Below are 144,179 nucleotides of genomic sequence, written 5' to 3'. Positions count from 1 at the left end.
TCCACATTTGTGCAGCTTTTGGAGGCTTTGTGATTTATATAAATAAATTAAAAAAAAAAAATTAAATAGGTTTTTATACAAAAACAGCCTTTAATGTAAGGTTCACTTTATAAATGACCCACGTTTGTAACTTTCATTCATGGTGATAATATGGATAATTTGTCATGGTGTTATGGATTGAACAGAGCAGGAGACGTACGGATCCATGTGCATGGCTTCATTAAAGAAGCATGGTCAGAAAACAAGCAAGGGTCAGATAACGACACATTTCAGGAAAGGCAAAGAATAATCCTAGGGCTGGCGTGGGTCTTCAATCGGCAAACAGTATCCAGTATCCAGAGGGCTTGACGAGAGAGGTAATCCGATAACATAAGCAATAGTCTAGGCCAGGGGTTCCCAAACTTTCCAGCCCATGACCCCGATGCCAGTGACTCACGACCCTCACTATCCTCGGAGGTGGTTAAAGTATACAAAGGTTGTGCGCAATGGCGCACACGCACTAACACCTTTTTCACACATACTCTGTTTGTAGTGCATATGCGGTGCATATTTTTTCCGTATTTTAGAGCGTTCACACGGCACACGGATCGGATGCAGTCCAGCAGTTTTTACCGCAGTCAACCGGATCTGGGCCGTATCCAGTTGAGACCGGTGCCCTAACACGACCACAACGCAGCCCTGAAGTATCAGCAGAGATCGAGTCAACTAGATCATCCATTGTGAAGGCCTCATCGACACGACAGCCAGTAGCACAGTTCCTCAACAAACCATCCATACTGGTGTGATGAATACGATCCTCGACTGGATGGAACTGAAATAAATACTTTGAATGTTGCGGTCCTATCAGACTTATGATAGCAGCCTGAATCATAAAACAAAGCACTGCTCGCCAGAGGAGAACTGGCCCCCCGACTAAGCCTGGTTTCTCCCAAGGTTTTTTTCTCCATTTAACACCTATTTGCCACTTGTTTGCCACCTGATGTCACCTGTTGGAGTTTGGGTTCCTTGCCGCTGTCGCCTTTGGCTTGCTTAGTTGGGGACACTTGACATTTGACTTGGCCCTTGATATTCAATATTCAATTTGGTATTCTTGACATTTATTCAACAGTGCTTTGATCTGCCATCATTGACACTATTCTTTAAGAGATGCTGTGCAGCCAAATTATATATCAGTTATCACTGTAAAGCTGCTTTGACACAATCTGCATTGTAAAAAGCACTATATAAATAACTTGACTTGTTTCATTTTGACAAAAATAATATCCAAAGCTTAAAGCCTAAATAATTACCTATGTGCACATGTCTGAATGTTTAACATGGTGCTGTAAATTGACCTGCTGCAACTGATGCTGTTGCTAATATATTGTTAATCTGTCGTAATCACCTCAGGAGTCACTGTCGAGGGGAAGGAAAATCAAAAGGTTGATGGCATTTTTTTTTTTTTTTGCATGGTTTTTGTTTTTAATTTAACTCATATTTTTTAATATTTTGTTACAATTATTCATAAAACATGCTATTTCTAATCATTAAATATATATTTTTTTGATTTCTGGAAATCATCTCACGACCCCTTGCTTGATGTCTCACGACCCTCACTTTGGAAACCACTGCTCTAGGCAAGAAGCAAACGACAAGGTAAGAGAATCAAAGGCAAACAGGAGAACAGTCAACGAGGCAATACAACAAACAACATTCCCTAGTCTGCCTTCTCTTAAAAAAAATACATTTTTATCAAGCTAAATCTACATATAGTTCCCAACTAAAGTATTGTCTAGTGTAAAACATGCTGAAGATTGGCAAACAGACTGTCTGATTAGCTATTTTCCCACAAAAGCTGTTTAATCAGCATAGTGAAGCCTCTCATTGACATCCATTCAAAAAACAGTCTCTGGTCTCCTTCCCTGCGTACCGCCGTAATTAGCATTACGTTTTTTTTGGCTAGCAGGCTTGCCTTCCAGTGGCTTTGATACAGCTGTGTGTCATCAGCGCCATGTATCATGGGAACTGTAGTCCGGGGTGAAGTACAAAAGTTAGTATAGTGCATGAGTCCATGTGGTAAGCTGGTGACCTCTGCTGGTGAGTGAACTGAAGTTTATAGACCGGATTCGTGACACATGGTCTGCATCTCAATGTGCATACTATCCATCCTAAATAGTATGTGACACTAGTAATATTCAATACTATTTAGGGCAGATAGGGTGGATAGTATGCACATTGGGATGCAGGGATGGTTTAGTGTAAGATTTTTGCCCATCTTTTGGAATAAAAAATGATCACTTTATCCAGTAGATGGCTGCAGAGCTCCACTATTTGCTATTTGACTAACTGAAAGACAGAAGTTTTTCCAGTTGGATTCATATCTAAATATTATGAAATCACAATTACAACAATAAAACTTACTTTTTGTCAAAGTTTAACTATTTTTGTACTGAACAAAAAATCTGTTTTTCAATAATGTTACATTATGTTACAAAGAGAAAAGTTGGAATCTTTAGAATTTATCATTTTTTCAATCATCTGTCATATATTTCTACAAATTTAATCTACACGTCAGTTGCTAACTGTAACAGAACAAAAATTAACAGAAATGAACAATATTACATATTAAATACAAATACATGACATGAACATCAAAATGCAATGAACTGAACAGCAATAACAAATGAACAAATAAATCACATTGATTCTGTGTGTGTGTGTGTGTAACCCCGCTATCCAGGTCCTACTCGCCCCGCAGGCCTCAATCCAGGGTCTCCGGCGTGCGAGTCGGACACTCTATCAAGGAGGCTAAAGGCTGTAACATCTAGTGTTAGTCACTAGAGCATCTTGAGATCAGAGGAGTGAGGTTTACTCGCAGCTGCCTCCGTTAGCGCATGATGATCATTTTGCATTGTGGATGTTTTTTGCATTGGTGGAAATGTGCCACTTCATTTCTGTCTGTGTGTTCTGTGTTGTTTCTGATTTTGAGGATGAACTTTGTCCATTTTCTTGAAGGCCCTGAGTGTGAATTTTTTTACACTGACATAAGAACAGCTCCCTTTCGATATTTCACTCGTACTGCGAATGGGGAAAAGTCTCCCTTTTTCCCCGCTACTGAAGCCTTTTCAATAACGCAGTGTAACTGCACCGTCATTGGTTCACTCATAGACAAGTTGTTGAACCAATGGCGGCGCGGCTCAGCTGCGCGGCCTATGAGAAGAGAGCGCGCGAACATTCCTGCCAAAAGGGGAGGGGTAATGTGCTATATAAGCGAGCGTTTCGCCATAGGCCATCAGTCCTTTCTCCTTCAGCGACGACTGAAACTTCTCTTTGCTGATCCTCGCAGAAGCCTGCTCGCCGAGAAAGAAGCTCTGCCGCCGTCGAAGAGGCCCCGCAGCGGACCCAGCTGACTCGCCGGCTCCTCGCAGCGCCCGCGCCCTCGCCGACTGCCTCCGCCTCCCGCGAACCGGCCGCTTCCCAGCGTGTCTCCTGCCGCCATCCGGCGCGCCCTGAGAGCGTCTTCCCGCGGTCACCTTACCGCGCCTCAGAGCAACTTTCCAGCGGTTTTCACCGCTACGAGCCCGGCCCTCGCCGTTAAAGAGCCTCCCAATCGCCGTTTTCACGGCGCTACCGGCATTTTTCAATGCCTCACCACTGTGCTACGTGCAGAGCCCCGCTGCACGAAGATGACAGACACGGGGAGTGCGTTGGATGTCTGGGCGTTGCCCACGCGGATGACGTGCTTGCCGGCGGCTCATGCCCACACTGTGAACGCATGAGTTTACCGTCTCTGCGCTCGCCGGCCGTAGAGGAACTGGACCTTGACTGGACGAGTGGTTTCTTCCAGGCCGCCGCCAGGACCCTCGCCAGCGCTCCGCCCCGTTCTTCCCCGAAGTCCACGAGGAGCTGACAAAGTCGTGGCGCGCCCCTTACTCTGCCCCCCTATACATGATCCACCGCTCGGCCCTCACCGCCGTTGACGGCGCGGAGGAAAAAGGGTACGAACACCTGCCGCCCCTGGACGAAGCAGTGGCCGCTCATCTCTGCCCTCCCGCGGCCGTGGGATGGAAAGCCAAGAGAGCCCTCCCGTCCAAACCCTGCAGGACCACCCTAGCAGGAAGAGCCTACGCCTCAGCGGGCCAGGCCGCCTCAGCACTTCACTCTATGGCCTTCTTTCAGGTTTTTCAAGCCAAACTCCTCCGTTCTCTGGACGAGTCCGGTATTGATGCGCCTGCCTTTAAGGACCTCCGCAGCGCTACTGACTTAGCCCTGCGGGCCACGAAGGCCACGGCCCAGGCCATTGGCAGGTCAATGGCCAGCCTTTTTGTGCTTGAGCGCCAACTATGGCTGAATCTGACGGAAATCAAGGAGCAGGACAAGACGGCCTTCTTGGATGCCCCCGTGTCCCCGTCAGGACTCTTTGGACCCGCGGTGGAGGGTTTCACAGAGCGCTTTACTGCAGCGCAGAAGTCCTCTCAGGCGATGAGACACTTTTTGCCGAAACGCTCTAGCTCCGTGTCTGCCTCTAGCTGCCCCAGGCCTGCGCCGGCTCAGCAGACCAAGCCCGCCCCTTCTGCTTCCCAAGCAGCACCGCCCAAGGAGCAACGCCAGCGCTCGCGCCCTTCTAAGCGCTCCTCCTTCCCCAGGCGCCAGGGACCCCGGCCCAGGATTGTGCTGGACCCTGTGACCCCTAAGTCATCCTAGTCTGAGAAGGAAGAGGATTGGGGCAGGTCCCGCCGCGGCCGGACCCCCCAAAAACGCTCCCGTGCAAACTCCCCTCCGCCTCGTTTATATCTGGGCGCGGGAGAAACACAACTTGCTGTAATAGGGCCCACATGTGCTGCGCCCTCACCAACCGCCGTTTTCACGGCGACCCATTTTTTAAATATTTCACAAAAGAGCACATTTCCTCTTCCACCCAATGCGGTGCTCGACCCCCTTCTAAGCGGGCCGTCATCCGATATTATTCTCCCTCTCGCCACCCGGGCCGAGGCTTGGAAAGCCATCCCCGGCGTGTCAGATTGGATTCTGAAGGTCATAAGCCAGGGCTACTCGCTCCAATTTGCCAGAAGACCTCCACGGTTTGGCGGGGTCATTCAGACTTCGGTACAAGCGGACGACGCACATGTCCTCCGAACCGAGGTTTTAACCCTGTTGAGAAAGGGGGCTATAGAAATAGTTCCCTTCCCAGAGAGCGAGTTGGGCTTTTACAGCCGCTACTTCTTGGTGCCGAAGAAAGACGGCGGTCTCAGACCCATTCTGGACCTCAGGTTACTGAACCTTTCCCTCATGAAGCGAAAGTTCAAAGTCCTGACGCTGAAGCAGATCCTCGCGCAGATTTGCCACGAGGACTGGTTCTGTTCACTGGATCTGAAGGATGCTTAATTTCACATCCAGATAGCCCCCCATCACAGGCGATTCTTGAGATTCGCGTTCGAGGGTGTGGCTTACCAATACATGGTCCTCCCCTTCGGGCTCTCCCTGGCTCCTTGCACTTTTACGAAGTGCATGAACGCACTTCGTAAAAGTGCCTCTACGCCCAGAAGTGGTCGTCTTTGTTAGCTGGTGTTCCACACGCAACATCGACCCGGAAGGATGTGATGTTTCTTCCATCCTGACCTTCCTCCAGGAGCGTTTAGAGTTGGGACGAGCCCCCTCTACGCTTAAGGTCTATGTAGCAGCCATTGCAGCGTTTCACTTGCCCATTGCTGGACAATCAGTAGGGCGGAACGATTTGGTCATTAAGTTCCTGAGGGGCTCTAGGCGATTGCATCCTCCTCGTCCCCTCACTGTTCCCCCCTGGGACCTCTCCGTGATCCTCAGAGCTCTTAAAGGTCCTCCTTTTGAGCCACTGCATCTAGCGGGCCTCAGACCCTTAACGCTCAAAACTGCCTTACTACTTGCTCTGGCATCAGTAAAGCGAGTTGGCGATCTGCAGGCACTCTCGGTGAGCCCTGCATGCCTTGAGTTCGGTCCAAACGACTCCATGGTCGTTTTGAAACCAAAAATTGGCTACGTTCCCAAAGTGCTCTCAACGCCGTTCAGAGCACAAGTGATTTCACTCTCTGCGCTTCCCCGTTCATCAGACAAGCCAGAGCTGGAAACTTTATGCCCCGTTAGGGCTTTACGCGTCTACATTGAGCGATCACAGCCTTTCCGGCAGTCTGATCAGCTATTTGTTTGTTTCGGTGGTCGCACCAAAGGGTCCCCGGTCTCGAAACAACGTCTATCACGATGGATCGTTGACGCTATAGCTCTTTCATACTCCTTTGTGGGCGCTACTTGCCCCATCGGAGTTAGGGCCCATTCCACTAGAGGCATGGCTTCGTCGTGGGCCTGGTCCAGTGGAGTCTCAATTAAAGACATTTGTGAAGCGGCCGGCTGGTCTTCGCCGTCCACCTTTGTCAGATTCTACCAGTTGGACGTTCCGACCTTACATGCTCGGGTCCTTTCAGTGTGAATTCGCGGCCCTCTAGGTGTTCCGCTTTTTGCACAAACCCAGGAGTTCTCTCCTTTGTAGTGTAACAGGGTAACGGCGGCTTCGGCCTTCACTTGTCCTTGGTCCCCCCTTATGGCGTCCGGTCAAGTTCTGTCGTTCCCCAGCCGTGGCACGGCGCGGTTGAATTCGTTCCCCCATACGCAGTACGAGTGAAATATCGAAAGGGAACGTACTCGGTTACTAACGTAACCTCGGTTCCCTGAGATATGGAACGAGTACTGCATTACTTGCCGTGCCACGAGGCTGCGGCTTAGGTCGTCGCTTCGGTCTATATGGCCTGATGGCCTATGGCGAAACGCTCGCTTATATAGCACATTACCCCGCCCCTTTTGGCGGGAATGTTCGCGCGCTCTCTTCTCATAGGCCGCGCAGCTGAGCCGCGCCGCCATTGGTTCAACAACTTGTCTATGAGTGAACCAATGACGGTGCAGTTACACTGCGTTATTGAAAAGGCTTCAGTAGCGGGGAAAAAGGGAGACTTTTCCCCATACGCAGTACTCGTTCCATATCTCAGGGAACCGAGGTTACGTTAGTAACCGAGTATGATATCATTCCAAATGTATTGATTTATTCATTCATTTATTTGTTTTGTAGATCTAGAAAGTGTTGACAACCGTACAAAAGTCTCATGTCTTTTGGAAAAAGAGAACTTTTTTTTTTTTTTAAAGACACAACATGTAGAATTTTTGGATTAAAATATCCAAAAACCACTAGAACAGTGTTATATATTTTGTTGTTTTGTATACATTATCCCAAATTTTTCCAAGAATGTTTAAATCCAGAGAAATAAGCAATTTTAACCAGGACATAGACGTGTACGACTGTCCGTGCGTCAGTGACGTCATACCCATGCTACCCTCGATTGCCGATTTTATTTTGTAGACCCTGAAGACCCTAAATGGGCTGACAAAACTGTTTTTATGACCAACAAGAGTGTAATATTCAATCTTGTTGAATCTTAATCATATTCATAAATCTCTAAACAAGCGCTCCACAAATTGTTTTCTGAAGAGAATTTACAGGCTGAATCACAGAGATGTTCCATTTGAGAAATTCTAAAATTCATTCACAAGGCCCACGTTCACACTAAAAAATTCTGGGTTAAAAACAACTCAATTTGGATTATTTGCCAACCCAGCTCTGGTTAATACTGGACAGAATACATGCTGGGTTTTATACAATAATCCATTTGCTTTTTTCCCCCAGTCAATTTAATATTGGTTTTTTATTTTAAAATAATAAAAAATCACTCAAAAGTCTCTCTATACATAGGACAGGAACAGTTCAATATTTTTATTTAATGGCAAGTCAGTCTTTTACAATCATCAAATACTCTAAAACATTTAGTAACTGTTTTAGGATGTGACAGGAGCAGAAACAGCAGCCAGTGGGAATCTGTGGAAAGAAAATTGGTATCAGTAGCCTAGGCTGTTGCAGTTCATAAAATGGCAATCTTATATACTCCTGAGACTCCGAAAAAAAAGTTTTTTTGAATTTAGTATTTTGTTCACGTCATTACATTGTTTAGAGCAGTGGTTCCCAAACTTGTCCTGAAGGACCCTCAGCACTGCACATTTTGGATGTCTCTCTCATCTATGACACCTGATTCAACTCATCAGCTCAATAGTAGAGACTGTAAGACCTGAAGTAGGAGTGTCAGATAAGGGTGACATACAAAATGTGCAGCGCTGGGGGTCAGGACAGGACAGGTTTTTAGCAGCTTGTTTTAATGTTCAGAGTTGATCTGTTTATCAGAATATGTTGCTTGTCATAGTTGGTGAGATTCACTGATTCCTGATGTCTGTGTGTCTAAATGAATGAGTCTGAACAACATTTGTGAAATCCTTTGGATTATACTGAAAAAGCTGATCTTCTGCTGTAGAATCACAGTGCTGCTGTAATCAATAATGTAAATCTAACTCAGAGATTGGGCTCTAAATGAGTTCAGTGATTCAGATCAAACGTCTAGGTTACTAGTGTAACCCCCGTTCCCAGAAGGAGGGAACGGAGACGTTACATCGATACTGACGTAATGGGGTCTCGCTAGGGAGCCCAATCACCTCCAAGGATACAAAACAAGCCAATGGGAATTGGCCTGTGAGATTTACATGCCGGGCCCCTCCCCCGGCATCCGGGTATAAATAGGGCCGGCATACTCACCTTCATTCATATTTTTGCTGAGGATCCGAGATAGATATCTGGCCGCTCAGCAGTGACTCAAAGCTATGGCAGGGGAACGTAATGTCTCCGTTCCCTCCTTCTGGGAACGGGGGTTACACTAGTAACCTAGACGTTCCCATTCAGTCAGTCACGTTCGACGTTACGTCGATACTGACATAATGGGGTCCCGTGGAAAGCGCCATAGCAACTGAACCATGTTACGAGTGTTAAGGAGGCAGATACTGGCAGGCTGAGGCGTGCCAATGTAAGTGCGGCCCATACTATGGAATGTCTTCCATACCGGTGGGATGGAGAGGACAGGGCGTTACCGTGGAGAAGTCGAAGCTGCTGTTCCCTACCCACGGGGAAGAGTGCTTCGGAACTCAATCCCACGTTTTTCAGCAACGACAAAAACGCCAGGAAAGCGTTCCCCGAGGAGGGGAAAGCTACGGAGACCACACCCTGCCCGAAGGGAGGTAATGTGTGGAAAACACATATGGACTGGTCTGAGAACAGTAACGCATATGGAAGATCTCTGATGTAGGTCCTACCTTCCGGGAGGAACAACTAGCAATCAGAGATAGGGCAAAACGAAGCCGCCCAGGGAAAGACACGGGTTTACCATCAGGGAAACCTTACCGTGGACAAACACATATGGGATTACCCGAGGGGAATCACAGCATATGGGCATCTAGCCCAGTACAAGGGCAGACCAACTGGGCATACACACGAGTACTGGACCTAGCGCCGGACGCCTCCGCCGCGTCTGGCTGCCGCAGGATGCAGGAGGAACTCCACAGGGTTCGCCGTTACGGGGAACTGAACTGAGGAGCAGGGAAAAGTGCTCGCATTCCCTCTCCCGAGGGAAATGGCACAGCAAGGCCCCCTCTACGACTTTAGTAAAGATGCGAGGAGACAGGGACAGCCCGAAGGTTAGGACCTTGTACTGATATGCCCGCCCCTCGAACGCAAAGCGTAGGAAGGGTCTGTGTCGAGGAAGGATCGAGACATGAAAGTACGCGTCCTTCAGGTCTATTGCTGCAAACCAATCCTGGGCGTGAACGCACGTGAGAATGCGTTTCACCGTGAGCATCTTGAACGGGAGCTTGTGAAGGGCCCGATTCAAGACACGCAGATCCAGGATTGGTCGTAACCCCCCGCCTTTCTTGGGTACTATGAAGTAAGGGCTGTAAAACCCAGACTTCATCTCGGCTTGAGGGACAGGCTCTATTGCGTCCTTCGCCAAAAGAACCGCAATCTCCGCCTGCAGGACAGAGGCGTTGGGACCTGTCACCGAGGTGAACAGAACGCCACTGAACCTGGGGGGACGCCTGGCGAACTGAATCGCGTAGCCGAGTCTGATTGTCCGAATGAGCCAACGGGACGGGTTGGGAAGGCGTAGCCAGGCCCCCAAACTCCGTACGAGTGGAACCATCCGGACAACAGAAGTACCCATGGGGGGGCAGCATGGAGCACTGTGGCCCAACTCGGGAGGCAGTGAGTCCCGAAGTCGAGGCTGTGAGTGGAGTCCACTCACATGGCTCCGAGTGGGCAGGGTGGCGTGGGAAGGCGGTGCGTTCCCGGGGCGCCAAGACCCTGCCCGTGGCGAAGGAAGGAGTGGCTGAGAGAGAGGGAGCGAAGGATCGCTCACCCCCAGCGCAGACCTTCTTATGTGACCCAGAGGTTTCGGAAATTACTCTTTCATTGATAAGGTGGGTACCGCTGGCCGCGGAACAGAAAGAAAAAACAACACAGGATTTTCCCCCGGGCCCTGTCCCGGGGGAAGGAGCGGTGCGGTCACCGTCTCCCGAGCAGCTTCCAACACCTCCGGGTCTCCCGTCTCAGGGCCGCTTCCTGGCCTTCTTCTTTTTAGAAGGCGGCTTGGCGGACTGGGCGGGGGGCGTCGCCTTCCTGCGGGTGGCTCAAGGAGGATGGGAGGGTTCCGATCTCACAGGAGCCGGAGCCGCAGGAGGACGCCCTCGGCGAGGAGCAGACGAAGGCACAGCCCGTGGTGGATTGGTGGCATCATCGCGCCTGGGCAGGATGTGCTTGATGGCCTCCGTCTGCTTCTGCACTGCCGAGAACTGCTGAGCGAAGTCCTCGACAGTGTCGCCGAAGAGGCCGGCCTGGGAGATGGGGGCGTCAAGAAAGCGAGCTTTGTCGACATCCCTCATCTCAGCCAGGTCCAACCAAAGATGCCGTTCCTGGACCACCAGGGTGGACATCGTTTGACCCAGGGCGCGCGCCATGACCTTCGTCGCCCAGAGGGCGAGGTCGGTCGCCATGCGTAGCTCTTGCAGCAACCCTGGCTCAGCACTACCCTCGTGCAGCTCTTTCAGAGCTTTCGCCTGATGGACCTGCAAGATGGCCATGGCGTGCAGGGCAGAAGCCGCCTGTCCGGCGGCAGAGTAAGCCTCGGCCGCGAGAGCGGCCGTGGTCTTACCCGCCTTGGACGGGAGACGCGGACGGTTCCGCCAGGTGGCCGCGGACTGCGGGCACAAGTGCACCGCAATCGCACGTTCCACCTGCGGGATGTCCACGTACCCCCTGGCGGCTCCCCCATCGAGGGTAGTGAGAGTGGAGGAGGCAGAGGACCGTAGTCTGGCAGTGTGAGGTGCCAACCAGGTCTTCTGGAGCTCCTCATGCACCTCCGGGAAGAACGGCACTGGGGCGGGACGCGGCTGAGCACCGCGCCCCGACCCCAGAAACCAGTCATCCAACCGCGAGCGCTCGGGACACGGTGGAGGGTTCCACTCGAGACCGATGCCCGCGGCGGCCTGGGCAAGCATGGCTGTTAGTTCAGAGTCCGCCTCCGACTGAGCAGCCACCCCAGAGGGCGGAAGCTCGGAGTCGTCGTCGCTCCCCGAAACGTTCAGCCCACTTCCCGATGCAGCGATCGACATCCGATCCTCCTCCAGAGCGCCGAAAGTGACGTGGGGCACCCCCGAGGAGGGCCCCGCGACAGCAGGCGGCAGCTCGACGGCACATGGTGTTGTGGAGGAGTGGCTCCCACTGTGATCCTCAGATCTCCCAGAGCACTAACCGGACCGGCGGCCGCTACAGCCGCCGGCGCTGGGGTAGTGACAGAGGGGACTCTCACTTCTGTGTTAAAGAAGGAGAGTCTCGATCTTAACACCAACATGGACATGCCCTCGCAATGAGGGCATGTACCATCCACGAGCGCTGACTCAGCGTGCGGTCTACCCAGACACGTGAGACAGTGGTCGTGGCCATCAGAGGAGGTCAGGAAACGACCGCATCCAGAAACACACGGACGAAAAGACATCTTGAAAAAGACGCTGATCGCCCGTGCTTGCTCTTTCAGAAAACCTCACCAGCCGAAGCACCCAGGGATGGGCGTAGCACCGTCCTGTGGGCAGCGCGCCGTCACCCCCACCGCTGAGCGTGCCTTTTCCCACCAGCTGGAGAGACTCGAGCAGGCCACCGAGATGAGTGAAGATAGCAATTAAAATTGCTGTTGGCAGGAAGACCTGTAGCAATTATAATTGCTGTTGCTCTCTTTTAGAGAAATTCACTCTTTCCTTTTGAAGTGAAGGACGATCGATCTGATCGGCTCCGAAGCAAAAGTATGAATGAAGGTGAGTATGCCGGCCCTATTTATACCCGGATGCCGGGGGAGGGGCCCGGCATGTAAATCTCACAGGCCAATTCCCATTGGCTTGTTTTGTATCCTTGGAGGTGATTGGGCTCCCTAGCGAGACCCCATTACGTCAGTATCGACGTAACGTCGAACGTGACTGACTGAATGGGAACAATGATTATGACAAAACATCACCAACACCACCTGATCATCTTTTAACTTTGCTTGTTTGGTTGTTATAACCCAGTTACAGCAGCCAAATAAAATCTAATATTAAAAAGTCAAGGGTCAAGAGCTCAACTAAAGCAAACCCTGATCTCAATGATAGTGACTTAAAGATTGTCATTTTCTCATTTGCTTGTTAACATCAGGTATCTTCAATAATGGTCAATCATCACTCAATCACTAAATTATCTCATTAACTGTAACACATGATTCAGTGTTCATTTAACACTCTTAGGGGACGTTTACACAACAACGATGTAGTAAAAATGTAAACGTTTTTTATTTGTGCAGATGACACTTTGCAAAGAAAGGCTATGCACCTGTGACTATATGCATTCTTTAGGACCACTTGCCTTGCCCATGCCTATCCACCTTATTTCTTGTCATTATTTCCATATAGCGACTAATAAATCCGAAGTCTCGCAGATTCACAGAAAACACCTTAGGTCTGCATTGAAAAATAAGGTGGATTGACTAAACGCGTAATACGCATGTGCATGCCATCACCAATTTCACAGATTCACGTTTTTGTAGTTTACATGGAGATAACAATATTTTTTTCAAAAACTTCCAATTTGAAACCTCAAAAGTTTGCGTTTACAGGCCACAAAAACATCGTCATTGTGTAAACTGTAACGAGGCGGGACACGACGTGAGATCCATGTGCAAGCTTTTATTAAACACTGTTCGTAGTCAAACAGGTAATGGTGGAACAACAGCAGACAAATATGGCAGAGAGCAGACAGAATCGTAGTCGAGGAACAGGCAATGGGTCAGGGCGGGCAGATAACAATCGTAAATCCAAAACAGAGCAAATAGTCCAAAGGGCAGGCAGCAGAGAATCATACACAGGGAACAGACAGAAACAGTAACGGGCAGACAGACAAGATAAATAACGCTCAGAATTGCCACAAGAGTAAACAAGACCTCGCAATGAGTGTGAGGAAGTGAGTGGCTTAAATAGTCCAGGTAATGTGCTGCAGCTGGGTGTGGTGATTACTAATTGGTGGAGTGGGTGCAGGTGATAGCCAGGGAGGATTATGGGAAATGAAGTCCGGGAATGACTGGGAACGTGACATAAATGAACCATAAAAAGTTTCCGTTTTAGTTGAAAACGGTGTTGCGTACAGAGGTACAAGGTATCAAAAAGGTTTCAGGAATAGCTCTCAGAAGGAAGTGTTGCTGGAGCTGGAAATAGCTACTGAAACCAGCACTGCTTAACTGCATGATTACAGCATGAGCCACAAATAAGATCATGACACATATGCACACAAAACAAATGATATTTTCATATTTCAAAGTAATATCTCTGTATGATTTGAGACCTTTTTGATAAGTTCAGTATTGTGTGAAGCAGGTTTTCTATAGAGCAGAAGTCAAATGGTTTCATGTGAGCAGGAATGGAAAAACACCTTAAACCACACGCTATTGACAGACACACTTTTCACAGCAGACACACTCACAAACTGACATCAAACACAAACATCCAGCAGTAGATACATTCTCTGTCCAACTGACCAAACCACATGAGATTTACACACATGGTCCCTTTTAGAGTCAAACATGAAAATGCTCCCTGTGGGCCATACGATTTAGATAATTTGTTAAATGTCCTTGTATTATAAGGCAAGTTGTTTTGAAGTTTTAGGATACCATTTGATAAAATCATCTTAAATTATTATGCTTTAGATCTCTCACAGGTCACACAGTTGGGTCTTGTACCCTAAAGATTGAAGTCTGTTCATCTTCTCATTGCGAGAGGTGCATAAACCACATGATCCTCCTCTCCAGCTTTCTGTAAAAAACACAACACAAGATATAATACTACTACTACTAATAATAATAAATGTTAGGTTCATCCTAAATGAGAAGTTGTGATATATAGTTTTTGTCTAATAACATTTATCAGCACTTATCAGTATAAAGCATCTTGAGGAAATGACATCAAACATCTTCTATATTTCGCTAAAATGTGAAGAGTAGTTATCCAGAACTTTAATTTAAGTTAACCACTTTTTTTTTTACAAAATATTTATCTTCAGCACGTGTTCATGAAACAACGTCTGTTCTTGAGTCAGCACACGTGTCCTGATGCTCTCGTGAACTTGCATTGGAGATTAATATTTTGTAAATAAAGTGGTAAATTATGTTGTTGTTTTTGCACAAACAAAGCACTCATATCACTTCAAAAAACTGCTTCATAAATTTGATTAAACCACCTGAGTCGCATGGATTATTTTAAAGGGATCTTTGATTATGATTTAATTTTTTAACTTTATTTAGTGTGTAATGTTGCTGTTAGAGCATAAACAACATCTGGAAAGTTACGACGCTCAAAGTTCAATGCTTATGGAGATATTTTCTTTTACAGAAATCACTTTTTAATGGCTACAACAAACTCTGGTAGGGACTACAATGAGCTTCTTCCTGGTTGGTGGCATCACAAACCCCAAAATTTACATAAACCCTGCCCCTGGGAACACGCAACAAAGGGGGTGAGGCCGCTGGGCTGCTTTAGAGAAGAAGAAGAGTTAAGACCACATTGCAAGAATGGCCCGGTCCTGCAGATTTGCCTTATACAACATTAGGTAGATCAAGCCCTTCCTATCAGAGAATGCTAAAAAAAACACCTTGTCCAAGCTCTTGTTCTATCCAGACTGGACTATTGTAATGCTCTCTTGACTGGCCTTCCAGCATGCACAGTCAAGCCTCTGCAACTGATCCAGGATTCTGCAGCAAGAGTGATCTTTAATACGCCAAAGAGAGCATGTCATACCTCTCCTCATGAACTTGCAATGGCTGCCAATTGCCCCTCGCATCAAATTCAAGGCACGGATATTTGACTACAGAACAACCACTGGTTCTGCAGCATATACATAAACATACTTTAGACTCATGTGCCCTCCAGAAGCTTGTGTTCTGCAAGTGAACCGTCCCTTGTGGTGCCATCATCCCAAAGAGGCACAAAATCAGTTTCACTTTTACCTTGACTATTTTAAGCGGGTGGAATGACCTGCCAAACTCAACACGAGCTGCTTCAATAAACGGCTGAAGATGCATCTTTTTCATCAACACTAGACCCATTAATATCAACACTTACTAACTAGGTTTTCTATATATGTAAAAATATTGCTTAATTACGTGATAAAAATGAAATCTCTGATGTGATCCAAATAACACAATATGCAATTAGAGTTTCTTGCATTGAATGATGATCTTATGGCTTTTATATATATATATATATATATATATATATATAATATGGTGCTTGTGTGATTGATCAGACAAAAACACAAGCACACATTTTGAACACTTTTTAACATTTTTAGCATTTACTAAAAATGACAGAGACACACAACAGGAAGAAATTATCTTACCGATTTCTGTATGTTTCTTTTGTAGAACGATGGTTCAGCGTAAGTGATCTCTTCCTCACCAGTCCGAACTGTTTCAGCAATAATAGATGTATTAAGGTGAGACAGGTGAATAGGGTAAAAAAATTAACTAATAGATATCACCATACTACCCCAGATGATTGATTACATTAAAAATTGCAAACATTGTTTCTATTACAAGTTTTCTAAATATGCAAATTAGCTAATTAAATCTAATTAAATATGCGCTAATTTGCATACATTTCTAGAACAAAAATCTGAATATTGGATGACGTCAAGTTCAAAATTCTTGTTTAATTTTTTGGACATATTCAAAGGCTTTTACAGAGGAAATTTTGGATATCTCTTTTTATCACTCCATAAATCAGAAAATACTATCAACAGCCAGAAAAAAAAATATTTTCGCCATTTTTTTAGGAATAAAATGTTGTATAAAATCAGGCAAATTATATATCAACAAATCCATCTGTAAAAACCTTCAGAATATAGATAGGAATAAAACTGTAAGGTTTGGTGTATGTAAGTTCTGCTGAAGTGGAGATTTCTGACTCGGAGCAGGACAAAAAACTTGTTTTGAGAAAACGGCCTTTAAAGATATTTACTGTAATTGAAATCTATAGATGCAAATAGATAAAGTGCTATAAAATATACACTTAAAAGTGTATTTTCTTTCCACCAGTTTGAAAAAAACACTTTATAAAAAGCCAAAAAGTGCAAAATCTCAAAATTGACAGGTGCCCGAAAAAACTGTTTTTGCCTGTAGTGTCTCCCCTTAAAACTACAAAACTCAATAAAAACTAGATCTGATTCTTCACAACATGTAATATTATTATGGCTGCCGGTAAATGCATAAATGCACACATTTCATTAAATGTTTAACACTGCCATTTAGAAATAATGGCATTAACAAATTTAATTTGTCATTAGGCCTATAACCTTTTCACACAAAAAGTTACAAATACAGTATTTGTTCATCATAAAATTTAGAGAGACATTCTTTACACAATTTATAAATCAAACCCGAATTGTGAAATTGAAGCTCAACAAAAGTAATCAATAATAGATTTTTTGACTTCAGCACCAGCAGCATCCAGCTTTTTGTTTTTGAATCACATTTATATTTTTGGCATCTCCAGTGTTTTGATGCAGTTTGAGAAATGTAGAATTTTTTTTTGTGCAAGATGAGTAAAAAGAGCACTGCTCGATTTCATTATATATAAATATGTTTATAATAGGCCTATATAAACAATTCAATCATTATGTTATGATTGAAATGTACAAACACATTTTTATTTACGTTTCTTTTCATATAAATGATCTAGAAGGTGTTTCTACAAAATCATGAGAATAATTATTGATTAAATTATAATTAGGGGTTTCAACTGACTATAAATATTTAATGTATATTTTCAATTAGTTATTTATTATAATACATGTCTAAAAGCAGTAGGTTACACTTGCCTTCTCTGTCAATTTTTCTACATTTCCTGCAGATGCAGAAGATCCCGACGGCAGCAACAATCAACAGAGATCCAGCAGAGAGCAACACTGTCAGAGAGACTGAGACTGGAGGAGCTGAAGAAGAGGGAAAGAGAGAGTCATTAGTGTGAGTGAATTTCTACATAAACGCTTTTATCAGCTCTGTCGTACCTGAACATGAGGTGTGACAGAGGTGAGTGATGTCCAGATGTTGAGTCTGGTTGCTGATGGGATTGTTCAGCACACAGCTGTAGGTGTTTTTATCCTGATATTCCACCTCCAGAGGTAGAGAGAGACTGATGCTGAGATCAGACACACTGATGCTGGACAATAAACTGTTTCCTTTGTACCAGGAGAGAGTCACATGACTCACATTCACAGCTGAACACACCAATGAACAATTTGATGATGAAGATGAAGAACATTGTGAAGAGTTACTGCTGATGACAGGAACGGGCAGATGAGCTGAAAAACATGAGGTAAATAAGCAGATATATGGATAAATCTAAACAATGTTACTTTTGCTTCATTGTGTTGATGATAAGCAGTGATTGTCTGTAATTCCAAACTATAACATAATTAATTAATTACATAACATCAACATTTCAATATATAAATAGCTAATTGAACAAGAAGGACATGATGAATGACATATCTCTCACCATAGACAGAAACATTGAATCTTTTTGATGTCAGATCCACTTCACTTATGTAAACTCCAGCATGTTCAGTTCTGGTGTTTGTGATGGTCAGAGATGCAGTTTGATCGTCCAGCTTCAGTCTGTCTCTGAATCTCCCATCAGTACCATTAAATGTAGAGAAGAGTCCAAACTTTCTAATTATTTCAGCTATAACATGCTCTTCAGATTCATATTTCCACAGTATAATGTCACTTTTCTGTACTTCAGCAGCATCAATGTGTAAAGTGACAGAATCTCCCTCCATCACTGACACTGACTGTGTTTTATTTGTTTCAGCAGCAAACACACCTGAAGAACAGATTTTACATTAATCTTGTTAGTTTAGAAAGCCTGAAGTCAGTTTGTATCCTTTAACAGCAGCAGAGCCCCGAAACAAAATGAAGTCACAATTATGTGAGTGAATCAATAATTTGATTTTGTTTTAATGTTTTAAAATTATTTGCTGTAGAGCAAAATAAAATATATTCAACATGTTTTATTACTGAATTTCCATGAAGTTTGTAGTTGTCTATGATTACTGCAGAATAATTTAAAATGATTTAAATGATTTTTTAAAAATTGCTAAGAATGATTTGTATTTGCAATCGTTGAAAATAAGATTTCTAAAACAACAAGAGAGATTTGATCAAAATAATCTAATTTGAACCGCAGCAGGAGTTTATTATTACTCTGAAATGTGAATAAATGACCCAAATATGTTTATAACTCACCGGTCAGACGGCAGCAGCACAAACAGATCAAAACAAACACGCGAGACATTTTCTGATCTAATAAGACTGTCAATAAAAGCACAACTGATCTAAATGAACACAAGAGTAGTGATGAGGCATGTGAATCCTCCCCCGACAGAGTCTGACCCTCCTAATGAACACACACACACGTTATATATGGTTACACATGTGTGTATAAAAATGTTCTTAACTTCTGAACTCAAGTAACTGTTCTTAAATGTGGATTTTGTTGTTGTTGTTGTTGTTATTGTTAAATACCGGTAATCTTTTATCATTTGACATTTTTAAAACATATTTGCCTGACTGTGTTAAATATTTAAAAATAGTTGAATATTGTCTGAATATTGGATGAATTACATTTCTGGAGAGTAACTTTAGTGATTTTAAATGGCTGTATATATTTATTCAGTTCTCAATTTTAGTATATGGAAAATGTACAAAGTTAAAATTGTGTCTGGTCTCACACTTCCGGTTTACTAAAATTCATCTCTGAGTCAAACTGAAAGCAGCTGCGGTCGGTTTTCTTCAGAAATGTGGTTTGATCTGTTGGACAAACATTTAGTGCAGAGTGTTTTCCTGTATGAACAGCTCTTTTATCTGTGAAAAAAGCAAACAAACAAAAAACATGAGAAACTGAGAGAGGGAGAAAAGCAATAAATACACAATTATCATATTTAACATGAAGTTATTTTATTTTTATTTATTTATTTTTTTAGAAATTGATGCTTTTATCTCATTAGTGAAATCACAAAAACATTTTTACATTCTTGTACTGGCTTCCACTGAGGCGCTTTATTACAGGTGAAATTTTGTCAACAGTTTCCTTTATATGTATACAGTTGGCTGTACAAAGCGCAAGATGAATGGAGTTGTAAACAATTATTATAAGACACACACAGGAGAACAAAGAAACACACCAGTGGCAGGTAAATGAGAACAAATAAGGAAACAGGAACTAGAATTAAACCAAAACAGAACACACGTGACAGTGTAATGACCTGATCAATATCAGTCTTTTTGTTATTTTGTTTATTTCTGAAATATATGGGTTATTGTATTTTGTTTGATAAAGTGTTTAATGCATATGCAAGAAGATTTATCATTTAATTATTTTTGTGCTGTTCAGATGTGCCTGGTAATTTAACAGTTATGTTTTGTGTTCTCTTTAAAAATGTTTAAGGATGGTTCATTACATAAGAGAAGCTCATTAATCAGTCTGTTAATGTTAGAGATTTAGGGATTTAATGAAGTATCTTGTTGAACTATGTGAAATCCCGCGAGAGGCGAGAACGAAAACGGGAAAAAAAAAGAAAAAAAGAACGACGAGAACGCACGAGAGTGAGCACGAGGGCTAGTCTGCTATTAATGTGGGTTTAACGCTTTAAGTTGGACTATAATTGTTTTGTCAGAAACCGCGCTTTCTGCGTGGGAGTTTGTGACTGAGGGAAAGTGAAATGCCACCGGAGTTGTGTGGTTTTGGACTGTGATGCGAGCTTATGCCTGTTAGCCTCTCTGACTAAATTAGCTCGTGGTTTTGCAGTAACATTTTTTTCAGACGGTCGCGGGAGTGACCGCATACACATCGTTTGCATGCTGGACGAGGGAAGACAATATCGGGACGAGATTCGCTGGCTGACGCAGATGTTTTCTTCATTGGGGACCGGTTGGCTGTCGATGCTGGACGGACGACGCTGATTAACCCTTGCTGTGCCGCTTGCAAACGGAGTTCGCCTGAGGAGAGAGAGAGAGTTACAATCGCGGTAGGATCCGTGTTTTTTTTCTTCACTCTACACCAGGAGGTATTGTTGCTTTCTTCATTTTATGAGCTCCAACATTAAGCGCGCCAACAAACTAACTTAATGCAGGCCTGCTAAAAGAACTGAAAAATAAGAGTGCACTCAGGTTATCACAGACTTATGACTTTGGGGTTTTTTTCTAATTTGGATTTTATTTTCATATTTGCTTTTTGCTGTTCAACTGTTATGTGAGTTTTGTATAATACAAAAGGAGGAAATTGAGCTATGGCGATCTTGTTGTTTATTCTTTCACCAGCCATTGTATTTGTGTAGCTCAGTGTTTTCTGTGGTAATATTCTATATTTTAAAACCAATAATATTCTTTCAGGTACCCATTGATGAGCAAAGATATAGTGAAAATTATAGTATTCTTAGACAGGGTTATTATACAATGGAATGTCTCTTTCACCATTTTACCAAGCATTAGGGTTAAGAGGGTTCCATACTTTATACGTTGCTGTATAACGTACATGCCTCATCACGAGCATATGGTGAAAAGGGTTACATTTTTGGGGGCTCGTCCGGGATACTAATAGATTTGTAATATCCCTCAGTTCTCACTTATCTAGTCTAAGCACACAAAATGGATGTTGATGAAATTGAAGCTTGGTGTAAAAGGAAGCAAATAGCTCGTGAGAATGCAGTAGTGTTAAGTGGTTTTGATGCCAATGTCACAGATGATATTCTGCTTCAAGCTTTGAGTCTTGTTAAAGCTTTTGGAATTGCTAAAATAGTGGATCGCTGTCTAGATGTAGCTTCCAAAACCCAGTTTGTGCTGATTCAGACATCCACTGATCTTACTAAGCAGACTATACCTGATTGTGTTGGGCTCCCTGGAAAAGCTGGTCCTTGGCCTGTTCATGTGCTCCCTGTTCTCGCGGAAGGTGAAGGTTTTGAAGCCAAGCTGTTGTCCTTTTTGAAGCATGAAGGAAAGACTATTACTGATGTTAAAGACTTGCTTAACCCTTCTCCTCTTGACATGAACACTGCTCTGATAAATGCCATAAGTTCCCTGGTGGACAAATGCAATACTGCACCTGCTGATACTCAAAGCTACAGGAAGCTCCGCATGTTTTCTGGAGTGAGGCCCACCCCCAGTGGGGAAGAAGAGTATGACGCTTGGGCAGAGCAAACTATGCATTTATTGGAGGAATGGCAATGCAGTGACAATGTGAAAAAACAGAGGGTAGTGGAAAGTCTTAAAGGTCCAGCTGCTGACATAGTGAGGTTTCTACGAGCACAGAACCCTTCTGCTACTTCATATGACTACATGCAAGCTCTCGAGACAGCATTTGGAACAACTGAAAGTCCATCTGATCTTCTTATTAGATTCCGACACACACTTCAATGTGAAGGTGAGAAGCTGTCCGCCTATTTGATGAGGCTAGATAAACTGTTACACTGTGTGTTCAGGAAAGGAGGGGTGCAGCTGTTGGAAATGAATCGACTTCGCATTGAGCAGATTGTGAGAGGTGCCTTGCCACAAGACATGATTGCCCTTCGCATTCGCATGACACATAAGCTGCGTGAACCACCTACCTTCAGTGACTTATTGAAAGAGGTCCGAGAGGAAGAGGACATGCTTCAGAGCAGGAATGATGTCAAAAGCCCAGTGGCGTCACTGACTGTTACTCCTGTCCCCAGGACCACTCCTGAAACTAAAGTTGATCCTGAAGTGGAAAAACTCAGAAGAGACATTACTGTCATGAAAGCAGAAATGATTAGCCTTAAAGCTGCTACAGTAACATCCCCGCCAAATACCCAAGGTCCACAATTTGAAATCCCTGCCAAGGTTAGACACAGGAGGAGTGAAACCCTGCAAAGAGCTGGCACTGAGGAAGATAGACCAGGGATATTTTGCTATAGATGTGGGGAGGATGGACATTTCAAAAGGGAATGTGATGGTGAAGAAAATCTCAAGAGGGTTAACAAGCGCCTCATCAAACTGACAAAGAAGTTGGGAAACTACCGCGGGAACCAGTGAAGGAACGGCCTGGCTTCCCTGTGGTGAAAACACGTTCCACCAAGTGCATTAAACCAGACGAGAAAGTGGAGGAGACTATACCTGAGGGCTTAGTGGGGCCAAGTTCTGCTGTACCAGTACAGATTGAAGGCATCTATGCTAAAGCCATACTCGATACTGGTTCTCAAGTGACTTTGCTGTACAGATCCTTCTACAACAGATACTTGACACACCTGCCATTGACACCTATCAGTGCCTTGCAGATTTGGGGCCTCAGTCCTGCTGATTACCCATATGATGGCTATTTGTCACTTAAGCTGGAGTTTTTGGAAGCTGACGTTGGAGTGACTGAGATTATTGATGCCCTTGTGTTGGTGTGTCCTGACCCAGTTGTTAGAGGTGAAGCGTTCATACTCGTTGGCACAAACACACCGACAGTGAGACGACTACTAAAGAGCTGTAAAGAGAGAATAGGAGAGAATTTCGTCAGTAGCATGCACATTCATCCTGCTTTCAAAAGGGCTTTTGAACAGCTGTTAGAATGCCTACCTGATGATGATGACAACCACAAGAGAGGAACTGTGTGGTTCACACAAAGTAAACCTATTACTGTGCGCCCTGGAGGGGTAGCTCGAGTGACAGGTGTGCCAAAGTTTCAATGGATTCCACGTGCTCAAGCCATTCTGGTGGACTCACCTGAAGAACCCGGCGACGATGCAAGGTTTTTAGGAGAGCTTTTGGTCAGACCAGAGTTGCAGGTACCCACTGTTGTAATGGCAAAGAAAATCACTGTGCTGGTCAGGAATGTATCGAAAAAAGAAGTTACATTGACCAGAGGAATGCCTATTGCTCACCTGTTTCCTGTAGATGTGGTGTCCTCGTCTTCTGTAAGCCAAAAGCCTAACACTGAGTCAGCAGGAAAATTGACCCCATCTTCCTTTAATTTCGGAGATTCACCAGTCCCTGAGGAGTGGAAGGAGAGATTGGTGGGCAAAATGATGGAACGACATGAGGTTTTCTCTACCCACGAGTTTGATGTTGGTTGCTGTAAAAGTGCACATCACGCTATCAAAACCACAGAGGACAAACCTTTTCGAGAGAGATCTCGCCGACTGGCGCCTGCTGATCTAGAGGCATTGAGGCAACATCTGTCACAGCTTAAAGATGCTGGGATCATCACGGAATCAAGAAGTCCGTATGCCTCACCTATAGTGGTGGTGAGGAAAAAGACAGGTAAAATAAGGATGTGTGTGGACTTCAGGACCCTAAATCGACGCACTGTTCCAGATCAATACACAGTACCGAGGATCGAAGATGCACTGGTCTGTCTCAACGGAAGCAAGTGGTTTAGTGTGTTAGACCTGAGGAGTGGGTATTATCAGGTGCCAATGAGTGACTCCGATAAAGAGAAGACAGCCTTCATCTGCCCAGCGGGTTTCTACCAATTTGAAAGGATGCCACAAGGAGTGTCAGGGGCTCCAGCAACCTTTCAACGGATCATGGAACAAACTGTTGGAGATATGAACTTGCTTGAAGTCTTGGTATATCTGGATGATCTCATCGTGTTTGGAGCAACACTCCAAGAGCATGAGGACAGGTTGTTAAAGGTGCTGGACCGCTTGAAGGATGAGGGTCTTAAGTTGTCGCTGGATAAGTGCCAGTTTTGTCAACCATCAGTGACTTACGTGGGGCATATTATATCTCAAGACGGAGTGTCTACCGATCCAGAAAAAACTGAAGCAGTAACCACATGGCCCCGACCAAACACTGTGACTGCTTTGCGATCATTTCTTGGCTTCTGTGGATACTATAGGCGCTTTGTGAAAGATTACTCCAAAGTTGCCTATCCGTTGAACCAACTGTTGTCCGGTTACCCACCAGTTGCCAAGAAATCCAAGGGAAAAAAGGATAACCTCTACCTGAACCCATCAGAGCCTTTTGGTAGTAGGTGGGATGACAAGTGTGAGGCAGCCTTTGTAGAGTTGAAGCAGAGACTTACTCAAGCCCCGGTGTTAGCTTTTGCAAACCCTCAGCTTCCCTATGTGTTACATGTGGACGCCAGCCAAGAAGGGCTAGGTGGCGTGTTATACCAGGATCAAGGTGAAGGGTTAAGACCCGTTGCTTTCGTCAGTAGAAGCCTAACCCCATCTGAGCGACATTACCCTGCTCATAAATTAGAGTTTCTGGCTTTGAAGTGGGCGGTAGTGGACAAACTGCATGATTACCTGTATGGGACGAAGTTTGAGGTGAGAACAGACAACAACCCGTTGACCTATGTGCTGACGTCGGCCAAGCTGGATGCCACAGGTCACCGTTGGCTTGCGGCATTGTCCACGTTTGACTTCAGTCTCAAGTACAGGTCAGGAGTTCAAAACATTGATGCAGACGCACTGTCTCGTCGGCCACATCCTACGCTCACTCAAGTATCGGAACGGAAAGACATATCTGCAGCCAGTGTGAGAGCCATGTGTCAGATGGCTGAGGTGAATAAATGTAGAAATCCATGTCCTAGTAGAGCAATTGACCAATTGGGACCCTCTTCACATGCTATCCCGCAGGCCTACTGTAATATGTCTACCTTGAGTGTAAAGGAGATGCCTATTCTGAGTTCAACTGAGCTGTCAAATGCTCAGCAAGAATGTCCTGGCATTGGCGAGATATGGTCAGCTCTCAACAAAGGAGACTTGACACGAGTTGACAAGACAAAGCATCCAACCTGCTCTCTGTTGTTGAGAGAATGGGATCGTTTAAAGATACGGAAAGGAGTCATGTATCGAGTCACAAGTCCTCCTGGAAAACCCCCTCGCTCTCAGCTAGTTTTGCCAGAAAAGTATAGGAAGATGGTAACAACATCTCTGCATGATGACTGTGGTCATTTAGGCCTTGACAAAACCTACGGCCTAATTAAAGATAGATTCTACTGGCCACGGATGAAGTCAGATGTGGAAGACTACTGCAAGTCCTGTATCCGTTGTATAAAGAGAAAGACGCTACCCAAGAAAGCTGCTCCGCTGTCTCATTTGCAAAGCAATGGACCACTGGACCTTGTCTGTATGGACTTTTTGTCCATTGAACCTGATTCAAGCAATACAGAAAATGTACTGGTTATTACTGATCATTACACCCGCTATGCCCAAGCTTTTCCGACGAGAGACCAGAAAGCCTCCACGGTGGCGAAGGTGTTGATAGAGAAGTACTTTGTCCATTATGGATTGCCAAAGAGGATGCACAGTGATCAAGGGAGAGATTTTGAGAGTCGGCTTGTACATGAGGTACTTAGCACACTTGGAATTGAAAAATCAAGAACTACGCCCTACCATCCTCAAGGAGACCCCCAGCCTGAGAGGTTTAATAGGACTTTGTTAAACATGCTCGGGACTCTGGAGCCAAGCAGTAAGAGGAAATGGAGTCAGCACATTGGACACCTTGTCCATGCCTACAACTGCACTTCAAATGAGGCTACTGGGTTTTCGCCCTATTACCTTATGTTCGGGCGTGAGGCAAGGCTCCCAGTGGATCTGTGTTTTGGGACATCCAGCGATGACACACAGCAGGAAACTTACCTAAAGTACGTAACGGAGATGAGAAAGGAGTTAAAAGCTGCCTATGAACTTGCTGAGTCCATTGCTGCCAAGCAGAACGAAGGAAATAAACGGAGGTATGACCAGAAGATTCGGTGTTCACTGCTGTTGCCTGGAGACAGAGTCTTGATAAGGAACCTAGGGTTGCAGGGGAAGCATAAATTAGCAGACCGCTGGGCTTCAAATCCTTATGTGGTGGACAGTCAGATGTCAGACTTACCAGTGTTTCGGTTGAAACCAGAAGATGGGAATGGACCTATCAAAATTCTCCACCGGAATCATATCCTGCCTCTTGGACAAAATGCATGCTTGGATCCAACACCTGCGGTTGACCCTGTACCTGGTGTGAGAGTCTTTCGAAAGAAACGAAAGAGACTTCATAAACTTCGAAACTGTGTGTCAGAGAGAAGCAAGGTTTCATCTGAGACATCAGAGAACAAAGACAAAGAAGAAAAACCAGATAATTGTCATGGGAAAGAGTACACAGATTCTGAGGATGAAGGAAGTGAGATGTGCTATGACTTATCTGCCCAAGCTAACAGGACTGGAGTAGAAGGAAAGTCAGAACCATTTAGCTTGGACCTGGATATGGCGTGGGATGAGGTGACTGAACGTCAAGAGGTGACACAGCCAGAAGCAATCCAAGAGGTTACAGAGGAAACAGTAACAGACAAAGGAGGGTCTCAACCAGAGTCTGCTGAGATGATAAGTCGAGAAACAGGGACACATGAAACAGGTGAAATGAGGGAAAAGTCTCCAAGAAATGAAGTTGTTAATGAGGAAACTCAAATGTTACCAGATGGTACAAAGCCTGAGACTCTGACTAGCAGAACTCAGAGAGTCAGAAGAGCTCCATCCATATTAACATATGACACACTAGGAAATCCAAGTGTCATAAAAGCTCCTATTACTACATATGTCTCTTGCCTTTATAAGTGGATAAGTGCCCAGTGATCTTTTAGGTGTAAGTCACTTAAGATTACACTCACTAATAGGTTGTGTCTACATTGCTGAAGCACTAAGTCATGAGGGCATGTCTTATATTGGTGGGGGGAGAGTGTAATGACCTGATCAATATCAGTCTTTTTGTTATTTTGTTTATTTCTGAAATATATGGGTTATTGTATTTTGTTTGATAAAGTGTTTAATGCATATGCAAGAAGATTTATCATTTAATTATTTTTGTGCTGTTCAGATGTGCCTGGTAATTTAACAGTTACGTTTTGTGTTCTCTTTAAAAATGTTTAAGGATGGTTCATTACATAAGAGAAGCTCATTAATCAGTCTGTTAATGTTAGAGATTTAGGGATTTAATGAAGTATCTTGTTGAACTATGTGAAATCCTGCGAGAGGCGAGAACGAAAACGGGAAAAAAAAAAAGGAAAAAAAAAAGAACGACGAGAACGCACGAGAGTGAGCACGAGGGCTAGTCTGCTATTAATGTGGGTTTAACGCTTTAAGTTGGACTATAATTGTTTTGTCAGAAACCGCGCTTTCTGCGTGGGAGTTTGTGACTGAGGGAAAGTGAAATGCCACCGGAGTTGTGTGGTTTTGGACTGTGATGCGAGCTTATGCCTGTTAGCCTCTCTGACTAAATTAGCTCGTGGTTTTGCAGTAACATTTTTTCAGACGGTCGCGGGAGTGACCGCATACACATCGTTTGCATGCTGGACGAGGGAAGACAATATCGGGACGAGATTCGCTGGCTGACGCAGATGTTTTCTTCATTGGGGACCGGTTGGCTGTCGATGCTGGACGGACGACGCTGATTAACCCTTGCTGTGCCGCTTGCAAACGGAGTTCGCCTGAGGAGAGAGAGAGAGTTACAATCGCGGTAGGATCCGTGTTTTTTTTCTTCACTCTACACCAGGAGGTATTGTTGCTTTCTTCATTTTATGAGCTCCAACATTAAGCGCGCCAACAAACTAACTTAATGCAGGCCTGCTAAAAGAACTGAAAAATAAGAGTGCACTCAGGTTATCACAGACTTATGACTTCGGGGTTTTTTTCTAATTTGGATTTTATTTTCATATTTGCTTTTTGCTGTTCAACTGTTATGTGAGTTTTGTATAATACAAAAGGAGGAAATTGAGCTATGGCGATCTTGTTGTTTATTCTTTCACCAGCCATTGTATTTGTGTAGCTCAGTGTTTTCTGTGGTAATATTCTATATTTTAAAACCAATAATATTCTTTCAGGTACCCATTGATGAGCAAAGATATAGTGAAAATTATAGTATTCTTAGACAGGGTTATTATACCATGGAATGTCTCTTTCACCATTTTACCAAGCATTAGGGTTAAGAGGGTTCCATACTTTATACGTTGCTGTATAACGTACATGCCTCATCACGAGCATATGGTGAAAAGGGTTACAACAGTATTCAAATATTTTACACATTTTTAAGAATTGTTTTGTAAAATAATTGAATACTGTATCTGAATGATGAGAGATGATGGCAAACTTTAGCTGCGGTAAATAACAGACTGTGTGAAATTTACATCCACTGTGAAAAAAGGAAAGGCTCTTAATCTTTTATTTCATTGACTTGTTGTTATAACCTTAGGACTGTCATGTTGGTGTTGCACAAACACACAAAGATAAAGGAAGAATTGTTGAAGAACAGTCTTTTAATGATAATCCAAAATGCCACAGTAAGAGAATATTGTTACGGATGCTGTAGTAGCAAGCACGATGCAGACGAAGATGACGATAAGAACAATACTTTAATTAAACATAGGAGATTCCAACGGGATATAGACAGCATTAACACATGTAGACATCAACGAGAACGGACAAGGAGTGAAGGAGAACACAGGGTATATATACAGGTGACTAACAAAGGGAGCTAAACAAGGTGACGGGATAATTAACAAGACACAGGTGGATCAAATGAACTAATAAACAGAACGGGAAACTAGGTCACAGGAACACAACGTAACATTTCGCCCCCTCCCTGATAGGTGCGTCCTCGCGCCATAAGAGTCCAACAGAGGAGGGAGGGGGTTCTGGAGGAGGGCGGAGAAAAAAACAAAAGAACAAAAGAAAAGAGTCCATGGAAAATAATGACAGTCCAAGGGGGAGTGGAGGGTGGGAGGAGCCAGGGGGAAGCCAGGAGCAGGAGGAGCCAGATGTTACCCCAGAAGCCAGCCAGGACGAGGCCCCAGGGTAGAGTCGCAGGTGGGAGGAGCCATGGTGGAGTCAGCTTGGGGGCGGACGACACCCTGGGGACGACCAACGGAGATTCAGCTGGAGACCCAGATGGAACTGAAGAGCCGACGAGCCCACGCGCAGCCGATGGTCCTGGAGACCGAGGAGGAGCCATGGTGACGAGCGTCCGAGGAGGAGGCGGACGTCCAGAGGGCAGAGGCTGAGCCGGTGGGACCGAGGATGTAGGCGGAGCTGGAGGGAAGGAGGAGCCAGAGGGAAGGAGGAGCCAGACGGAGCCATAGGTGCAGGCAGGTGGACGACTGACCAAGGTGGAGCCGGAAAGACGAGGGAGCCCGGAGAAGTCGTATGGCCGATGGTGTCCGGTGGAGCCGAGGGAGGGAGGAGCCAGGGTGACACCGACGTGTCGACGGGCCGAGGTGGAGCAGGGGGCGTGGAGGCTGGAAGTGGAGGCAGGGGATCTGCTTGAATGGATGGAGTGGAGGGCCTGAAGATGCTTGACATCCCCACCTGGCATGTGGGAGATGTCAAGCGGCTGAAGGGCAGAAATGATGGTGGGGCTGAGGAACTGGCTGTGAGACTGGATGACGGAGGAGGCGGGAGAGGGAGGCTGGGTGGGCAGATAGGGAACTCAGGAGACGGAGAACTGGAGAACACTGGAGATTGGTCCTCTGGAGGCTCAGGAGATTCATTAAAAACAGGAGAATCAGGGGAATGCAAAGTCACCTCTCCGAAAAAAATCGATTAAATCAGCCGTAAAAACTACTTTCAGTTCCTCAGCATATTTGCCAGTGTCAGTCTTTGTTTCCATCGTGGTGGTGTTGTGGGCGGAGCTTTCCTCCCAGCCCTCGAGCTCCACAAGCACTCCCACGACGTCAGATGATGTTACCGGCTCGCGCACCTGGTCAGAACCTTGCTGTAAGGTTGGCTCCGGGGCGATGGTAATGTCTGATCCTTTCCTCGGTCCAGGCTCATCCATCGCGGCAGGCTGGCCTCCTCGGTCTGCGGTGGGCACGTGAAACATCTCCGTTGTGACGTTCGTCGATGGTGGCTGACTGGCTTCTGGCAGTGGAGTGGGGCTGGTGGCGAAGTCATCCTCCGCGGAGCCGACGGTGAAGGGTGAGTCGTTACTCACCAGCACCCACTCCACGAGTGCGGCGAAGTCCTTCTGAGGACCGCTCCCTGGGAGGCGTGCCCGGGACCGCTCGCTAAGGCTGGAGATGTAGAACACGCAGAGTCAGGATAGTGTGTGAGGCACGCCAACTCCAAAAAATCCAGGGTGTGTGATTCCAGGGAGCGGTCCCTCTGCTCCAGGCACAAAAGGGCAACAGCAGGGTCCATGGTGACGGAGAAAAAAAAAGGGGGAAAAACGAACAAAAAGAAAATCGCCCGTTTCGGTCCGTTCTTCTGTTACGGATGCTGTAGTAGCAAGCACGATGCAGACGAAGATGACGATAAGAACAATACTTTAATTAAACATAGGAGATTCCAACAGGATATAGACAGCATTAACACATGTAGACATCAATGAGAACGGACAAGGAGTGAAGGAGAACACAGGGTATATATACAGGTGACTAACAAAGGGAGCTAAACAAGGTGACGGGATAATTAACAAGACACAGGTGGATCAAATGAACTAATAAACAGAACGGGAAACTAGGTCACAGGAACACGACATGTAACAAATATAGAATGCAAACACACTTTCTCAGATGAGACCAGACACTGAACACTGAATGAATATGAAATGACTGAATATTTGTAACAAAGACATTTTTTCAAAACTGTAAATATGAAAATAAATGCAATATTTTTGGAGTTTTTTGAAGTGGTGATATTCATCAAAGGTTTAAAGTTCTGTGGAAATGTGCAGTGGTCTCTGTTGTATGAATGCACAGTGTATGAATCAGGATGTGGTGTTATGATGTTCATTATGAGATTTGTGTATGTTTGTCCAGCATGATCTCATGGAAATATGTAGGCCTGTCTATTTGTACATAAAATCTGTCCATTGTAAACGTATGCATGTGACATTTGAATGAAGTGTGGGGGCTTCATAAACATAAAGTTCTTACGTATTTGCACATTAATAACATATAAATGCTTGTGTATAGCTTATAATTTAAAGTGTATATGGAGAGCGTGGCAGGGAAAGCTCTGCATTTTATAATGCATTTGACTACTAAATTAGGAGGATGTTTCTCATAACTGCTGCTTAAATGATCATTGATTTTGCCTTGCAACATTCTTTTTATTAATAATGATAATAATAATAATAATAATAATAATAATAATAATAATAATTTATTATTTGTGTCCAAATCCATCATTCACTTTTGTTTAACGTGTACAGCACGCATTCATCCACGCCGTTTCATTTCAGTTTGTTTTATTGCACTAAGAAACAATAAGTTAGCTGCCAGCTATATTATATTCAATGTGCCCCGTTATAGCAGTGTTTTTTACATTAAACTTTTATGAATTCTATTGAGAAACCACAAGAAACAGGTGAATCAGCATTGAGAAATTGTTGTTTGGTAACCAGCATTTATTTGGAGGAGACGTTATTTGACGGACTTTTACAGAACATTCAGGACGTTCTCTATTTTATTTGGAAATGTGATGTTCCCAGAACATTCTCAGAATGTCCCCGCTGCCCTTGTCAAAAATTTGAATTGAAAATTACAGCTAAATTGACTAACAAAAGTGGCTGTTAAAACAAAAACTGTAAAATTAAGGTTAAAAATCTTATTTTTTCTTTACTGTCTTACAAAATAATGCACTTTACAGATATTTCCTGGATTATTATTATGAATTTTTTAGGAATGTCCCTAATGGTCTGTAAAGGTTCAGAGAACTTTAGAGAACTTTTAGGGAACATTGCGCAGGGTCACAAGAACGTCGCCTCCTACGTGGGCCCCACATACGTGGCATGTTGTCACATTAAACCTCCATTCTTTCGAGGTAAATAAAGGAAAGTATAATGAAAGAAAACCAAATTTTTGTTCTAGACATGTATAAAAATTCTAAAAGGTCTGTACTCTAAAAATACTTTTATTATAGACCAGGAGATAACAGTACGTTTCAGCCAATTGCCTTCATTTGCCTTTGTGTTTCCTCGTCTTTGCCTTTGATTGGATTACTAGACAAGTGTGACATTATTGTGGAAAAAAAAGGATCTGAACCCCAAGTGGATTTACACAAAATGAGAAAGCCAAAAAGTGTTAGGTTATTCCCCGCTCTCTCCTAGCTTACATGAGCACTGCGCTTTCTGAATCAGCGGCAGCACGAAAGCAGGATTAAATTAATATTCCAGTATGATCATAACTTTAAAGGTTTAATAGTTGCCATTTAGGAATAAGATTGCATGCCCAGCTAAAAGAATTTTGTTATAAGAACATACTCTAAATATTCTCGTTTTTTATAAGGTATGATTGTCACGACTCGTCACACAAAGTGGGATCTATAAGCAGGCTTTATTAAACAGTGATCGTGGTCAGACAGCAACAGACTGGGACAGCAGAGAGCAGGCAGAACCGTAGTCGTAATACAGGCAATGGGTCAGGACAGGCAGATAACAATCACAGGTCAGAATCAAAGCAAATAGTCCAATGGGCAGGAGGCAGAGAATCGGGATCAAACAGGGTCAACAACAGGCAGGCAAAAACAATGAAGAATGCTCAGAAATGCAAACCGTAGTAGTATAAGACCTCGCAAAGAATGCAAGGTTGAAGGCAGTTTATATAGTCCTGATAATGAGTTTCAGCTGGGTGTGGTGATCAGTACCAAGGTACAGGGCTGATAGGAAATGTAGTGTGTGTGTCTGTGTGTGTTGGTACTCTGACGATGGCGCCCTCTGATGGCTAGAGAAGGGAATCACGGAGTTTGTCTCTGTGACAATTATGTTCCTCAAACTTTCTTTCAACTTAATTTTGATTTAAAATTCAATATTCTAGGAACGTTGATTTGTAACATTCCAAGAACATAAAAATGTCCAGTTTCCTTAATGTTAATTGAAAATTATTTATAGGTTAGAATGATGTTCCTGAAACATTCTTTCAATCATTCAAACACCTGCTGTGAACAAACACTGAAAGAAAGAGAAATAAGAACACAAACTACAACTTTCTTCAGCCGCAGCCTTAGATGAAAGACATTAAATCTCTGAAGATGGGCTCGTCTGTCAGAATATGATCAGTAGCATTGTCATCGGGGGTCAAGATCGTGGTCGAAAGAAATGCTGCAGCTGCAGATGTGAGCCTGCTCTGAAGCTTTGTCTTGATTTATAAAGATGTTCTGTGGGAAGGGTCTGACTTATAATGGGTGTAGTGAATGGGCGGGACGGCAGAGTGTATGTACTGCTGCATGCATCTCTCGGGGTGGAATAGCTGCACTTTAATTTTGTTCTATCCATCATGCAAGTCGCACCACTTGAACATTTTGTTTATGATTGAGAAAAGGGAGCTCGGCAGAACCAGATCGCACCACTTGAACAAAAAATTGCATCTCGTACATATCATGATGTTCATTATGGAGGAAGGCCCCCGAGCGATCGCAGCGCTTCGTCTTGTCTTTGCAGCAAAACATGTAAACACACTCTTCCTGCTTCTTTTTAGAATGATCACCGACCACTCTGTGGCAGACATTCAAAGTTATCCCATCCAACTCTGCGATGTACAAAGGTTCTTCTCTGCAGTCATTTAAGTCTTTCCAGACTCAAGTTCCAGACACTGAGTCAAAGTCAGACTTTCCATCATCTTTTCGTCCCATTCTGTCTGGAAGATTTTAGGTGAGTATAAACCAGCCATGTTTTCACAGCTCTTTTCTGTTTCTGCAGAATGCCTGGAGCTCTATAGGCATGACATAGAATGCGGATGCCAGCAACACGTACTCGTCCATGTGACTCTCAAGATTTCATAAAAAAACCTTGACCCTTCAAGGGTCCATCTTCAATTTATTCACCCAGAAGACAACCAAAGGGGCAAAGGCCATCATTGGTATTTAAAATATTATAAGGTCATAGACCATATTGCTCCCAGAGGATAACCCAATGTCAAAGGTCAGCGCAAACGTAGACGGTCAAGGTCATGGGAGGTCACAGTGTTGGTTGTCCGGTGGGGGAGGGGCAAATGTCAAAGCTATACCCCCTGCTAATTACTACTGTTACATGATAATTTTAAGTTAAATTTATGAATTAGTGTAGTCAAATATTCCACAATTATTGGCACCCTTAGTAATTATGAGCAAAAGCAGCTGTGAAAATAAATCTGCATTGTTTATCCTTTTGAAAAAATTCACAAAATTATAACCTTTCATTTAAGGAAAATAATTGAAAGTGGGGGGAAACTTACATTATGAAATAAATGTTTTTCTCCAAAACACGTTGGCCACAATTATTGGCACCAGGGCTGGACTGAGGCTAAAATTCGGCCCTGGACAAACCCAGCCCATGCGGCCCACGAGTTCCCCTTTGAATGTTTTTGCTGGGGTTAGGGCCTTAAATTGGAGTAAATAAATGAATAAATAAAACAAGGACAGTGACAAATATAATGATGGATATTATTGAATTTACTACAAATGCAGTTAACAAATTTAATATTGCACTTTTGTCACATAGAAATTCACTTTGGCAGTAAAGCACTGATTTTCATGCCGTTAGGTAAATTTAATGCTATTAAATCCTGTCATCATTTACTCACTTTCATGTTGTTCCAAACCTGTATGACTTTCTCTCTTCTGTAAAACACAAAAGAAGATATTCCGAAGAATGTTGTCAACCAAACCATTTTGGTTAAGCTACCCTTGACTCCAATTATTTTATTTTTTATGTTATACAGAAAGAAAGTAATTCATGTTTGTAATGACATTAGGGTGAGTAAATTAAGACATTTTGGGTTGAACTACTCCTTTAAAACAATAACATTTTTAAAGAGTTAACACCTAATTTATGTAAGACACTGATATCTATCTTTCATGATGCTCTCATTGAAATAACATTTTACTTCAATTAAAATTCATAAGATCTATTAAAAATGTCATAAAACATATTTAAAGAAATAAAAAATAAAGCTTTGTCCTTATCCCATGGGATACAGGCTTTAGAGCTGTTTTGTTAAATTATCCTTTAATTGCCCTTTACTATGGTTTAACTGTAAGATCATGGTAGACAGAGCACAGGTAAAACCATGCTTCTTATTACCTTGGGTATATGGTTTCTAAAATAAATAATAAACTATAGATTGTGTAATAAAATATTGTAAGCACAGAAAATAAGAAAACCATCTTTATGAAAGAAAGTTATTTATATTCCGCAATATTAAACATAAGTAGGGCTAATAATAGCAGCATTTTTAATAAATACATTTCTGCCAAAACACCATATTTTTTCACTGTTAGTAGCTGCAAGGTAAATTACTATGAAGGTGGTGGTGTTGGATTGACAAGCTTGTAGTTGTGTGTATTAGCGTTTTCCAATTTACCTCGTCATGTCTTTACATGGTCATGGCTGTTTTCAGCTAGATTCACCACCGAACCTGTAATGTTCCCATATCACACGACTGTTCTAAACAAAATTCTGAAAGGATCAAGGCATCAAGCAACTTGCGCTGTTTATTACTTCATAGGGCGGCAGTGGTGAGCGGGTATATTTGCCTTTTGCAGTTTCTCATGCGCTCCAATTAAAAACAAAAAACAGCGCGGGAGGGGGAGGTCTCTCTCACTTTTGCCTGTCAGTTCAGAAGACAAACCAATGGGCCGCTGTCCCTGCATGATGGCCCAGTCCTTGGCAAAAAATAAAAAAATAAATAAAATAAAATAAAATAAAAAAATAACCTTTTATCGGCCCACCGGGAAAATGCCCGGTATGCCAGATTACCAGTCCAGCCCTGATTGGCACCCTTTTATTCAAAACTTTTTCCAACCTCCTTTTGCCAAGATAACAGCTCTGAGTCTTCACCTATAATGCCTAATGAGTTTGGAGAACACCTGACAAGAGATCAGAGACCATTCCTTCATACAGAATCTCTCCAGATCCTTCAGATTCCAGCTCCATGCTGGTGCTTCTTCTCTTCAGTTCACTCCACTCATTTTCTTTAGGGTTCAGGTCAGAGGGCTGAGATGGCCATGGCAGAAGCTTCATTTTGTGCTCAGTGACACATTTTTTGTGTTGGTTTTGATGTTTGTTTTGGATCATTGTCCTGATGGAAGATCCAACCACAGGCCATTATTGGATTTCTAGCAGAAGTGGTCAGGTTTTGATTTTTTATCTGTTGGTATTTGATAGAATCCATGAAGCCATGTATCAGTACAAGATGTCCAGGACCTCCAGCAGAAAAATAGGCCCACAACATTAAAGATCCAGCAGTATATTTAACCGTGGGCATGGGGTAGTTTTTATGTGTGCACCAAACCCATCTGGTGGGTTTGCTGCAAAAAGCTCTTGTTTTAGTTTCATCTGACCATAGAAGCTCGTCCCGTTTGAAGATACAGTCATGTCTGACAACTGAATATACTGGAGATTGATTCTGGATGAGAGCAGAGGATTTTTCTTGAAACCCTCCCAAACAACTTGTGGGGATGTAGGTGCTGTTTGATAATTTTTTTTAGGCTTTCTGAGACTCAACTAATCTCTGCAATTCTCCAGCTGTGATCCTTGGAGAGTCTTTGGCCACTCAAACTTTCCTCCTCATTTCACATTAGGACGATTTAGACACACGTCCTCTTCCAGGCAGATTTGTAACATCTTTAGTTGACTGGAACTTCTTAATTATTGCCCTGATAGTGGAAATGGGGATTTTCAATGTTTTAGGTATTTTCTTACAGCCACTTTCTATTTTGTGAAGCTCAACAATCTTTTGCTGCACATCAGAACTATATTCTTTGGTTTTACTCATTGTGATGAATGATTAAGGGAATTTGGCCTTTGTGTTTCCTCATGTTTATACTCCTGTGGAACAAGAAGTCATGGCTGGACAATTTCATGTTCATGATCACCCTGGTGTGCTAAAAAATGTAAATATGAATGGGAATATACTTCAGAGATATTTTACTCATAAGAATTTCTAGGGGTGCCAATAATTGTGGCCAACATGTATTGGAGAAAAACATTTATTTCATAATGTGAGTTTCCCCCCACTTTTTGTTTTCCTTCAATGAAAAGTTAGAATTTTGTGAATTTTTTGAATGAAAGATCAAAAGGATAAACAATTCAGATTTATTTTCATATCCACCTTTTAACTGTGGAGGGCACTGTATATATATATATACATATTTTAGGCCGTGAGAGAAAAACAGACATGGCAGATTCAAACGGGCTAAAAATCTTAAAGTACATCTGTGAAACACAAATTTCTCTAATGTCCCCATATAAAACTAGTCCTGTCCTTATAGGGCTATAGTTTTTTTTTTTTTTTTTGTCCATTGTTCTTTGAATTTTCGGTCTACATCGTCTTCTGTGTATCAGAATAATTCCTAATGTCATCACGTATGACTGTATTAGTGTCCTTATTTGCACAAATATTTAATTTGAAGAAGACATGATTAATAATATGAGCATGTGGTGCTGGTTCATGTTTTGAGCACTATAGAGTATGTGAAATATGTAATTGAAAATTAGAAACATGCTTACTCCACGCCGTATATGATCTTTGATCCGTGTTGTGAGCATTGTTAAATTGTTACATGTTGTTTGAATTCTCCACTGTAATGCGATCTCATGCATAATACAGCACAGTGATTGGTTTAAAAGAGTTCATTCTCATGAAAAAATTCAAGGAAGCGTTCAGAACCAGATCTCCAGCCTCAGCAGCCAATCGCACACTCCAGAGGCACACTTCTAGTCAGATTTTGTGACATTGCTTTGACTTTGAAAAAACGCAAAAATAACCAATTTCCACTTGTGCTTTTAGTGTTTCAGTGATGTGCAGCCTATACATATGTTCAAATCTCAAAAAATGTATTTTGGGGTTTCATGACCCTTTAATAGAAAGAGAGACATACACACAGGTACACATCTCTCATCTCATCTCTCTCTCAGTAACAAATTCAAATAAATGCTATAATTCATTCAAATAAATGTAATCACTGAGCACTACTGGCTGGCAGAATGCTGACAAAAATATCTGTAATTTTTAACTTCCAGTCAAATATTGCGCTGCAAACATTAAAGGGGACCCATTATGCAAAATTCACTTTTATAAGATGTTTGAACACAAACTGTCCACAGTGTGTAAACCACCAGCTTATAATGGTAAGAATCCACTCACTCCTTTTAAGATATCCCCATAAATCATAAACAGTCTCTCCAAATGCACTGTTCCAGATTTCCCCCTATACTTAGGGAAACCCTGCCCATGATCTGCACTATTAGCATAGACACAGCCGAGTGAGCAGCCTATTTCTATTTCCTCACTGTAGCGACTGCAGGGATATATATCTGCTGCATAAAAAACATTACAAATGTTCTGTTATTGGATGTACCAACGAACATAAGAGTCAACACAACACTACATAAATTTGCCCTTTAATAACTGCTTTTAAGTTTTAAGTACTGGTAAATGAACATGGCATAAGTGGGATAATCCACAGCTAAATCTGCATTAAATGATTTTCATGCACTTTGCTTCAGGCAGTTCTTTACCTCCACAACATGAATTAAATGATAAACTTAAAATAGAACATTTTAGTTGAGTTTTTTTTTATGTTATTATAATTAAAACACAATTTCAGACATTGCAATAACACAGAAATATATGATACAAAGAGTGGAAACAAAATGTAGACATCCTGGCACAGAATAAATGTGAACAAAACCAAAAGTGTGTTATATTTATAATCTATAACAAAAATCTCAGTATAGATATAATGTTTGATCGTCGTTTTTTGGAGACATTTTCATACACAGGCTCCATCTTTGATTTCTGAAAGGAAAAATACACTCAGTCAGGAACCTGCTGAATAGACAGAAAATTAATAGAAGATGTTTCTGTCTGAATAACCTTTTTTTGTTTTGAAAAACTACCATACAGGACAGATGATAAGAATACATGGAGGAAATTACCTCAATCATGACTTTTTAAACAGTTGAAAGTAAAAGTAAAAAAAAAAGAAAAAAAAAAAAGTGAAATTGACGTGATGTGTGGCCAAGCATGGTGTCCCATACCTGCAATTTGTGCTCTGCATTTAAGCCATCCAAGTACACACACACATAGTGAACACACACACCGTGTAAATCATCAAACAGAGTATTTAATTTCTGAAGTTTCGTCTCGACAGCCTCTGCTCTGAGAATAACTGTCTTTCACACAAAAGCATCAGCAAAGATACTTTTGCAGTACGTTTATAGTAAACGTACTGCAAAAGTATCTTTGCTGATGCTTTTGTGTAAAAGAAACCAGCAGATGCTAATACTAAATTTCAGCTCAGAATATAAACCACAGGAACATTAATGACAGCGTTGATAAACCACACACGTCTGATGCTGCAAACTTCAAACTAACTGACTGCAACAACTTCTTGCAACATCTTACCATTTTCCGTGTTTTTTTAAGCATTGATGAATCAGTTCTGTCTTCCTCCTGGGTTTTGACTGCATTAACAAGATATTTTAAAACGAGATAAAGTTTTCAATATTTGCGTTTTATTAACATGTGTATAGATACATTTCTTACTCTCCTGACCTGTTTTTCTACATTTCTTGCAGATCCAGAACATCCCAACCACAGCTACAATCAACAGAGATCCAGCAGCAGAGATCAGCACTGTGTACAATAAAGGTAGACCTTGATCTGTAAATGACAAAATGAGTCGTTAGTGTGAGTGAATCTGTCCATCTGATCTACAACAAACACTATCACACATCAGCACTGTATAACTGAGAGTAAATCAATGTTAATATCACCGTACCTGAACATGTGTGACAGAGGTGAGTGATGTCCAGATGTTGAGTCTGGTTGCTGATGGGATTGTTCAGCACACAGCTGTAGGTGTTTTTATCCTGATATTCCACCTCCAGAGGTAGAGAGAGACTGATGCTGAGATCAGACACACTGATGCTGGACAATAAACTGTTTCCTTTGTACCAGGAGAGAGTCACATGACTCACATTCACAGCTGAACACACCAATGAACAATTTGATGATGATGATGATGATGATGATGAAGAACATTGTGAAGAGTTACTGCTGATGACAGGAACAGGCAGATGAGCTGAAAAATATAAGAGAAATAAACAGATGTATGGATAAATCTAATCTACAGTCTTATTTACAGTATATGTTGACGGTCAGTGATTGCTTATGTCACCCCAAACTACAAAATAATTAAGTAACTTAATATGTAAATACATAAAGGAATAATCTGGTTCAATCTGGAATAATGTTAATTACCACAAAAATAATTTCCAGAAATGTGAGTTACAGTGAGGCACTTAGAATGAAAGTGAATAGTACAGCCACAAGACAATATGTGTTAGTGTTAACATGATTTTTACCACATTTTAAGGGGTTGCATTGAATCAAAATTCATTTTTCCTCTGATTCTTTCAGTCATGAGTTTTTTTTTGCAGGATTTGTCCCAAAATGCTATTTTATGAACGCATTTGCAAATCATTACGAATCCCAGTAAATGTCATCCACACCATGCCCTGAAAAAAATGTTTTACACCAAAATTTCAAAATAAGATAAAAATGTATAGCTTTTGTCTAATTTTGGTACTTCAATGAAACTGATCTTAATAGACCCCTTGGGTCATGCTGGTCACACAGAGACCAATTTTATCTTCCTGTCTGCCAATTTGATTTTCTTTCAAAAAATATTTTTTTCAAACTCCTTCTAGACCGTTTATCAATTTTATTTCCAAATTCGTCTCATCTTCAGGCCAAGTTCTGGATTTTGTGTCGATAGATGAAACCGTTTTCCTATAGCGCATCAACAAATTTAAAGGCATGATTGGTTAAAAGGGATATACCAATAAATCATGTTACTAGTACTAATGATTTTTCAGCCATTTTCACTAAAATCATCTTAAAAGGTCTTTAATTACTCAATGTTGCATGTTAGTCTGATGCTTCCAGCCATGCTTAGTTTTTGGCGATGACTGAAAAAGGCACGCAGAGATTTTGTGTACTGCAAATAAATGTAAGCAATGAACAACAATAAACGAACCCATCAAACCAAGCACGCCTGGAACTTCATTTATTTTGGCATGCAACACTGGGCACGTCCTGATATTGCTGAGTTAGATGCGTTCCTGTGTCAACATATTTTGTTGATCCTGGAACAACATTCCAGTCTGAAAATTTAGTCTTAACCCTATTCCTACCCCTAAACCTAATCCTACCCATAAATCCCAAAAATCAGCGGGAAATGATAGATGAATAACACTGATGTAGAAGCACCAATTCATGATTTTAAGCCTACACTTGACATAAGCCTGTAAACTTGTCCCTCAAATCTGATTGGTTGATTTGAATGTTGACCCAGGATCAACAAAAATGTTGAACTCAGCAATATCAGGTTATGCCAACATGGGCATGACGTATCGCACCTTCATTGTGCTTGGCCTCTCAATTTCTGCTTACAGCTATATTTTTCCTTGGTATCATAATTCAGTAAACCTAAAATGACTATCCATGGGTTTCATGTGACGTCACTGTATTTTATCGCCGCCATATTTGTGTCCGGTCACAGCTGCGCGTTCTGTTTAAGTCTATGGTGACAGCAGCTACAACTACCAGAGGAAGGCCAACAAAACACTCTCAGAAGGTTCACAGCAAATTTACAATATGTCTGGGATATGTGGTGCTGTTAGCTGTTTCAACAGTCGTCAGAACTACAAATTTATTTGATCCCAAAGGAGTTAGATCGGCGGAATTATTGGCTTCATTCAGAAAGGACCACACCACTGGCAGCCAAACAGCAACGCACAACATTAATAACTGCTGGGACTGTAATTTACATAACATTATAATTGTATACAATATTGTATTAAAATATTGTGAATTCTAGTTGCTATGTTTCGGCGTGTTATTACAGGATTAACAAATTCACGACACGAGCCGAATTAGTTCAAGTACATGCGTGCATGATTTTGTGCAAATATAAGTTGTAATTTTATGTATATCTTGTATAAATATATATGAATTACCCTATATAGGATGTGTTCCTTTGAGTTAATTAGCCTTCTAGCAAAGTGCTTCATTTTACGGGTGTTCACTCAGCGCGTGCAGCTCAAATAATACTGTTATCAAAATGAGGCCGGCATATGACCGCAGTAAAGATAGTTTGCGGTTTGATATTCAGATTTCTTTTGGCTATAAATACGCAGTGCGCTGTCATAGACATGCAAATAATACCAAATATCGTTCTCCATGATTTGTGAATTAAGGTGACGCTGTCCTTTGGGCCGAAATCAGTTTTTTTTTTCGTAGCGACTCTTAATTTTATAATGGCTATATCTCCAAATGTTGGACACTTAGAGGAATGAAACTGGTGTCATCTTCACCAGCTTGATCTGTGAATTTTTTCACAGCAAAGCTCTTGTCCGTAAACCCCTTGGTAAGTCCGCCAGTAAGGAATGTGAAATAAAGGTGTTCTTCATGTTTAACGTCTATTACCAATGAACACGCAGACTGCTGGAATAAAATAACATTGTTTTAGGTCGAGCTCGATTTGTGAAAACTTTCACAATAGCATTTTATCTCGTGGTCGTGTTTCTCTTTGCTCTGCCCCCCGTTTTTTGTATAATATGATATATATATATATATATATTAATTATATAAATGACCTTGTACAGATAATGTACATCACTATTCTCATCTGTGAAAACTTTCACAGTTCAGTACGGGTCAGCTGACCCATCCCAGGGTCACTAACATCACTTTTCTGATCTTAGAAAACTTTCACAGTTCAGTACGGGTCAGCTGACCCTACCCTGGGTCACTAACATCACTTTTCTGATCTTAGAAAACTTTCACAGTTCAGTAAGGGTCAGCTGACCCATCCCAGGGTCATGTACATCACTATTCTGATCTGTGTAAACTTTCACAGTTCAGTAAGGGTCAGCTGACCCATCCCAGGGTCATGTACATCACTATTCTGATCTGTGTAAACTTTCACAGTTCAGAATAGTGATGTACATGACCCAGGGAAGGGTCAGCTGACCAAAGCTCAACTGTGAAAGGTTTCACAGATCAGAATAGCGATGTTAGTGACCCAGGGAAGGGTCAGCTGACCCGTACTGAACTGTGAAAGTTTTCACAGGTCAGAATAGTGATGTACATGACCCAGGGAAGGGTCAGCTGACCAAAACTCAACTGTGAAAGTTTTCACAGATCAGAATAGTGATGTACATGACCCAGGGAAGGGTCAGCTGACCAAAACTCAACTGTGAAAGTATTCAGAGATCAGAATAGCGATGTTAGTGACCCAGGGAAGGGTCAGCTGACCCGTACTGAACTGTGAAAGTTTTCACAGATGAGAATAGTGATGTACATTATCTGTACAAGGTCATTTATATAATATATATATCATATTTTATATATATATATATATATATATATATATATATATATATATATATATCTCATATTATACAAAAAACGGGGGCAGAGCAAAGAGAAACACGACCAGGAGATAAAATGCTATTGTGAAAGTTTTCACAAATCGAGCTCGACCTAAAACAATGTTATTTTATTCCAGCAGTCTGCGTGTTCATTGGTAATAGACGTTAAACATGAAGAATGCTTTTATTTCACATTCCTTACTGGCGGACTTACCAAGGGGTTTACGGACAAGAGCTTTGCTGTGAAAAAATTCACAGATCAAGCTGGTGAAGATGACACCAGTTTCATTCCTCTAAGTGTCCAACATTTGGAGCTATAGCCATTATAAAATTAAGAGTCGCTACGAAAAAAAAACCTGATTTCGGCCCAAAGGACAGCGTCACCTTAATTCACAAATCATGGAGAACGATATTCGGTATTATTTGCATGTCTATGACAGCGCACTGCGTATTTATAGCCAAAAGAAATCTGAATATCAAACCGCAAACTATCTTTACTGCGGCACCGCGAGAAAAAAATCTGTTATTGTTCGTGATCCTTATTATTAATCAAACTATGTGTTGCTGAATATAATACGAGAACAATATAAGAGCTAGTTATTAAAAATAATGCATTCATTTAAAAAAAAAATATTAAAGTTTTAATATTACTGTAAACATTTTAATAACTTAATCATTGCTGTTTGAGTTGCGCACGCTGAAGTTGAAGAGAATAAAAACTCATAAACTGAAAGTTACTCAACGGAACACATCCTATATAAAATAATTCAGATATTTATACAAAATGAAAATAATACTACAACTAGTATTTGCACAAAATCACGCATAGGCCTATATGAACTTGAAGTAACGTCATGGAACTCCGAAACACAGCAAATAAGGCCAAATAATTCACAACGTTATGTTACAAGTATACGATTATAATATAATTTATAAGAAGACAGTCCCAATCATATTAATGTTTTGTCTTACTTTTTGAGCGCTCGCGCTGAAGCTATATGATATGATCATCAGCTCTGTGGGTTATTTACCTCAACGAAACACATCCTTTATGAGAATACTCAGATATTTATACTTCATAAAATTAATATTACAAGTTTTATCTGCACAAAATGACGCGAATGCTGTCACAAGTTATGTAATCAATGTTTAACTCCAGTAGACGCGTTCTTCCCACAACAACACGCTGAAACAACAACATAGAGAATTCACAACATTTTATTACAATAGTGTTCTCGTTATAAAGTTATGTAAATTACAGTCCCAGCAGTTATTAATGTTGTGCGTTGCTGTTTGGCTTCCAGTGGTGTGGTCCTTTCTGAATGAAGCCAATAATTCCGCCGATCTAACTCCTTTGGGATCAAATAAATTTGTAGTTCTGACGACTGTTGAAACAGCTAACAGCACCACATATCCCAGAGGAAGGCCAACAAAACACTCTCAGAAGGTTGTCACCATAGACTTAAACAGAGCGCGCAGCTGTGACCGGACACAAATATGGCGGCGGGCATAGCGGAAGTGACGTCTTTGAAACCCATGGATAAACATGATTTAAACAGTTTGCACCTCAAATAATACAGACATTTTAACAGAAGAATAATTGTGTCTGTTACAATTATTACAATTACAATTGTCAGTTAAGACAAATTAGCTTTTTACTCACCATAGACAGAAACTATGAATGTTTTTGATGATCGTTTCGTTCCACTTATGTGCAGTTCATAAACTCCAGTATGTTCAGTTGTGATGTTTGTGATGGTCAGAGATCCAGTTTGATTGTCCAGCTTCAGTCTGTCTCTGAATCTCCCATCAGGAACATCATCATATATGGAGAAGTTTTGCTTCTTTTTTTTAATTTTAGCTATGATAGAGTTTTCAGCTCCAAATCTCCACAGTATGTCGTCATCTTCATGTATTTTAGAAAGATCAGTGTATAAAATGACAGAATCTCCCTCCATCACTGACATTGACACTGACACTGAATCACCAAACACACCTGGAGAGCAGATTTACACAGATTAAGGCTTCTGATGGTTTACAAATCTTGACATCAGCTATAGTGTGTAACTAAGCATGAATTGAAAAACATTCACAACAGCAGCAAAGTCACACAAGCAAATAAAAGGTTAGATTTATGAAAGTTAAGGCGTGTGTGAACTAATAATATGATATTTATAGTTTTAAAGTCATCTGCCATAGAGCAAAATGAATGATTGAAGCTAGAAAAAGTCATTCTTCCAGATATTTTCAACATCTTGACATTTTTGTGTATGAGACATTTGGATCAGTGCAGAGTTCTTGAAGTGCCTTAATAGAGGATTCTCTCTCTGTCTCCACTGGTTGAAGATTCACGATAGAAATTTAAATTATTTTCCTTATCTTTTCACATCTGTGAAAAATGATACTAATGTTAAGCTAAAAATATATATTTATAACTTACCAGTGAGACTCCACCAGCACAAACAGAACAAAGCAATCATGTGAAACATTTTCTTCAAATGTTCAGTGAACGTCTGACCACTGAAAACACTCAATCTGTTCATCTACTTTGTGAATCCTCCCCCAAAAGTTTGACCCTTCTAGTTCCCACGCTCTCTAAATGTGTGGTATGATTATATAACATATGAATGCTCTTGTAGCTCTTATTAAGACTTTAATTGTTCTTAACATTGAAAACATTTTTATTTTATCATTTAAAACCACCATTTTTAGTAGTTGCTTTATTGCTTTAAAAACGTAACAGTGGAATTGTGTTAATATTCTTAATTCTCCTTATAAGTAGAGCTTGTTGGTTTTCAAACTGTTATATAGTCCACTTTAATAATTCAAATATCAATTATTGTATTTGAAAAAAAAAAAAAAAAAGCAGAACAAAAAAAGGACCAACATCCATCTCGTTGGGGCGACTCTAGCAGCTTATCTTGAGTCAAACTGAAACCTGATGTAATCTGATTTCTATAGAAATGTGGTTTGATCAGATATATAGACAAACAGCTTGCATGAGAGAGTGGCCATTTAGTGCATGTGTGTTTAGTTTGTAGACTAAGAGTTTCTTTCTGTCTTGCTTTTTATCATCCTCACAGTTGATGTTCTCACAAAACAGTTTTACAGTAAACTGATGTTTCAAAAACAGTCAAATCAGAGTTACAGGTCAAACTAGACTCTTACCCATCATGCATCATTAATAACATACTGACAGTGAAACAAACACTAGATAATGCACCAGATAGAGAGAGGCAAGAGTTTGCGGTTGGTACGCTGGTCCTCTGTGTTGTCTTTTCAGAAACACTGCAATCAAATCCATTGTTATAGTATTCATAAATAGGTTGCAATGAATATAATGAACACTTAAAGGTGCAATATGTAATATTTTTGCAGTAAATTATCCAAAAACCACTAGGCCAGTGTTATATATTTTGTTCACTTGAGTACTTACAATATCCCAAATGTTTGCAACTATTTGTAAATCGTGAGAAAATTGCAATTTTAACCAAGGCTCCGGGAAGTGTGAGGAGTCGCCTGTCAATGGCGTCATACCCGCGTTACCCTCGGTTTCCGGTTTTATTTGGTAGAAACCATGGAAACACCAAAGACACATTAATATTTACATGTTTTAATAGACAAGGGAACAACTGTTTTGATATACTTATTGTCACGATTCCTGTCAGTTCCTGGACTCCAATTCCCATAATCCTCCCTGCCAGTCACCTGCACACACTCCACACCAATCACCAATTGCCACATACAGCTGAAGCTCATTATCTGGACTATATAAGACTCACACACACACCACCTCATTGCAAAGTCTTGTTTCACCCTGTGTACAATTCCGAGCGTTATTATCCTGTCTGCCTGTCTGTTACCCGTTTTCGATTCTCTGCTGCATACCTTTGGACTGTATATTGTTACCTGGACTGTGAATGATTTCTGCCTGCCTCGATCTACTGCCTGTACTGTGATCACGATTCTGCCTGTCCCTTGCAGTTCCCGTTTGCCCCTGTTTTAACCTGGCCTGTACTACTACGCTCTTATTCAATAAAGCTTGCATTTGGATTCGAACCTGTTTCCCACTTCGTTACACTTATAGACAGAAAACGAATTATCGCTATATAGCTCAACACGTTTATTCTTATTGTTTAAATCAATTTTCTTGATTTTTTGCGAGTACCATGCTTTACCACGACTCAGAGAGAAACACTATTTTGTGAAGTAGCTAACATAGCATAATCAGATGCAGCTTTATGTTTAGTAACAGTAATACAGAATTTTCTTCATCATACAGTACGTTTTAAAATTAATTGCATGCCATTAATCAACACAAGCAATCCAGCATTTAATATGATATTCTAAAATCGATCTATCTTCCTGCAGTGTGTAACAGTGTCTCACAGCAGCCGCCGAGTGAACGTACAGAGTAACGTTATAACATCATCAATTTAATCAGAGCTTTAATCAAATCAACATCATATTTGGTCAGTCTAATCTAAAGGCCTTTGTGATGTTAAATTGCAAAGATCTTGAGTTTTCGCTGAAAGGCGTGTCCATGGTGTCCTGGCAAAATTCAATGTTTCACCGTGAAACAGGAAGTTGTTGTAATTTGGGGCACACAATGTCCGATTTGCCCCAAACTTCACATGTTTGATAACATGAAGACTTCTACATGCCAATATTCAGTTTTAGTCATAGTGCCACCTGCGGGCAACAGGAAATTACATGTTTCACACTGTGATTAACTCCTCATAGAGATTTAATCAGATCAGCATCATATCAAAGTCCCTTTAAGACAAGTCATTTCACTCGGCGGCCATCTTTGAAACACGCAAGTGGGCAAGTGTAGCTCCTATCTCTTTGAATGGGGAAACATCAAATTCTCCAAAGCTGTTTGCCAAGATTGCAATTAAATTTCATATTTGAAATCACTTATGAAATCTGACAACAACTGTCTCATAAATTTTGTTTCTAAACGGTCGAATCATGACAAAAAAATGGTATGTTTCTGGCTGGATCAAGCTAATGCGCATGTTAAATCATGTTAAACATGTTAAATCATGCAACATTTGGCTAAGTGCTAATGTATGCGATTAACACCACGAAACAGGAAGTTGTTGTATCTCAGGCATACAATGTCCGATCTGCTCCAAACTTCACGTTTAATATTAGTCCTGGCCTGAACACATCTTCATGGCAATATTCAGTAATAGTCAAAGTGCCACCTGTTGGCAGCAGGAAGTATGGCACGTCGAAATGGCTTTGCAATAATTCTCCTGTATTCACTCACTTACATGCATGTCGCCCACTGATCACTGTCTTCCTAAGGCAACTGAATGGCAGTGGCCCCAGGTGCGAGGGCCCTGCTTGCAGCTTTAATGATGGATTTGTTTTTTATTCATACTCTGCTCTGGGATTCTCCTTTTCTTACTTCACCTGAGCTCTGCCTTTCTGGACATCTGATTTCAGGGTCTTTAGGCCAGACTCAAGTCCTCGATTACACTATAAATTATATTTTGTTTGACAGGCTAACTTGCTAACTGAGTTTAGCTTAAAAGTTATCGCAGTCTGTCTTACACTTCACCACTGTTTTTGTCTGGGAAATCTTGATGTTTAAATTTATCCAGATTATAGTCCCACTTTAAAGCTTGCATGTGCCCAGCCAGCAGAGCCAAGGCTGTGGCTGGAAGTAGTTCTTGTGTTTCTCTTTCCTTCAGTGATTATGCTTGTTAACAGCAGGTGTTCTTCACTAATACAAAATCATTATTCAATCACTTAATTATCTCATTACCTCCAACACTGATTAAGTGTTACATTAAACAGCCTGTAGTGTGCACACTAAGCAGTGTTCATTTCATCTGGGCAAATCCATGTGGGGCCTACATGGAAACTGGGTGCAAAACTGGCTGGGTCCCAGTTAGATAGCCCAGGTCAAACCCATTTGGGCCCCACATGGCTCTGCTGGCTGGGTGTTTGGTGCTTATCTGAAATGCTGGATATGTAATGTCTTATATATAATGTAGATCCTGGGTTCAAGGTCCCCAACCCCTGTTTGGACTTGATCCAAACTCTGGATCAACATGCACCATTCCAATTTTTTTTTCTATACTATTTCCTTATCATTGTTAACATTTATTCATTACTTATAGCTAACTGTGTGATTTGTACACTGTATGTACATTTATGACATGACATAATTTGGACTCAGTCACCTCAGATAACTGATTACTATAAATTGTAATGTAGACACATGCATTTTCTGTAAAGCTGCTTTGAAACGATATGTATTGATATCTCATTATTTTACACTTTTTTTCTTATGTCTTGTGTCTTAATTTGCTGCTATCTATTACAGATGACAATTGAACATAAGTAATAATATTTTTAGTCTTGCACCCTAAATATAAATACACACACACACACACACACACACACACATTCTTTCCAAAATAAAAAATAAAGAGAAAAGTCAATAATATTTTACATTATCTACTATGACTTATAAACCGTTTTTAACGTAGGTAATACATGAATATCACACCCACTACTTAGCTATCTAAATGGGGACTTGTTTTTTTATATACAGTTAAAACTATATATAAGTAGAAGATTTTGTGGAAGATTTTGTCACGACAAATTGGATCGCAAAATATGGTTACGTAAACACACATAATTGAACGAAACACTAGCCTACATTATTCCTAAATTAAGGGATATTTTATTTTTATGAAAAATTATTTTAAAAATATATATATATTTTGTCTTTTATCAGCAGTTTTTCAGCATGAAAAATAATGTAATATTCAAAATGCTTACCCATCGTAATGTAATATTCTAAAATTGCATACAATTTTATTTACGATATTTTATACAGACTGCATGCAGACTAAACGCCACGAACTGTGACTACGTCATCACGCGGTTATCTGGTGTGATTATCATATATCACTTTCACTTTAGTTCAAACACTACGTCGCCATTAAAAGCAACAAAAAGAGGAACACTTTTATGGATTAGAATCTGCACTCATTTGTCTGAGCAGAAAGTGGCGAAAATGAAGCGTATCTTTAAGTGGCTCTCGGTGTTCTTGTTTTTTTCCGATCGTGGTAAGTTGCAATCTTCAACATCAAAGTTTGCTAGTCACTCTTCCGGGCATCGATGAAAACTACTATGGTTAGCCTAATACAAATCTAAAAGTCTATTAAAACGTGGTCTGATGAGTGAATATAGGGCCTATAAATCGATGTTCTTTTGCAATTTGTTACATTATGATAACGGACATATTTGTTTATTCACAATCTTTGTGATCTGTAGAAAATAACATTTTGAAAGCATTATTGTATATTTTTGTTTGATTAATGTTTTTTTTTTTTTTTTTCCTTCTGGGGCATCAGGTGTTTATTCAGACAGAGTGTCATTGTCTGTGAATGAGGGAGATTCAGTCATTCTACATTGGTGTTCAAACAAACCAAGAAGAAGAGATTAAATGGTATATTAATGACACTCGCATCGCTCAGATCAGTGGAGATCTCAGTTATAACTGTACAGATGTTCAGTGTAATGAAGGAACTGAGAGATTCAGACACAGACTGAAGCTGGATCATCAGACTGGATCTCTGACCATCACAAACACCAGAAACACAGACTCTGGAGAATATGAACTAGTGCTCTTCAGCAGCAGCAGCAGTGAAAAGATCTTCAGTGTTACTGTCCGTGGTGAGTCGTTAATGAATGTTTACATCACTTGTTAATGTATTTTTTTTTATTTTTAAAATGTTATACTCAGAACTATTTATTTTATGTTCCTGTAAGGCCTATGTTAGTTCACTTACACCAGTAGTTCTCAAACCTGTAGTACCTCCAGCACTGCACATTTCAGGTCTTGCAGTCTCTACTGATGAGCTCATGAGTTGAATCAGGTGTAGTAAATGAGACAAAATGTGCAGTGCTGGGGGTGCTCCAACATAGTGTTGTGAGATCTAAAGAGATCTGACAGATTGTGTATATAGAACACATCCATGCAGGCACACAGGAGACAGGGGGTTCAGGACCTCCACATTTTTAAAAAGACAGAAATTGACACCTGCACATTTGATAAGGGCTTAGGTCAGTATCAAACTAAAACATATGTTTGGGATATGGCAAGGCTACTTGCACATTGCACAGCTGTCTGCAAATATGCAAACTTGAATAGAATTGCCATTTCCGTAAATCTTTGTTGTTGTTTTTTTCTTCATCTGAGGCTGCAGTTGAGCTCTGATAGAGATGAGAGAATCTAATCATGTCATGGATGTTCACCTTCTGTTATTATCTGTTAAAATGTTGATTTCAGGTCAAATGAGTTTAGAAGCACAAACCATGCATGCATGTATCTTTTCAGGTTAAAATATAAGTCAAGAAAGGACTTGTGCAATCACTTTCATCTTTAGCCAAAAGATCCTCCAATCAGCTGTTGGTTTGTGTTTCAGGTGTTTCTGCTGCTGAACAATATAAAATGAAGACAATATCAGTGAACAAGGGAGAATATGTTAGTCTAGATCCTGATGAAGTAAAAGATCCAAATGATGTGATGACATGGTATTTTGATGACACCATAATTGCAAAAATCACTGGAGATCCCAATAAAACTTGTACAGATGTTCAGTGTGAACATGGTAATGAGAGATTCAGAGAGAGACTTATGGTGAGTCAGACTGGATCTCTGACCATCACAAACACCAGAACCACAGACTCTGGACCTTATAAACTACAGATCACCTGCAACAACAGCAGCTTCAGCATCAGCAGAGTGAAGAGATTCAGTGTTTCTGTCATTGGTGAGTATTATTCAGTCATTCAGTGCTCTTTTCATCGGGGAACTTTAAAAACAGTTTAATAGCCTATTTTTAAATCAACCCAATAACTGTGCTATTTGAGGGGACATCCATGTGTAGTGTTTTCCAAAACTTTAGTGGACATTATCGAGTACACTCATTCAATCCCACAATGCACCACAATTACACACAAATGTGCCGCACAAGTCCTGAAATGTGAAGCCAAAAACGTTTCTTGTACCTCGCCCTCCAGGTGGCTGGATGCCATATAGCTCATAAATTATGTAATGTAATGGGACATGCGGCAAATTAAACAATCAAATTACCCTTCAAATATTTTTATTCCAAAGATAGTTTCTGTTATTTTAGGTAGTTTTTATCACTTTGATGTAAATTCAAGTGTGTGTGTGTGTGTGTGTGTGTGTGTGGGTGGGTGGGTGGGTGGGTGGGGGGGTTAGTTAGTTATTTGATGCTATAAAAACGTTCACTACTGCGCAGACTAGGTCTCCACGTTCATTAGTGCACAGACTCAGGCTCCGCATTCACTACCCTTACGAAAAACTAGTATACTTCAAGTTCATTTGATCAAGTATACTAAAGTAATGTTCAAGTATATTTTTTAAGTATACTTTATGTAGTAAGTATAATATCAAAGTACTAGTAGTAAACTTGTAAGTGTACTATTTTAATACCGCTTGGGACTAAATTGGCCCAATTGAAGTATACGTTTAAGTGTACTATAAGTGTAACAGTAGTAAACTTTAACTAGTTCACAGCTACGTTTCTCATTTGTACTGCATCTGTACTAAAAGTGAACTTATACTAGTGTACTAGTAGTTTACTATTTTAATACTAGTAGTAGCTACATTTTTAGTATACGAAAGTACACTTTGAAATATACTCTCAGTAAACTGCTAGTTTAGTGCAAGTATACTTTTAAGTTTTCTTTAAGTGAACATGACATCACACTTATAGTTTACTTTTTATATATTATTTTTGCACTTTAAGCATACTTCTATGTTCCTACACAGCAAAAACTGCAGTGTTAAATTAACTCTCCTGGGAGTACATGTGAGACCATACTCCAGAGTGTTAAAGTGTTAAAATACGAGTGTTAAATGAACACTGAAGCGGTGTTAAAGTTATTGAGTTAATTAAGTGATTAATTGAGTGATGATTGAGCATTATTGAAGACACCTGATGATAACAAGCAGAATCACCAAAGGAGAAAATCACAATTTTTAAGCCACCATCGTGGAGATGAGGGTTTGTTTTAGTTGGGCTCTTGTCCCTTGACTTTTTAAAATAAAATTTTGTTTGGGCTGTTTTAACTGAGTTATAACATCCAGACAAACAAATAGAAAAAATGATCAGGTGGTGTTGGTTATGTTTTCACATAATCATTATTTGATCTGAATCACTGAACTCATTTAGAGCTCAATCTCTGAGTTAGACTTACGTTATTGATTACAGCAGCACTGTGATTCTTCAGCACAAGATCAGCTTTATCAATGTAATCTGAAGGATTTCACAAACAGTTGTTCTGATAAAAAAAAAAAAAAAAAATCTTTATCTTAGGCACACACAGACATCAAGAATCAGTCTGTGAATCTCAACAGTGGTGAGAACGGGTGTGTCTCATACGTTCTGAAAAGTGAAGCCACGGGCTCTTTGATCGCCCCCTGGAGGCTGGATGCAGTACAGGTCATAAACCCCGCCCTCTCAATGCAGTCGAATGAGACTTCAGTGAAAACCTAAAAATAAATTCTGCTTCAAATAAAACTTTCTGAAAGATGGCTTTGGTCATTTAAGGTAGTTGTTATCACACTGATATATATTCAATTGTTCGTTTTTGTGATGATTTAGATTTTAGCTAGCAATTTGATGCTATAAAAACGGGCCGTGTCGTCATGATTCGAAGTTGATTGACAGCTTGTCTGAGGACTGTCGGAGCTTCGAGGGGAGATTGAAGATGTATTAACTAACTGTTAATTTTCGATTTCTTTGTTATTTAACACCAACAAAATGAGTTGTTCAGCAGTAAACTGTACTAACCGACCTACAGGATCTGACGGATCACTGAACTTTTTTTCTGTAACATCAAATGTGGGCGTTATAAGCTAATTAATAAATGTTATTAGTTAAGATAACGCACCTAATGTTAACCATGTCGGGAAAAAGCAGGTGATCGTTATCTGGCAGTTACTTATTATTTTTATGGGTATAAAATAATAATTAGCAGGACAAAACTAATGATAGCTTACTCTAATTACAGCAATCGATCTCCTGTAACGTTAGTTGAACTTGATTTAAAATGGCAGGACCGTTTCTGACGATTTAGAGTTGTTTCTAGTGGCATATTATATTGATTTTATCTACTGAATTTGCTGTTTCAAAAATATTATTGCTCTAGAAACAGAATAGCCTATTATTTTATAGGTAGACTTTTAAATTGTCTATAATTTTTATAGTCTATTTAAAATACATGAATGATGACGCAGTCGTCTGGGCGGAAGTTTGATATCGCGACTCCGCCTCCGGCTCCACTGACGATTCCTTCTGCGCATGCCCAGGCTCCAAACTTTTTTTTTTTGACGTATTGCGTAACGTGTCAGCGCCCATTCATCAGCCCATTTTGGCTTCAGTTCAATACAATGGAAGGAAGCGGCGTTGCGTCGTCCATCTTTTTTTACAGTCTATGGGTGAGAATAATAAACCATGTTGCAGTGCATTCTGGGTGCCACCAATCAAAATTCTCCAACACCAATCTCCCATCATGCATTGCTGCATGAATAAATTATGAGCTGAATTGTCTTAGTAATTTTCTTTATTCTCATATTTTATTTTGTTCCGTTTATGCGACTTTTTAGTAGCTTGTTTTCTAATATTCAGAGTTGATCTGTTGATCAGAATATGTTGCTTGTCACCATCGTTGAGATTCACAGGCTGATTCTTGATGTCTGTGTGTGCCTAAAAGAAATATATATATAAAAAATTTTTTTTGCTCAGAACAACTGTTTGTGAAATCCTTCAGATTATATTGATAAAGCGGATCTTGTGCTGCTGTAATCAATAACGTAAATCTAATGCCTTGTTTCCACTGAGCGGTACGGTTCGGTTCGGTACGGTTCGGAACGGTACACCATGATCAGGCTTGCGTTTCCACCGCAAACAGTACCCTTACTTGATAGGCGTGGTGTAGCCGGAAAATAGTGATCGACGTCATTCTCGTGCGAAAAAGAAAACGATATAGTAAACAACAATGGAGGACATACTACAGCAGATCTTGTTCTTGCTTCTCGGCTTGAGGCTGTCTGTCACAAAAAGAAGACGAGCTTTGCATTCGGCGTTTCAGAATACCAAGATCGCAAAGTTCAGACGTCCATGCAGCAGCACCTACCAGCAAGCGGAGGAGAAAAACCGCGTAATTTAAAAACTATTTTACTGTGTCATTAAATGTTTTAAAAGTTTTTCAGGCGAGAATGTAGTTGTTTAAATCTCAAATCTGTGGTTAATTTATAAAGATAGCGCCTATTTGAAAATTTGATCTGACGTTGTCGGAGTTGTGAGATCCAGGCGATCACCGGGCGCTCGGTGCTCATGTACCCAGCCGAGAGCAGCTGTACCTCGGCTAGTCCTTCTGACATTCGCCGCTGGCTCTGATGTCTCTGTAATGGTTAAAAACAAGATATCATTCATCTTGTGTATAACGGGCATTCTTTGGTCTCATGAATTTATAACTTGTTCCCGGGCAAATCGTTTTGGCTGAGGGGAAAGTGAAGTTTTATAACTTTATATATTTATTTAACTTTACCGTTGTAGTGCGCTGTACGTTTGACTGAATTGTTTGCTTGTCTTTATTTCTTATTGTATAGCTTCTCATATTTTATTTATAATGGTTATTATTGATAATTAAAACTGACGTTTAACAAAAAGAGAAGGTTGTTTTGTCTTATTTCATTTTATTATAGGCTACATACAGTGAAGATAATCAGAGTACATATGCACTGCCTGAACCACACATTAATAGGTTTCATATTTTTTAAAATAAAAACGAAAAGAGGCAGGGTTGTGTTTTATATTTTGTTTTGTTATATAGCCTACATGAAGTGAAGATGATCAATGCATGCATTGCCTGAACCTCATTTGTGTGGCGCCTCTTGTGTTGTCATTCCCCTTGTAGCACGCGCAAGTGACGATTCTCTGTCAACCAATCAACGTTCTGCAGAGTGTAGCTCCACCCTTTTGGTACGGTACTGTTATGCTTGGTACCCCAACGAAAGGGTCCCAAAAAAGTGGTACGGTACGGTTCGGAATTAGGGTACCATTCACAACTTTTGACAAAGGAAACGGAAAAAAATGCGTACAGTACCGAACCGCTCAGTGGAAACGAGGCATAACTCAGAGATTGGGCTCTAAATGAATTCAGTGATTCAGATGAAATAATGATTATGTGAAAACATAACCAACACCACCTGATCATTTTTTTCCACTTGTTTGTCAGGATGTTATAACTCAGTTAAAACAGCCCAAACAAAATTTTATTTTAAAATGTCAAGGGTCAAGAGCCCAACTAAAACAAACACTCATCTCCACGATGGTGGCTTAAAAATTGTGATTTTCTCCTTTGGTGATTCTGCTTGTTATCATCAGGTGTCTTCAATAATGCTCAATCATCACTCAATTAATCACTTAATTATCTTATTAACTTTAACACTTTTCAGTGTTCATTTAACACTCTTATTTTAACACTTTAACACTCTTGAGTATGGTCTCACATGTACTCCCTGGAGAGTTAATTTAACACTGCAGTTTTAGGTATTATTTTTTATACTTGAAATACCTTGAACTGTACTTTAACTCTTTCCATTTTAAAAACATTTTATTCTAGCTTCATGAATCCTTTTTATCAACACTTAAATATAAGTAAGTTTATTTATTTATTTTTTTTTATTTAAAGTAGATCGAGTCCATAAACAAGTCCACGTATAGGCCAAACATACTTAGACTTTTGTCAAGTATACTTTAGTGCAATTTTGAGTATATATCTCAGAAGTACATAAAGTATATTTCTGAGAAGTATATAAAGAGTAGACTGAAAGTATACTTTCTTATTTTTAGTTTAAAAGAAGTATACTAATTGCACACTTGAATAAACTTCTTTTTCGTAAGGGTGGTTGGAGCTAAACTCTGCTGGACAGTGGCCCTCCAGAACTGAGGAAACCCCTGGTGTAAAGAGATGATATCAGTAAAATGAACTATCAGTCAATTTTCTAGTAATAATGTCTGTCTACAGGTGAAATTGCAGGAATAAGTGCTGCTATTGGTGGTGGTGTTCTGCTGGTGGCTGCAGCTGGTGTGATTTATCAGTGTTGCCACTGACCTACTAAAAAAATCACCACAGAAAGTAAGTACCGTATTACAGCTGATTTAACAAGATATATGAGATTTACTGTGCAAAAAGAATTATGGTGAATACATTTGTAAGTTTAAGACACTGTGATAAATATTTATCCCTCCTTACATTCCTCAAACATCAGTTTGTGTAACTAAAAACAACAATCCTTTCCATTTCTTTTACCTTCTGTAAATCTGTGTTTTCTTACAGTAAAATGATCATCTGTAGGAGACTCGTCCCCTAAACAGAACCAGACTCCCAATGAATCGTCCCCCAACCAGACTAAGACTGACGGTGAGACATTATTTTGATGCTTTATATGAAGATGGACACAGAAAAGACCTCATGTGGAAATTATGAAGAGAAGAGCTCACACTGAAATACTCATCACTCACAGAGTAATTGATTTCAGTAGCCAGCCCTGTACCAATAAAGTGAAATTTGACCTATATTACATAACAATTTAAATACAACATAAATAAATAAATGATGCATTAAAACATGTAGGCTTATATTGCTTCAAAAAAGACTAACAAAAAATAAAATAAGAAACAAAGCAACACGTTACAACAGAACACAGAACAGTTACAGAGAACAGTTTTTCAGTATCGAAGTTTATTAAAGCTGCTAAAGTGATTCAGACAGGAACAGTGAGTAATTTGCTTCTTGTCATTTGTACTATAAGACCTATTATGTGTACAAGTATACCTCACCAAGAAGGAGCAATATGACCAAAAAGTGCATTTGACTTACACACAGCCTCATATGGGCGCTCTTCATAGTTTGCACTACTGATACTAAGTGTTTTACTAGTATTGTTGCTGTTACTGGAAAAGACTTGAGACATAATGTTGCTAATGTTTATAACACTAACTCTTGTTCATCCACCTTTATCATAAAACACTGGTTGACCAAATATGAAATGGGAATAGCACCAAACAATCCTTAACCAGCTTGGTGTAGTATATGGAAATGCATTTATTTATTTTCCTAAGTTGGTTAAATACTTTCCTTAGAGTATTTATTACATTCAAAACCATAACTGAATGATGATACAGGCTCATGTTGTTACTCTGGAGTTAAATCTGAAACATACTGATGTGATGTTTGTAACGAGGAAATATTACAGCACAATTTTACACAAATGTGAGTATACATGATACAACATTGCCATTTGTACAGTAATTGAATATTCATGTTTTATATCTCTTTATTGTTGATTTGAATGTACAAAAATGAAACACATTGAAAGTGTTACATTCTGTCTTATTGAAACTGTGAACCAAACACTGTGATGTTTTATGAGGTGCTGATTAGTTTATATCACTGCCAACAAGTTTATGAAGTAGCTGTGCAAGGATTGTCCAATGTGAAGTTTTTTCTTCTTTTGTGTTTGTAAATCATTGAATTTAATTCTGTCAGTGTGTTTGTCTTGTAGAATATTATCACTTTTTTGGAAAAATGGGGGGTGGGGGGTTCTTTAAACTTCTTTTATGTTTTCTTTAACTTGTATCACCCAAGAGAAAATGTGCCTTAAAGTAAAAACCAGCTAAACACTACTTTATTTTCTGAAACAATAAACTTGTAATATCAATGTCGGGCAGAGGTGTAAAAAAAAAAAAAAAAAGGTTTCCATCTCTTAACACTACAAAGACAGCTCACCTATCAAAATAAACCACATAACAAGATTGGAGGTGTGTTAATGCAAATTTCCCTCCAGTTCTGTGTAAACTACGGCACCTTTCTAATACAACGTTATCGTGAGGCGAAGCAGAAGAGAACAATGGAGCTATAATGAACACACGTTCAAATTTTTATTAGAGGTTGAATTCAAATCAAATACTGGCAAACTGTCCATACTACTTCTGAATAGGATGTCTATTTCATAAAATGTATGAAAATATGGAAATGATTCAGATCACTCAAACCATATGGAGGTACCCTTAAATGGTCAGTAATGGAGCTTGGATATCATCTAGTGAAAACGTGTGGTACTGCACCGAAACAAAATCTTACCAAAAGCAATATCAACCTAAAATTTGGAATGTTGACATTTTTGGCTTTTATTTTCTCGCAGTTTAAGAGTAAAACATGTTTTTTAATATATTATTATAAAATATAAACAATTATATTTTTACATTTTCATAAACCTTAACTTCACTTCTACAATAATCTGCCAAGTGTCTTCTTTAAAACAAGACCAACCTTAGGTCTATATTCCGAAGCATTTTTGAATTACAACCATTAAAGTTTAGATAATGCATTTTCATGGGTGACAGTTATTTAAACCTGTTTTTCTCAAAATTCTGTTCCTGAAAATCACAGCGATCAGCCGCAGATCACAACACATACATGATTTACTCATGCTGTGAGTCAATCAATGAATCAATCAATGATAAATGATTTTAACTGATGCACTATATCTGGCCCGTTAGAGTTTATTTGAGAACCCCTGCACCTCACCTTCACCAATGTGAATTCCAGGATAGAGCACTAGACGGCACTCTCATGTGGTACTGTCTGTAGAACACATACTGTATTTTATTATATGAAATATCAGACAGTTTATAAGGAAGGCACTCTGTGGTCATTTGATAAAATAAAGCATGTTTATTTTAATATGATTTTGCCTATTTATTGTATTCTTATTTCATCTCACACATGGTGAATCTGCATCAAAAGTCCACATTTGGACATTTTGTTCTTATAAAAATTCAATAAAAGATCATTTTTGACACTAGATGGCCCTCTATGCCGTGTGTTATGATTGTTTAAGGCACTGGTTCCCAAACCTGTCCTGGAGGAGCAGCAGCCCTGAACATTTTGTATGTCTCTCTATATCTGACACATCCAGTCTTTACTAATGAGCTCATGAGTTAAATCAGGTGTGATAGATGAGGGAGACATGCAAAACATGCAGTGCTGCTGGTACTCCAGGAAAGGTTTGAGAACCACTTGTTTAGGGAAAAGAGTCAAAGGGCTACCATTATTCTCTGTATAAACTACAAAAATGTAAATTTGTGAAAACAGTGACATCATCCATCACATGCAGGTGAGATTTTGTTCCTGATTGAAAATATGTAATTTAAATGTGTGTCACAAGTTTTTTGGAATTTTGGAATTTCCCCTACAGAGTAGCTATGAGATGGATTGAATGCTTGATAGCTGCCAGAGGCAAACAGTTGCTTTTTTTTTTTTTTTTTTTATATCCTTGTACCGAGGTTCAACGAACGTATATATCGGATGTTCAGAAGACGTCATAAAAACTTTCAGTCTGGCTCCTCAATGGATGTCTTTTCAACGTCTTTGTCACAAAAGTCATACGTTGAAAAGACGCCTACTGAGGAGCCAGACTGAAAGTTTTTTATGGCGTCTTTTTTTTTTTTTTTTGTCTTCTGGACATAACTTTGTTTAGTGGGTGCTGATGAATGTAGATGGAATGTAGATAGACTACATCAACATCAAATATGAAAAGAACCACATACTTCCAGTAACAAGTAACCAGTTTCTACTCAACCATTTCAAAACACATATTTGTACAGCCATATATTTGTACAGCCATAAATATTTATACAGCCATATAAATTTGAGATGTAAATGCAATCTGAATGAGTTTTGAGGCTTTAAGAGTATAGAAAATGTTGAATTTATTTATACAATACTGATAATTGGTAAAGTAAAGCACTGATGATTCTGCCGCATGTCTGCTGGGATTTCCAGATCATACTTGAAATAAAACCAGTGTAAAACTGTTAAATATAAGAATAACTTAAAATCTAAAAATAAATATATAAAAATCTTGAGTTTTTATATCATGTTTAAATGTGGTAAATCTCACAAGCTCAACCATAGACAGTCTTTGCAAGAGTTTATAGTGAAATGATCACATGTCGGATCTAGTCATTTGTACTAAAAAAAAAAAAGAAAAAAAAAGAAAGAAATGTGATCACTTCCTCATTGTAACAGGTGCATATTCCACAAGATCTTCCCCTTTAACTTTCTGTGGGGAAAAAAATTGTTGATGTTTTATAATAAAATCTTTAACTTCCTCTTCCTGCTAAGCATTAAGATTAAGATCAAGTTCCCATTAGTTTCATTTCAAGTAAACACATTTCTTTACAATCAAAATGATTAAATATTGAAATATAGTAATAAAGGCATACAGTATGTAAATTAAATCATAACCATAACACAAGCTGAATAGAAAAATTGACAATTTTGTGAATGCCTAAATCACAGAAGTGTGACCAATATTGTATTAATAGTAACCTTAAGTAAAGATTCTCTATGAATGAATTTATGCCAGATAACAATAGCCTTATGACATCAACATCAGGTGTTTGCGCTTCCATTTTAAAAGTCTATTGTCTTTTCTTTTGCACGATTATATGGTTAGTTGTATTGTATTTGTTTTGCCCTGCTGCTTGTGACCCTCTTAGAACAGACCCATGATGACCCGTTTCTTTGGTCTTGATGTAACATGTGACTTCCTGACTTTAGCGATTCACATGAAGGATTTTACACCAGAGCTAGCCAGTTTGTGCGAGTAATCTCAGTGTTATGTGGAATCAGCGTTCTCAAAAACTCATGAAACTTTGCACATGGGTCAGAAGTGGTGAAACTTCACATCTGATATGGGTTTCAGAATTAGGTGTGGCAAAATGGCTCGATAGCGCCACCTACAAAATTTCAATTAAGTGCCCTTTGTGCTACGTTGTTATAACTCAGGCATACGATGTCCGATCTGCTCCAAACTTCACGTTTAATGTTAGTCCTGGCCTGAAGACATCTACATGGCAATAGTCAAGTCAAGTCAAGTCAAATTTATTTATATAGCGCTTTTACAATTGGTAATTGTTTCAAAGCAGCTTTACATATTAGAAGCACAGAAAAAAGGGAAGTGGTTAAAAATAAGCTGTACAAACAAGCGTGGTAATATGTAACATATACAAGATGGTGCTACATTAAGCCAATGTCGGCTGACTCCCAGGGGTGGAAAAAACCCCCTAGGAGAAGTCCTAGGAGGGAAAAAACCCCTTGGAAGATATATATAATATATGTGAATGGATATGGAGATCAAAATCTGAATTATACATTTATATATTATATATAAATATATGTAAGCGGATACGGGGATTAAAAATCTGAATTATAGATGCAGCCAGAACTGGATCTGTAGGCCCATTGTCTCCTGGGCTACGTTGTAGTCAGGTCCAGACACAGGTTCTCCATCTGATCTGGATACGGCCTGGATCCAGCACCCGGCAAACCTCAGGATAAGCAGAGAGACTGATATTAGCGTAGATGCCATTCTTATACAGGTATATCTAGTGTTATAGGAAATGTTCTCGGTTCCGGCCGACCTAATTATTGCAGCGTAACAATCCTTTAACGGATTTGAAAAATGTTAATGTATTGATAATGTGTTATGTGTATGCAAGAGCAAAGAGATGTGTTTTTAGTCTAGATTTAAACTGACAGAGTGTGTCTGCTTCCCGAACAATGCTAGGAAGATTGTTCCAGAGTTTAGGTGCTAAATAGCAAAAGGATCTGCCGCCTTCAGTTGATTTTGATATTCTGGGTATTATCAACTGGCCTGAATTCTGAGATCGCAATAGACGTGAAGGACTATAATGCACCAAGAACTCGCTTAGATATTGGGGAGCTAAACCATTTAGAGCTTTATAAGTAAGTAGCAAGATTTTAAAATCTATACGATGTTTAATAGGGAGCCAATGTAATGTTGACAGAACTGGGCTAATATGGTCATACTTTCTGGTTCTAGTAAGAACTCTAGCTGCCGCATTTTGGACCAACTGTAGTCTGTTTAAAAGCCGAGCAGAACAACCACCCAGTAGAGCGTTACAATAATCTAGTCTTGAGGTCATGAATGCATGAACCAACTGTTCCGCATTTGTCATTGAGAGCATATGTCGTAATTTAGATATATATTTTTAGATGGAAGAAGGCGGTTTTACAGATACTAGAAACATGACTTTCAAATGAAAGATTGGTATCAAAGAGCACACCCAAGTTCCTAACTGAGGACGAAGGTTTAATGGAGCACCCGTCAAGTGTTAGAGAGTATTCAAGGTTTTTTCGTGAGGAAGTTTTTGGTCCAAAGATTAGGATATCAGTTTTTTCTGAATTTAATAATAAGAAATTTCTTGTCATCCAGTTTTTAATGTCAGCTATGCATTCTGTTAGTTTTGTGAATTTGTAGGTTTCGTCAGGGCGCGAGGAAATATAGAGCTGAGTATCGTCAGCGTAGCAGTGAAAACTAACACCATGCTTCCTAATTATCTCTCCTAAGGGCAGCATGTACAGAGTGAAAAGCAACGGTCCTAGTACTGAGCCTTGTGGTACTCCATATTGAACCTGTGATCGATACGACATCTCTTCATTAACTACTACAGACTGATAACGGTCAGATAAGTACGATTTGAACCATGCCAAAGCAATTCCACTAATGCCAATATAGTTTTCAAGTCTTTTTAAAAGAATGTTGTGATCGATAGTGTCAAAAGCAGCACTGAGATCTAATAACACTAATAGAGAAATACAGCCACGATCGGATGATAGGAGTAGATCGTTTGTAACTCTAACAAGAGCAGTCTCAGTACTATGGTATGGTCTAAATCCTGACTGGAAATCCTCACAGATTCCATTTCTTTCTAAAAAGGAGCACAGTTGTGTTGAAGCTGCCTTTTCTAGTATCTTTGACAGAAAAGGTAGATTCGAGATTGGCCTGTAATTTACTAAATCTCTCGGATCTAGTTGAGGTTTTTTTAATAAGAGGTTTAATAATAGCCTGCTTAAAGGTTTTTGGCACGTATCCTAGTGTTAAAGATGAATTAATTATATCAAGAAGTGGACCTACGACCTCTGGAAGCATTTCTTTCAGTAGTTTAGTCGGCATTGGGTCTAACATACATGTCGTTGATTTTGATGATTTGATAAGTTTAGATAATTCTTCCTTCCCACTGTCTGAAGCGAAACTGTAGACGGTTGCATGTTTTTAATTTTCTCTCCAATATTATCAATCTTGCAAGTAAAGAAGTTCATAAAGTCATTACTGCTGTGCTCTATGGAAACGTCAGCAGTTGAATCTCTGTTTCTAGTTAATTTAGCCACTGTGTCAAATAAATACCTAGGATTATGTTTGTTTTCTATTAACCCTCAGGGGTCTGAGGATTTTTGGGGCCCTGGAGAAGTTTTGACATGCCCTGACATTTGTGCTTTTTTCAGTTGTTCATAACATATTAATGGAAAAAGTGTCATTACACTGTATTCAGCACAAACTAGGCTACAATAATATGTGAGGAACATGTATGTACATGTTTGTGTTTTTGAAGGAATAACGTTTATGCGTGGTTATTGAAAAACAAAAAACTTAAGTCACTGAAATAAGGCCAAAAAAGTATATTAAAACTGTGTTCATAAGACTTCTAGGTATTGGAGGTTGTAGACTAGAGTTTTTGCTTCAGAATGAAGTAAAAATTATCCTTCCTACTCCTTCATATAAAACAATAGAGAGATTTAAATTTTCTAAGACACTTTTGGTCAAGAAACACAGTATGCGAGGAGGCGGGAATCCTCATGTATAATGGGTGATTCTCACCTGAGAAGACAAAAGAATTGAATAATAATGACCTGAAATGACTTCCATATTAATGAGGCCTTTCAGTCAGGTAGGCTGTGAAAAAACCCTCTGTGATCATGCTAATAACAGGATTAAAGTCCACTCAGGACAAAAAAAAACATGATTTTTGTGATCTCATGCATGCATGTATTATTGCACATGATATGAAGAAAATTTTGTATAGGCCTATGTTAAATTACACTACCAGTCAAAAGATTGAACACATTATAATGCCATTATAATGTTTTTAAAAGAAGTCTCAAGTCTCTAACCAAATAATGGTTTTCTATTTTAATATACTTTAAAATATAATGTATTTCTGTGATGCAAAGCGTCTGAACATTCCTACCTCTAGGGCATTTCATATAGGCTACTATATTTGTTATATTATAGAGCCTAAATCTTGATGTGCAGTTGACAAACTATACACCATTAAAAAGATCTAAGACTCAAGCTTCATATTTTGACTCTTAAAATCTTATATTGACCATAATTTCTTAATATGCTTAAAAGCATACACATTTGGAGAAATATTGATGGATTCTCATATGTTTATATCAATTTTCTATACAGAAGTAATATTTATTATTCTATATTTATTGTCATCATTATGAGCGCTGGATGCTGTGTTTTTAATTCATTTGCAGCCGGAGGGCGCTCTGCCCCTTTTGTCCACAAATGCCTCAGTAAAAGAAGAGGAATATCATGTGACAATCAAGGAACTAACAGAGGCAAGAGATCGCTAAATATGGCTATTCAAAACACTTTTGAAGACAATAAATACACGATTGAGATGATGAATGCATGTATTGCCTCTGAATTTGCGTCTGAATAGCGCTGGCTCCGTGGGCGTGGCCGCATTAGCGGATAATGAGCTGAATCACAGACTTCTGACATGGCTCTCTTTTCATACAGATTACATAAACACAGAAGGTTTGTTTTCGATTTGACTTGCATGTTTTAAAACCTGATATCCTAACGTTTTTTTAGACATAAGTGTAATTTTTTTGTCATTAGTATTCACTAAGTTACAGTTCATTTTCTAAGAACTATCAGATTGGAGTTCGTTCAGAGGGAGAGGAGAGATCACGCATCATGTTAGTTTTCTTTATTTTACAAAGAGCACAACATTTTGTTTTTACTCTGAGTGTACACAAATGAAAGAAGATATTCCACAGATTAAAATGGTGTATAACTCTTAATTGTATGTGCAACATTGACGGAGTATTTTGAGTCTCTTTCACACTGATAAGAAAAAAACACGGTGGTATCGCCGGCGATACCTTCAGACCTCAGAGTGTTAAGAGATTTGAAAAATAAGTAGATCTAGCATTTCTTATAGCCGTTCTGTACTCAATCATTTTTTCTTTCCATGAAAGGCGAAAAACTTCTAGTTTTGTTTTCTTCCAACTACGTTCAGCTTTTCTCACAGCTCGTTTTAGAGCCCGAGTGTGCTCATTATACCACGGCGTTGGATTAGTTTCCTTAATCTTCTTTAGACGTAAAGGAGCGACTGCATCTAATGTGCTGGAAAAGAGAGAGCCAATAGTTTCTGTTGCGGCATCGAGTTCTTCTAAGTTGTCAGGTATACTAAGGCGATGAAACTGCTCGGGGAGATTATTTATAAAGCAATCTTTAGTGGTAGACGTGATGGTTCTACCATATTTATGGCTGGGTGGTGGTTTTGTAGCCTTGGCTAATTGTATTATACACGAGACTAAATAATGATCTGATATATCATCGCTCTGCTGTAGAATTTCAACAGCATCAATATCAATTCCATGCGACAGTATTAGATCTAGGGTATGATTACGACAATGAGTGGGTCCTGACACGTGTTGTCTAACTCCAATAGAGTTTAAAATGTCTGCAAATGCCAATCCAAATGCGTCTTTATTATTATCTACATGGATATTAAAATCACCAACAACAAGGACTTTATCCGCAGCCAGTACTAACTCTGATAGAAAATCAGCAAATTCTTTGATAAAGTCAGTATGGTGCCCTGGTGGCCTGTATACAGTAGCCAGCACAAATGTCAACTTACATAATGTTACATAAAGCACCATCACTTCAAAGGAATTATATTTGAAATTCTTTTGAATGATTCTGAATATATTACTATAAATTACAGCAACACCTCCCCCTTTGCCTTTCTGTCGAGGATTGTGTCGATAGTCATAACCTTGAGGACTAGATTCATTTAAAGTAATGTAATCGTCTGGTTTTAGCCAGGTTTCTGTCAAACACAGCAAGTCTAGTTTATTGTCTGTGATAATTTCATTTACAATAAGTGCTTTTGAAGAAATAGATCTAATATTCAGTAACCCAAGCTTTATCATTTGTTTATCTGATTTATCTGTGATTTTCATTTTTTGAACATCAATTAAATTTTTACCCTTAAAAGGTTTCGGAAGTTTTTTGTATTTACTAGTTCGAGGTACAGACACAGTCTCTATGTGATAATATCTAGGTGAAAGAGTTTCTATGTGCTGTGAATTATTTGAGTTCTGTGACGTGAGGCGGCTAGCAGACGGTCGGTTTAGCCAGTTTGTCTGCGTCCTGATCTGGGCCCTGGTTTGTCATGTTTCAGCTCTAAGACTATTTGCCAAATTTCTAGATAGAAGAGCAGCACCATCCCGGGAGGGATGAATACCATCTCTTTTCAACAGATCAGGTCTGCCCCAAAAGCTTTTCCAATTGTCTATGAAACAATATTCAGTTACAGTCAAAGTGCCACCTGTTGGCAGCAGGAAGTGTGGCACTTTTTGTATTTACTCACTTACATGCATGTCGCCCACTGTTTTCCTGAGGCTATAACGGGTGGCGGTGAGCCCGGGTGTGAGGGCTCATTCATTGCTGCTTGCAGCTTTAATTATTATTATTATTTTGTAAATATCTGATGTGTGTGATAGATCATTATACAGACAAAAACACTGCTGGAATGATATGGAAACAAAATAAAAATTAATAATAAAATCTTACAGATTCCATCGGCTCAGTATAAGTGATCTCTTCATCACTTATAGATGGATCAATAATCACTTATAGTTTCATCAATAATAGATGGATTAAAACAAACCAAAAAATGAGGAAAAATAATAATGTTCAATGCTGCAATTTTTTTTAAAAAATGACATGAACAAATATTAATTATACAATAACTGTAAAATTACCATGCCTGCTTGACAGGCAGAAACAAAAAACAAAAAAGCGAAATCTAGTCACAGCAGACTTACTTAATTTGCAAAAAAAAAGAAAAAAAGAAGCAGAATATCAATAGCTATAAACTCACAAACAGAACAACCATCTACATACGACAAGAATAGACCAAAATGAACTAAGTGGTCATTTACACGACACTGTTTACAACTAAAACCAGAATTTTTTTAATGCATTTTGGGCATTCGCTTACATGACAATGGCATTTTTTGAAACAGGTTTCAAAGTGCGCATTTTTGAAAATTATACTGTTATCATCTCCATGTAAACCACAAAGCTATACATTAGTGAAAACTATGACATCATACTCATTCATATTACATGTTCAGTCTACAGGCGCAAAGTGTTTCTTTACAAAATGACATTGCCAACTACTGGCCTGGCAGCAGAACACAGCGTTTTTGCACGTACACTGTGCATGGGTGCATGTGAATGGGACTGTTTTGACTGTTTTGGTATTGACATCTGTACAAAGAAAAATCTTTTTTTATCTGTAGTAAATACCTACGTAGGAGGCGATGTTCTCATGACCCTAAAGGTTCTCTAAAGGTAGCGAACATTCCAAACCTTTACAGAATGTTATTAAAAAGTCCTCTTTTGCTAGTGAAAGTGCTGCAGTTCAAGGTTCCTTATATGACTTTAGGAGGACACTCCAATTTGGTTATTTTATGGTAACATAAGAAAGTTACAAAGAGGACATTTGGGACATTAACAGAATCTTCCAACATGGTTCTCATATAATATTGTTTCCGATATGACTTTATAGGTGAAGTTCTATATTGGTTATTCTATGTCACATAGCAAAGTTACAAAGAGGACATGTGGGACATTAACAGAACGTTACAACATGGTTCCCTGTTAATTAGATGGAGATGTTTCATTCAGGACAGCACTTAATTTGAAACCCATTGAAAATGTCGGTTAAGAAGCAACCGTTTCACCTATAGGTGAAATGCAAAGTTCTCATAATAAATAATAAAAAAAAATAAATTACAATCAAATAGTAAATCCTTGCAATCTGACATGCCATTTCCTCATATTTGTGGACCACTGGATAACTGGCATTTCTTTAAACCAATCACAAAGGCCCTACAGCGTATAAGCCTCAATGAACTCTATGCACAGTCACTTCTGTGTTTTTCCTCAGGCAGCCTATTTATATTCTGCTGCCAGAAGCCATTGTTCCTTACGCAGAGCTTTCAAAATGACAGAGTAGATGAAGACTTCAGCTTATAAGGACTTCCCTGGATTACTGTAACTGATGTTTATCACATCACAAGTCTGTCAGCTTTGTATTTTATCTCTGAATGTTTTAAGCATGAACACAGTGCTTATGACAGATCAGGATCTGCAGGCCAAGAACCAGTGTGAAAGAAGTGCTGCAGTAACATTCTAGTTTGGTCCCCTAAAGGTTCCTGTAATGTTGCTAAAGGTTCTAAAAACATCCAGTAAATGTGACAGAAGAACCTAAATAGGACCAAATGTATGGGTACTCTTAGGTACATTTACATTCATGAATGTTGATTAATGTACACTGTCCTTTTTGTGAAATAAATAAATATTTTTTTTTTTTTGCATGATTTGAGAAAATATTTGAAGCATCAGGAGTGTTGACAACAGCGCCATCGTGTGGCAGGTCACATTTACACAGATATAAACCCGAGCGCAGCTCTGATGTTTTATCATTTAAGCGCAAAAAATGCATGACAACGCTAAATGTGTTCAGATTTCTGGTAATACAATTTTCTGGTAATACAGTGTGTGTGTGTGTGTGTGTGTGTGTGTGTGTGTGTGTGTGTGTGTGTGTGTGTGTGTGTGTGTGCTAGTAAGTAGACTTGAACGTCCATAACCCCGTCAAACATTGAAGTATTCACGTGACTGGAAAGAAAGCGAGGTGTTTCTAAAGAAATCAATATGTGGAGCTCTGAAGCTTCCGTGTATGCTTAGAGTAATGCCACGTGTTTATGCAGACTCTATATTTGTCCACCCATCAGGTTAAACCACATTTTTGTACAAATAGAGAAAGGGAGATGCAAACACACGGACAAAATTAAATGTGATGCTTCAAGAGTGAAACTTGAAAGCACTCTATACAATTTTGATAACTGGTTAAGTTAGGAGAACAAGTCTTAATGAATCCATCTCTGAATGTCTCACTTCAAACTCAGAATGATCCTGCTGTATGTCAGCTGGGATCTCCAAATAATACTCCAAATAAAACCAGTGCAAAATTGTTAAATACCTTGCTGAGAATAAAAATCTTAATATAATGTCATCCATCTAGTTTTTAATGTGTGCTCTAATGTGTTCTCAGCAATCCCCATAGACTCAGCTAAGGTTGTCATCAGAGGTTCCTAGTAAAAGTGATCAAACTGCTGGATCTAGTAAGAAAAAAATTTACTTTTCATGGCGACAGGTGCATACTCTGTGTGATCCTCTTTTTTAACAATCTGTAAAAAAAAAGATAAAATGCTCTTAAAAAAATCATCTATATCAGTGCTTCTCAGTGGTTTAGCTTCACGACCCAAATTTTACATTAGACATCAAATAGCGGCATCACAATAGCAAAATTGTTTAAAGGCATTTAATTAAAATCAAATATTGACAATATTAGCATGAACTGCACAGGGTTAACTGTGTTAAACATAATGCAAGCTAAATAGGAAAACTGACAATTTTCTTAATGAATACATAACAAAACAAGTGCTATTTAAAACAACCACTGTGCCCAACATTAAATTATTACTAGCCAAGTGAAGAATTTCATGAATGAATGAATGAATGAATGAATGAATGAATGAAAAGAAAAACAGCTCTGGCTTTAGAGAACTTATTGTATTTGGAAAACCAGAACTGAATTTCATAATGCGAATCCACTCCCCTAATGAGAATCCATTACCGCATTTTGCCATAGATGGATAATTTCTAGATGACTGACTGACTGAAATCAATAGAAACAATTCACTGAATACTAAAAAAAAAAAAAAAAAAAAATCAATGTGCTTGATTTAGCCTATAGACTGCAGCCATTTTTGATGATCTGCCTTAGAGTTTGATTTGAGACAGCCTTTTGACATCAACAACAAAAGCTATGGAAAGTGTCCTTACCTTTTAGAGGTTGATGCGTCTATTTATTGTTCTATATTTTGCACAATTGGTTAGTTGTATTTTTTAACTTTGCCCTGCTGTCTGCAACACTCTTATAGTCCTATGACCCATTTATTTGGCCTCGACGCATGTGACTTCCTGACTTCAATGATTCACACACAAATTTTTTGCAGAACATCTAGCCTGTTTGTTCAAGTAATGTGGTCAATGTTTGCGATTTATGGCACTGAAGATGCTCCAGCTGGAGCGCAATTATTGAAATTAGCTTTTATTAACTTTTTAGTTGCCAGCCACCAGCATTTTCGATCATTTTCACAAAATTGTAATGACCCCCAGAATTTTTTCTTCTATGAATATCTGAGTATGTAATATATCAAAAGAAAGAACAGACCCTCTGCTTTTAAAAATAAATAGCTTTATGCATTATTTTTTTATCAATATATTTAACAGTAAAATAATATAAATATATATATATATATATATATATATATATATATATATATATATATATATATATATATATATATATATATAATATATATATTACAATATAGTAAAATACAGTAAAAATGGACTGCTGCCAGTACTGTACTGTAATAATACAGGGAAATCGTTAACAGTGTACTTATGTAGGTAAGTTTCATTAAAAAAAGCAGCATTTTGAGCAAAAAGCTGAGAAAAATCACATCTGGATGGGATTCAGAATGAGGATCAAAACAGATTGAGTAGATCAAATCCATCAACACCCCGAAAGCTTTACAGTCCTATAGTTTGTCCTGGGTCAATATTTCATTCAGTAACATTAGGCAGTTTTAATTTATGCCGTTTAAAGTTAATGATCACGTTGTTTTACATTTGCAGCTTGTGTTGTGTTAATGCTAGTACTGACAACAGTCTTATCTTACTTGCTCATATCATACATATAACAACAAACAAAATTATGTTTAGTATGATAACATTTGCTATTGCTAGTTTGATTTTGATATTGGTGGGGACAAACTGTACAAGCCGCCTCCTCCCTTTTTTGCATTTATGACTTTTGATTATGATTTTTGATTATGATTTTTTTTTTTTTTTTTTTTTTTGTTTGTAAAGTAAATTCAAATCCAAGTGCATTACCTACTCAGAAAGTATGTGATTTCAGGTGCAGCGTATGTGTCTTGAGAAGAAGTAATCAGTCTTACAGTTCAGATTCAAAGAAGAAAAAAAATCACATGATTGACTTGAAAGACTAGTCACTTTCAGTAATCCTCAACTGATTTACAGATAAACCACATACTCTTATTTCAGTTTTGTTTTCAATTTTACACTCATTTCTAAGTAACTCTTGATCCCTCAAAGATTCTTACTTTATCTTCTTCTCAAATTCCATCAGTAGTATTAAAGTTACAACAAGTATTTTCACAGGAAATATTGCATCAGTGCCTCATGTTGGCACAGCAAAAATTTAACAATATCCTGACTGAGTGTATTGAGTATTATGCGATGTGAGTCAGCATTTCACACTGCTAAAATGACACACAGACAGAACATAAATTAAAATAAATGATTTTACCAGTTTCTGTGCTTTTCGTTTGTAGTTTGTTGGCTCTGTGTAAATGATTTCATCTTCACAATTCTGAACTGTTTGAACAATAACAATATCATTAAATTTAGAAAGACATTCTTTACACAATTTATAAATGTATGAATGAATATCTAACAAATATTAAGTAATTTGCATTATTTTTTAATGATGAAATGTAATTGGCATTAAAGCTGTACAATATAATGAAAAATCATCATTCATAGAGGGCTGCATCTTCACACAGGTTAAAATTTGTTCACAAAGTTATAAATTGTTTTATTAAACTAATCTACAGGCAAAATGCTTCTGAAATAAATGTAGTCAACATTTACTAATTCTGGGTCACTGAGATAGAAAGTTATGCTTAAAATTGTTGATTGGCTCTGGTTTTCAGGATATGTTATTGGGTCAGTATATATGACCCTTGACTTGAGAATGGTGGAGGATACTCAAGTAACAAAGGGAAGGGATATCAATTTAAACCAGAAATGACTAAAATACAACTTTGACTGGATCTATGACTGGATGCAATCTGAAGCTGGTATTGCATCATACATGATGCAATACCCATCAATGTTTGCCGACTAGACTATAATGAATACAACGTCTTCTAAAAAAAGTATACACCCATTGTATTGGATTATTTGAGATGGCATTTCTATGTTTGTACTTACAATGTGTTGTGATGCACTGCTTGTGAGAGTGAAGAGTAAAGAGTGCTGTACAGTGTTATATAGATAACTCAATAACTACACGTGTTCACCTCATGATAATTAGGGCTATGAGTTTATTAAAAGGTATACCCCCAGTTTCACAGGCTTAAGATAGTCCCTGACTAAAATGCATGTTTAAACTGTTTTAACTGAAGGAAACTTGCACTGGCAATCTTCAAATATGTCAGTGTCATTGTTTTGTCTCAAGATTCACACCAGTAATGTGTTTATAAAAGCTACTTACTAAGGCCTAATCTTGGCTTAATCTAAACCCTGTCTGCGAAACCAGGCTTAGTGTATATTTAATACTTGTTTAAAAGCAGTAGGTGACACTTGCCTTTTGTTTTTCTGAGATTCCTGCAGACGCAGAAGATCCCAAATCCAGCTACAATCAACAGAGATCCAGCAGCAGCAGCAGAGATCAACACTATCAGAGAATCTGGAGGATGAGAAGCAGAGTAAAAGAGAGACAGTTTTTAGTGCGAGTGAATTTGTACATGAACACTAAAATCAGCTCTGTTGTACCTGCACATGTGTGACAGAGGTGAGTGATGTCCAGATGTTGAGTCTGGTTGCTGATGGGATTGTTCAGCACACAGCTGTAGGTGTTTTTATCCTGATATTCCACCTCCAGAGGTAGAGAGAGACTGATGCTGAGATCAGACACACTGATGCTGGACAATAAACTGTTTCCTTTGTACCAGGAGAGAGTCACATGACTCACATTCACAGCTGAACACACCAATGAACAATTTGATGATGATGATGATGAACATTGTGAAGAGTTTCTGCTGATGACAGGAACAGGCAGACGAGCTGGAAAATAAATGGAAATGAGGATAAATCTAATGACAGTGAGTGTGACTGTGATCTCTAGCTACAAAATGATAAAGAGTTGCCCAAACCTGTTCCTGGAGGGCCACTGTCCTACAAAGTTAACGCCAAAGCAAGTTTTTTTGGAGTTGGGTTGGAGCTACACTTTGCAGGACAGTGAGCAGGATTGGATGCCCCTGGATTAAACAGATTAAACCTTTCAATATGTAAATAATAAAATAAGAATATATACCTTTTTCTCATGCCCCATGAGGCTTTGCTTGAATTATTGGAGTAACGCATTTTCAAAAACTGCAATGAGACTTTATTGTACTCACCCTTCAAACAATGAAAAGGAAATTTTAAAAAGTGCAAAAGCATTACAACAGACCATGAATGACAACAAAAGCTTTAATTTATTACTGTAGTGATATATGTCTGTATTATGGAACATATGTTACCTTAATTAAAATGTTCATTAACTGGAACACTGATTGATAATATTTCAAAGTGATTTATGTCAATATGACAGACAATATATATTGCATTTACCTGCTTTATAAACATTCCAGTAAACACTGTTTTTAGGGATTAGAAGTGAAAAGGGGAGACAATTACATTTTAAACCATTCTTGTGAAAACACACTTGGAAACATGAGGATAGCTGCCACTTGCAGTCAGTAAGGACTGAAAAGAGCTCTTGCCATATCTTGTTATATCATGTCAGATATTAAAATACTAAACATTACGTTATTTTCCTGAAAATATAACATGAAGGAATTTTTACAGCTCATTCAGTCAAACTGACGGATAAGTATTATTGAGCGCAACCATGATTTGAAATTATTTGTTTTATTCTTTTTGAGTGGAACCCTAAACTGGAAGTGCCACCCATAATTCAAAACGCAGTAGATCTCTACTCACCATAGACAGAAACGTGGAATATTTTGGTGCTCAGTTTCGCTCCAGTTATTTCTAGTTTATAATCTCCAGCATGTTCAGTTCTGGTGTTTGTGATGGTCAGAGATCCAGTTTGATCGTACAGCTTCAGTCTGTCTCTGAATCTCCCATCAGTGCCGTTATGTGTGAATGAAACGTGTTTAGTGATTTTAGCTATGATAGAGTTTTCAGATCCATATTTCCACAGTATGTCATCATCTTTATGTATTTCAGTGAGATCAGTGTATAAAGTGACAGAATCTCCCTCCATCACTGACACTGAATCACCAAACACACCTGGAGAACATAAATGGATTTTGTCACAGATTAATGCTTCTGTTAGTTTGAAAAGCCTGAAATCATTTTTCAATCAATCATTTGTAATGTTTAAATGTGAATCAAATGCAAAGAGCAAATAAAACATGTGAAGTTATGTGCCAAGTTTAATTCTGCTGTATATTTTCAATACTTTTTTTTTTATAAATAATTTTGCATGAGATAATAGGATCAGCAGATAAAACAGCCTCACTGCATCTGAATCCTTTCAAACGGACTCAGGATTCCTCAGTTTTTGGCAAATTACTTTGAAAAGTATTTTTTAAAATAGTTGCTGGGGAGGGTGGATTATTTCCATATGTCAGTTTTTAAAACTGATATTCAAAAACTGGCCTGTGATTTAAAAGCAGCTCCATATATGGTAGATTCACTTTCCGAGCCTCCATTAGTTAAATTTATATTCACTACAGACATCTCCATTGTTTTCCATGACTTTTGTTTCTCTCAACATATATGACATTACCATGTAATATTTCATGATTTTAAAAAGATCCTGTACACCCTGTACAAAAAAGGATCACAAACAGAGACCTGAATAAGCTATAATAAGCAATATAAATGGTTATAACTTACCACCACACAAACAGAACAAGACAAGCATGTAAAACATTTCCTTCAACAGCTCAGAGAAAGGTCTGATCTAATAATGCTCTCCAAAATATCATTTAAACTTGAAACAAACACTGCGTGAATCCTCCCCCAACAGACGACCCTCCTAATTCACACGCACACACTCAGATGGCTTATTGTGTAGTGATATGTTTATATATGTTCTTCTGGCTCTTATTAAAACATTAAATGTTCTTAATATTGAATACATTAATTTTTTATGATTTAACATTGATAGTTTTTAAAAGGTTGTTAGTGACTGTGTTAGGTAGGGGAGAGTGGAATATTGTGTAAATCTTTAAAAATGTTATGGTAAAATAAAGCTTATTAGTTTTTTTAAAAAGTTGTGTACTCATTCAATTGTTGGGTATGACAAAACAAACAAAAACTAAAAAAAAAAAAAAAAAAAAAAAGTTAAAACAGTCCACAATCTCACATTATCATTTTTACTTAAGTGATACTGTTTTAGCAGTTTAACTTCTGAGTCAAACTGAAACTGTGGTCTGTATTTTCTCCAGAAGTGTGGTTTGACCTGTTGAATGGACAAATGTCATTTGTGTGAGAGGGGGTCTTAGGTGTATGTGTGTTTAGTTTGTGGGTGAAGAAGGGCTTCTTCCTGTTCTACTTTTATGAACCTGCACTTAACCCGAATTAGTTGACTTTACTAGAAAATTGCGTGGAAACCCGTTGCACTAATCCATTTTAGTTTTTACACAAGATGAAACTAAACAGGTTAAGTTGTATGAACATAAAATCTTAAGTTGTGCAGTAGACAAATCAAGTTTGTATTAGTAGTCTTTACTGAAATTAATTAGTTCACATTATTAATGTTTTTGAGCATACATTTTATAAAATAACTATGAAGTTAAACAAATGATTTTAAGTAGAAATAAATGTTATATTTAAGTATTGTAATTTAAAAAAAAAAAAATATATATATATATATATATATATATATATATATATATATATATATATTTAAGAAATTAAAAACAACATTTCAATGTTTTTTTTTTATTATTGACAAAAGATAAAACAACAAAAAAAAGGAAACATGTACTCGATGTACTCAATTTGTCAACCAAAAAGACAAGTAAATTGCTATTGTAAATTGTTTAGAGGAGGAAAATGAACAGTATTCAACAATATGCAGACAAGCATTAAGATGAATTAAAATTAAAGATAAAAAAAAAGACCACACATGCATACCCTCCCGCACGCACTCACATACTCCAACTGTTGACAACTTATCTCTTATCAATAGAGCAACAATATGCCGTTTAAATATACAATACACTTTTAGCACAGAACACTGGTAATCGTTAGAGTACTTACTGCAGTGACTTGATTATCTGAACAAGAATCTTCAACCTTCTTGAGAACAAAAAACAGTCATGGCAACTCCTCACAATTCTTTTGTGAATATCAAATTGTAAGTTGTTTTTTTTTTTATGTTTCTAAGCTGGGTTTTAATTCACTGTGGCAAAGTGAAGTACTTGTTGGATGAACGGGAATGTGTTCTTCATTGATTTGGGGTAGTTGAGATACAGTGCATATGCAAGTTCAAAGAGAATACACACATCTTTTGGCAAGTATTTAATACCTTCCATCACAACTTCTCCCATGATCTTAAGTGAAGCTGGATTGAGATAAAGGGATGACGGGAGCACAGCACCTTCATGCTCAACAAGGGGGATCCCAAAGTCAAGGTGGCAAAATGAATGATCACCATCGGAGTCCTAACAACAGTGAACATTCATGACATTTCTCAATACATAACCATCAATAATGTTAAAGAATAGAGTGCCCCAGGGATGACGCGTTTTTGTAGGCAAAACCTGGAAGCGAGTTAGCATTTTAGGACTTCCGGTTCCAACGCCGTAAAGTCTATGGATTTTTTGAATGGGTTTTTGCTAAATCGCCTGAAATAAGGTCTGTGGTTAACAAAGCCTCTAAATACTTTCACGTTTTGATCTATGACATAAAACACTCCAGTTATAACCCACTTGTGATTTTTTTAAACTTTTACTGCGTCTTCAAATCGGCGGTTGCTAACAAATTGCTAAAAGGGACTACTTCCTTTGGCGGGGACTTTAGACGTCATCATTAAAAACGGGACATTTGGACAGCATTTCTCATGAAAAAGTGGATAAGTATTCATACACAGCGCAGATCATAATCAGTGAGCATGTTTTTAAATAGTTGTTTTCTAAATAAAGTTTAAGGACGCTTGGTGGTGACGTTGATCCATGACCATGGTGTGCTGTAGTCCGTTTATAGCCTACTGTTAGCCTTTTATATCTGACGACTTTATTTAGGCTTCAAAATCTATAAATGTTGTGTTAACTTGTAAAGATTATCTTGATAGACAAAACGTGTAAGTGTCATAACCCTTTGTTAAACACAGAGCTTATTTTCTGCGATTTTCCAAAAGTCTATGGGAAAAATGATTGATCGAGGGAACCCGTGCGCCGCTAACTTCTGGGTTGGCCTATAAAAACGCGTCATCCCTGGGGTACTCTATGGCGTCTTGAAATAAGACAGACACGTGAGGGAATATAGAAATAGGTTAGAAAGACCTTTTGCTACTAAGTTTCAGTGATTTAAAAGGGTTAGTTCACCCAAAAATGTAATTCCTGTCATTAATTACTCACCCTCATGTTGTTCCACACCTGTAAGACCTTCGTTCATTTTCAGAACACAAATTATGATATTTTTGATGAAATACAAGTGTTTCTGATCCACACATAGGCAGCGAAGTCATTGCAACCTTTGACGTCCAGAAAAGTAGTAAAAGCATCGTTAAAATAGTCAACGTGACTGCAGTGATTCAACCTTAATGTTATGAATAGACGAGAATATTTTTTGTGGGTATTTTTTGTATGTCGTTGCTGCCAAGGTGTGGTATGGAATGACTTTGGTAAAGTTGGTTTTATATTCGCACATTCGGACATCCGTATTCAATAGCCTTGTTAATCACACTACATTGGACATTCAGTGGACATTCACAAGTAAATATGCCATTAAAACAATACTTGCCTATTTTGATCGACTGTGAAAAATGTTGTAAGTTGACAATCGTTGGTTGTCAATATCATGTCGCTGCTTAAAATTTGCAAACAGTAATGACAATGCTTTTTTAAAAAACAACAAAGAATCAGTAATGACCACTTAAAATGTTTCATTAACACAAAATCCGGGTTCAGACTTGAAGTGAAATAAAACCTTTGTTTGACAGAGGGAATATTACTGACAAAGCTTAAAAATTATGCAGCAGTCTGTCTTATTATAATGCCTGTGCCAGTGAAAGCTTAATAACGTTTAAACTAATCCAGATATGTAATATCATTATTTTCTCCATATATGGGACCTTATGTTAATCATATTTTTACAGTCTTTTACAGTTAAAATTACAATCATTTTAACACACACACAGAACACACAGAGCACACAGGCAGGCGAGAATCTAACAGGAACTGGGCCGAGGTAATTTTGCTATCTGGGAACACTGTTTCAGTGTTTCTTTTAACATTATGTAGATTGGACTCATATAAACACAGATCAGTGTTCACTGAGGATTTTGCTGTGTATGTTGTACATTTCAGCATCTATCCAAACAGTTTTATACATAAATATTATTTTATTTTATTTTACATATATATATTTTTAAAATAATTATTCTACAAGTATGTGTATTTTATGTCTGTTTCAGGGCATATGTATCAGTGGGGAAACGATCCTCACAGCAAGAAGGTTCGAGTCTTAGCTAAGCCAGAAAATCTTTCTTTCAGATCTGTGATGTGTGAATTACAGATGCTAAGTTGTCTAAAGGTATGTCTGAACGTGTGTTTTACTGCATATGGATGGATTCGTGGCTGTTATTTGTACTTTGTTCGGAGGTTAACGTCTATAGGGGATGTTCAGAACATATTAAAAAAAGACGTCATAAAAACGTTCATTCTGACTCCTCAGTGTCAACGTACGACTTTTGTGACAAAGACGGACATAAGACGGACATCTTCTCGACATAGTGGGTTGAGATTAAAATATGTCAAATATTTCGTTCGTGTTGTTTCTACATTATTTACATTTTCATATGATCTTGAGGACCGCCCATTTAAAACAACCTAACTTAACCCACTGTGTGATTTCCGTTTCACTTTGACAAAATTAGACTCCAAGAAAGAAGAGGAACAGAGCACGTTTATTTCATTGAATCTTCTCATGAGGAAACGTGGATGAAATGAACTTTATTTATATTTTGATCTCAGCGAGTATTTTGCTCGACCATGGTAAGACATTTATCTGTTATATAATATGTTATATATGGCTAATCTCTTTTCTGGTCTAGCCTACGATTAAAAAAAGAAAAGAAAAGAATGATGTATTATTAATTTATTTTATTTTAATAAATTTGAGTTTTATTGCTAATTTAACTTGACATAAATTCATTTATTTTTTTATATTTGTAATGCTCTTTGAAAAATGGCCAAATTCTGACAGTAACAAACCATTTTCCATTAAAACAGTAATATACTGTAGAAAATAATGCACTAATGTAAATCATTAGTCTGTTATTAATGTAACAATGGATAAAGCACAGTATGAATTCAGTGAATCAAGAGACTATGTGATGGTTATGTCTTCACCAACAAGTCACCTTTATTTATATAGCACTTTTTACAATGCAGATTGTGTCAAAGCAGCTTTACATTGATAACTGGTATATAATTTTGGCTGCACAGCAGCTCTTAAAGAATAGTGTCAATGCAGGCAGATCAAAGCACTGTTGAATATCAAATGTCAAGTCAAATGTCAAGTGTCCCCAACAGAGGTGGGTAATCCAGGGGTCAAAGAGTAAAAGTCCTGCCATATTTTTATTCCACCCACTGAAGCATTAATGAGATAAATAAGTGATTAATTGAGTGATGATTGAGCATTATTGAAGACACCTGATGATAACAAGCAGAATCACCAAAGAAGAAAATCACAATTTTTAAGTTACCATCATCAAGATCAGGGTTTGTAGGATCACAGTGCTGCTGTAATCAATAATGTAAATCTAACTCAGAGATTGAGCTCTAAATGAGTTCAGTGATTCAGATCAAATAATGACTATGTGAAAACATAACCAACAACACCTGATCGTCTTTTAACTTTGCTTTTCTGGTTGGTTTTAATGCAGTTAAAACTGCCCAAACAAAATCTAATATTAAAAAGTCAAGGATCAAGAGCTCAACTAAAGCCGAGTTCAGATTGCACGATTTTAGTCCCGATTTTGGCTCGCCGACAGGTTTTGAGAAATCGCCAACAAATGCCCGAAATCACAGGCAAATCGGTGCTCGTTCACGCGAGTGACAATCACGCAGTGTGAATGAGCAAAGACGTGATATGAGAGAATCGCCGACGAGTCGCCGACACCCGTGAGATATTTGGCATGCTAAATATCTGGACCTGTCGGCGATTCAAAATCATGCAGTGTGAAAAGTGTTCTGACTGAAAACTACATCGGCGATGACCGACAGCCAATGAGAGAGCAAGATACAGAGCAGCGGGGAGTTCAGGGAGGAGTTATAGACCACAATATCAGCAAGCATGGCTTCGTTTCACATAAACATTACAATTATATCAAACAAAAACAAAGCACAAACATTTGCTTGACCATCCGCAACATCAGCACATTGAAAAGTTATGTATTTAGTTCCAACTGTCGTTGCAGAACACACAATCCACACAGTCTCTTTCTGTTGTTTATGTTGTTTTCGCTGCAAATCAGCGCACAGGCAATTCATATTTCAAGCTTCTTGCGGACTACTATTTTTAATAATAATCCCACCGTGTGTCTCAATCAGCTCCCTAGTTCAGTAGTCAGAGCACTGATCAGGGTATCAGCCACATTTACTTTCATTATATAGCCTACTGATTCACGACCTAGGGAGCTAGGGAGCTGATTGAGACACAGGGCCAGTCTCACGTGAGAACTCCGGTCTTGAACGCGTGATATCGCGTTGTTTCCTTGTCACGTCTCGCGTGTGCTTGGTTGTGAAACGTAGTTTGCGCGCCAGACAGATTTGTCGGCGATTCTTCCTATTGCAAAGTCATGCAGTGTGAAACCTTCTGTCGCCGATCCATCGTGCAGTTTGAACACAGCAGCAACTGAATGCTGGCCAAGATAATCATGCAGTGTGAAAAGAACAGTGACCCGACTACTTTGAAAATCGTGCAGTCTGAACTCGGCTTAAAACAAACCCTGACCTCGATGATGGTAAATTAAAAATTATCTCATTAATGCTTCAGTGGGTGGAATAAAAATATGGCAGGACTTTTACTCTTTGACCCCTGGTTTACCCACCTCTGGTCCCCAACTAAGTAAGCCAAAGGCGACAGCGACATGGAACCCAAGCTCCAACAGGTTACATCAGGTGGCAACAGAGGTGTATAGTCCAGGGGTCAGAAAGTAGAAGTCCTGCCATATTTTTCATTCCACCCACTGAAGCGGTGTTAAAGATGGGATAATTAAGTGATAAATTGAGTGACGATTGAGCATTATTGAAGACACCTGATGATAACAAGCAGACTCACCAAAGGAGAAAATCACAATTTTTAAGCCACCATCGTGGAGATGAGTGTTTGCTTTAGTTGAGCTCTTGACCCTTGACTTTTTATTTTAGGTTTTGTTTGGGCTGTTGTAATAGCTAGTCAAGCAAGCAGTAAGGATGATCAGGTGGTGTTGGTTATGTTTTTACATAATCATTATTTGACCTGAATAACAGAACTCCTTTACATTAGATTTACATTATTGGTTACAGCAGCACTGCGATTCTACAGCACAAGATCAGCTTTTTCAATATAATCCAAAAGGTTTCACAAAAGCTGTTCTGAATAAAAAAATAATAAATAAAAAAAAATTAGGCTCACACAGATGTCAAGTATCAGCCTGTGAATATCAAAGACGGTGACAAGCAGCATATTCTGATAAACAGATCAACTCTGAACATCAGAAAACAAGCTACTAAAAAGTCACATAATAACAGAAAAAAAAAAAAAATAGTGAGAATAAAGGAAATTACTAAGACAATTAAAGGGTTAGTTCACCCAAAAATGAAAATTATGTCATTAATGACTCACCCTCATGTCGTTCCAAACCCGTAAGACCTCCATTCATCTTCGGAACACAGTTTAAGATATTTTAGATTTAGTCCGAGAGCTTTCTGTCCCTCCATTGAAAGTGTTTGTACGGTATACTGTCCATGTCCAGAAAGGAAATAAAAACAACATCAAAGTAGTCCATGTGACATCAGTGGGTTAGTTCGATTTTGAAGCATTGAAAATACATTTTGGTTCAAAAATAACAAACTACCACTTTATTCAGCATTGTATTCTCTTCCGGAATCCTTTCCATTGAATTGATTCCACTGAATCCTTTCATCTGTCGGTGTTGGTAATGCACTTTTACGTCGTTGTTTTTGGCGATTAGGACATCCGCGACATGCACACTTACGCACCATTTTAAAAATATAGCAATACCAAAATACAAACAATGTAGAATAGCTTGAATACAGCTTGCGTCTCCCTCAGACTGTAAACGAAGCTCTGCCGCATCAGATAACACGTCATCAGCGTCTTACATCAGCACTGCGGAGTCGTAAACCTGGATGAACAACAGACTCGGAAGAGAATACAATGCTGAATAAAGTCGCAGTTTTTGTTATCTTTTGACTAAAATGTATTTCCGATGTTTCAAAAACTTCTAACTAACCCACTGATGTCACATGGACTACTTTGATGATGTTTTTATTATCTTTCTGGACATGGACAATATACTGTATATACACTTTCAATGGAGGGACAGAAAGCTCTCAGACTAAATCTAAAATATCTTAACCCTCTGGAGTCTGAGGCTGATTTGGGGCTTGGAGAAGTTTTGACATGCCCTGACATTTGTGCTTTTTTCAGTTGTTCATAAACATATAAATATATGAGTGTCATTACACTGTATTCAGCACAAACTAGGCTACAATAATATGTGAGGAACATGTATGTACATGTTTGTATTTTTGAAGGAATAATGTTTATGCGTGGTTATTGAAAAAACAAAAAACTTAAGTCACTGAAATAAGGCCAAAAAAAGTATATTAAATCTGTGTTCACAAGACTTTTGGGTATTGGAGGTTGTAGACTAGAGTTTTTGCTTCAGAATTATGTAAAAAATTATGCTGACTACTTCTTCATATAAAACAATATATTGATTTAGTTTTTGTAAGACACTTTTTGTCAAGAAACACAGTATGTGTGGAGGCGTGAATCTGCATGAATAATGGGCGCTTTACACCTGAGAAGACAAAAGAATCAAATAATAATGACCTGAAATGACTTGCATATTAATGAGGTCTTTCAGTCAGGTAGGCTGTGAAAAAAAAAACCCTCTGTAATAATGTCTCAGCTCATCATAAACAGCAATACTGTGAAATATTATTACAATTTAAAATAATGGTATTCTATTATATTCTTTAAAATATAATGTATTTCTGTGATGCAAAGTGTCTGAACAATTATGTTACCTCTATGGCATTTCATATAGGCTTTTAGCTTAAAAGCATGCACATTTGGAGAAATATTGATGGATTCTTATATATTTATGTCAATTTTCTATACTGAGAAGTAATATTTATTGTCATCACTATGAGTGCTGGACAGAGGTGGGTAATCCAGGGGTCAAAGAGTAAAAGTCCTGCCATATTTTTATTCCACCCACTGAAGCATTAATGAGATAAATAAGTGATTAATTGAGTGATGATTGAGCATTATTGAAGACACCTGATGATAACAAGCAGAATCACCAAAGGAGAAAATCACAATTTTTAAGTTACCATCATCGAGGTCAGAGTTTGTTTTAGTTGAGCTCTTGACCCTTGAATATTTATGATGGCCACCACTGTTGAAATTCACAGGATGATTCTTGATGTCTGTGTGTTTAAATGAGCTCTGTTTTTTTTTTTGTTTTTTTTTATCAGAACTCTAAAAAAAAAAATTTGTATTGATAAAGCTGATCTTGTGCTGTAGGATCACAGTAATCAATAATGTAAATCAAACTCAGAGATTGGGCTCTAAATTAGTTCAGTGATTCAGATCAAATAATGATTATATAAAAACATAACCAACAACATCTGCAGTTAAAACTGCCCAAATAAAATCTAATATTAAATAGTCAAGGATCAAGAGCTCACCTAAAACAAACCCTGACCTCGATGATGGTAACTTAAAAATTGTGATTTTCTCCTTTGGTGATTCTGCTTGTTATCATCAGGTGTCTTCAATAATGCTCAATCATCACTCAATTAATCACTTAATTATCTCATTAATGCTTCAGTGGGTAGAATAAAAATATGGCAGGACTTTTACTCTTTGACCCCTGGATTACCCACCTGGATACTGTTTTTTCAATTTCATACTTGCAGCCGGAGGGCGCTCTCTGTGCACATTTAGTCCACAAATTATTCTAATGAAGAAGAGGACAGCCGGAGGGCGCTCTCTGTACACCTTTAGGCCACAAATTCATATAAAGAAGAAAAGGAACTAGGAACTAACTCCATGTCTTCTAGAGATCGCTAACCATTGCTTTAACATCCAAATAAACACTTTTCAAGACAATAAATACACAATTGAGATGATGAATGCATGTATTGCCTCTGATTTTGCCTCTGCATAGCGCTCCCTCCGTGGGCGTGGCTGCATTAGCGGCAGAGGTGGGTAATCCAGGGGTCAAAGAGTAAAAGTCCTGCCATATTTTTATCTCATCCACTGAAGCATTAATGAGATAAATAAGTGATTAATTGAGTGATGATTGAGCATTATTGAAGACACCTGATGATAACAAGCAGAATCACCAAAGGAGAAAATCCCAATTTTTAAGTTACCATCATCGAGGTCAGGGTTTGCTTTAGTTGAGCTCTTGACCCTTGATTATTTAATATTAGATTTTATTTGGGCAGTTTTAACTACATTAAAACCAACCAGACAAGCAAAGTTAAAAAAAATGATCAGGTGGTATTGGTTATGTTTTCACATAATCATTATTTGATCTGAATCACTGAACTCATTTAGAGAATCTCTGAGTTAGATTTACATTATTGGTTACAGCAGCACTGTGATTCTACAGCAGAAGATCAGCATTTACAATACAGATTTTCTTTAAAAAAATTGTCCTTATCACAAAAAAAATATATATTTTAGACACACACAGACATCAAGAATCAGCCTGTGAATCTCAACAACGGTGAGATTCAACATATTCTGATCAACAGATCAACTCTGAACATTAGAAAACAAGCTACTAAAAAGTCACAGAAAAACAGCAAAATTGTAATAGTGAGAATAAATGAAATTACTGAGACAATTCATCTCATAATTTATTCATACATGGATGAATTTTGATTGGTGGCTCCCAGAATGCATTGCAACATGCTTTATGATGGCCACCACTGTTGAGATTCACAGGATGATTCTTGATGTCTGTGTGTTTAAATGAGCTCTGCTTTTTTTTTTTTTATCAGAACTCTAAAAAAGAAAAATTGTATTGATAAAGCTGATCTTCTGTATAATCACAGTGCTGCTGTAATCAATGATGTAAATCTAACTCAGAGACTGGGCTCTAAATGAGTTCAGTGATTCAGATCAAATAATGATTGTGTGAAAACATAACAAATACCACCTGATCATCTTTTAACTTTGCTTTTCTGGTTGGTTTTAATGTAGTTAAAACTGCCCAAACATACTCTAATATTAAAAAGGCAAGGGTCAAGAGCTCAACTAAAACAAACCCTGACCTCGATGATGGTAACTTAAAAATTTTGATTTTCCCCTTTGGTGATTCTGCTTGTTATCATCAGGTGTCTTCAATAATGCTCAATCATCACTCAATTAATCAATTATTTGTCCCATTAATGCTTCAGTGGGTGGAATAAAAATATGGCAGGACTTTTACTCTTTGACCCCTGGATTACCCACCTCTGATTAGCGGATAATGAGCTGAATCACGGACTTCTGACATAGCTCTCTTTTCATACAGATTACATAACAGAGAATGTTTGTTTTCGATTTGACTTGCACGATTTAAAACCTGACATTTCAACGTTTCTTTAGACGTAAGTGTCATTTTTTTTTTTGTCATTAGTATTCATAAGTTACAGTTCATTTTCTGAGAACTATCAGATTGGGAGAGGAGAGATCACGCATCATGTTAGTTTTCTTTATTTTACAAAAAGCACAACATTGTGTTTTTACTCTGAGTGTACACAAATAAAAGAAGACATTCTATAGTTTCAATTGATATATTACTTATGTCTCTATGACAAGAAATGACAGAGTATTTTAAGTCTGTTTTGCTGCAATGTGAAAAAAAAACTGCAAAACGCACCGGCGCGTTTTCAGACCTCAGGGAGTTAAACTGTGTTCTGAAGATGAACGGTGGTCTTACGGGTTTGGAACAAGATGAGGGTGAGTCATTAATGACATCATTTTCATTTTTGGGTGAACTAACCCTTTAAGATCATAATTTGTTCATGCAGCAATGCATGATGGGAGCCATGGATGATTTTTGATTGGTGGCACCCAGAATGCACTGCAACATGCTTTATGATGACCACCACTGTTGAGATTCACAGGATGATTCTTGATGTCTGTGTCTCTAAATGAAAGCAATTTTTGTTTTTTGGATCAGAACACCTTTTGCAAAATCCCTCAGATTACATTGATAAAGCTGATCTTGTGCTGTAGAATCACAGTGCTGCTGTAATCAATAATGTAAATCTAACTCAGAGACTGGGCTCTAAATGAGTTCAGATCAAATTACAATTATGTGAAAACATAGCCAACACCTGATCATATTTTCTCTTTGCTTGTCTGGCTGTTACAACTCAGTTAACAGCTCAAACAAATCTAATATTAAGAGTCAATGGTCAAGAGCTCAACTAAAGCAAACCCTCATCTCCACGATGGTGGTTTAAAAATTGTGATTTTCTCCTTTGGTGATTCTGCTTGTTATCATCAGGTGTCTTCAATAATGGTCAATCATCACTCAATTATCTCATTAACTTTAACACTGCTTCAATGGGTGGAATGAAAAATATGGCAGGGATTCTACTTTCTGACCCCTGGACTATACGCCTCTGGGTTACATGTGTTAAAATGGAGAGGAAAAAAAACCTTGGGAGAAGTCTGGGTCATTGGGCCAGCTCTCATAATACAAAACTATCAACACCCAACAAATTTTTTTCTCCACATCTGTTTCTGCCGTAACTAATGTGACTTGCAAAAACAGTTAAAGCAAACAGAGAGAGAAGAAAAAAAAAAAAACTGATGTATAAAAAGTCATGGGTCAAGAGTTCAACTACAGCAAACACTCTTCTCCTCAATGATAACATCAAACTAAACATTTTCAACAAAACATCAACATCTAAACCTCTGTTAATTCTCAATAAGATCTTCTGTAGAAATAAAGTTAAACAGGTCAGTAATAAGTGTAATAATGTGTAATGGCTGGAAGACAGTTGTAGTTTCTGCTCATATTTATTCCGTTCTTGTTCCTCTTTTCAGTGGTTCTGCTTGTTAACAGCAGGTGTTCATCATTAATGCTCAATCATCACTTAAATATTAACTTAATTATCTCACTGCAACACAGCATCAATGTTACTTTTACTCTGTAGTGTGGACACTAGAGGATGTTCCTGTGGGGTTGAAAGGGTTAAAGGTGTAAGATAAAAGGACACACCCACAAAATGTATTTTAACAGTAACAAACTGTAAGTTAAAAAAACACTATTGCCAGTAGTTTACTGTAAAATTGAGTTTTGTGGGTCACCATTGTGCTGAAGAATAGAGCCTGTGCTTAGGTTCAGGAGAAGATCAAAAGACTTTGATGATATACTGCATGTTGTTTTATTTAACAGATGGTGAATGAAAATCTTTCTATTTAAAATGTTTTTTTATTAAACTTTAAAGAAATGAGTTCATAGTAATGATATGCTCATATTATTAACATGTAATAAAATTAGTTTGTAAATTTAAATGGTACTCTGACAATTTGAGGCAGTTGGTTTCTGCGAATGAAATGATGTAACAAGTTTAATTTAGTTCATGGTATCTTTACAAAAACATACTGTAGATTACAGTAAATAACTGTACAATCAATAGTAAATTACTGGCAACAGTGTTGTCAGTATTATACTGTAAAAAAGCCCGGCAAGGTCTAACAGTGTACAAGAAAAAACGCTTGACCAAGCTTGGAGTTTATCAATTAGGCTATTGCAGTTTTATGTCGATGAATTGAAGTTGTGTGCTTGAGAACAATAAAAAAACACCTGTTTTTTAAAGGTGCAGAGGCAGATGAAGTGCCACAATGAATAAAGAGTATTTTTTTTTCTTGAGGTTACAGAAATCTTTTTATAAGGTATGATGTTCCTCAAACGTTCTTTAAACTTAATTTTGATTTAAAATTCAACATTGTAGGAACGTTGATTTGTAATATTACAAGAACATAAATTGTCCAGTTTCCTTAAGCTTCTGTAGACGTGTGACAGAAATAAAGTCAGTCTGGTTAGTAATAAGTGAAGCTGTTAATGCTGTTTGTGGAGTTGTTTAATCAGATCTTCAGAGATTTAATGTATTTTATCTTCAGTTCATCTAAGGCTGTGGCTGAAGAAAGTTGTAGTTTGTGTTCTTATTTCCAGAGGTGGGTAATCCAGGAGTCAAAGAGTAAAAGTCCTGCCATATTTTTATTCCACCCACTGAAGCAGTAATGAGATAATTAAGTGAAAAAATTGAGTGATGATTGATCATTATTGAAGACACCTGATGATAACAAGCAGAATCACCAAAGGAGAAAATCACAATTTTTAAGTTACCATCATCGAGGTCAGGGTTTGTTTTAGTTGAGCTCTTGACCCTTGCTTTTTTAATCTTAGATTTTGTTTGGGCAGTTTTAACTGCATTAAAACTGAATGTAAATCAACACCTGATCATCTTTTAACTTTGCTTTTCTGGTTGGTTTTAATGCAGTTAAAACTGGCCAAACAAAATCTAATATTAAAAAGTCAAGGGTCAAGAGCTCAACTAAAACAAACCCTGACCTCGATGATGGTAACTTAAAAATTTTGATTTTCTCCTTTGGTGATTCTGCTTGTTATCATCAGGTGTCTTCAATAATGATCAATCATCACTCAATTTTTTCACTTAATTATCTCATTACTGCTTCAGTGGGTGGAATAAAAATATGGCAGGACTTTTACTCTTTGACCCCTGGATTACCCACCTCTGCTTATTTCTCTTTCTTTCAGTGTTTGTTCACAGCAGGTGTTTGAATGATTGAAGAAAGAGTGTTTCAGGAACATCATACTACCTTTAAATAACATTCTACTAACATTAAGGAAACTGAAAATTTTTATGTTCTTGGAATGGTACAAATCAACTTTCCTAGAATGTTGAATTTTACATCAAAATTAAGTTGAAAGAACGTTTTAGGAACATTATGCCTTATAAAAACTTTCCTCTAACATCAAGAAAACTGGACGTTTTTAATGTTCACAGAACCAACAAATATTTAGAGAACGTTCTTATAACAAAATTCTGTTAACTGGGTATGTCCAAGTTGTTCAAGGTCCTTCATGGGACTTGTATATGTTTGTCTGATGAGTGAATGTGTAAATCAGCAATGTTCTTCTGCTGTTTGATTGCATGTGTTACATTATGAATTCAGACATATTTTTCTACCCACCGTCTCTATGATCTGTAGAAAAACATTTTCACAGTACTATTGTATATTGTTTTTGTTTGGCTTACAATGAACTGTTAATTTCTTCCCCAGGTGTTTTTCATGTTGGTTCAGATGGAGTGTCAGTGTTTGTGAAGGAGGGAGATTCAGTCACTCTAAACACTGGTAGTAAAACAAACCAACAAGAGAAGATTAAATGGTATTTTAATGACATTCGCATCGCTCAAATCAATGGAGATCTCAGCTGTATCTGTACAGAACTTCAGTGTAATGAAGGTACTGAGAGATTCAAGGACAGACTGAAGCTGGATCATCAGACTGGATCTTTGACCATCAGAGACATCAGATTCACAGACTCTGGAAAATATGAATTAAAAATCATCAGCGACAATAACAATGATAAGATCTTCAATGTTTCTGTCTGTGGTGAGTTGTTTACTGAATGTTTAAAATCCGATTATATATGTTCAGATCATTGTGTTTATTAGCTAAAATTATTTTTTCTTTGTCAATTACCTACATCATTAATCAGTTGAGGTTGATTAGAAATTAATTAAATGAATGAATCCCTTTCTTATCATCTGTTTAAATTGATCTATTATTTCATACTAATTTTTCCCTTTTGAGAGAACTCAGTGCTGTCATTTACTGATGGTGTGGCCAATTCACACCAATGCAATAATGTCCCATGGAGCACCCGAACATATAAACAGGGTGCTTGCAAATATGTCATCAGCTTTATTGTCTTCAGGAAGCTGCTCAAGTGCTGTGCACCAGAGGGGGAAAGTCCAGGGGTCAGAAAGTAAAAGTCCTGCCATATTTTGCACCCATTGAAGCAGTTTTAAAGTTAATGAGATAATTAAGTGATTAATTGAGTGATGATTGACCATTATTGAAGACACCTGATGATAACAAGCAGAATCACCAAAGGAGAAAATCACAATTTTTAAGTTACCATCATGGAGATGAGTGTTTGTTTTAGTTGAGCTCTTGACCATTGACTCTTAATATTAGATTTGTTTGAGCTGCTGTAACTGAGTTATAACAGCCAGACAAGCAAAGAGAAAAGATGATCAGGTGTTGGTTATGTTTTCACATAATCATTATTTGATCTGAACTCATTTAGAGCCCAATCTCTGAGTTAGATTTACATTACTGATTACAGCAAATCAGCTTTATCAAATTAATCTGGGGGATTTTGCAAAAGGTGTTCTGATCAAAAAAACAAAAAATATTTTCATTTAGAAACACAGACATCAAGAATCATCCTGTGAATCTCAACAGTGGTGGCCATCATAAAGCATGTTGCAGTGCATTCTGGGAGCCACCAATCAAAATTCATCATTGGCTCCCATCATGCATCGCTGCATGAATAAATTATGAGCTTAACCGGTTAACTGTCACGGTCCCAGCTTCACTTATTACTAACCAGACTGACTTTATTTCTGTCACACGTCTACAAAAGTTGTTATTGAGAATTAACAGAGGTTTAGATGTTGATGATTTGTTGAAAATAATAGTTTTGTTTGATGTCACCGTGATCGAGGTCAGTCTTTGCTTTAGTTAGGCAGTTTGACTCTTTACTTTATTAGTGTTAGTTTTTCTCTGGTTGTTGTAGCTGTTTGTTATGGCAATAATGAGAAAATATGATCAGCTGCTTTTTGATAAAAAAATAACTGTCATGTAGTGGCTTAATTTACTGATATAAGGATTGAGCTTTATATGAATAAAATGTTAAGTTTGTGTTGGCTCTCTTCTAAAAAAAAAAACAATTTTAATCAGAAAAGCTGAATGAGTTTTAAAACACATTGTACACTAAACACTTTAAAACTTCCTCACACACAGACATCAAGAATCATATGAATAAAAGCATATGAATCTCAACAATGGTGACATGCTTCATGCCACAATGCAATCTGGGTGCATCATACAAAAAAAAAAATAAATAAATAAAAAGCATGTCACCATTGTTGAGATTCATAGGCTGATTCTTGATGTATGTTTGTGAGTTAATTTCATAGTTAAAAGTGCTTAGTGTACAATCTGTTTTAAAACTCGTTCAGGTTTTCTGACTAAAACTGTACTGGATCTTTACGTGAATTACAAAACACAATTTGTGAGATATCGCTCATATTAAAATTATAAGTTATAATATCAGTGAATCAAGCTACTACACAATGATGATATTCTTATCATGAAACATCTGATGTATTTTCTCTTGCTTTTCTTGCTATAACTAACTCAGTTACAGTAACCAGAGAAACTCTAACATTACAAAGACAAGTCAAACTACCCAACTAAAGAAAACACTGATCACCATGATGGTAACATAAAAATATAAATAAATAAATAAATTTCAATAAAAAAAATCAACAATAAAAAAGCCTCTCTTAATTCTCAATAAGAGCCTCTGTATATGGAGTTGTTTAATCCTCTGCTGAGATCTTGAGAGATTTAATGTCTTTTATCTAAGGCTACGGATGAAGTCAGTTGTAGTTCTAATGTTTTTGTTTTTCTGTTGTTTCTTTTTCCTTCGTTGATTCTGCTTGTTAACAGCAGCTATCTTCAATAATTCTCAATCATCACTTAATTAATGACTTAATTATCTCATTAAATCCAACACTGATTCAGTGTTACATTAGTGTGTAGTGTTCACTCTGAACAATGTTCTTTTCATCTGGGCTAAACCATGTGGGCTCTATATGGGTGTGCTGGCTGGGAGGCGTCCCACCAATGGGATCGTGACAGTTAAGAGGTTAATTGTCTTAGTAATTTCCTTTATTCTCACTATTTTATTTTTTTCAGTTTTTCTGTGACATTTTAGTAGCTTGTTTTCTAATGTTCAGAGTTGATCTGTTGATCAGAATATGTTGCTTGTCACCGTTGTTGAGATTCATACGCTGATTCTTGATGTCTGTGTGTGCCTAAAAAAATGTTTTTGTTTTATTCAGAACAACTTTTGTGAAACACTTTGGATTATGTTGAAAAAGCTGATCTTTTGCGGTAGAATCACAGTGCTGCTGTAATCAATAATGTAAATCTAACTCAGAGATTGGGCTCTAAATGAGTTCAATGATTCAGATCAAATAACAATTATGTGAAAACATAACCAACAACACCACCTGATCATCTTTACTGTTTGCTATCTGTTACAACAACTCAAACAAGATCTAACATTAAGAGTCAATGGTCAAGAGCTCAACTAAAGCAAACACTCATCTTCACCATGGTGGCTTAAAAATTGTGATTTTCTCCTTTGGTGATTCTGCTTGTTATCATCAGGTGTCTTCAATAATGCTCAATCATCACTCAATTAATCACTTATTTATCTCATTAATGCTTCAGTGGGTGGAATCAAAATATGGCAGGACTTTTACTCGTTGACCCCTGGATTACCCACCTCTGCATCTAATCCTCTGGTAATTCTCAGTAACAACTTTTGTTGATGTATGTCAGAAATAAAGTCAGTCTGGTTTGTAATGTGAAGCTTGTAATGCTGTTTGTGGAGTTGTTTAATGACATTGGAGCTTGACAAACAATTTTGTGTTTAGACATCAACCTGATTTTCATTTTCAAAGTTTTGACATCTATGGGTGATGTTGAAGTCCACATCCAGTGCCCGATGGGAAACTTCCCTCTAAAAACTTTATACGTTTTTAAATAATGTTACCCTACCTTTTTAGGAGAATATTCTGTTTTATTTTGAGTTTTATTTCAAAATAAAACTTGCCACTGAAAACATTACCAGAACATAGCATAACGTTCTCAAAACATTCTTATAACAATCACATTTCTAGCTAGTTCTGTTTTGTTTGTTGTTTCAGTCAGATGTTTATTTATGTTTGTTCCTGATGCAGAAATGGATCAAATCAAGAGAAAATCATTGAAGGAAGGGCAATCTGTCACTTTTTATCCTGGTGAAATAAGAAAACCAAATGATGTGATGACGTGGTATTTTAATGATACTTGTATTGCTGAAATCTCTGGAGATCAGCGTAAGATCTGTACAGATGATCAGTGTGATGAGAGATTCAGAGGAAGACTTCAAGTGAATCAGACTGGATCTCTGACCATCACAAACATCAGAAACACAGACTCTGGAAATTATACACTAGAGATCATCAGCAACAAATGCAGCATCATGAGCTTTAATGTTCCTCTTATTGGTAAGTATATAATTACTGGCTCACTTCCCATATAGCAACATTGTTTCTGCCCTAATCTGGCCCACATCTGGCACATGTGGCATGATGATCTGGCCCACATGCTGCACTGAATTACGTTCCTTGTGTGGGCCGCTTCTGTTTGCCAGATCTGAGCCACAAGCAAGCCACAGCAATACACCATGTCAGCCAAGAGCAAAAAAATAAAACTCCTGAACTGGACCTTATCTGAGCCACAAAATCTGTGTATATTAAGTATAGAGTGCTCTCAGCCTTAATAAGCCTGTTAACAAGCAGAATCATTAAAGGAAAGAAGAGAACAGAAAAAGAGACGAGCAGAAACACAAGAACTACAATTGACTTCAGCCGCAGCCTTAGATGAAATCAACTGAAGATGAAAGACAAACAAACAGCATCACCAGCTTCACTTATTTCTAACCAGATTGACTTTATTTATGTTAGAAATGTACAAAAGTTATTTTCATTTGAAGTCACCATAATGGTGAATAGTTGTTCCATTAGTTGGGCTCTTAACTATTATTATACATTTGCCTTTTCTGTCTGATGTGAAAGTCTGTTTCTTAAACACATTTGCAGTAGCAAAGAAAGCTAAAGCAAAACGACATCAGGTGATGATGGATGTCTGTTGATGATTTTGTGGGCATCATGAAATGACCTGATGTCATTTGAATCTAATAACTGTGTTGTGCTATTGATACATCTACATTACAAACTCTATGTTACTGCAGCAATCAGAAGATTTTAACAGACATAAGCACTAAATATTAGTCTGACACACACACAGACATAAAGAATCAGCGCATGAATCTCAACAATGGTGACAATCAAAAGTAGGATGCATGCTGGGTACCAGCATAGTACAAAACTCCCAGCATGCATTGCAGCATGACACTTTTGATTGTCACCATTGTTGAGATTCATGCGCTGATTCTTGATGTCTGCATGTCATCATATGTTAACTTTTAGTTCTCATGTCTGTTAAAATTTAATTGTTAAGTTCAAAAGACAAAACCTTGAGCAAACAACCATCATTTCGCTCTACCTTCCTTTTGCTACTGATACCTTTTGCTTTGTGTTAAACAATCTCACTTTCACAGCAGCTAGAAAATACAAACTTATAATAAGAGTGAAGAGCCCAACTAATGGAACAACTATTCACCATTATGGTGACTTCAAATGAAACAGAGTTAAAACCTCTGTTAATTTTCAATAACAACTTTTGTAGATGTCTAACATAAAAAAGTCGATCTGGTTAGTAATAAGTGAAGCTGGGAATGCTGTTTGTGGAGTTGTTTAATCATCCTCTGTTGAGATCTTGAGAGATTTAATGTCTTTCATCTTCAGTTGATTTAATCTAAGGCTGCGGCTGAAGTCAGTTGTAGTTCTTGTGTTTCTGCTCGTCTCTTTTTCTGTTCTCTTCTGTCCTTCAGTGATTCTGCTTGATAACAGGCTTATTAAGGCTGAGATGACTCTATACTTAATATACACAGATTTTGTGGATAAGGTCCAGTTCAGGTTTATTTCTTTGCTCTTGGCTGACATGGTGTATTGCTGTGGCTTGCTTGTGGCTCAGATCTGGCAAACAGAAGCGGCCCACACAAGGAACGTAATTCAGTGCAGCATGTGGGCCAGATCATCATGCCACATGTGCCAGATGTGGGCCTTCATAATGTTGCTATGTGGGTTATAGACCCATCAGGCCAATTCTTCAGTCATTTTCAGAGACTATGATTCATAGCAACATATTTTTGCATTGGGGAAAAAAGTTATAATGCCTGTATTTTGTTTATTAACATTAAACTACAGTAAAATATATCTATATGTTGTCATGAATTTCTAAATTTATAACAGATTTGAAAAACTGTTTTCAAGACATTGTGGAAATGAATAAAATAAGTTCTGTAGAAAATATTAATTTTTACTCATAATTTACTTCCTTATTTAACTGATTAAAATGATACTCAGTTGTGTGTGTGAACTTTAAAATGCTTGACTGGAAAGTCATGAAAATTCTCAAATGATTTGGTCAGAAAGTGTAAAAACCCTGAATCTCTGAATCACATGATGAATGAGCATTTCCTTCATGGAAAACATTTATTTATATTTATGCTACATTTATTTTTGTTTAATTTCTTTTTTTTATTTTAATACATTTTAATTTTTTTATTGCTCATGCATCTCTTACAAGTATTACCATTGCATATAAAATGTGCTATATAAATATCTTGCCTTGCCTTGATTTAAGTGTTGGCTACAGATCAGACTAATGACTACATCCCTCTATCCACTACAAATTCACATGTAGAAACTCCAGCACTGGATCAACCTGGTATAAAGGAAAAATTTGTTCTCATATTTCCACTACTGGCCATGGGCGCAGTGATTTGCTGTCTCTACTGGAAGTCTAAACAAAAAAGTGTAAAATGTAAGTAGCAATTTAATTTTCTTAATCATTTTTTAAAATTTGCATGCTTTGCAGCCTTTTGTGTTACTGACCATATATGTGTGATGTAAACAAAACTGTAGCTATGTTTCCATTCAAAGTTGCGAATTTAACTTGCTCACAGAATTGGAACAATGCATAAAGGATTTGCAAAGCACCTCCCACATAGAAGGCAACGTTCTTGTGACCTTGCGCAGCATTCCCTAAAACTTTACAGAACATTAGGGACGTTCCTAAAACGTCCTCTTTTGATAATGAGAATGCTGCAGTTCAATGTTCCTTAAATGAGTTTAGGGGAACGTTCAATTTTGGTTATTTATGGTCACATAAGAACGTTATAAAGAGGACATATGGGATGTAAACAGCACATTCCCACATGGTCAACTGTTGGTTATATAATAACGTTCACAATGTGACTTTAGGGGGATTTTCTATTTTGGTTATTTTATAGTCGTGCGAGAACATCAGGTCCGCCTCCGGCCGGCGCCATAAATTCTACTGTCAATCAGTGGATCCTGAGCGGACCCATGCAGGAGCGGAGCCAGGGGTGGCCAGGGTCACCCTTGGCCTAAGCTTGGCCACCCCTTTGGCCACCCCACTCACAACTGCTGTTTCTGTCTACTTTTTTGTTGACAAGAATTACGTTTATTTAATCTCTTTAAGACCACAAAAAACGGGAGATTTTTCAGTCAGTTCTCAGTTCGCCTCAGCACCAGGTGCAAGTCAGACGCGTGTGGAAATGATACAGGTGCCAAATGAGCTTCAGCAGAACAACAGTGAACGGCGAACATTATAGCTTACGTCAATGTTTCTCAACTGGTGGGTTGCAAGACCGCGCACTTTTCAATCACACACAAAAACGGCGCGCTGTAGGCAGAGGTGGGTAATCCAGGGGTCAAAGAGTAAAAGTCCTGCCACATTTTTATTCCACCCACTGAAGCATTAATGAGATAAATAAGTGATTAATTGAGTGATGATGAGCATTATTGAAGACACCTGATGATAACAAGCAGAATCACCAAAGGAGAAAATCACAATTTTTAAGTTACCATCATCGAGGTCAGGGTTTGTTTTAGTTGAGCTCTTGATCCTTGCCTTATTAATATTAGATTTTGTTTGGGCAGTTTTAACTGCATTAAAACCAACCAGACAAGCAAAGATAAAAGATGATCAGTTGTTGGTTATGTTTTCACATAATTATTTGATCTGAATCACATAATCAGATTTACATTATTGATTATAGCAACACTCTGATTCAACAGCAGAAAATCAGCTTATGCAATACAGAATTTTTTTTTTTTTTTTTTTTTTTTTTTAAGTTATTTAAAAAAATATATATTTCAGGCACACACGGACATCAAGTATCAGCCTGTGAATCTCAACAACGGTGACAACCAACATATTCTGATCAACAGATCAACTCTGAACATTAGAAAACAAGCTACTAAAAAGTCACAGAAAAACAACAAAATTTTAATAGTGAGAATAAATGAAATTACTAAGACAATTCAGCTCATAATTTATTCATGCAGCAATGCATGATGGGAGGCATGGATGAATTTTGATTGGTGGCACCCAGAATGCATTGCAACATGCTTTATGATGGCCACCACTGTTGAGATTCACAGGATGATCCTTGATGTCTGTGTGTTTAAATGAGCGCTTTTTTTTTTTTTAAATCAGAATGCTAAAAAAATGTTATTGATAAAGTTGATCTTGTGCTGTAATCAATAATGTAAATCTAACTCAGAGATTGAGCTCTAAATGAGTTCAGATCAAATAATGATTATGTAAAAACATAACCAACACCACCTGATCATTTTTTAACTTTGCTTGTCTGGTTGGTTTTAATGCAGTTAAAACTGCTCAAACAAAATCTAATATTAAACAGTCAAGGGTCAAGAGCTCAACTAAAACAAACCCTGACCTCGATGATGGTGTCTTAAAAATTGTGATTTTCTCCTTTGGTGATTCTGCTTGTTATCATCAGGTGTCTTCAATAATGCTCAATCATCACTCAATTAATCACTTATTTATCTCATTAATGCTTCAGTGGGTGGAATAAAAATATGGCAGGACTTTTACTCTTTGACCCCTGGATTACCCACCTCTGGCTGTAGGCTATATCAAATTAAGCGCAAAAGAAACTACGAGCATGCAACGTCGTAGTTCTGTCATCTATTAAGTCATGAAATAACCAAAAAGGCGATTAAAGCTGCGTTACAACTTTGCATTCATGTGTGTGTCCATTTGAAACAAAATAAATTAAAAAAATTTTTTTATAAAGTTAAAGAATACCTGACTATGCCACTTTGGGAATTTGAACTGCGGCCTGAATTATAGGGGAAGACTCTCCATTAATAAATGGCTCTTAATCTACACATCACACTCACATACCAAAATAAAGACCCCAGTGCACGCCAAAGACCACAGCACACAATGAAGAAACACCACCACCATCTAAAGAGGAAATTGTCGACCCTGGTCAATAGAGGGCAGCAGCTCCTAGAGAAAACTCTCAAACATGCTCATCTTCAGAGGTGTATAGTGCAGGGGTCAGAAAGTAGAAGTCCTGCCATATTTTTCATTCCACCCACTGAAGCAGTGTTAAAGTTAATGAGATAAATAAGTGATTAATTGAGTGATGATTGAGCATTATTGAAGACACCTGATGATAACAAGCAGATTCACCAAAGGAGAAAATCACAATTTTTAAGTTACCATCATCGAGGTCAGGGTTTGTTTTAGTTGAGCTCTTGATCCTTGACTATTTAATATTAGGTTTTATTTGGGCAATTTTAACTGCATTAAAACCAACCAGACAAGCAAAGTTAAAAGGTCAGGTGGTGTTGGTTATGTTTTCACATAATCATTGTTTGATCTGAACTCATTTAGAGCCCAATCTCTGAGTTAGATTTACATTATTGATTACGGCAGCACTGTGATTCTACAGCACAAGATCAGCTTTATTAATCTAATCTGAGGGATTTTGCAAAAGGTGTTCTGATCAAAAAAAAAAAATCACTTTCATTTAGAGACACAGACATCAAGAATCAGCGTATGAATCTCAACGACGGTGACAAGCAACATATTCTGATCAACAGATCAACTCTGAACATTAGAAAACAAGCTACTAAAAAGTCACATAAAAACAGAAAAAAACAAAAAAGTGAGAATAAAGGAAATTTCTAAAACAATTAAGCTCATAATTTATTCATGCAGCAATGCATGATGGGAGCCAATGATGAATTTTGATTGGTGGCTCCCAGAATGCACTGCAACATGCTTTATGATGGCCACCACTGTTGAGATTCACAGGATGATTCTTGATGTCTGTGTCTCTAAATTAAAGTGATTTTTTTTTTTATCAGAACACCTTTCGCAAAATCCCTCAGATTAGATTGTAAAAGCTGATTTTATGCTGTGGAATCACAGTGCTGCTGTAATCAATAATGTAAATCTAACTCAGAGATTGGGCTCTAAATGAGTTCAGTGATTCAGATCAAATAATGATTTTGTAAAAACATAACCAACACCACCTTATCATCTTTTAACTTTGCTTTTCTGGTTGATCTTAATGCAGTTAAAACTGCCCAAACAAAATCTAATATTAAAAAGGCAAGGGTCAAGAGCTCAACTAAAACAAACCCTGACCTCGATGATGGTAACTTAAAAATTGTGATTTTCTCCTTTGGTGATTCTGCTTGTTATCATCAGGTGTCTTCAATAATGCTCAATCATCACTCAATTAATCACTTATTTATCTCATTAATGCTTCAGTGGGTGGAATAAAAATATGGCAGGACTTTTACTCTTTGACCCCTGGATTACCCACCTCCGGTTGCTATGTGGGAAATAGTGCAAAAATTGCAAATGCAAGTACCTTTATGGATCTTGAGAAAGAAAATGTCATTGCTCCCTATGCAGGCCTCACTGAGCCATCGGATTTCAACAAAAATATCTTAATTTATGTTCAGAAGATGAACGAAGATGAACTTACGGGTGTGGAACATGAGGGTGAGTAACAAATGACAGAATTTTCATTTTTGGGTGAATGAACCCTTTAAGCAAGATACATTTACAGTATGCATTAATAAGTTATTATTTTTCTAGTGCTTCTATGGTTATATTAACTTTTATCCAAATGTTATCTTAAAGGGGACCTATTATGCAAAATTCAATTTTGCATGGTGTTTGGAGATAAATATGATATGGCAACCTTATAGTGATAAAAATCCACCCACTCCTTTTTTTGAATCCCCATAAATCATAAGCAGTGTCTCAGAACAAGCCGTTTCCAGATCCCTGGCAGTGTGATGTCACAACAGTCACAGGCCCCGCCCACGAATGTTGACAGACACTGCTGTTTGAACATAGAACTGCCCTGATCGTGTTCCAGAGGTGGGTAATCCAGGGGTCAGAGAGTATTTTTATTCCACCCACTGAAGCATTAATGAGATAAATAAGTGATTAATTGAGTGATGATTGAGCATTATTGAAGACACCTGATGATAACAAGCAGAATCACCAAAGGAGAAAATCACAATTTTTAAGCCACCATGGTGAAGATGAGTGTTTGCTTTAGTTGAGCTCTTGACCCTTGACTCATAATATTAGATCTTGTTTGGGCTGTTGTAACATCTAGTCAAGCAAACAGTAAATATGATCAGGTGGTGTTCTAACTCTCTGGTGTTCTAAAATCTCTGAGTTCAATTTACATTATTGATTATAGCAGCACTGTGATTCTACAGCAGAAGATCAACTTTATCAATACAATCCGAAGGGTTTCACAAAAGTTCTAAATGAGTTCAAGCCAAATTACAAAGATTTTTTTAATTATTTGTCTGGCTGTTATAACTCAGTTAGAGCAGCTCAAACAAATCTAATATTAAGATTCAATGGTCAAGAGCTCAACTAAAGCAAACACTCATCTCCACGATGGTGGCTTAAAAATAGTGATTTTCTCCTTTGGTGATTCTGCTTGTTATCATCAGGTGTCTTCAATAATGCTCAATCATCACTCAATTTATCACTTAATTATCTCATTAACTTTAACACCGCTTCAGTGGGTGGAATGAAAAATATGGCAGGACTTCTACTTTCTGACCCCTGGACTATACACCTCTGATCCTGACAGGGGAGAACGAGCTCTTGAAGCTCCGCCCTCTTAGGCCGATCACAGCAGCTCATTTGCATTTAAAGGGCTCACGCTGAAACGGCTCGTTTTTGCTCAACCACTAAAAGTGCCAACTTTAACATGCTATAAAAAATGATCTTTGATGTATTTTGAGCTAAAACTTCACATACACACTCTGGGGACATCAGAGACTTATTTTACATCTTGTAAAATGGGGCATAATAGGTCCCCTTTAAGACATTCACATGTATGCACAACAAATATCAATAATTGCCAGCTTTAACTATATTATTTTGATCTTCTCTGTATGTAGTGAAAATAATGACAGTTCCGCTGATAAACCACAAACATCTGATGCTACAAACTTCAGTAACACTGACTGCAACTTCATGCAGCTTCTCACCTTTTGTTGTGTTGTTGGTTTACACAGCGCTGAATGAGTTCTGTCTTCCTGTGTCTGAACTGCATTAACAATAATCACAGGTGTTAAAAGAACAAAGGTTGCATTATTTGTTTATTGAATTCCTTACCTGATTTTTTACATTTCCTGCAGATGCAGCAGATCCCAACCACAGCTGCAATCACCAGCAACAGAGATCAGCACTATGTTAAATAAAAGTAGACGCTGATCTGTAATTTACAAAATCTGTCCATCTGACCTTGAATAAGACTGAGATCTCAGTAATGATTTATTTTAAGTCAAAAACAGCTCAGCTGAATAAATAATCACTGCACAGCAAAATCCCCAGAGTTAAATCAACTCCACTCTTTTACATTTGGTCCCTCTCTAAATAGTGTTAAAATAACACTGAAGCAGAGTTAAAGTTAATGAGATAATTAAGCAATTCATTAAGTGATTGAGCAATAATGATAAACACCTGCTCTTAACAAGCAGAATCACTGAAGAAAAGAGAAAGAACTAAAAATTGTTAATGAAAACAGCATTACCAGCTTTACATTACTAACCAGACTGACTTTATTTTCAAACATCTACAGAATTGAGAATTAACAGAGGTTTATTGGTCAAGAAAAGAAAATGAAAAAAGAAAAGAAAAGAAAAGAAAAGAAAAGAAAAGAAAAGAAAAGAAAAGAAAAGAAAAGAAAAGAAAAAAACGACACCACCATGATGAAGATCAGCATTTGCTTAAGTTGGGCTCTTGACCCTTGATTACATTTTTTTTCTGCAACAATGTGATGTTGTTGTAAAGCAGTGAGGTTAGTGCTCTACAGTGAGCAGATATTAGCTGCTTTTATGTGATGATGTAGTTGTTGTGAAATTCTTTGGTTGCATGGGTCCAAAACAACTGTTCATATATTTTAGTTTTGTTTTTCCAGCCCTGTGAAACTTCAGCATGAGGAGAGAGAGAAATAAAAGCATTGCAGCAAACAGACATATTGAATAATTTTAAAACCGTGTAGTGCATAAACTTTTTTGAACACAGAGACATCAAGAATCTGCATATGAATCTTAACAATGGTGATAGAAAAAAAAAAAAAAAAAACGCTTCATGCTGCAATGCATGCTGGGTATCACCATAGGACAAAACTCCCATCATATATTGCAGTATGAATAATTATTGTCACCACTGTTGAGGATTGTATGCTATATTTTCATGTATAAGCCTGGGGCCGTATTCACAAAACATTTTATCTTACCTCTAAGAGTTCTCCTAAATAGCAGTAAAAGTTCTTAGCTAATAGTTTTCTCTTAAAACCTGTTCACAAAGCTGCTGAGACAAACTTGAAGTCTTAAGCTAAGAATAAGGGCGGGGTTGACCTAGTTGCTATGGAGTAAACACACAGTGATTGGCTGATGGGGGAGGAGTCAGTGATTTAATCACAGAAATATTGTAGAATGAAGTGTCATGTTTCCTTATTAAAATAAAGGTTTAAAAATACAAATGTTGCCCTATTCAAAATAAAATGTTGCCATATTGTTGCCATAAAGGTTTTAAAATATAGGCTAAGTGTCACTGATTAAACTAGAATATACAGTTAAAAAAAAAAAATAATAATAATAATAATAAATATATATGATATATATAAGATATATATATGTGTATGTGTATGTGTGTGTGTGTTTTTTTTTTTTTTTACTCTATTTGATCATTTGTAAGTGTGAACTAATGAAAACCACTGCCACAGGTAATCAGACAATCTTTATTTATTTGTTAAAGATTTTTTTTGGCGTCTCATCGTAGATTCAAATCTATAAATCAAAATGTATTGCATTTATGAAGAAAAGGTTCAGCACCCAAAGCTCTGTCGCTATTGCCTCAATGGTGTTCAGTGTCTTTGGGTGGATTAGGACTGTTTGTGATTTGGTCTTACCCACGTAGAAGGCAACGTTCTCAGGACCTTACGCAACGTTCCCTAAAAGTTCTCAAAAGGTGATGAAATTTCTGAACCTTTACAGAACATTCGGGACGTTCCTAAAACGTCTTCTTTTGGTAATGAAAGTGCTGCAGTTCAAGGTTCCTTATATGACTTTAGGGGGACGTTCCAATTTGGTTATTTTATGGTCAAAAAAGAACGTTACAAATAGGAGATTTGGGACATTAACAGAACGTTCCCACATGGTCCTCTGTTGATCATTTAATAACGTTCCCGATATGAGTTTAGGGGAACTTTCCATTTTGGTTATTTTATGGTCATGCAAGAACGTTACACAGAGGACATTTGGGAAGTTATCAGAACGTCCTATAGTGATAGTACCCTCAACATTCCCAGAACGTCCTGAATGTTCCCTGAAGGTCCACCAAATAACGTTCCCCAAACCTTAAAAGAACTCTACATAGTGACCGTCTCTGAACGTTCTGGGAACGTTACTAGGTGACAGGTTGTCCTGCAAAAAATTGTACGATCCCAGAACATTCTCAGAACGTCCACTGGTATTAAGAACGTTGTCTAGTAACGTTCCCAGAACGTTTAGAGATGGTTACGATGTGGAGTTCTTTTAAGGGGACGTTTTATGTCCCAAATGTTCTGTAAAATGTCACAATTTTCGTCACTTTTAGACAAAGTTGCACAAGATCTTCGCCTTCTGTGTGTGTGTTTTATAGAAAATAATAAAGTTAGTCACCGTTATAGAGGAGAGCGTTGCTTTAGATGGGCTCTTGATTTTTGCTATTTAATTGTTATTTTTTCTTTGGCTGCTTTAAAGGGATAGTTCACCCAAAAATGAAAATTTGATGTTTATCTGCTTACCCCCAGTGCATCCAAGATGTAGGTGAATTTGTTTCTTCAGTCGAACGCAAATTATGATTTTTAACTGCAACCGCTGCCGTCTGTCAGTCAAATAATAGCAGTGGATAGGAACTTCAACTATAACAGTAAATAAAACTTGCTTAGACAAATCCAAATTAAACCTTGCGGCTCGTGACGACACATTGATGTCTTAAGACACGAAACGATCGGTTTGTGTGAGAAACCGAACAGTATTTATATCATTTTTTACCTCTAAAACACCACTATGTCCAACTCCGTTCAGCTTCCTGTTAGTGAGGTCAAAAAAACGCGTTCTGACGACGGAAGTGATGTCTCGCCCATATACTTCAATGAGCGCGAGACATCACTGCCGCTGTCAGAGCGCGATCAGACCTCACACACCGGAAGCTGAACGGAGTTGGACATAGTGGTGTATTAAAGGTAAAAAATTATATAAATACTGTTCGGTTTCTCACACAAACCGATCGTTTCGTGTCTTAGGACATCAATGTGCCGTCACGAGCCGCAGGGTTTAATTTGGACTGTCTAAGCAAGTTTTATTTACTGTTATAGTTGAAGTTCCTATCCACTGCTATTATTTGACTGACAGAGGGCAGCGGTTGCAGTTAAAAATCATAATTTGCGTTCGACTGAAGAAACAAATTCACCTACATCTTGGATGCACTGGGGGTAAGCAGATAAACATCAAATTTTCATTTTTGGGTGAACTATCCCTTTAACTTTTCAAAACATGTTTGTTACAGCAAAAGATGCAGGAGAAAGTCTGATCAGATGAATTTGGTTGTTTAGTGCTTATGATTCACTGGTTTTCTCCAGAGTCTAAACTATGAGTGTGTTAAATGTCAGTTAAAATATTTTTTAATATTTTATACAGAGTTTTGAGTATTGTCTTTTAGACTCACACAGACATCATGAATCAGCGTATGATCCTCAACAATGGTGACACAAAAAAATTTTTTTTTTTTACTTTAGTAGCTTGTTTTTGTGATGTTCAGAGTTAATCTGTTTATCTGAAAATTTTGTCACCATTGTTGAGGATCATATGCAGAATCTTGATGTCTGTGTGAATCTACATGATGCTGTCTGAATAAATTCTGCATAAGAATAAAAACTTTCAAAGAAGGACAGAATCTAATGCATTATCATATGTCTACATAAAAGAAAACACAATATTCAAAGATCAGTAAATAAGGTCACTCTATAATGATCAAACCAACAACAATGACTAAGCATCCAAATCTAATTGATCATATTTATTTTCTCACAATTTTGTTGTAGTAACAAATGCTTTAGAAAAACACAGTTACAACAATTGGAGAAAATATAAAGTCAAACTGTCAAGGGTCAGGAGCCCAACTAAAGCAAGCGCTTACCTCTGTAACGGTGATATCTATAAATTTTGATAAAACATCAACACCTCATTAAGAAGATTTGTATGAAAGAAACAAAGTCAGAGTGGTTTGTAATAAGTGAAGATGCAGATATCTAGAGAGATCTGGGGCCGTATTCACAAAACATCTTAAGGCTAAAAGTAGCTCCTAAATTGCTGATTTAGGAGAAACTCTTAAAAATAATGGGCGTGTCAGTCCTAATTTTAGGACTCCTAAATTTTTGCTCTAAGAGTATTTCACAAAGCATTTTAGCGCTAAAACTAGCTCCTAAATCTGTGAAACGTTAGGAGTAGTCAAGAGGACTCCTAAATCACTAAGACCAAATCACAAACAGTCCTAATCCACCCAAAGACACTGAACACCATTGAGGGAATAGCGACAGAGCCTTAGGTGCTGAACCTTTTCTTCATAAATGCAATAAAATGCAATGCAATAAAAAAAAAATTGATTTATAGATTTGAATCTATGATGAGATGCCAAAAATTAATCTTTAACAAATAAATAAATATTGTCTGATTACCTGTGGCAGTGGTTTTCATGGGTTCACACTTACAAATAATTTAATAGATTAAAAAAAAAAAAATATATATATATATATATATATATATATATATATATCTCGTCTGTGTATCTCGAGCTGATTAGAAAGACCGTTTGAATGTGTTTCTCCCAAACTTTGTTTATAAAACATAATTTGTCGGTTGAATTCTGCATTCTCTTGAGATGCAGACAACCAAGAGGTGGACAATTAACTGTATAGTTTAATTAGTGACACTTAGCCTACATTTTAAAACCTTTATGGCAAAAATATGTCAACATTTTATTTTGACTGTGGAACATTTTTATTAAAAAAACATTTATTTGAATAGGACAACATTTGTATTTTAAAACCTTTATTTTAATATGGAAACATGACCTCATTCTACAATATTTCTATGATTAAATCGCTGACTCCTCCCCCATCAGCCAATCACTGTGTGTTTACTCCATAGCAACAAGATCAACCCCGCCCTTACTCTTAGCTTAAGACTTCAGTCTATTCCTTAGTAAAAGTTTGTCTCAGCAGCTTTGTGAATAGGTTTTAAGAGAAAACTCTTAGCTAAGAACTTTTACTGCTATTTAGGAGAACTCTTAGTGGTAAGATAAAATGTTTTGTGAATACGGCCCCTGTTATTGTTTAATGTTGTTTGTGTTATCTGAGTTTTATGTGTCACCATTGTGCTGAAGGGTAGCTCCTGTGCTTCAGTCAGTGATGATCCAGAAACACTGATGTTCTGCTGCATGTTGCTTTATTTAAAGACAGTAACTGTGTAGTTGCTGATGCAGTGATACAGCAGTTACATTTAGCTCATGTGTGTGTTTTTGTCAGCTAATGATTTAATGCAAGAGATTTGCAATTTAAAGAAAAGGTTTCATAATATTAATCCAGGAAATACCCGTAAAGAGCTTTAAGTGAAAATAGTTTTTATTTGAACAGCCACTTTTATTAGTCAAGTTTTTGACAAGGGCAGCGGGGACGTTCTGAGAACATTTCCAAATAAAGTATGGTTCCCTAAACGTTCAGAGAATGTCTTGAATGTTCCCTGAAGGTCCACCAAATAACGTCCCCCAAACCTTAAAAAAACTCCACATCTTGACCGTCTGTGAACATAATGGGAACGTTACTCAACGCCAGTGGGGACGTTCTGAGAATGTTCTGGGAACGTAAAATTTCTAGCGGGGTAGTGACTTAGGAGTCCTCTTGACTACTCCTAACGTTTCACAGACTTAGGAGCTAGTTTTAGCGCTAAAATGCTTTGTGAAATACTCTTAGAGCAAAAATTTAGGAGTCCTAAAATTAGTTCTGACACACCCATTATTTTTAAGACTTTCTCCTAAATCGGCAAGTTAGGAGCTACTTTTAGCCTTAAGATGTTTTGTGAATACGGCCCCAGAACAATAATAGTTGATTCTTCTTAATAGCAGGTGTTCATCATTAATGTTCAATTATCACTTAATTAATTGGTTAATTATCTCATTAGCTCTAACTCTGCTTCATGGTCAGTTTATACTGAAATGCAAACCCAGCATTTTTAACCCTCTACCGCACGCATTATGATAAATTTATAAAAAAAATAATATTTGACTCTTTTTCTTTTCTTAGAATGGCTTAACTTGAAGTGCTGTAAAAAAAAATTTTGGAAAAAAATATTATTTTAAGGTACTTTATGATATGTTGCCATATGGCAACAACGTGCAATAGTGGAAATAACTTAAAATAAGTGTAAGTGTATATAGTTCATATTTTTTCTCAGAAATGTTGTTTGTATTGAATAAATTGGTGCTATTATAAGCTTTAGCAGTAAATATAAACAACACCTTATACTTATTTTCCAACATCTTGTGCTTTTATTTATGGAATTTATTATTTTGCTGAATAATGCTTTATATTCTTTGAATTTCATTACGTTTTTCGTGAATATTATTTAAATTGCAAATGTAGACAGTTAAAAACAAATCTAATACTGTTCATCATGTATCATAAAACATTGACATAAAACCAAAAATATTGTAGTTCATGAAAATTCAACATTACGCAATCTTATGAGAGGAAGGTTATGAACATGAACACCCCATAATCCTTGAAACTTCACCGACACATGTACACATCACATTTGGTGCACTTCACCCTAACAATACACTTACATCCACTTGCACCTGCCTTTTTGAGACACCATGGTAGGCCAGTGGTAGGTCTGGGCCAGTATACTGGCTGTGGTGGCAGATCTCTGATGTTGATTTAATCCATAATATAAATGCCATGGCAGTCCTTGACATACGACTAATCAACATTATATCACTAGCATTAATGTTGTTATTGTTACAGCTTAACAGACTGCAGCTGGCCTTTGCTAGCTATCTAACCTATTATAATAATGCCATTCCATTATTGTGCAGTGTTGTCATATGGCAACACAGACATTTTATCGATTTACCAAAAACTAATTACATAATTTTTTTTTTGAGTGGTGAATATGTCATCATACCTTACCTGAGATGATGTTAACAATTTTTTTGTGAATGTGACATGGGCGGGTCCTTGTTTGTTACTGACGTTTTAATTTGCTTTCAGCAACTACCGACAAGAGACGGCAGTCTGTCAGAAAATCGCGCCACAGAAAAAAAAAATGCATGTCATGTGACTCAACCAAAGCACATCATTGGCTAAACTAAGGTCTTCTCTTACCAACAAAAAAAAACTAGAATGTTCTGTTAAAGAGACAGTGGCAAGGAAATGAACACAAAGTGTATGTTGCCATATGGCAACACTATGCGGTAGAGGGTTAAACTAAAACGAGGTCTGCAGCATTTTCTAAAGTCTCCATTTTCGAGGTTCGTAATCTAAATAACAGGCGTAATCGTAGCAATTGTACTCTGAACAGAGTTGATTTAACTCTGGGGATTCTACTGTGTACTATCACCACTTTCGTACCTGAGTGAATCTGGCAGACTTGAGTGATGTTGAGATGTTTGATCTGGTTGCTGATGGGATTGTTCAGCACACAGCTGTAGGTGTTTTTATCCTGATATTCCACCTCCAGAGGTAGAGAGAGACTGATGCTGAGATCAGACACACTGATGCTGGACAATAAACTGTTTCCTTTGTACCAGGAGAGAGTCACATGACCCACATTCACAGCTGAACACACCAATGAACAGTTCTGGCTTGATGGTGATGAAAGATTTTGTGAATAATCTCTGATAATGACAGGAATGGGCAGACGAGCTAGAAAAAACAAACAAACAGAAAAATGGGTAAATCTACAGCAATCTTATATTTTGTGTTGAGGGTCAATGAGTATTTCTTTAATAAAAAATATTTTTTTGAAAATGATCTACTCACCATAGACAGAAACACTGAATGTTTTTGAAGACCACCTGGGTCCATATATCTCTAGTTCATAGTGTCCAGCATGTTCAGTTGTGATGTTTGTAATGGTCAGAGATCCAGTTCGAGCTTCAGTCTGTCTCTGAATCTCCCATCAGGGAAGGTTTGTTTCTCTTTATTGATTTCGGCTATTGGAGAGTTTTCAGCTCCATATCTCCACAGTAAATCTTCATCTTTATGTATTTCAGTAAGATCAGTGTATAAAGTAACAGAATCTCCCTCCATCACTGACACTGAATCACCAAATATACCTGGAGAACAGGGACAGAAAGAGATTTCACATATTTGAAGTGAAATCTGAACATTAAAAGCGAACTGTGAATTGAACATCCCAAACAGCAGCAGAAATGCAAAATAAAATGCTTTGACATCAATTTACAGAATGCATGAACTAGTCATTTAATATTTAAGGTGTTATCTGCCTGTCACTTCATGTTATTTTGCTCTGCCAAGTCTCACAATAATATCTGTTTTATTTAATCTGGGAAGAACATTAAATGCAAATCCTCAAAACTAATCTGAACCAAATCAAAATTATTATTATTATTATTTATATATTATGTATTATTTTATCAGTGAAGTGGAAAGAAATTAAAATGTTTTTATAACTTACTAGTCCAGCAGCACAAACAGAACAAAACGAACACGTGAAACATTTTGTTTAGCGAAGTGCCTGACCCAAAAAGACTTTACTCTGAAAGACACTCAAGTTCATCTGTTTGAATCCTCCCACAACTGTTGACCCACCTCATGAAAAGAATATATATTTCCCTACATATGAATGATTAATATATACATGATTTAATTGAAAATATACAGAAAAATATATTGTGTAAATATATTACAATATATTGAATAATACATAAGGAATTGCCGCTTTTCATATATTGAAAATATGTGATAATATACTTACTAATATATCATAATGTATGTAATTTTATATTCAGTAATATACTTCATAACATATAGATTTATATGTGATCAGATATGGTCCTGTATGCGTATTGCAGATATATTTACTCATAAGGTATAAAGATATATGGTAAAATATTTTGTGTAACACATTTCTTATATTTTATAATCATTTACATTTTAAATGTTTCAAACTTTCAAGCTAATTACTAAAAAGCAATTATGATCTTAATGTTGTCCAGCCGATAATCAACCCTACCACAGGCTCTACTCTTCAGCACAGTGGTAACCCCAAAAACTCACACATACCAGAAAACCTTTTAAATTCCCAAATAATACAACTTTAAACACTAATAAATCTCCCCTATACTGAGCAAAACACATGAAATAACTCTAACATTTACTCTCCTTTAACAGTCAAAAGCAAAGCATGCTGGGAACTAGAAGTCTGTTGTAATCAATGATTGTAACTCATTCCATGAATGTGTGTATATATGTGTGTACAATACATTCACATTTATGTAGGAACATGTATGTGCAATATATGTACACAATAAAGAATAAAACAAAATAATTGTTTGTTTGTTTGTTTGTTTGTTTTTAAACAAATGTAATTTTTCTCTGTTTATTAATGTTTTTTCCTCCAAATTTGTGCAGCTTTTGGAGGATTTAGGATTTATATAAATAAATTAAAAAATATTTTTTTAAAAATAGGTTTTTATACAAAAACAGCTTTTCATGTAAAATTCACTTTATAAATGTCCCACATTTGTAACTTTCATTCATGGGGATAACATGGATAATTTGACATAGTTAAAGGTGATAGAGAGGATCTTTTCGTCGACTGAGAATCCAAAGACTGTTACTGAGTTTTTGAAAGGAAAGTTTTTTGAAAGGAACGCCTCCCAAAACTTGTGCACGAGTATTGGAACACGAGTGTTTACCACCGGCATTCGCTGTGTCATGTTAGTGGATTCATTATGTCGGACTCACCGCAGGTAACTCATAATCTGCAGTTGTTATTCCTGTCTCCTGACAAAAACATTGCATGCGGCGCCTGTGGAGTGTGGAAAGTTACTGGAGCGCGCAGCCACGCTCGTCTCTCACAAGGAACGTCACGGCAATGATTGACAAGCCAGAGGGCCAATAATTTACGTGATGATCACACAAACGATTGGCTGATGTTTTTAAGGCCCTACCTCGTGCACAGATGATGTATATTAATATTATTCCTTTCAGTGCACCTAATAAATAGTCTTTTATCAGTTAGTAAAGACAGTTTCAAGTAATATTGCAAAAATGTATAAAACAAAACAGCCTCTTTAGCACCTTTAATGCAGATTTTTGCCCATCTTTTGAAAAATGCAGTTTTAAAAGTAAAAAATTATCACTTTATCCAGTAGATGGCTGCAGAGCTCCACTATTTGACTAACTGAATGTTTTTTTTCCATTTGGATTCATACATAAATATTATGAAATCATAATTACAACAATAAAAATTACTTTTGAGTCTTTAGAGCAGGGGTCTCAAACTCAAATTGCCTGGGGGCCATTTCTGTGATTGACACCTCGGAGGGCCATTTTAATATTCAAACACAAGAAAGCGCAAAATTTCTGAAAATTTACTTTCCTTTGCATTATTTCTCATTTACTTCAAATTTCATTTCTAAAATTTAGATCCGCTCTAATGGATAGATCCGTAACTCGTCCATCCAGATAGCAGAATTCCCTGTTTTTACTGTTATTTCCAGAGGTGGGTAATCCAGGGGCCAAAGAGTAAAAGTCCTGCCATATTTTTATCTCATCCACTGAAGCATTAATGAGATAAATAAGTGATTAATTGAGTGATGATTGAGCATTATTGAAGACACCTGATGATAACAAGCAGAATCACCAAAGGAGAAAATCACAATTTTTAAGTTACCATCATCGAGGTCAGGGTTTGTTTTAGTTGAGCTCTTGACCCTTAACTTCTTAATATTAGATTTTGTTTTGGGCAGTTTTAACTGCATTAAAACCAACCAGACAAGCAAAGTTAAAAGATGATCAGGTGTTGGTAATGTTTTCACATAATTATTTGATCTGAATCACTGAACTCATTTAGAGCCCAATCTCTGAGTTAGATTTACATTATTGACAGCAGCACTGTGATTCTACAGCACAAGATCAGCTTTTACAATACAGATTTTTTTTTTTCTTAAAGTTGCCCTTATCACAAAAATATAAAAAAAAAATATATATATATACATATATAAATAAAATATATATAAATAAAAATACATATATATATATACTGTATATATACATAAATATAATAAAAAATATATATATATAAATAAAAAAAAAATATATAAAATATACATACATACATACGAATGAATAAATAAAAATATATATATATATATATATATATATATATATATATATATATATATATATATATAGATATATGAATTAAAAAAAAATATATTTTAGACACACACAGACATCAAGAATCAGCGTATGAATCTCAACAACGGCGACAAGCAACATATTCTGATCAACAGATCAACTCTGAACATTAGAAAACAAGCTACTAAAAAGTCACAGAAAAACAGAAAAATTTTAATAGTGAGAATAAAGAAAATTACTAAGACAATTCAGCTCATAATTTATTCATGCAGCAATGCATGATGGGAGGCATGGATGAATTTTGATTGGTGGCACCCAGAATGCACTGCAACATGCTTTATGATGGCCACCACTGTTGAGATTCACAGGATGATTCTTGATGTCTGTGTGTTTAAAAGATCTGTTTTTTTTTTTGTTTTTTTAACAGAACTCTAAAAAAAAAAAAAATTATGTTTATGAAAGAAAGAAACAAGAAGAACAGAAAAAATCGAAACACTAGAACTAGAACTGAGTTCAGCCGCAGCCTTAGATGAAATCAACTGAAGATAAAAGAAGACATTAAATCTCTCCAGATCTCAGCAGAGGATTAAACAACTCCATATACAGAAGCTCTTATTGAGAATTAAGAGAGAGTTTTTTTGTTGTTGATGTTTTATTTAATTTTTTTTATCTTACCATCATGGTGATCAGAGTTTACTTTAGTTGAGTAGTTTGACTTGTTTTAATAATGTCAGGGTTTCTCTGGCTGCTGTAACTGAATTAGTTATGGCAAGAAAAACAAGAGAAAACACAATATGATGCTGCGTCTGCTTCATGATAAGAATATAATCACTGTGCAATGGCTTGATTCACTGATCTTATAACTGAGTTTAATATGAGCAATATCTTACGAACTGTGTTTTAATGTGATTCATGTAAAAATCCAGCACAGTTTTAATCAGAAAATCGGAACGAGTTTTAAAACAGATGGTACACTAAGCACTTTGAACTACGGCGAGATGTACTCACAAACATACATCAAGAATCAGCGCATAAATCTCAACAATGGTGACATGCTTAATGCTGCAATGCATTCTGGGGTCCATGGATGAGTTTTGCATGATGCACCCAGAATGCATTGTGGCATGAAGCATCTCCACGATGGTAACTTAAAAATTGTGATTTTCTCCTTTGGTGATTCTGCTTGTTATCATCAGGTGTCTTCAATAATGGTCAATCATCACTCAATTAATCACTTAATTATCTCATTAACTTTAACACTGTTTCAGTGTTTATTTAACACTCTTAGGATACCTTTACACGACAACAATGTTGTAAAAATGAAAAAGTTTTTTTCTTTGTACAGATGACTTTATTAAAAGTATCCACAGATCTGCGCAAATGACTAAAAACAACTTTGTAAAGAAAGACACACGCCTCCGCATATACGCATTCTTTTAGAGCACTTGCCTCATGCATACCCTTACGAAAAACTAGTATACTTCAAGTTCATTTGATCAAGTATACTAAAGTAATGTTCAAGTATATTTTTTAAGTATACTTTATGTAGTAAGTATAATATCAATGTACTAGTAGTAAACTTGTAAGTGTACTATTTTAATACCGCTTGGGACTAAATTGGCCCAATTGAAGTATACGTTTAAGTGTACTATCAGTGTAACAGTAGTAAACTTTAACTAGTTCACAGCTACGTTTCTCATTTGTACACTCTAAAAAATGCTGGGTTAAAAACAACCCAAGTTGGGTTGAAAATGGACAAACCCAGCGGTAGGGTTAAATGTTTGCCCAACCTGCTGGGTAGTTTTATTTAACTTAAATATTGTTTAAAAATTACTGTATTGCTTAATTAAAATTAACCCAAAGTATGTTGGAAATGAACATTTATTACTGTTCAATGAATAATTATTAAACAATAAACATTTATTAAATTGCTTATTAATAAATTTATATTAATAAACTATTAAACTATTAAATTTATATTAATAAAATATTAAAGCTTATTAATAAACATTCACCTTTTGTCTATTATTGTTGCCTCTAATTGCATCTGGTTTTTAATTTCCCAACTATTTTGGGTTCATTTTAAGCTAGCCATATAGCAATTTTTAAACAATAGTTGGTTTAAATAAAACTACCCAGCAGGATGGGCAAACATTTAACCCAACCGCTGGGTTAAAACAACCCAATCGCTGGGTTTGTCCATTTTCAACCCAACTTGGGTTGTTTTTAACCCAGCATTTTTTAGAGTACTGCATCTGTACTAAAAGTGAACTTATACTAGTGTACTAGTAGTTTACTATTTTAATACTAGTAGTAGCTACATTTTTAGTATACGAAAGTACACTTTGAAATATACTCTCAGTAAACTGCTAGTTTAGTGCAAGTATACTTTTAAGTTTTCTTTAAGTGAACATGACATCACACTTATAGTTTACTTTTTATATATTATTTTTGCACTTTAAGCATACTTCTTAGGTATTATTTTTTATACTTGAAATACCTTGAACTGTACTTTAACTCTTTCCATTTTAAAAACATTTTATTCTAGCTTCATGAATCCTTTTTATCAACACTTAAATATAAGTAAGTTTAATTTTTTTTTATTTTTTATTTAAAGTAGATCGAGTCCATAAACAAGTCCACGTATAGGCCAAATATACTTAGACTTTTGTCAAGTATACTTTAGTGCAATTTTGAGTATATATCTCAGAAGTACATAAAGTATATTTCTGAGAAGTATATAAAGAGTACACTGAAAGTATACTTTCTTATTTTTAGTTTAAAAGAAGTATACTAATTGCACACTTGAATAAACTTCTTTTTCGTAAGGGTATCCACCTTATTTTTTTTTACAGTTTACTGCACTTTGATATTCTTCTCATTATTTATAGCGACTAATAAATCTGAAGTCTCACACATTCACAGAAAACACCTTAGGTCTGCCTTGAAAAATAAGGTGAATAGACTAAACACGCTATACGCATGTGCATGCCATCACCATTTTCACAGATTTGTGTTTTTGCAGTTTCCATGGAAATGATAACAATATAGTTTTCAAAAACTTCCACTTTGAAACCTCAAAAGTTTGCGTTTTCAGGCCACAAAAACCGTCACTGTTGTGTAAATGAATGGCCAAAACCCATAAAAAGTTTCTGTTTTTAGTTGAAAACGGTGTTGTGTAAACTCTCCCAGGAAAGATAATTTAACACTGGAGTTTTTGCTGTTATGTTACTGAAAAAACACATCTGTTAGCGACATGGCTGCTTTTAGTTAGTTTCTCCTCAAAACTGATGAAAACTAAAGAAATCAGCAATACATTGCATTTATTCTTAAAATTAATCTCATACAAAAAAACTGGATATGACCTATCAAGGTATCAAAAAGGTTTATAGTTCTCAGAAGGAAGTGTTGCTGGAGCTGGAAATAGCTGCTAAAAACCAGCACTGCTTAACTGCATGATTACAGCATGAGCATTTATATAAGGTCATGACACATATGCACACAAAACAAATGATATTTTCATATCTCAAAGTAATATCTCTGTATGATTTGAGACCTTTTTGATAAGTTCAGTATTGTGTAAAGAAGGTTTTCTATAGAGCAGAAGTCAAATGGTTTCATGTGAGCAGGAATGGAAAAACAACTTAAACCACACGCTATTGACAGACACACTTTTCACAGCAGACACACTCACAAACTGACATCAAACACAAACATCCAGCAGTAGATACATTCTCTGTCCAACTGACCAAACCACATGAGATTTACACACATGGTCGCTTCAACCTTTGACTTTTAAAGTCAAACATGAAAATGCTTCATGTGGGCCATACGATTTAGATAATTTGTTAAATGTCCTTGTATTATAAGGCAAGTTGTTTTGAAGTTTTAGGAGACCATTTGATAAAATCATCTTAAATTATTATGCTTTAGATCTCTCACAGGTCACACAGTTGGGTCTTGTACCCTAAAGATTGAAGTCTGTTCATCTTCTCATTGTGAGAGGTGCATAAACCACATGATCCTCCTCTCCAGCTTTCTGTAAAAAACACAACACAAGATGTAATAATAAATGTTAGGTTCATCCTAAATGAGAAGTTGTGATATATAACATTTATCAGCACTTATTAGTATAAAGCATCTTGAGGAAATGACATCAAACATCTTCTATATTTCACTAAAATGTGAGAGTAGTTATCCAGAACTTTAATTTAAGTTAACCACTTTTTTTTTTTTTTTTTTTTAACAAAATATTTATCTCCAGCACATGTTCATGAAACAACCTCTGCCATTGATTCATCACACGTGTCCTGATGCTCTTGTGAACTTGCATTGGAGATTAATATTAATAAAGTGGTAAATTATGTTGATGTTTTTGCACAAACAAAGCACTCATATCACTTCAAAAAACTGCTTCATAAAATTGATTAAACCACCTGAGTCGCATGGATTATTTTAAAGGGATCCTTGATTATGATTTAATTTTTTAACTTTATTTAGTGTGTGATGTTGCTGTTAGAGCATAAACAACATCTGCAAAGTTACGACACTCAAAGTTCAATGCAAATTGAGATATGTTCTTTTACAGAAATCACTTTTTAATGACTACAAAAAACGGCTGGTAGGGACTACAATGAGCTTCTTCCTGGTTGGTGGCATCACAAACCCCAAAATTTACATAAACCCTGCCCCCGAGAACACGCAACAAAGGGGGCGAGGCCGCTGGGCTGCTTTAGAGAAGAGGAAGAGTTAAAACCATATTGCAATAATGGCCCGGTCCTGCAGATTTGCCTTATACAACATTAGGAAGATCAAGCCCTTCCTATCAGAGCATGCTACAAAACACCTTGTCCAAGCTCTTGTTCTATCCAGACTGGACTATTGTAATGCTCTCTTGACCGGCCTTCCAGCACGCACTGTCAAGCCTCTGCAGCTGATCCAGAATACTGCAGCAAGATTGATCTTTAATGCGCCGAAGAGAGCACATATCACACCTCTCCTCATGAACTTGCAATGGCTGCCAATTGCCCTTCACTTAAGACTTATGCACCCTCCAGAAGCTTGTGTTCTGCAAGTGAACGGTCCCTTGTGGTGCCATCATCCCAAAGAGGCACACAAGCAGTTTCACTTTTTGTGAAGGAACTTTACCTTGATTATTTTAAGCTGGTGGAATGACCTGCCAAACTCAACACGAGCTACTTCAAGAAACGGCTGAAGATGCATCTTTTTCATCAACACTTGACCCATTAATATCAACACTTACTAATCTATTTCTTTTCTAGCTAGCTTTTCTATATATGTAAAAATGTTGCTAACTTGATAAAAATGAAATCTCTGATGTGATCCAAATAAAACAATATGCAATAAGAGTTTCTTGCATTGAATGATGATCTTATGGCTTTCATATATATCTAATATGGTGCTTGTGTGTGTGATTGATCAGACAAAAACACAAGCACACACTTTTTAACTATTTTAGCATTTGCTAAAAATGACAGACACATGACAGGAAGAAATGATCTTACCGATTTCTGTATGTTTCTTTTGTAGAACGATGGTTCAGCATAAGTGATCTCTTCCTCACCAGTCCGAACTGTTTCAACAATAATAGATGTCTTAAAACAAAACTCTGTATAGATCTGATTCTTCACAACATAGCCATAATAATATTACGGCTATCAGTAAATGCATAAATGCACATATTCCATTAAAGGTTTAACACTGCAATTTAAAAAATAAAAATAAAATAGCATTAACAAATTTAATTTGTCATTAGGCCTATAACTTTTTTACACAAAAAGTTACAAACACAGTATTTGTTCGTCATAAAATTTAGAGAGACATTCTTTATACAATTTATAAATCAAACCTGTATTGTGAAATTGAAGCTCAACAAAATTATTCAGTAATAATAGATATTTTGACTTCAGCACCAGCAGCTTCCAGCTTTTTTATTTTTGAATTGCATTTCTATTTTTGGCATCTCCAGTGTTTTGATGCAGTTTTAGAAATGTAGGTTTTTTGTTTGTTTGTTTGTTTTTTGTGCAAGATGAGTAAAAAGAGCACTGCTCGATTTCATTATATATAAATAGACGTATTATGTTTGTTACGTGTAGCTGGTAGAGAGACGAGGAAGATACGGATTTCCACAACAAAGACAACACTTTAATAAACTCAAGCGAGGAGAAACCAAACATACACTTAACACAGAGAACCGACGAGGAGTGAATGGAGTGAGTGCAATATAAAGGCAGTGAGGATAATCAAGTCCAGGTGCAGGTGATGAGTGATGATGGGGAGATGACGAGGGAAGTGAGTGCAGGTGTGGAGAACGGGAGGATCATGGGATATGGAGTCCAGGGAAACAAGGGATCTGTGACAGTACCTCCCCCTCCCGGTAGGCGCGTCCTCGCGCCGTAGATGGGGTGGGCGCCCTGGAGACCTCAAGCCGGAGCAGGGGGAGGAGCAGATTGGAGTGGAGGTCTCCAGGGCGGGTTCAAAAGCCATGGCGGGTCAGGGGCCGAAGGCAGCCATGGCGGGTCAGGGGCCGAAGGCAGCCATGGCGGGTCAGGGGCCGAAGGCAGCCATGGCGGGTCAGGGGCCGAAGGCAGCCATGGCGGGTCAGGGGCCGAAGCCTTCGAGCCGTTGAGCCCAGGCGGCGCTGAAGGACCGGCGGGAGATGGCGGAACCAGCGGCTCCGCCGACCGAAGCGCAGCCGGGGCTCCAGAAGGCCGCAGTTGAACAAGGACGACAGACAACAAAGTGAACACCAGGGGGAGTGAAGAAGCCAACTGGAACCGAGGGACGGAGGGACGGAGCGGAGACGGAGGAGTGCAGTCCAGAGGGGAAGGCAGGCTGACGAGGGACCAAGGTGTGAGCGGAGGCAGGATGGAGACTTGTGAGGCTGGAGGACTGATGGGCCATGGTGGAGACGAGGGAGGTTGGAGCCAGGGTGTAGGTAATCGCCCAGAGGTCCGAGGTGGAGATCTGGGCGAGGGGGCTTGAGGTGGAGGTGCAGTGTGGACACAAGTGGGAGGAGGCGGGAGAGGGAGGCAGGGAGGGTAAACAGTCTTAGGGCTGGAGACTTTTATAACAAAGTTCATCATAGGAGCGGCTGGCTCGGCGGCGGCGGCTGGAGCTGAGGGCTCGGCGGCGGCGGCGGCTGGAGCTGAGGGCTCGGCGGCTCGGCGGCGGCGGCGGCTGGAGCTGGAGATACGGGCTCGGCGGCTCGGCGGCGGCGGCGGCTGGAGCTGAGGGCTCGGCGGCGGCGGCGGCTGGAGCTGAGGGCTCGGCGGCGGCGGCGGCTGGAGCTGGAGATACGGGCTCGTCAGAGACTGGAGAAACTTGCTCGGTGGCTGGAGCAGGGGGCCAGTCCATTCCCTCAAATACAATTAAAATACCCGTAGGAACGGGAGAGGGCTCGTCGGAGACTGGAGAGGGCTCGTCGGGGACTGGAGAGGGCTCAGGCTTTTGTCTCTTCCTCCGCCTTCTGGACCCCGCAGAGGCGTGTGGATCCAGCATAGAACAGGCAGGAAGTTCGCTGGAGGGGTATGCAGAGGAAGACGGTGGCTGACTGACTGGCCCGGCCAACCGTGTCTCTGGATGGACTGGAGACAAACACTCATCCTGAACCTTGTCGACGAAGAATTTGGAGCCATTTAAACACAAAATTAAATTGATAGTTTCGCTTAAGGAGAAACGATAATCAGGTTCATCTAAACGGATAGTGTCGTCATCAGGGAGATCAAACATGCTTCAGGCCAGTCAGATAAGAAAGCAAGCTCAACGAACCCCTCCACATATCTCTCCAGCGAACGACCCACCTGTAGGAGTCCAATGAGCCGCTCGCCAGCTGTCCAAGAAGAGAGAGGCATGGGAGAAGTTGGAGCCCGGGAGATGAAGGAAGCTTCCATTTTTTTTTTCTGTGGAAATCCAGTCAGTTTAAGGTCGGTTCTCTGTTACGTGTAGCTGGTAGAGAGATGAGGCAGATACGGATTTCCACAACAAAGACAACACTTTAATAAACTCAGGCGAGGAGAAACCAAACATACACTTAACACAACAGAGAACCGACGAGGAGTGAATGGAGTGAGTGCAATATAAAGGCAGTGAGGATAATCAAGTCCAGGTGCAGGTGATGAGTGATGATGGGGAGATGACGAGGGAAGTGAGTGCAGGTGTGGAGAACAGGAGGATCATGGGATATGGAGTCCAGGGAAACAAGGGATCTGTGACAATGTTATGATTGAAATGTACAAACACATTTTTATTTAGGTTTCTTTTCATATAAATGATATAGAAGGTGTTATCTTCAAAATCATGAGAATAATTGTTGATTAAATTATAATTAGGGGTTTCAACTGACTATACATATTTAATGTATATTTTCAAATACTTATTTATTACAATACATGTCTAAAAGCAGTAGGTAACACTTGCCTTCTCTGTCAAGTTTTCTACATTTCCTGCAGATGCAGAAGATCCCGACGGCAGCAACAATCAACAGAGATCCAGCAGAGATCAACACTATCAGAGAGACTGAGACTGGAGGAGCTGAAGAAGAGGAAAAGAGAGTCATTAGTGTGAGTGAATTTATACATAAGCACTAATATCAGCTCTGTTGTACCTGCACATGTGTGACAGAGGTGAGTGATGTTCAGGTGTCTCGTCTGGTTAGCGAATGAATTGTTCAGCACACAGCTGTAGGTGTTTTTATCCTGATATTCCACCTCCAGAGGTAGAGAGAGACTGATGCTGAGATCAGACACACTGATGCTGGACAATAAACTGTTTCCTTTGTACCAGGAGAGAGTCACATGACTCACATTCACAGCTGAACACACCAATGAACAATTTGATGATGATGATGATGATGAAGAACATTGTGAAGAGTTACTGCTTATGACAGGAACAGGTAGACGAGCTGAAAAACATGAGGGAAATAAGCAGATATATGGATAAATCTAAACAATGTTACTTTTGCTTAATTGTGATGATGATAAGCAGTGATTGTCTGAAACTATTTCAAACTATAAAAATGAAATACATAACATTAACATTTCAATATATAAATAGCTAATTGAACAAGAAGGACATGATGAATGATGTCTCTCACCATAGACAGAAACATTGAATGTTTTTGTAGTCAGATCCACTCCTCTTATCTCTAGTTTATAATCTCCAGCATGTTCAGTTGTGATGTTTGTGATGGTCAGAGATCCAGTTTGATCGTCCAGCTTCAGTCTGTCTCTGAATCTCCCATCAGTACCGTTATGTGTGTAGAATAATTCATAATTTCTACTGATTTCAGCTATAATCTGCTTTTCAGCTCCATATTTCCAGAGTATATTGTCTCTTTTCTGTATTTCAGTATCATCGATGTATAAAGTGACAGAATCTCCCTCCATCACTGACACTGACTGTATTTCAGTTGTTTCAGTAGCAAACACACCTGAAGAACAGATTTTACACTGATTAATCTTGTTAGTTTAGAAAGCCTGAAGTCAGTTTGTATCCTTTAACAGCAGCAGAGCCCCGAAACAAAATGAAGTCACATGATCAGACAGATGTGAGTAAATCAATAATTTGATTTTGTTTTAATGTTTTAAAATTATTTGTAGTAGTTTATGATTACTGCTGAATAATTTAAAATTATATAAATAATTATTTGCTAAGACTGATTTGCATTTGCAATCAAAACAACAAAACAGATTTGATCACAGTTGAAGAAAATATTGAACCTGAGTTTATTATTACTCTGAAATGTGAATAAATGACACAAATATGTTTATAACTCACCGGTCAGACGGCAGCAGCACAAACACATCAAAACAAACACGTGAGACATTTTCTGATCTAATAAGACTGTCAATAAAAGCACAACTGATCTAAATGAACACAAGAGAAGTGATGAGGCATGTGAATCCTCCCCCGACAGAGTCTGACCCTCCTAATGAACACACACACGTTATATATGATTACATGTGTGTATATAAAAATGTTCTTAACTTCTTAACTCAATTAACTGTCCTTAAATGTGGAAAACACTTTTTTATATATATATATATATATATATATATATATATATATATATATATATATAATCTTTTATCATTTGACATGGTTTTTAAAAGATATTTGCCTGACTGTGTTGAATATTTAAAAATAGTTGAATATTGTCTGAATTTTGGATGAATTACATTTCTGGAGAGTAATTTAGTGGTTTTAAAATGGATGTATATATTTATTCAGTTCTTAATTTTAGTATATGGAAAATGTACAAAGTTAAACCTATGTCTGGTCTCACACTTCCAGTTTACAGAAAGTCATCTTCTGAGTCAAACCGAAACCTGCATGTGGTCAGTTTTCTTCAGAAATGTGGTTTGATCTGTTGGACAAACATCTTGTGCGTGAGAGAATGGGTATATTTAGGCCCAATCCCAATTCTATTTTATACCCCTTCCCCTTCCCCTTACCCCTACGCCTACCCCTTCCCCTTGCCCCTTGAAACAGAGTGTCAAGGGGTAGGGCTGAAAATATTTCCCTAAGAAATGGGACACCACTACTAGACCGTTACACGTCATCATAAGTCGTCGCTAGCTCCTACGTCATATATGCGCCGATGTTTATCACACACTTCTAAAGGCCAATTCACACCGCACCGACAACACTCGTCTGTTGGAGTTTGTTGGATCGGTGATACCCCTGTTGGCGTCTGTTGGAGTCGGTCTTCACCCGACTGAACATGTTTAATCGGCGTTTGTCGGGTCGTGGAATGTCTGCGCGGTGTGAACAGTTTTCCAACAGACGGCAACAAACTCTGACGTAATCTGACCTGGCCACGAACCGTTGCCATGACGATGAGGCAAGTCCCCTGCAAAGACAGCTCCCACACAGCAAGGGACTCCGTGGCGGATCCGCATTCAAGTCGCCAAACCCGCGTGACTGTCACATCCGTTTTGACGCCGCCCAGAGGATCAGATCCGCATCCGGGCGGCACCATAAATTCTACTGTCAATCAGCGGATCCTGAGCGGACCCATGTCGGATCCGCGGACGCGCACGCGCCTTTACTGTAACGGTTGTATCAATTTGCGGGTCCCAAACGGACCCGCCGCGGAGGTAAGGTTTTAATCGCGGATGCGGAGCGGATGCAGCGCGGAGCCAAGGCGGGTCCGTGATCCGCCTTCGTTGCGGATCCGTCACTGCGAGCAAGTGGACTCCGATACGGGTCCGTTCGCGGCAGAGGTGGAAAGTCCAGGGCTCAGAAAGTAAAAGTCCTGCCGTATTTTTTTTCCACCCACTGAAGCATTAATGAGATAAATAAGTGATTAATTGAGTGATGATTGAGCATTATTGAAGACACCTGATGATAACAAGCAGAATCACCAAAGGAGAAAATCACAATTTTAAGACACCATCACAGAGGTCATGGTTTGCTTTAGTTGGGCTTTTGACCCTTCACTTTTTAATATTAGAATTTGTTTGGGCAGTTTTAACTGAATTATAACAGCCAGACAAGCAAAGAGAAAAGCTGGTCAGGTAACGTTGGTTATGTTTTCACATAATCATTATTTGATCTGAATCACTGAACTCATTTAGAGCCCAATCTCTGAGTTAGATTTACATTATTGATTACAGCACAAAATCAGCTTTATCAGTATAATCCAAAGGGTTTCACAAAAGTTGTTCTGAATAAAACAAAAAAACAATTCTTTAAGGCACACACAGACATCAAGAATCAGCGTATGAATCTCAACGACGGTGACAAGCAACATATTCTGATCAACAGATCAACTCTGAACATTAGAAAACAAGCTACTAAAAAGTCCTATAAAAACAGCAAAAAACAAAATAGTGAGAATAAAGAAAATTACTAAAACAATTCAGCTCATAATTTATTCATGCAGCAATGCATGATGGGAGCCGTGGATGAGTTTTGATTGGTGGCACCCAGAATGCACTGCAACATGCTTTATGATGGCCACCACTGTTGAGATTCACAGGATGATTCTTGATCTCTGTGTGTCTAAATGAGGGTTTTTTTTCCTAAGAACTTTTGATGAAACCTTTGAATTATTTTGAAAAAAAAAAAAAAAAAAACTGGATCTTGTGCTGTAGAATCACAGTGCTGCTGTAATCAATAATGTAAATCTAACTCAGAGATTGGGCTCTAGATGAGTTCAGTGATTCAGATCAAATAATGATTATGTGAAAACATAACCAACACCACCTGATCATGTTTTAACTTTGCTTGTCTGGTTAGTTTTAATGCAGTTAAAAACTGCCCAAGTAAATTCTAAGGTTAAAAAGTCAAGGGTCAAGAGCCCAACTAAAACAAACCCTGACCTCTGTGATGGTGTCTTAAAAATAGTGATTTTCTCCTTTGGTGATTCTGCTTGTTATCATCAGGTGTCTTCAATAATGCTCAATCATCACTCAATTAATCACTTATTTATCTCATTAATGCTTCAGTGGGTGGAATAAAAATATGGCAGGACTTTTACTTTCTGAGCCCTGGACTTTCACTTTCTGAGCCCTGGACTTTCCACCTCTGCGCGATACCTCCGTGGTGGATCCGATACGGAGTCCTTTTGCTGTGTGGGCTGTTTGATCGCGCCCGCGCCTCACACACACACAACAAAGCAGTGGAAACCTGACATCGCAGCTTGTTCATTATAAAAAATAAAATACTGTTAAAAAAAATAAAATATACAAAAGGTACAATAGTCCATAGTGCAATCCGTGCCATTCAGCAAGAGCAGCTGCACCACTTCACCGAAAGAGAGAGGTAACGTTAACCACTATGAGAGCAACGCAGGTTTACCTTCAGTTTCGTTTTTAATAATTCGTTTTGGCTTGTTTAGCTGCATGGTTGTATATGCTTATGGGTCTCGTTAATAAAAAGGGTCGCGCTAAAAAAATTGTTTGTTGGTGCGGTGTGAATTGGCCTTTTAAGATGCCATCGATAGCTGTAGTGATCTCTGTTGCTTGGGCGACAGCTATTTTTTTTTTGCATTTGTCTTCAGTTCTTCGCATAAGACAAAGGAGACGAACCTGCGTGTTTCCTCAGGAGTCCCTGGTTGATACAGAACATACAATACTGATGAATAAGCACGCAAACTGAATGCACTTTTTGTTTATATCATGTAAGGTACACGTATTTATGGACGTAACCACAACAAAACAATACATTAATGAGGCATGCGGCAAAAAGACAAGTTAGCTGCCACCGGATTTGAATTTATGTTGTCAAATCAACGCGGGTTTCAATAAAATATAAACAAAATTGTTGTGGAACTATCATAAAGTAAAAAACATTAGCGAACTGTTTTCATAGCGATTTTAACAAATCTTTTTTCGGAGAACATAACCGTATACATGAACACAAGATTAAAGGCAACATAAAACAAGTGATTATTTATTACTAAAATACTGTTTACCGTAAAAAAAAAAAAAAACTTACATTTATGGGTCTCTCTGCTCGCTTGGTCGGCCATGTTGGAAATTTATCATACCCCTTCGTCTGAAGTGTGGTCCCGAAAAATCTTCGTTTGAAGGGCTACCTGGCCCTTCCCCTCCAACCAAATGAGAATTGGGACACCCCTACCCCTTCACGTGAACGCGCGAAACAAAGGGGAAGGGGAAGGGGGAAGGGGTAGAATTGGGATTGGGCCTTAGTGCATGTGTTTGTAGGTGAAGAGTGTTTTCCTGTATGAACAGCTTTTTAAGACCCTTTTATGTGTGAAAAAAGCAAACAAACAAAAAACATGAGATACTGAGAGAGGGAGAAAAGCATTAAATACACAATGATCATATTTAACATGAAGTTATTTTCATTTTAATTTTGTTTTAGAAACTGATACTTTACATTAGTGAAAACACAAACATTTTTTTTCATTCTTACTGGCTTCCTCTGGGGTGCTTTATCGCTGGTAAAATTTTGTCAACAGTTTCCTTTATATGTATACAGTTGTACGCGGGGGTTATACAAAGCGCATGATGAATGGAGTAAACAAAAACTTCTTTATTATAAGACAAACACAGGAGAACAAAGAAACAAACCAGTGGCGGGTAAATGAGAACAAATAAGGAAACAGGAACTAGAATTAAACCAAAACAGAACATACACGTAACAACAGTATTCAAATATTTTACACATTTTTAAGAATTTTTTTTGTAAAATAACTGAATAATGAGAGATGATGGCAAACTTTCAGCTGCAGTAAATAATGGATTGTGTGAAATTTACACCCAATGTGAAAAAAGGAAAGGCTTAATCTTTTATTCCATTGACTTGTTGTTATAACCTTAAAGCTGCTGTAGGGAGTTTTTAGAAAACCTTGACTAAAGCCGAGTTCAGACTGCACGATTTTCAAAGCAGTCGGGTCACTGTTCTTTTCACACTGCATGACTATCTTGGCCAGCATTCAGTCGCTGCTGTGTTCAAACTGCACGATGGATCGGCGACAGACGGTTTCACACTGCATGACTTTACAATAGGAAGAATCGCCGACAACTCTGTCTGGCACGCAAACTACGTTTCACAACCAAACACACGCGAGATGTGACGCGATATCACGCGTGCAGGACCGGAGTTATTATTATTATTATTAAAAACGGTAGCCCGCAAGAAGCTTGAAATACGAGTTGCCTGTGCGCTGATTTGCACCGAATATAAGAAAAAGAAAAGAAAAATATGGAGGAGGAAATGGTTGGGTAGACTGTGGATTGTGTGTTCTGCAACGAGAGTTGGAGGTAAATACATAACTTTTCAATGTGCTGCTGTTGCAGATGGTCAAGCAAATGTTTGTGTTTTGTTTCCGTTTGATAGAATTGTAATGTTTATGTGAATGAAGCCATGCTTGCTGATGTTGTGGTCTATAACTCCTCCCCGAACTCCCCGCTGCTCTGTATCTTGCTCTCTCATTGGCTGTCGGTCATCGCCGATGTAGTTTTCAGTCAGAACACTTTTCACACTGCAGGATTTTGAATCGCCGACAGGTCCAGATATTTAGCATGCCAAATATCTCACGGGCGTCGGCGACTCGTCGGCGATTCTCTCAGATCGCGTCTTTGCTCATTCACACTGCGTGATTGTCACTCGCGTGAACGAGCACCGATTTGCCTGTGATTTCGGGCATTTGTCGGCGATTTTCTCAAAACCTGTCGGCGAGCCAAAATCGGGGCTAAAATCGTGCAGTCTGAACTCGGCATTAGCCTGAAAATTTGAACAAGCACAACTCACAGGTCACTCCCCCTTGCTCTCTGCTGCGCTACAGCCCTCCCTCCACAGCTCCTCCCCCATCACAACGGAGCCTGCCGTGAACGCGCAGGCTAGTAAGCAAGCAGGACCAATGACGGCGGATAAACAGTTATGGCACATTCACTGGTACAGACGAAACATCAACAATACGATTTACACTGACTATGGCCTGCCCATACTTTGACTACAAACTTGGTCCTCAAAACATTACGTATTTTGCAATACATGTAATGTAACTATATGACGTTGCACTATTTTATAAGTAATAAATAGCTAGTAGATAATATACGTAACTAACGTTACAGTATGCAAGTAATTATTCTATCGATGTGTAATGCTAAATAAGGTTTGCTATGGAGTCAAATTAATGCCTTAAAGTTTTGCACACAAATAAAGTTTTGCAAACACAAAAAGAATTGAGCAATAAAAAAATGTTTTGCAAACAAAAATAAAGAATTGCGAAGGAAAATAAAGTATTGAGCGAAAAAAAAAAAGTTTTGCAAACAAAAATAATAAATTGCAAAATAAAATAAAGTAGTGCAAAAATAAAATTATAATCAATTACAAAAATCAATGACAGCTGTAATCCTACTTTATCTTTGCCACATATTTTTCATGCTCAAACCTACTAAATCATTTGCAACGCTCATTTTATTCTGCGTTTCAGTCAAGCGTGCGCTCACGATACCGGTTTTCTTTTGCGCTGCACTTTTCTGTGCGGATCTCTTTATGGCACTGGTTTGACGTGGGGGTGGAGTCAAGCTCAATTCTTTTTTTTGTTTTGCAAAACTTTATTTGTGTGCAAAACTTTAAGGCATTAATTTGACTCCATAGTTTGCTAGTACATTATTTCAGCAACATGACAAGCCAGTGAATTAGTAGGTTTCAATAGTTGCTTTGCACAGTGCATGACATTTTATCTGTATGTTATGCGGCTAGAGTTTTGACACAGAGTCAATGGGCTCCGACGAGGAATTCACACCACAGCGACTTCGAGGAGTCGAGGAGCCTCCTTGTCTTTTCTGACTTATTACAAAAAACAGAACAATGTCTAAAAGCTGCTGTGTGACAAGGTGTACAGCTAACAAACTTAAAAAACCCAGAAATAAGTTTTTATAAGCTGTCGACCCGCAAAAACGAATGTTTAAGGACATAAAAGTGGATACAGGCAGTGAGACAGAGAGCAACGGGTCATATTACTATAAGAAATGCATTGGAGAGGAACGTAATCGGCGACAGGTGAAATAATTCTTTGACATGGTAAAAAATAATGAATGGTTTGTTTTTGTTGGTTTGTTTAGCATATGTTGTCGCCGATTACGACCCCCTCCAGTGTATTTTTTTAAAGTAATTATGACCATTTGCGCTCTGTCTCACTGCCTGTATCCACTTTTATGTCCTTAAACATAAATTTTTTGGGATCGACAGCTTATAAAAACTTATTTCTGGGTTTTTTAGCTTGTTAGCTGTGCACCTTGTCACACAGCAGCTTTTAGACATTGTTCTGTTTTTTGTAATAAGTCAGAAAAGACAAAGAGGCAGCCTCACGCAATACAAACTCAATGGAGACGGTTGGATTGTTTTCCCCCCGGTGGGCGTGGTCTTCAGATTATGACGCATGTCGCTCTGTCTCTATAGGACCACTGGGAGGAGCCAGAGCAGCTTGATTTTTTCAAAGATTATCTGTCTCATATTCTACTGTCAGGACATAATGACAGGTTTAACAAATATGTAAAAAATACATTTTTAAAAAAGTTACCTACTGCAGCTTTAAGACTGTCATGTTGGTGCTGCACAAACACACAAAGATAAGGAAGAATTGTTCAAGAACAGTCTTTTAATGATAATCCAAAATGCCACAGTAAGAGAATATAGAATGCGAACACACTTTCTCAGATGAGACCAGACACTGAACACAGGAAAATGACTGAATATTTGTAACAAAGACATTTTCCAAAACTGTAAATATTAAAATAAATGCAATATTTTAAATTTAAAAATTAAATTAAATTCCCAGTCTTTTGAAGTGGTGATATTCATCAAGGGTTTAAAGTTCTGTGAAAATGTGCAGTGATCTCTGTTGAATGAATGCACAGTGTATGAATCAGGATGTGGTTTTATGATGTTCATTATGAGATTTGTGTATGTTTGTCCAGCGTGAGCTCATGGAAATATGTAGGCCTGTCTATTTGTACATAAAATCTGTCCATTGTAAATGTATGTATGTGACATTTGAATGGAGTGTGGAGACTTCATAAACATAAAGTTCTTACGTATTTGCACATTAATAACATATAAATGCTTGTGTATAGCCTATAATTTAAAGTGTATGGAGAGCGTGGCAGGGAAAGCTCTGCATTTCATAATGCATTTGACTACTAAATTAGGAGGATGTTTCTCATAACTGCTGCTTAAATGATCATTGATTTTGCCTTGTAACATTCTTTTTATTAATAATGATAATAATAATAATTTATTAATTGCGTCCAAATCCATCATTCACTTTTGTTTAACGTGTACAGCACACAGGCATCCACGCAGTTTCGTTTCAGTTTATTTTATTGCAGTAAGAGACATATTGGCTATTACACAGCATATTTTGCCTACACAGGCTACACAAAGACTTCGTCCTAGTCTGTACATTTTAATATTAGTGCTAATAGTAGCCTATAAGTTAGATGCCAGCTATATTATATTCAATGTGCCCATTATAGTGATGTTTTTCACATTAAACTTTTATGAATTCTATTGAGAAACCACAAGAAACAAGCAAATAAAGATTGGGAGTCAATGTTCAGCATTGAGAAATTGTTGTTTGGTAACCATAATTTATTTGGAGGGGACGTTATTTGACAACCTTTTACAGAACATTCAGGATGTTCTCTATTTTATTTGATGTTCCCAGAACATTCTCAGAACGTCCCGCTGCCCTTGTCAAAAAATTGAATTGAAAATTACAGCTAAATTGACTAACAAAAGTGGCTGTACAAACAAAAACTGTAAAATTAAGGGTAAAAAATCATATTTTTTCTTTAATGTCTTACAAAATAATGCACTTTAATAAGGCCCCACATACGTGGCATGTTGTCACATTAAACCTCCATTCTTTCGAGGTAAATAAAGGAACAAGTATAATGAAAGAAAACCACATTTTTGTTCTAGACATGTATAAAAATTCTAAAAGGTCTGTACTCTAAAAATACTTTTATTATAGACTGTTCAACCAGGAGATAACAGTATGTTTCAGCTAATTCCCTTCATCAGTCTTTGCCTTTGATTGGATTACTAGACAAGAGTGACATTATTGTGGAAAAAAAGGATCTGAACCCCAAGTGGATTTACACAAAATGAGAAAGCCAAAAAATGTTAGGTTATGCCCCGCTCTCTCCTAGCTTACATGAGCCCTGCGCTTTCTGAATCAGCGGCAGCACGAAAGCAGGATTAAATTAATATTCCAGTATGATCATAACTTTAAAGGTTTAATAGACTGCAGAATTGTTGTCATTTAGGAATAAGATTGCATGCCCAGCTAAAAGAATTTTGTTATAAGAACATACTCTAAATATTCTGGGAACGTAAAAAATGAGAGGATCGTTTTTTATAAGGTATGATTGTAACGACTCGTCACACGAAGTGGGATCGATAAGCAGGCTTTATTAAGCAGTGATCGTGGTCAGACAGCAGCAGACTGGGACAGCAGAGAGCAGGCAGAATTGTAGTCGTAATACAGGCAATGGGTCAGGACAGGCAGATAACAATCACAGGTCAGAATCAAAGCAACGAGTCCAATGGGCAGGCAGCAGAGAATCATAAACAGGGATCAAACAGGGTCAACAACAGGCAGGCAAAAACAATGAAGAATGCTCAGAAATGCAAACCGTAGTAGTACAAGACCTCACAAAGAATGCAAGGTTGAAGGCAGTTTATATAGTCCTGATAAAGAGCTTCAGCTGGGTGTGGTGATCAGTACCGAGGTACGGGGCTGATGGGAAATGTAGTGTGTGTGTCTGTGTGTGTTGGTACTCTGACGATGGCGCCCTCTGATGGCCAGAGGAGGGAATCACAGAGTTTGTCTCTGTGACAATGATGTTCCTCAAACGTTCTTTCAACTGAATTTTGATTTAAAATTCAATATTCTAGGAACGTTGATTTGTAACATTCCAAGAACATAAAAATGTCCAGTTTCCTTAATGTTAGAAGAATGTTATTTAAAGGTTAGTTTGATGTTCCTGAAACATTTTTTCAATCATTCAAACACCTGCTGTGAACAAACACTGAAAGAAAGAGAAATAAGAACACAAACTACAACTTTCTTCAGCCACAGCCTTAGATGAACTGAAGATAAAAGACATTAAATCTCTGAAGATCTGATTCAACAACTCCACAAACAGCATTACCAGCTTCACTTATTACTAACCAGGGCAGCGTTTCCCAAAAGCATCGTAAGCTTAAGTTGATCGTAGCTCCATTGAAACCAATTGGAGCTACGATCAACTTAGGCTTACGATGCTTTTGGGAAACGCTGCCCAGACTGACTTTATTTCTGACATACATTTCTGACATACTTACTGAGAATTACCAGAGGTTTAGATGTTGATGTTTGGTTGAAAATGTTTTGTTTAAAATCATTATCATGGAGATCAGTGTTTGCTTTAGTTTCACCTTAGACCCTAGACTTTTGTTGAGTTGCCCATTTCATTCAGCTGGCTGGGATGATTTATCGCATAGCCTTCGCAGTCCTCCTTCACCTTATCGAGGAGATCATAGCTTTTACGATTTTGAATCCAACATTGGTGAAGCAGCTGTCTGTGGTGTCGAAACCCTTATCGGTTGAGGTACTGTCACACAGACCCATTAGGAAACTCGAAGCTCTGTGCAAAATTTATCTAACCATCTTTTATCGGTATCAGATGTCCCGGGTTCGTCTGTCAGAATATGATCAGTAGCATTGTCATCGGGAGTCAAGACCGTGGTCGAAAGAGATGCTGCAGCTGCAGATGTGAGCCTGCTCTGAAGCTTCGTCTTGAGACATGGTTTATAAAGATGTTCTGTGGGAAGGGTCTGACTTATTGCAGCTTATAATGGGTGTAGTGAAGGGGCGGGACGGCAGAGTGTATGTACTGCTGCATGCATCTCTCGGGGTGGAATAGCTGCACTTTAATTTTGTTCTATCCATCATGCAAGTCGCACCACTTGAAGATTTTGTTTATGATTGAGAAAAGGGAGCTCAGGAGAACCAGATCGCACCACTTGAACAAAAAATTGCATCTCGTACATATCATGCTGTTCATTATGGAGGAAGGCCCCCCGAGCGATCACAGAGCTTCGTCTTGTCTTTGCAGCAAAACATGTAAACACACTCTTCCTGCTTCTTTTTAGAATGATCACCGACCACTCTGTGGCAGACATTCGAAGTTATCCCATCCAACTCTGCGATGTACAAAGGTTCTTCTCTGCAGTCATGTAAGTCGTTCCAGACTCAAGTTTCAGACACTGAGTCAAAGTCAGACTTTCCATCATCTTTTCGTCCCATTCTGTCTGGAGGATTTTAGGTGAGTATAAACCAGCCATGTTTTCACAGCTCTTTTCTGTTTCTGCAGAATGACATAGAATGTGGATGCCAGCAACACGTGCTCCGTCCATGTGACTCTCAAGGTTTCATAAAAAAACCTTGACCCTTCAAGGGTCCATCTTCAATTTATTCACCCAGAAGACAATATATATAGTTTATATATATATATATATATATATATATATATAGGGTATATAGTTTTTTTGTTTGTTTGTTTTTTTGTCCATTGTTCTTTGAATTTTCAGTCTACATCGTCTTCTGTGTATCAGAATAATTCTTAATGTCATCGCGTATGACTGTATTAGTATCCTTATTTGCACATATATTTAATTTGAAGAAGACATGATTAAAAATGTGAGCATACCTGGTGCTGGTTCATGTTTTGAGCACTATAGAGTATGTGAAATATGTCATTCAAAATGAGAAAAATGCTTACTTCACTCCGTATATGATCTTTGATCCGTGTTGTGAGCATTGTTAAATTGTTACATGTTGTTTTAGCTGGTTAAACTTAGAAATGTAAGTTCACCTGCTGCCTTAAAAATGTGAGTTAACTCAACTTGAAGATAAGCTTTGTTTCAACTCAAAAATAGTCAAGACAATGCATTATTTTAAGTTAAAATTTAAACTTAAAGTTATGCATTGTCTTGACTATTTGTGAGTTGAAACAAAGCTTATCTTCAAGTTGAGTTAACTTATGTTTAGTTGAGTTAACTCAGATTTTTAAGGCAGCAGGTGAACTTTCATTTCTAAGTTTAACCAGCTGAAAATGTTTTACAGTGTGTTTGAATTCTCCACTGTAATGCGATCTCATGCATAATACAGCACAGTGATTGGTTTAAAAGAGTTCATTCTCATGAATAATTCAAAGAAGCGCTCAGAACTGGAACCTCAGCAGCCGATCGCACACTCCATAGGCACACTTCTAGTCAGATTTTGTGACATTGCTTTGACTTTCGAAAAAACGCAGAAATAACCAATTTCCACTTGTGCTTTTAGTGTTTCAGTGATGTGCCTATACATATGTTCACATCTCAAAAAATGTATTTTGGGGTTTTATGACCCTTTAATAGAAAGAGAGACATACACACAGGTACACATCTATCATCTCATCTCTCTCTCAGTAACAAATTCAAATAAATGCTATAATTCATTCAAATAAAAATCACTGAGCACTACTTTATCTCTGTGTGATTCAAAGCTAGCAGAATGCTGACAAAAATATCTGTAATTTTTAACTTCCAGTCAAATATTGCACTGCAAACATTAGAGGGGACCCATTATGCAAAATTCACTTTTATAAGATGTTTGAACACAAACTGTCCACAGTGTGTAAACCACCAGCTTATAATTGTAAGAATCCACTCACTCCTTTTAAGATATCCCATTAAATCATAAACAGTCTCTCCAAATGCACTGTTCCAGATTTCCCCCTATACTTAGGGAAACCCTGCCCATCTGCACTATTAGCATAGACACAGCCGAGTGAGCAGTCTATTTCTATTTCTATTTCTATTTCTATTTCCTCACTGTAGCGACTGCAGGGATATATATCTTCTGCACAAAAAACATTACAAATGTTCTGTTATTGGATGTACCAACGAACATAAGAGTCAACACAACACTATTTATCCACTAACCATTCAGAAACATTCGGATGCATTCTATAAGTTGTAACTTCTTCGTCTCTCCATCACTGCGGTTTGAACAATGTAAGGCTGAACACAGTTACTGACAAACCTCATTTTGGCTGCTTGACATTCTCCAGTTTTGTTGTTGTTGAGTATGCAAAGTGTGAGCTGTTAAAGCTCAAAGGGACACACAATTAACCGTGTGTTTTTGCTCACACTCAAATAGGGGTAAATTTGATAATAAATGATCTGTGGGGTATTTCTGGGGACATCAGGGACTTATATTACAAATTGTGAAAAAGGGTATAATAGGTGCTCTTTAATAACTGCTTTTAAGTTTTAAGTGCTGGCAAATTAACATGGCATAAGTGGGATAATCCACGGCTAACTCTGCATTAAATTATTTTCATGCACTTTGCTTCAGGCAGTTCTTTACCTCCATGTCATGAATTAAATGATAAACTTAAAATAGAACATTTTAGTTGAGTTTTTGTATGTTATTATAATTAAAACACAATTTCAGACATTGCAATAACACAAAAATATATGATACAAAGGGTGAAAACAAAATGTAGACATCCTGGCACAGAATAAATGTGAACAAAACCAAAAGTGTGTTATATTTATAATCTATAACAAAAATCTCAGTATAGATATAATGTTTGATCATCGTTTTTTGGAGACATTTTCATACACAGGCTCCATCTTTGATTTCTGAAAGGAAAAATACACTCAGTCAGGAACCTGACGAATTGATAGAAAATTAATAGAAGATGTTTCTGTCTGAATAACCTTTTTTTGTTTTGAAAAACTACCATACAGGACAGATGATAAGAATACATGGAGGAAATGACCTCAATCATGACTTTTTAAACAGTTGAAAGTAAAAAAAAAAAAAAAAAAAGTGAATTTGACGTGATGTGTGGCCAAGCATGGTGTCCCATACCTGCAATTTGTGCTCTGCATTTAAGCCATCCAAGTACACACACACATAGTGAACACACACACCGTGTAAATCATCAAACAGAGTATTTAATTTCTGAAGTTTCGTCTCGACAGCCTCTGCTCTGAGAATAACTGTCTTTCACACAAAAGCATCATCAAAGATACTTTTGCAGTATGTTTACTAAGAAACCAGCGGATGCTAATACTACATTTCAGCTCAGAATATAAACCACAGGAACATTAATGACAGCGTTGATAAACCACACACGTCTGATGCTGCAAACTTCAAACTAACTGACTGCAACAACTTCTTGCAACATCTTACCATTTTCCGTGTTGTTGTTTTAAGCACTGGTGAATCAGTTCTGTCTTCCTCCTGGGTTTTGACTGCATTAACAAGATATGTTAAAATGTGATAAAGTTTTCAATATTTGCGTTTATTAACGTGTATAGATACATTTCTTACTCTTCTGACCTGTTTTTCTATATTTCTTGCAGATCCAGAACATCCCAACCACAGCTACAATCAACAGAGATCCAGCAGCAGAGATCAGAACTATGTACAATAAAGGTAGACCTTGATCTGTAAATGACAAAATGAGACATTAGTGTGAGTGAATCTGTCCATCTGATCTACAACAAACACTATCACACATCAGCACTGTATAACTGAGAGTAAATCAATGTTAATATCACCGTACCTGAACATGTGTGACAGAGGTGAGTGATGTCCAGATGTTGAGTCTGGTTGCTGATGGGATTGTTCAGCACACAGCTGTAGGTGTTTTTATCCTGATATTCCACCTCCAGAGGTAGAGAGAGACTGATGCTGAGATCAGACACACTGATGCTGGACAATAAACTGTTTCCTTTGTACCAGGAGAGAGTCACATGGCTCACATTCACAGCTGAACACACCAATGAACAATTTGATGAAGATGAAGAACATTGTGAAGAGTTACTGCTGATGACAGGAACAGGCAGATGAGCTGAAAAACATGGGAGAATTTTTAATTTTTAATTTTTTTTTTTTTTATTGAAAGCAGTATATTCTTTCAAATCAATTCACCATAATCTTGATTTTTTTTTTTCCAAGTCAAGTCAAAATTAAGCATAACTTAATTTTACCTGAAACAGTCATTAAATACATGACAATATTTGAAGGTCAGGGAAAATGACATCTCTACTCACCATAGACAGAAACACTGAATGTTTTTGATGATCGTTTCGCTCCACTTATGTGCAGTTGATAATCTCCAGCATGTTCAGTTGTGATGTTTGTGATGGTCAGAGATCCAGTTTGATCGTCCAGCTTCAGTCTGTCTCTGAATCTCCCATCAGGAACATCATCATATATGGAGGAGATTTGGTTCTCTCTGTTGATTTGAACTATCAGAGAGTTTTCAGCTCCATATTTCCACAGTAAATCTTCATCTTCATGTATTTCAGTAAGATCAGTGTATAAAGTGACAGAATCTCCCTCCATCACTGACACTGAATCACCAAACACACCTGGAGAACAAAGTTCGCACTTTTTAAAGACTATTTTTTTGGGGTTTACAAAGCCTGATGTCCATTCTCGTAACTAAATATGAACTGAAGAACATCCTGAACAGCAAAAGAGATGCAAATGAAAATACAATGACAATAACTTACAGATTGTTCTCTGAATCAAGTTTAATTCTGCTGAATATTTTCAATAGTTCCATTTTAAATCAGGCTCACTGAAAAACAGGCCTGAAAAGAATTTGATTTTACTTATTCAGGAAGAAGAGCAAATGCAAAACCAATAATTAATCTGAACAAAAGCAGCAGGTCGAAATGGAAATGAATTATTTAGATGTCTAACTTACCAATCAGACTCCACCAGCACAAACAGAACAAAACAAGCATGTGAAGCATCTTCTTCAAAGTCTGACCTAATAAAACTACCCACCAAAAACACACAAACTATAAATCTGGTGTGTGAATCCTCCCCCCGATAACATTTAACCCTCCATGTTCACATAAACACAAACACACATAGTTCTTGTTCACACATAGGGTTGAAAACATTCTTTATTTTATCATTAACCGTTGGTTCTTGTCATTTTCATTCAATAAAAATTGAGGTGATAATTAAACATAATGTGTATGTTTTATTAATAAAATTGTGGTTCAGTGTTGTATAGAAAATATTGATATTTCTAATAAAATCAAGAGATATATTTTCCAAATTTGTTTAAGGTAACTTGCTAATAATATACAGCAATGAGCAATAACTTTGTTAGTGCCAGTGCAGTAACAAAATATTCTTGTTTGTGTTGTGCTACAAGCATACAGTCATTTAATTGTACAACATAACTCAAGTCAAATATAAACTTTTCCATTCACTCTAAATGCACACTTATGAGAGTCAACTTTCAGTGAAAAGCACATTTCAATAGAAAATATTAAATTGTGTCATAAGTAATGTAAGAGATTTTACATGATTTATTCAAGTAGATTCCGTTAAAGAAATCCACTTAAAAACTATTTAAAAATGTGAAATATTGTTACCATGATTTTTTTTTTTTTTTAAGTAAGCAGCACATAACATGGTAAATAAGCTTATGGATCTTAAAATTTATAATCATTCGATTTTTGCAAATGGCAAAAAAAGTGTGTACCATCCCACACTGAAGTGTGAATCCAGCAGCCCATCTTAGTCAAACTGAAACCTGTAGACACCTGTTTTTTCTTTAATGTCACCGCCTGACTTCCCTCCTACACAGAACAGCTTAAAGCGCTGTTTTTAACAGTCTAATAACAGTCACAAGATAGATGTCAAAATGGATTGTTAGTCATCATGCATCAACATTGAGAAACTACAAAGTTTGACAGTTGATCATCTCTTGGCACTGAATATCACACAAGGCTGACTGACAGGTGTGTTTTGCTTGTTTTATGTTCTATCTATAGCATAACAAAGCCTAGCAACTACTACATGGTAACAATGTGTCTTAAAATTGTTAGCAATTTGTTAATTTATGTTAGAAACATTTTATTAACATGCTAATTAATTCTAACAACATGCTAAAACATGTTAAAACATGTTAGCAACATGCTAATTAATTCTAACAACCTCTTAAATCATGCTATCAACATGTAAATTCATGTTAGCAATTTGAAAAAACATGCTAGCAAACATGTTAATTCATGCTACCTACATGCTTCATGCTAGCTACATACTAAATCATGCCAGTAACATTTTGAATCATGTTAGCAACATGTTAATTATGTTAACATAATGCTAGCAATGTGCTAAATCATGTTACAAATTTGTTAATCCTGCTTGCAACATGTTAAATTATGCTAGCAATATGCCAAATCATGCTAGAAATATGCTAAATCATGTTAGCAGCATGCTAGCAAAGTGCTAAATAATTTCAAAATGTCAGTTTTGTTATAAAACATGCTATTATATTTTGTGTCTAAGATCACTGCTAAATACCTGTTGAAAAAAACAGCATATGCTGGTTAATGTAAGTTTTGAAGCTGGTAGGTTTGAGCTGGTTTATGCTGGTCAAGTGCTGGTCCAGCATAGGACCAGCATAAACCAGCTCAAACCAGCATACCAGCTTCAAAACCTACCAGCTAACCAATTGCTATAAAGCCACAATTGTGTCTTATAAAGTCAGAATTGTGAGATTTGCTATAATCATATATATTCTGACTTTATAAGCCACAATTACGATCCATATAATCTTTTTTTTGTCGCTTAATTGCAAAATTGACTTTTTATAATATTCTATATTATAATGTTTTTACTCAAGTAATGATCCATAAAAAATTAAAACCAAAACTAGTGTGGAATAATTGTTAACATTCGTGATAAGAAAGCTGCAAACAGTTTTAATATATTTCCAAAATTAATGTACAAATGATTCTGTACCACTTTCAGGTTAAAATATATGGAAATGCAATAGAAGGCGTAACATGTTTAGTACTGTCAGAGGTCTTTCATGATGCTCCATATGCTGGGATGTGAATCTGATAGGTGCTTGATATAAAATAAATGGTGCTTTAAAATGTCCTTGAAAGTCCTTGAATCTGGTGTTTATGAAAGAGTGGGAACCCTGGTTAAAACAAGACAAAGTTTTCAATATTTGTGTTTTATTTACATTTGTACAGATACATTTAATGCTCTTCTGACCTGTTTTTCTACATTTCTTACAGATCCAGAACATCCCAACCACAGCTACAATCAACAGAGATCCAGCAGCAGAGATCAGCACTGTGTACAATAATGGTAGGCCTTGATCTGTAATGGACAAAATGAGACATTAGTGTGAGTGAATCTGTCCATCTGATCTACAACAGACACTATCAAACATCAGAAGTGTATAACTGAGAGTAAATAAATATTAATATCACCGTACCTGCACATGTGTGACAGAGGTGAGTGATGTCCAGATGTTGAGTCTGGTTGCTGATGGGATTGTTCAGCACACAGCTGTAGGTGTTTTTATCCTGATATTCCACCTCCAGAGGTAGAGAGAGACTGATGCTGAGATCAGACACACTGATGCTGGACAATAAACTGTTTCCTTTGTACCAGGAGAGAGTCACATGACTCACATTCACAGCTGAACACACCAATGAACAATTTGATGATGATGATGAACATTGTGAAGAGTTACTGCTGATGACAGGAACAGGCAGACGAGCTGGAAAACATCAGAGAATAGCAGAAAAATAGCAATCGGATCAAAAATAATGTAACAGTTTTAAAGTGATTTATTTTATTGAAAGCAGTATGTTCTTTCAAATCAATTCAATTCAAGTGCCTTACTATAATCTTTTTTTTTTTTTTTTTTTTTTTTTTTTTTCTCAAGTCAAGTCAAAATTAAGCATAAATTAATTTTACCTAAAAAAAACATTCATTAAATAACATGACAATATTTGAAGGTCAGGGCAAATGACGTCTCTACTCACCATAGACAGAAACACTGAATGTTTTTGATGATCGTTTCGCTCCACTTATGTGCAGTTCATAAACTCCAGCATGTTCAGTTGTGATGTTTGTGATGGTCAGAGATCCAGTTTGATCGTCCAGCTTCAGTCTGTCTCTGAATCTCCCGTCAGGAACATCATCATATATGGAGGAGATTTGGTTCTCTCTGTTGATCTGAACTATCAGAGAGTTTTCAGCTCCATATTTCCACAGTAAATCTTCATCTTCACGTATTTCAGTAACATTGTTGTATAAAGTGACAGAATCTCCCTCCATCACTGACACTGAATCACCAAACACACCTGGAGAACAAAGTTCATACTTTTTAAAGACTTTTGTTGGTTTACAAAGCCTGATGTCCATTCTCGTAACTAAATATGAACTGAAGAACATCCTGAACAGCAAAAGAGATGCAAATGAAAA

The 144,179-nt window shown here is 38.0% G+C and overlaps 3 protein-coding genes and 3 long non-coding RNA genes across 11 annotated transcripts; 2 read left to right on the top strand and 4 right to left on the bottom strand.

Annotated features, from left to right (window-relative positions):
• Positions 1–39,703: 39,703 nt before the first annotated feature.
• LOC125261502 lies at positions 39,704–40,248 on the bottom strand. Its single transcript, XR_007183325.1, has 3 exons — positions 40,184–40,248; positions 39,958–40,065; positions 39,704–39,866 (listed from the first exon to the last, which is right to left on the bottom strand). It is a non-coding gene; the product is annotated as an uncharacterized LOC125261502 (long non-coding RNA).
• A 10,518-nt stretch (positions 40,249–50,766) lies between these two features.
• Positions 50,767–74,935, top strand: LOC125261509. Of its 3 annotated transcripts, none has more exons than XR_007183328.1 (6): positions 50,767–50,935; positions 51,224–51,545; positions 52,298–52,645; positions 57,939–58,049; positions 58,251–58,334; positions 74,656–74,935. XR_007183328.1 is itself a non-coding variant. In XM_048180064.1 (5 exons), exons 2-4 carry the CDS (start codon positions 51,257–51,259, stop codon positions 58,022–58,024), a joined length of 723 nt encoding a protein of 240 aa, XP_048036021.1. In that variant the 5' UTR covers positions 50,767–50,935; positions 51,224–51,256; the 3' UTR covers positions 58,025–58,049; positions 58,251–60,661. The 3 variants fall into 3 exon arrangements, 1 of the variants encoding a protein (XP_048036021.1); XR_007183329.1 differs by having other exon boundaries at positions 74,646–74,935; XM_048180064.1 differs by lacking the exon at positions 74,656–74,935 and having other exon boundaries at positions 58,251–60,661.
• Positions 74,936–80,778: 5,843 nt separating this feature from the next.
• On the top strand, positions 80,779–105,256 carry LOC125261506. The gene is made up of 6 exons (XM_048180061.1): positions 80,779–81,281; positions 91,849–92,181; positions 95,613–95,921; positions 98,245–98,364; positions 102,310–102,399; positions 104,073–105,256. Exons 1-6 carry the CDS (start codon positions 81,233–81,235, stop codon positions 104,129–104,131), a joined length of 960 nt encoding a protein of 319 aa, XP_048036018.1. The 5' UTR covers positions 80,779–81,232; the 3' UTR covers positions 104,132–105,256.
• LOC125261508 lies at positions 91,943–111,763 on the bottom strand. Its single transcript, XR_007183327.1, has 4 exons — positions 111,611–111,763; positions 104,050–104,122; positions 103,923–103,981; positions 91,943–92,112 (listed from the first exon to the last, which is right to left on the bottom strand). It is a non-coding gene; the product is annotated as an uncharacterized LOC125261508 (long non-coding RNA).
• A 15-nt stretch (positions 111,764–111,778) lies between these two features.
• Positions 111,779–126,674, bottom strand: LOC125261507 (T-cell surface antigen CD2-like). 3 transcript variants are annotated; one of them, XR_007183326.1, is made up of 8 exons: positions 126,204–126,674; positions 124,485–124,820; positions 123,996–124,292; positions 123,809–123,922; positions 120,895–120,962; positions 119,336–119,408; positions 112,022–112,317; positions 111,779–111,904 (listed from the first exon to the last, which is right to left on the bottom strand). XR_007183326.1 is itself a non-coding variant. In XM_048180062.1 (6 exons), the coding sequence occupies exons 1-6, from the start codon at positions 126,289–126,291 to the stop codon at positions 119,355–119,357; spliced, it is 957 nt and encodes a 318-aa protein (XP_048036019.1). In that variant the 5' UTR covers positions 126,292–126,674; the 3' UTR covers positions 118,676–119,354. The 3 variants fall into 3 exon arrangements, 2 of the variants coding, with proteins under 2 accessions (XP_048036019.1, XP_048036020.1); XM_048180062.1 differs by lacking the exons at positions 111,779–111,904; positions 112,022–112,317 and having other exon boundaries at positions 118,676–119,408; XM_048180063.1 differs by lacking the exons at positions 111,779–111,904; positions 112,022–112,317 and having other exon boundaries at positions 118,676–119,408; positions 126,216–126,674.
• Positions 126,675–137,983: 11,309 nt separating this feature from the next.
• On the bottom strand, positions 137,984–139,549 carry LOC125261512. Of its 2 annotated transcripts, XR_007183332.1 has the most exons (4): positions 139,483–139,549; positions 139,257–139,364; positions 139,107–139,168; positions 137,984–138,550 (listed from the first exon to the last, which is right to left on the bottom strand). It is a non-coding gene; the product is annotated as an uncharacterized LOC125261512 (long non-coding RNA). The 2 variants fall into 2 exon arrangements; XR_007183331.1 differs by having other exon boundaries at positions 137,984–139,168.
• Between the last annotated feature and the right edge of the window lie 4,630 nt (positions 139,550–144,179).

The sequence above is a fragment of the Megalobrama amblycephala genome, unplaced genomic scaffold (assembly GCF_018812025.1).
Source record: "Megalobrama amblycephala isolate DHTTF-2021 unplaced genomic scaffold, ASM1881202v1 scaffold419, whole genome shotgun sequence".
In the NCBI taxonomy this organism is placed as follows: domain Eukaryota; kingdom Metazoa; phylum Chordata; class Actinopteri; order Cypriniformes; family Xenocyprididae; genus Megalobrama; species Megalobrama amblycephala.
Note: the sequence above shows the minus strand (reverse complement) of the source record. Positions and strands in the feature narration are given on the sequence as shown.

What these genes read in the sequence shown, in the direction of transcription:
- LOC125261507 (XM_048180062.1), bottom strand. Translation starts at nt 126,291, where the DNA reads ATGCGGATCCGCCACGGAGTCCCTTGCTGTGTGGGAGCTGTCTTTGCA. An exon ending in TGGCAACGGTTCGTGGCCAG is followed by an intron (nt 124,821 to 126,203) that starts GTCAGATTACGT and finishes TCTGTTCTTCAG; the next exon opens with GTGTGTTTGCTACTGAAACA. An exon ending in TAGAAAACTTGACAGAGAAG is followed by an intron (nt 120,963 to 123,808) that starts GCAAGTGTTACC and finishes TTGTTGAAACAG; the next exon opens with TTCGGACTGGTGAGGAAGAG.
- LOC125261506 (XM_048180061.1), top strand. Translation starts at nt 81,233, where the DNA reads ATGAACTTTATTTATATTTTGATCTCAGCGAGTATTTTGCTCGACCAT. An exon ending in CTTCAATGTTTCTGTCTGTG is followed by an intron (nt 92,182 to 95,612) that starts GTGAGTTGTTTA and finishes TTCCTGATGCAG; the next exon opens with AAATGGATCAAATCAAGAGA. An exon ending in TACGGGTGTGGAACATGAGG is followed by an intron (nt 102,400 to 104,072) that starts GTGAGTAACAAA and finishes CATTTCCTGCAG; the next exon opens with ATGCAGCAGATCCCAACCAC.
- LOC125261509 (XM_048180064.1), top strand. Translation starts at nt 51,257, where the DNA reads ATGAGGGAGATTCAGTCATTCTACATTGGTGTTCAAACAAACCAAGAA. An exon ending in CTTCAGTGTTACTGTCCGTG is followed by an intron (nt 51,546 to 52,297) that starts GTGAGTCGTTAA and finishes TTTGTGTTTCAG; the next exon opens with GTGTTTCTGCTGCTGAACAA. An exon ending in ATTCAGTGTTTCTGTCATTG is followed by an intron (nt 52,646 to 57,938) that starts GTGAGTATTATT and finishes GTCTGTCTACAG; the next exon opens with GTGAAATTGCAGGAATAAGT.